The sequence below is a fragment of the Hibiscus syriacus genome, unplaced genomic scaffold (genome assembly GCF_006381635.1).
Source record: "Hibiscus syriacus cultivar Baekdansim isolate YM2019G1 unplaced genomic scaffold, ASM638163v2 tig00110597_pilon, whole genome shotgun sequence".
In the NCBI taxonomy this organism is placed as follows: Eukaryota; Viridiplantae; Streptophyta; class Magnoliopsida; order Malvales; family Malvaceae; genus Hibiscus; species Hibiscus syriacus.
The window spans coordinates 3,275,556-3,408,126 of record NW_024062795.1 but is presented as its reverse complement, the minus strand read 5'-3'; the positions used below and the strand labels follow the sequence as shown (position 1 = coordinate 3,408,126).

General features: G+C 34.3%; 12 protein-coding genes, 1 long non-coding RNA gene, 2 other non-coding genes and 8 pseudogenes across 17 annotated transcripts; 8 read left to right on the top strand and 15 right to left on the bottom strand.

Moving 5' to 3' along the window:
* The first annotated feature begins 4,909 nt into the window (after window positions 1–4,909).
* LOC120134649 (diaminopimelate decarboxylase 2, chloroplastic-like) lies at window positions 4,910–8,245 on the top strand. The gene is made up of 8 exons (XM_039151087.1): window positions 4,910–5,483; window positions 5,752–5,926; window positions 6,033–6,182; window positions 6,466–6,627; window positions 6,957–7,142; window positions 7,643–7,765; window positions 7,846–7,935; window positions 8,077–8,245. The coding sequence occupies exons 1-8, from the start codon at window positions 4,984–4,986 to the stop codon at window positions 8,155–8,157; spliced, it is 1,467 nt and encodes a 488-aa protein (XP_039007018.1). The 5' UTR covers window positions 4,910–4,983; the 3' UTR covers window positions 8,158–8,245.
* A 1,291-nt stretch (window positions 8,246–9,536) lies between these two features.
* LOC120134758 (40S ribosomal protein S25-2) lies at window positions 9,537–11,132 on the top strand. The gene is made up of 4 exons (XM_039151192.1): window positions 9,537–9,620; window positions 9,736–9,810; window positions 9,910–10,044; window positions 10,957–11,132. The coding sequence occupies exons 1-4, from the start codon at window positions 9,618–9,620 to the stop codon at window positions 11,068–11,070; spliced, it is 327 nt and encodes a 108-aa protein (XP_039007123.1). The 5' UTR covers window positions 9,537–9,617; the 3' UTR covers window positions 11,071–11,132.
* Window positions 11,133–19,071: 7,939 nt separating this feature from the next.
* LOC120133972 (serine/threonine-protein kinase SRK2B-like) lies at window positions 19,072–38,159 on the top strand. 2 transcript variants are annotated; one of them, XM_039150457.1, is made up of 10 exons: window positions 19,072–19,087; window positions 34,882–35,017; window positions 35,297–35,371; window positions 35,459–35,560; window positions 35,871–35,924; window positions 36,020–36,112; window positions 36,203–36,295; window positions 36,695–36,799; window positions 36,889–36,987; window positions 37,451–38,159. In XM_039150457.1, the coding sequence occupies exons 2-10, from the start codon at window positions 34,898–34,900 to the stop codon at window positions 37,778–37,780; spliced, it is 1,071 nt and encodes a 356-aa protein (XP_039006388.1). In that variant the 5' UTR covers window positions 19,072–19,087; window positions 34,882–34,897; the 3' UTR covers window positions 37,781–38,159. The 2 variants fall into 2 exon arrangements, with proteins under 2 accessions (XP_039006388.1, XP_039006387.1); XM_039150456.1 differs by lacking the exon at window positions 19,072–19,087 and adding an exon at window positions 34,563–34,788 and having other exon boundaries at window positions 34,884–35,017.
* On the bottom strand, window positions 22,018–22,493 carry LOC120133973 (annotated as a pseudogene).
* LOC120133974 lies at window positions 24,129–24,618 on the bottom strand (annotated as a pseudogene).
* Window positions 25,917–29,792, bottom strand: LOC120133914 (annotated as a pseudogene).
* Window positions 31,636–34,691, bottom strand: LOC120133913 (annotated as a pseudogene).
* Window positions 38,160–38,375: 216 nt separating the features above from the next.
* Window positions 38,376–41,695, bottom strand: LOC120133976 (thiamine biosynthetic bifunctional enzyme TH1, chloroplastic-like). Its single transcript, XM_039150458.1, is given in 11 exon segments — window positions 38,376–38,510; window positions 38,512–38,965; window positions 39,123–39,387; window positions 39,464–39,586; window positions 39,710–39,774; window positions 40,097–40,231; window positions 40,419–40,494; window positions 40,574–40,649; window positions 40,797–40,871; window positions 41,143–41,463; window positions 41,583–41,695. Coding segments are annotated over 11 exon segments (1,713 nt in total). The 5' UTR covers window positions 41,628–41,695; the 3' UTR covers window positions 38,376–38,432.
* A 1,669-nt stretch (window positions 41,696–43,364) lies between these two features.
* LOC120133977 lies at window positions 43,365–45,102 on the top strand. Its single transcript, XR_005517139.1, has 5 exons — window positions 43,365–43,531; window positions 43,657–43,712; window positions 44,028–44,163; window positions 44,247–44,507; window positions 44,609–45,102. It is a non-coding gene; the product is annotated as an uncharacterized LOC120133977 (long non-coding RNA).
* Window positions 45,103–45,776: 674 nt separating this feature from the next.
* LOC120133971 lies at window positions 45,777–52,065 on the bottom strand. Of its 2 annotated transcripts, none has more exons than XM_039150455.1 (11): window positions 51,706–52,065; window positions 50,721–50,845; window positions 49,988–50,429; window positions 49,760–49,869; window positions 48,745–49,522; window positions 48,070–48,528; window positions 47,661–47,849; window positions 47,351–47,578; window positions 46,926–47,262; window positions 46,609–46,777; window positions 45,777–46,388 (listed from the first exon to the last, which is right to left on the bottom strand). In XM_039150455.1, exons 1-11 carry the CDS (start codon window positions 51,883–51,885, stop codon window positions 45,911–45,913), a joined length of 3,495 nt encoding a protein of 1,164 aa, XP_039006386.1. In that variant the 5' UTR covers window positions 51,886–52,065; the 3' UTR covers window positions 45,777–45,910. The 2 variants fall into 2 exon arrangements, with proteins under 2 accessions (XP_039006386.1, XP_039006385.1); XM_039150454.1 differs by having other exon boundaries at window positions 46,609–46,792; window positions 51,706–52,061.
* Window positions 52,066–62,986: 10,921 nt separating this feature from the next.
* On the bottom strand, window positions 62,987–64,342 carry LOC120134014. Its single transcript, XM_039150492.1, has 2 exons — window positions 63,961–64,342; window positions 62,987–63,876 (listed from the first exon to the last, which is right to left on the bottom strand). The coding sequence occupies exons 1-2, from the start codon at window positions 64,324–64,326 to the stop codon at window positions 63,274–63,276; spliced, it is 969 nt and encodes a 322-aa protein (XP_039006423.1). The 5' UTR covers window positions 64,327–64,342; the 3' UTR covers window positions 62,987–63,273.
* A 2,013-nt stretch (window positions 64,343–66,355) lies between these two features.
* LOC120133911 lies at window positions 66,356–70,381 on the bottom strand (annotated as a pseudogene).
* An 898-nt stretch (window positions 70,382–71,279) lies between these two features.
* On the bottom strand, window positions 71,280–77,075 carry LOC120133910 (potassium channel AKT2/3-like). The gene is made up of 11 exons (XM_039150404.1): window positions 76,831–77,075; window positions 76,509–76,727; window positions 75,272–75,430; window positions 75,120–75,177; window positions 73,380–73,697; window positions 73,056–73,295; window positions 72,621–72,941; window positions 72,344–72,535; window positions 72,186–72,261; window positions 71,586–72,107; window positions 71,280–71,497 (listed from the first exon to the last, which is right to left on the bottom strand). Exons 1-11 carry the CDS (start codon window positions 77,073–77,075, stop codon window positions 71,361–71,363), a joined length of 2,487 nt encoding a protein of 828 aa, XP_039006335.1. The 3' UTR covers window positions 71,280–71,360.
* Window positions 77,076–79,627: 2,552 nt separating this feature from the next.
* Window positions 79,628–81,871, bottom strand: LOC120133909 (annotated as a pseudogene).
* A 922-nt stretch (window positions 81,872–82,793) lies between these two features.
* LOC120133908 (ras-related protein Rab7-like) lies at window positions 82,794–84,311 on the bottom strand. The gene is made up of 4 exons (XM_039150403.1): window positions 84,033–84,311; window positions 83,223–83,369; window positions 83,043–83,123; window positions 82,794–82,931 (listed from the first exon to the last, which is right to left on the bottom strand). Exons 1-4 carry the CDS (start codon window positions 84,309–84,311, stop codon window positions 82,809–82,811), a joined length of 630 nt encoding a protein of 209 aa, XP_039006334.1. The 3' UTR covers window positions 82,794–82,808.
* A 19,241-nt stretch (window positions 84,312–103,552) lies between these two features.
* Window positions 103,553–109,497, top strand: LOC120134745 (coatomer subunit gamma-like). The gene is made up of 19 exons (XM_039151182.1): window positions 103,553–103,759; window positions 104,268–104,365; window positions 104,453–104,503; window positions 104,684–104,797; window positions 104,884–105,084; window positions 105,179–105,280; window positions 105,727–105,834; window positions 105,912–106,142; window positions 106,431–106,681; window positions 106,779–106,950; window positions 107,044–107,199; window positions 107,301–107,351; window positions 107,535–107,675; window positions 107,744–107,941; window positions 108,046–108,177; window positions 108,258–108,431; window positions 108,718–108,957; window positions 109,118–109,323; window positions 109,404–109,497. The coding sequence occupies exons 1-18, from the start codon at window positions 103,714–103,716 to the stop codon at window positions 109,310–109,312; spliced, it is 2,661 nt and encodes an 886-aa protein (XP_039007113.1). The 5' UTR covers window positions 103,553–103,713; the 3' UTR covers window positions 109,313–109,323; window positions 109,404–109,497.
* A 1,018-nt stretch (window positions 109,498–110,515) lies between these two features.
* Window positions 110,516–111,308, top strand: LOC120134463 (annotated as a pseudogene).
* A 492-nt stretch (window positions 111,309–111,800) lies between these two features.
* LOC120133905 lies at window positions 111,801–117,065 on the bottom strand. Its single transcript, XM_039150401.1, has 3 exons — window positions 116,853–117,065; window positions 112,711–112,872; window positions 111,801–112,103 (listed from the first exon to the last, which is right to left on the bottom strand). Exons 1-3 carry the CDS (start codon window positions 117,063–117,065, stop codon window positions 111,825–111,827), a joined length of 654 nt encoding a protein of 217 aa, XP_039006332.1. The 3' UTR covers window positions 111,801–111,824.
* A 579-nt stretch (window positions 117,066–117,644) lies between these two features.
* LOC120134459 lies at window positions 117,645–121,547 on the top strand (annotated as a pseudogene).
* Window positions 121,548–124,483: 2,936 nt separating this feature from the next.
* On the bottom strand, window positions 124,484–124,554 carry TRNAE-CUC. The gene has a single exon. It is a non-coding gene; the product is annotated as a tRNA-Glu (tRNA).
* A 742-nt stretch (window positions 124,555–125,296) lies between these two features.
* On the bottom strand, window positions 125,297–127,430 carry LOC120134458 (laccase-11-like). Its single transcript, XM_039150899.1, is given in 7 exon segments — window positions 125,297–125,446; window positions 125,522–126,407; window positions 126,410–126,447; window positions 126,539–126,667; window positions 126,761–127,005; window positions 127,087–127,238; window positions 127,322–127,430. Coding segments are annotated over 7 exon segments (1,689 nt in total). The 5' UTR covers window position 127,430; the 3' UTR covers window positions 125,297–125,315.
* A 1,445-nt stretch (window positions 127,431–128,875) lies between these two features.
* LOC120134786 lies at window positions 128,876–128,966 on the top strand. Its single transcript, XR_005517190.1, has one exon. It is a non-coding gene; the product is annotated as a small nucleolar RNA U30 (small nucleolar RNA).
* A 1,082-nt stretch (window positions 128,967–130,048) lies between these two features.
* On the bottom strand, window positions 130,049–132,121 carry LOC120134460 (transcription factor HBI1-like). The gene is made up of 5 exons (XM_039150900.1): window positions 131,466–132,121; window positions 131,150–131,368; window positions 130,931–131,065; window positions 130,470–130,833; window positions 130,049–130,168 (listed from the first exon to the last, which is right to left on the bottom strand). Exons 1-5 carry the CDS (start codon window positions 131,961–131,963, stop codon window positions 130,131–130,133), a joined length of 1,254 nt encoding a protein of 417 aa, XP_039006831.1. The 5' UTR covers window positions 131,964–132,121; the 3' UTR covers window positions 130,049–130,130.
* Window positions 132,122–132,571: the final 450 nt, after the last annotated feature.

The window sequence follows — 132,571 nt, the reverse complement described above, 5'->3', positions numbered from 1 at the left end:
GAATAATTTTTTTTATGAATTTTATTAGAAATATTAGAGACATGCAAGAGAAGTTTAACTATAACAAAATTTCAAATGCAGTGATAGTAATACTTAATTAATCCATCGATGCTTCAATAAACATTACGTAAGGACTAAAGTTGAAGATTTAACAATGATGCCATGTAATAACCCGAGGAATCTTAAATCAATACCCTGAGTGGACCTGAACCAATGCGTAAGTAAGTTTAACTAATAGGTGAGATATTCAGGAACTTTAGTAGAAGTGGATTTGGGCCCAAATGGTAGGCCGGAAGGATGAAACTGAAACTAAAATAAAAAGGGAAGGACTTATATTGTAATTAACTCCTTCAATGAAGAAAAATCTAGATATTATTCTTAAATGGTGGAATAGCCGTGAGTTTTATATATTATAAAAACGGAGTGACATCATCTTCACCTTCTCCTTTCTTCTTTTTCTTCCATTTTCCCATATTTCTCCTATCTTAAACATTTTAGGCATAATAAAAATTTGCTAAAGTAAGAATTACTCTCCTCATGTCTTAAGTTTTATATCGAGTGGTGAATCTCCACATTTCGAATGTAATACCCATCTCGGATTTGCTGAGTTTGGACGAGAAGAGAAAGGGTGAGATAGCTTGAAAATGACGAAAATGTATATCTTATTTATCTATTATTTCTTTAGTCATCTTATATGTGTATTATTTGATTATTCCGTTTTAATGAAGAATGAATGAGAACCTTCTCAAGCTAAAGGAATGAGAAAGTTTGGAAGAGGAGCAAGAAGCTTCTTTTGTAGTGACCAAAACTAGGATAATGTATTTCCGTTCCTAGAGTACCTATATAAACTATAATGTTTAGACTTATAAGTTGAAATCAAGTTTTATGTGAATAGTGCCATGAGTTTGGTTTTGGATATTGATGGTTGTTTTGATGGTGTAAATGAGGATTATGAATGTCTGGATGGCCTTAGTGGCCATTAGTAATAATTAAAGGAGTAAACAAACTTAATTGGAATGTTTGGAAAGAATTTTCTAAACTTTAAATATCAATTTCTGAGTTTTAGTATATATATATACATAAAAATATCGATACTAATAGAGATTTCATAGAATTTTAGATAAAAAAATTCATTAGCTAATTTTAATATCAATGCCAAAGAATGAAATCGATACTACACATGAGCATACCAAGATGCTAGTATTGGAACTATTTCATATTATAGATACCAGAATTTCAGTATTGGTACCATTTCAGAGTATAGGTACCAGAATAGTGGTATTAGAACTATTCTATATTATAAGTACTAGGATAATGGTATTGATACTAAATACGAAAGTGGTGATGTATTACACGGGATATACATCTAACTACAAATAAGGTGATGTATTGTACGAGATACACACCTAAATACAAGAATGATAATGTATTACACAGGATACATATGTATTGTATCAATATATACCCCAATACGAGAGATGTTGTATTGCATGGGATACACATCTAACAATAATAGTGCTGACGTATTGTATGAGATACGCGCCTAACTATAAGAATACTTGCTTACCGATCATGAGTAGTGTGAATTATATGGTACACCTTTTAAATTAGAGGTATGTCTTGATAAGAGACAAATGATATTATTGAATAAAGAAGCAAATAAGTGATGTCAAGTATTGATAAGGTTAACAAGAGCTTGTAAATATGGTACTGTAAGTATATTTAAAAATTATGATGTTGTTCATATAACATATTTTCCTTACATTCTTAATTTATGATTATTGAGTTTATATGAATAGTTATGCATTACTAAACTCTTATAGTTCATTCTTTAGTTATTTACCATTTTTAAAATTTTGTTAGATGATAATAGATTCAGAGAATATTATCATTGAGGAATTATAACACTTCAACTATCATAGTACAATTCTGAATTATATTAGAGCGCATACGCACTCTTATGTACTTGTGTTTGTATAAATGTATTCAGTTTGATGCTTGATCTTGTTTTGAAACTATTACATTTTTATGGATCATAAAAGAGTCGAAGCTCCATATTTTGTAAACTATCTATCTCAGTTGTCAAATGATTTGTATTTAAAATACTAAAAATGATTTTCAAGAAGTCTTAAATCCAAAAAAAAAATATTATGGATTTTGGGTCACTAACGGGCTCGAATGTAGCACTTTAAGCCCAAAGTAGACACACATTGGATGTAGAGTATTACACTTCAACATATGGCTTATATAAAAATTAAAGTTGTTGAAGATTAACTTTTGAAGAAATTTGTGTTAAGAGGAAGATTGATACATATTAATTCAAATTCTAATTGATAATTAAGTTGTATTTTATTATAATTCTAGTGATTGAAGATTACTTATGAATAAGTTTATTTGGGTAATAATTCTTATGAAATAAGGATTATTGGTGATCAAGTTCATTTTCCCTATGAATATATGATAGATCTTACCTTTAGAATTATATGAGAGAATTAGTTTGGAGAGACACAATGCTTTTCATGATCTCTTTAAATTTTTTAGTTTATGTTGTTGAGACTAATTTTGCATGGATGTTGAAAGAGTATAATATGATATAACGATTTTGAGATACAAGTGGACTATGTATACTTACACTCTTTGTGATCTTTATGTTGACAATGAATTATTATTTGTCTCATATATGAAGTTAAACAAGACTGGATCACGTTAAATTTCATTTTTTGTATGTATATTATTCTATGTTGATATCGTTTTGTTTATTTTTTTCGACTACAAAATCCTAACATATATACATACATGAGATAAATTTAAAATATAAAAAAAGCACTTGTCACCATTTTAATTGCATATGAAAAAAATTCCAGTACATCAAAAATAATCATATATATATATATATATATATATACACACACACAATTCGGATGTATATATACGTGGGTTTTTACGCAGCATAACATTTTATGAGGTCTGTGTTTTAATTTATAACAAACAGAGGGTTAGATTTAATAAAATAACTGTAATGTTTTTTTAAAGATTAAAGGAATTTTTTCTTAAGATTTGATGTGCCGTATAAAAGCTCTGACAACTTACAGACCTTCTTAATGCATGTTTGAAGTTCCTCCTGTTTATCAAGGGCTTCCTGAAGTTTCTGCGTATTCAACAAAGGAGAAACAAACAATTGAAATTCAAGCACGGCGAGAAAATACATGCCCCCGTCCTTCTTTTCGGGTTCACCAGGCATTTTGAGTTCTTAAAATTTAACCAAGCTGTTAACAATCTACCGTCTTTGCAGCAGATAGCTCTTCTTCCAGGACGCAGACCCTTCTTAACGCATCATTCAGCATCTCCTCTTTCTCCGGCGGCATGGTTGCCGGTTTCCGCATGAGAAAACTCACCGCCTAATCCAATTTAGCCATGCGTTTCTTCACGGTAATGTAGTCGTCCCTCGTCATAGTCCACGGTTGCGACTGCTCCATCATACGCCCTGTGAACATCGGTTTTGCTTAGCAAACTTGACCACTGTACAAGGTAGCTTCGTTTAGTTTCCTCGGTATGTTGCGAGACAAGCGAATCATGGTGACGATACTTATAACCGAAGCTTATTATTCCTCCGAAGTTGTTGGTGCTCATTCCTGTCCCATCATCCTTCACTTTTTGGCCAAAAAACAAAAAGAAAGAACAAAATGGTGATGTTAGAACAATATCATGTTGGTTCATCAAACTATCTTCACGTAGTTACGTTGCGGTTGAAAGTTTGGCGGTAGTAATTGAAAGGTTAAAGAATTAGCCTGTCGGGGGGAAAAACATGTACCTTTGGAAATGACAAAATTTTGATCTTCCACTGATTTAGGCCAAAAAGAATCGATCCCTTGTTGACGATCGGACAACATCGATCCCCTTGTCAACGATCGGAATACAACAACGAGTTCAATCGGTTTAGAAGGGACTCACTTAGCATTGATCACTTCCAGCAATTTGCTCTGGTACGAGAACTGCAACTGTTCATTTATAGTTAACACGTAAGTATTAGAACTGCAATCAAGCAACATTTTAAGACATACATACATATATATACTGACATATTTCACATACCACTCCTTCAACATCCAATATGGTTGTGCTTTGATTAATTTGCCCTTTTTGCAGCAATGGATGCAGCAGGGAACTTAACAGCAAAGGTCTTCTGGAACTCCTTTACATGGTACTTCAGATATCGGTCGATGATTGTGACTTGAGTCAGCTTGTTAGCAATTAGCATCGACTTGACCGAGCCTTTCGATGTAAACAGGTCGTCCATCTTTATCAACTCCATGACATCCTTGTGGATAATACTTAATCACTTCATTGTATTCTTTGAAATCAAAGTCCTTGACATCGAAAGCAGTCCGAAAGAAGCAAGTTCAGAACACGGATAAGAAGGTTGCAATGCGTGTACATATATAGCAGTGTGATCGATGTTTCTTGTTTTATCTCCATGATCATGTCCACCCCCAAAATCCTTCCTCCATTGGAGCATATCAGCCCCCCATTTGCTTCGCTTTTTCGAGATCGAATTTCCTCGAACACAGGAATCTGTATCATAATATCAAGAGTTAATGTGCTGCAGAATATCTAAATATTTCATAATATGAAATTCAATGAAAGATTGTGAGATGTCATCATATATATATATATATATATATATATATATATATGACAGGTTTTGAGGATCATCTTTTTCATATTATATAATTATTTTATTGTGCATAAGTCAATTGGGTTACATCTCATGTTGAATGCTTCAACTGTTGTTTGATTTATTCAGAGCCCAGTTTTTTAAATGGACTGATAAAACAGTGTATAGCCCAATCCCAATTCTTAATAATGTCTGAAGCTTTACTGATTAAATTTGCTTCCTAATTCCTACAAAACTGGAAACCTAATTTTTCACTTTTATCTGACACTAGCTGCCAACAAACATAAGCTGCTGCATTTTCATCATCCATGGCGGCGACTACTCACAGCCTTCTCTCCCACTCCCCATCTCTTCCCAAAACCCTAAACCATCCTTTGAAACAAAACCCATTTACCCAACTCCCCGTTTTACCCCTCAAACCATCCAAAAATCTCTTCAAACGCCATTCTCTCTCCCTCAAAGCTGTCCTCTCTCAAAACGCTGCTAGAACCCAGAGCCCCACTTTTGAACACTGCTTCACAAAATCCGCAGATGGGTTTCTCTACTGTGAGGATATCAAGGTCGAGGACATCATGGGAAAAGTGGAAAAGAGGCCTTTTTATTTGTACAGTAAGCCCCAGATTACTAGGAATGTGGAAGCTTATAAGGAAGCTCTTGAAGGCTTGAAGAATCCCATCATTGGGTATGCTATTAAGGCCAATAATAACTTGAAGATTTTGCAGCATTTGAGGAAGTTGGGTTGTGGTGCTGTGCTTGTTAGTGGCAATGAACTCAAGTTGGCTCTTCATGCCGGCTTCGATCCAACTAAGTACATTTTCTTACTCTGGACAATGCTTGTTTTATTTTTGCAAACTACTTGTGTTTTTGTTTCACGTTTTGGGTACAGAAGGATATAAATTTCTCAAAGATTTGATCAAAAGTTTGGTTTTTTTGTGTATAAGAAAAAGCATTATTGCAATGACATGGGGATTTTAATCTATTCACCTTGCTTTATGACGTGCCACTGCCAAGTTGATGTTGTGGTTTTTGTTTGACTGCATATATAGTTTGATTGGTGCTTATATCTGAATTTATAGGTGTATATTTAATGGAAATGGGAAGCTCTTGGAGGATTTGGTACTAGCTGCCCAAGAAGGTGTTTTTGTGAATGTGGATAGTGAATTTGATCTGGAGAATATTGTTGCAGCTGCAAAATTTGCTGGCAGAAAGGTTAATGTTTTGCTTCGGATCAACCCGGATGTGGATCCTCAGGTAATGTAGTGGTTATACAATCAATATTTAAGAGATGGTAGGAGCATGTTTTTTTATCTGAGTTTTAGATTTCTGTGTTTTAAATGACTTGGATATTCCCTTGTAGGTTCATCCATATGTTGCTACTGGGAACAAGAACTCTAAATTTGGTATTAGGAATGAGAAGCTGCAGTGGTTTCTGGATGCTGTAAAGGCACACCCTAATGAGCTGAAGCTTGTCGGAGCCCATTGTCATCTTGGTTCGACAATTACCAAGGTATGTTTTCAACAGCACCTTTATCTGATGTAGCTTTCAGCTAGTTAGATCCGGTTAGAGAATTTCGAAGGCGGGTTTGCAGTGGCTAACCTTTTTTTTTTCAGATGATCAAGTTGACTGATGCAGGATCAGCCAGTACTTGTTTCTAAGATGCTTCCATCGCTTCAATTTGATTATTTTCTATTTTTTATAGTCTTTTTGTCTTATTATTCAGAAGTTGCACATCAATGCTATTGCTGCTCATGCAACTTCTAATTTGAAACCCTTACACAATGTTGTTCAGGTGGATATATTCAGGGATGCTGCAGTTCTTATGGTCAACTACATTGACAAAATCCGCTCCCAAGGTTTTGAAGTTGATTATCTGAACATTGGAGGCGGGTTGGGGATAGATTACTACCATAGTGGTGCCGTCCTTCCCAAACCTAGAGATCTCATTGACACTGTAAGGCTCGGACTCTAAATCTTGAAATTGTTGTTTCGATGCATGTGGTTTATTCATGCATGAATTATTTGGCCAGCTGGTGTGAGAAATAGGTGTTTCAGACCATAGTAGTCACACTTTGGCTGGAATGTAAGGTGTTCTGTCTCTGTACGTGCTTTATACAATAAAGTACAACTGCATCCTAATTTTCAGTTCATATACTTTCTATGTGAAAGTTTCTTTCATTTTTGGAATAAATGCTATGATACTTATCATGATTCATGGCCATTATTCATGTCAGGGAATTTTTTTTACTAATAATGTGTTTTTCTTGACGGTGGTTGGTGTAGGTCAGAGAATTGGTCATTTCAAGAAATCTTAATCTAGTCATTGAACCAGGGAGATCGCTCATTGCAAATACTTGCTGCTTGGTAAATCGTGTTACTGGAGTCAAAACTAATGGAACAAAAAATTTCATCGTTATTGATGGCAGTATGGCTGAACTTATCCGTCCGAGTCTTTATGATGCTTACCAAGTAAGTATTGGTAAACCATTTCCATAGTGCAGAACCCTAAAAAAACCATTCCTTAAATGTTGTTGATTGGAAAACCAATATGCTAGCATCTTTCTTATTTGAAAGGCTTAGTTCATCTTGCTCGATATGATGGTATCATCATTTTTCATTTTCAAGCTGTGAAAAATTTATGCTGATATTCATTCTTACTCGGTACGACTCTCATCATTTATCGAGGTTGAGTTTTTGACAAATTTATGCCAGGTGTATCTTACTGTTTGTTTTAACTATGTCTCCATCCTAGGTGCCATTGGTTTGAACTTGTATCGAAGTAGATTATTGGCTCAGTCTCACCTCCTTCACCTATCTGTTTAATCAACTTCGCAATGCATGTGTATTTAGCTTCTGTTTTAAGTATTTATTTTTAACAATAGCTAGTCACCCACATCGAATTTTTTTGTATTCTGAATTATACGTTTATACCCGTCCATTCTCAATGGACCATTCATGTTTGTTTGCAGCATATAGAACTGGTTTCTCCTACACCTCCCGACACGGAGGTTTCCACATTTGATGTTGTTGGCCCTGTTTGCGAGTCCGCAGATTTCTTGGGAAAAGAGAGACAACTTCCGACCCCAGCTAAGGTATTTGTTTTTTCCTGTAAGGAGGTGATCGGAGCATCAATCGTTTGAGATTTGCATCTTCTGAAGTTATATTTTTGCAGGGGACTGGCCTGGTCGTCCACGATGCAGGTGCATACTGCATGAGCATGGCATCAACGTACAATCTGAAGATGCGCCCTCCCGAGTACTGGGTAACGAGCTTCAACCTTGTCTACGTTGCAAGCTTCTCATATTTCGAGATTTTTATTATCTAACAATAACCATCTTACTTCATTAGCATAATATTTCAATGGTAAAAGGTATAAATGGGAATATGGAACTCTTGTTTTCAGGTCGAAGAAGATGGCTCGGTGACCAAAATCCGACATGGTGAGACATTTGAAGACCATGTGCGGTTTTTTGAGGGTTTGTAATTTGACTAAAACAAGTAAGATGGAGACCTGAAATTGGATGTTTTGCAAAATTCATGGACATTATGTACTTCCAGTTTTCATTTAATAAGCCTTTTTTACAAGCTTTTTTTGCCTGGCAATGAAAGCTTTGCAAATCTTTTGAAAAATCTAATACAATTAGAAGTTTATCAGTAAGCATCTAAAATTTATTATACAAAATTATTATAATCACTTTTTTCAGTTAGTATCCGAATAAAATTAAATGCACGCGGATATTATCCTGTTCTTACGCTGGATATGCATACTTAAATCATGCAAGTTGACCACCAAAAGATTATCTTCAATCTAAACGAATAAGATTACAATCCAAATTGTTTTTTTTTGGGGGTTTTTTCTCCAATTATGTCAATGAATCACAATAACATCACTGCTTCACTATCTCAACTACTGAAATTATTTTATACAACAATGATAGCTTAGTAATAGGCGCAATATAAGCATGAAATGTTTTCTTGGTGAATAGTTCGACGGTAACAATGAAATTTTGTTAACTTTAATATATTTGATTTAGGTCTTATCACGTATATATAAGTTCTCATGTAAAAGTATTATTTTGATTAAAACTAAAACATTGAGGACTAAAATCCTTTAAGAAATTAATAAAGATCAAAGTGAGTTTTATAGAACATTAATAATGAATTTTAGCCCATTTTTTTAAATAATATGGAGCGATTATAAAATAATATCTTTTTTAATTATCGATAACATACATTCTTTGCAGACGTACTTATTCGAGTCGAAACCTCCATGGAGAATAATATTCCCTTCTGAGGCCGTTTAATAAATTCTATTATAATTCATTTTTAAATTCTGATATTCATCGTCTTTCAAATATCGATATCTATAACTCTTTCCTCCTATCAAAAGTTTATATAGGAAAAATGCTCCATTAGATATTGTTATTCTACCATCACAAAAATACACAAATAAAATTATGGTTAAAAAATTAAAATTTAATTAACAATCAGTTGATATAGTAGGATAAGAGACTATAACTTTTAAGTAAGATTAAAAGTTCAAATTTTAATATTGTAAATTGAACAAATTAAGTTAAGAATATCACTTTCATAATAAACTTCTACAATATTCAATCTAAATTAGTCGACAAATAAATTGAATATAATTATGGATTACCCCAAAAAAAAATTGACATCTATAGTGTCGTGGCTTGTAGTTTGCAAGGGATTGCTGCGGTAAGACGTGGATTTGACCTTTAGTAGGTTTGGGCCTTAATCTTCAGCTTCTCAATGGTTAGCGAGACATTGGGCCGAGGTCGACACTTCAGATACCTAGGTCAAGTTTACACTCTTTGAATAAATAAAATAGACTTTCTTCCTTGTCTCTCAGCTCAGGCAGCGGCGACCAACCCTAGGGTTACACAAAGCTCACTTTCCACCTAAAGCTCATATTTTTGTAATTCCATGGTATGTTCATCTCCTTCCTCCATTGTTGAAGACATCGGATTTACCATTCTTTTTTATGGTTTGTTTTTAGATTACTAACTCAGTTTTTGGTTTATTTTGGCTTGCTTTTTGCTAGGCTCCTAAGAAAGACAAAGCCCCTCCTCCTTCCTCCAAGCCAGCTAAGTCCGGAGGTGGCAAACAGAAGAAGAAGGTCATTTTTTTAATTATATGATTCTTTTATTCATTCAATGGGGTTGATTTTTTTCTGTTTATGATTTCATCAAACTTGGGGTCTTTTTTGTATTTGCAGAAGTGGAGCAAGGGAAAGCAAAAGGAGAAGGTGAATAACATGGTGTTGTTTGACCAGGCTACCTATGACAAGCTTCTCTCTGAAGCTCCTAAATACAAGCTCATCACTCCCTCTATCCTCTCTGATCGTTTGAGGGTACTTTTCATTTCTTTAGCTTTTTTTAAAAAAAAAATATTTCCCCCCTTCTGTATGTTGATTATTTAAATGGGTTCTCTTTTATTTGCGATACTGTTGTATTCTAGTTTGATGGTTGTTCTCTCTTTTATATGTATTTGGAACCATTCACTGCCCATTATCTTATAATTATGCTTTACTTACTGATTGTTGCATGAATAGACTGAATTAGGGTGCTGTACTTCGAAACATGGATTTAGATGACGGAATTTTATTCTATTGATTTATATCCATGTTTGGTTATTGAATGGCTTGTGCTAGCTAGCATAAATAGAATGGTATCGCAGCTAAAAGTGTCAAATGGCATTCTCAAATACATCTTTTCATAGGCTATTGTGTTTCGATTAATATTTGTAGGCTGTGACAGTAGTTGGTCTTCCCTCATGGTACGGTTCTTATATATAATGTCTGCATTTGGGTCCTTGTCCGAACTCCTATTAAATGAAAGCTTTGTTTTGATAATGTCTGACATGGTATTGTATGCACCTTTCAGATTGTTGGCATGAATAGATCTTGTAATTATGCTTTAGTTACTGACTGTTGCATGAATAGACTGAATTTGGGTGCTGTATTTCGAAACTTGGATTTAGATGGGATTTTGCTCCATTGATTTATCCCCATGTTTGGTTATCAATTGACTTGTACTAGCTAGCAGAAATAGAATGGTACCGCTGCTAAAAGCACCAAATGGCAATTTGAAATGCATCTTTTCATATGCTATTGTGTTCTAATCTTTGTAGGTTATGGCTGTAATTGGTCTTCTGTCATGGTAATGTTCTTGTATATCGGTCTGCATGTGGGTGCTTGTCTGAACTTCTATTAAACAAAAGCTTTGTTTCAATGATGTCTCATGGTATTGTATGCACCTTTCAGATTAATGGGTCGCTTGCGAGGAAGGCTATTAGGGAATTGATGGCGAAAGGACTGATTAGGCTGGTGTCTGCCCATTCAAGCCAGCAGATTTACACAAGGGCAACAAATACGTAGACGGTTTGTTAGAATTTTGCGTGGCTTGTTCGATGCAGTCTTGCCTTTCGACGTTGGGTTGACTTCTAAGTGAATCATTTTTTACTTTCTGCCGCCCTTTTTTGTTTAGAACGTGTGAGCTACGTTCTTTTTTATTGTTCTGGTTTAATGAATACTTTTCAGGATTCTGTCTTAAATTTGTCATTAGTGTGCTAAGTAATTTAACTAGAGATATCTTATTACTAGAATTAATTAAATACTTCTTAAATCCAAAACAATGCAGATCATGAATGTAAGGAGATGCAATTTTAAAATGGAAGATGAGCCAACCTTCATTTAATTTTTTAAACTTTGGGGAGGCCCAAGTTCTAACCAGTAAAAATCAAACCCATTTCTGATAATTGGTGGATGCTATGGATGTAACAATCAGTAGAAAAAATTGACGGCTGTAAGTAGTGTGTTTGGGCTTTAACCTACATGGGGTGTGTAATATTTTCACTATTGAAATTATGATTGGAGAAAATATGGGTCGGTCGAAATTACTTATCAACTTTAAGGTGACGTTATGCTGATTCCCTAGTCTATATTGGTTGGTTATTTTATGTCAATTCAAGAAATGGGGCCTCTAACGTCTGTTGTATTAGGAAGTTACAAGCGAGAACGAGATCAATATATAAAAGATCACACATAAAAAAATAAAATTTAACGTGATTTTGATTTGTTTATCTCTATGTATAAAAAGAATAATAATACACTATAAATATAAACATCACAAATATTACAAATATATAGTAACACATGTAACTTAAAATAAACTCTATATTTATATCGAAAACTTAATGTATCCCCATTCATTGTCATCGCTATAAAGCTCACCTCTGCATAACAAACCCTAAAAAAGAGTCTAATTTATTATATGGACAAATAACGAAAAAGATAGAATTACCATTGATAATTGAGATCATGTTGTATATGATATTGCTCGTGGTGATTCAATTGTGAGTAAAATTGACACTTATGATTATTTTATCGATGTGAAGATTAAGTTACTTCATACATTTAAGCTCAGGCAAAGCTTGATTTGATTGACAATCACTGTTGAAGAATACATCTTAAAAGGATTTTATGGGGGGAATGGAAAATATATTCTTAAGGTCAAAATTTTATTCGTCGTTGTGAAGAATTATTTTTTATTTGTTTGAGTTTTTCATTGAATTTGGATTTTGTCTTGGACTTTTTATACTTTCAGAATCTGTGTCAAGTCAACGTGGAGATTGTTACAATTTTATTTAACTCAAATTAATTGGAAAAAAAATAAAAAGATCAGTTTGATTGAAAGTAATAAATCTATTTTATGTTATGTTGATTGAGAGTAGGAAACATAGTTTGAGTAGATCTCTTGCTATGCAAGTTTTATTTATAGTTAAGCAATTATCCTTATAAATTATGGTTAGATATTAAGTTGTTCGTGAAGTTTCCTTTTATTGACATCGGTGAAGATTTTCTTCTTTTATCTGTGATATTTTTTCGAAAGAAATTTTCACTTAAAATTTTAATATTTATACTTTCTTGTTCGATCTTCGTCTTTGCTGGTATCCTTTAACATGCTGCAAATGGGCGTTCCTAAGCTTTCTAGATCAACATCTTACCACGATTGACGCTTGCATTAATGAATGGTTGGATTTGATTGGTTTGATAAATCGAGATTTAGTTCAACTTACGAATCCAATTGAAGCAATTAGTTTGATACCATGAATATAGGTCAAGAGTGAAGACCAAATCAATGGTTGCCAAGTATACAGTAAAGGTCATCTCCAGATAGTGAATCCATTGGCATTTGTGGTTGATATAAAGAGACAGAAGCATCCCACGTGAAATTTTGTCACCCAACACATTGTTTGTTTCAATTTTACATTTCCAGGGTTGGGGAATTTCTCCATCATCTCCTTTTCAGATTTCCATTTCTTCAGCTTAAACAACCAAAAAGTTGGTCGCCTTCCTACTGTTGTATGTTGGGGGTTCATTGAATCAATTTACTTTTAATTCATGATTGAATCAAAGCAAGAAAACAAGACAACAAATTATGTGACAAAGGGAAAACCTGGTAACGGATGAGGTCTAATTTTTTTTTGAATAATATAAGGTAATATTTGTTTGAAATATTTTTAATCATTTAGCAATGAACACTCATATATATTTGTAAATGTCGTGTTCGAACCCATGACTTCAAGGATAACAATTATTTCTTTTACCATTGTGGTCCCTTGGTTCATGCAAGATTTAGTTTAAAAACATTTAAATAGAATAAATATAAAAAAAAATCAATTTTTATTCTTTAATTTATGACAATTGCATTATTATTTTAATTTTAAAATTTCAAGCATAATATCATCACATTTCTATTATGTGTTAGTAGTTAACCAAACAATTATAAAAAAAATAACTTATATCAAGCACAATATTTGCATATCATAAACAATTAAATATGCTTAAATCGAGTCCTGGTGAAAAGAAAAAACCGCCAGGGAAATAACCGTTTTCCTCTCGCGATAGCAGGTCTATTGTTCTTGGATTTTAGGGTTCTTCCCCTGGTTCTTAACTATTTTGTTTGCTTGATTCACTTGAAATGGAATCCAGTTAAGGGTTATGGATTGGCGAAGCTTGTTCTCTGGCGTTGAGGAGCAATCACTGGATTTTTTTCCTTCAGAGTAATGATGGTTTTACGACGGTGGTTCCTCCAAGTGTTATCTTTGAGGAAGGGGTCTCGGAGTGGCAGTTTTCTCTGGTAGGGCAATTTATTGGGTCTGCTCCCAATTTTGGTTCCTTGCAAAAGCTGGTAGAAATTATGTGGGGGGAAATCGATTGTAAAGGTTAGAATTGTTGGCTCCAATCTTTACGTTTTCTCGTTTGCTAATGGTGCTAGCTAAGACTGGGTCCTTGAGAATGGACCCTGGCAAATCCAGCACAAACCGCTGGTGCTAAGGAAATGGGAACTCAATCTGAAGCACCTTGATTTCAATTTGGAAAGGATGCCAGTGTGGGTTCAGTTGTTTAATATCCCTCTTGAGCTTTTCTCCAAAAAAAGGCTTAGTTATGTTGCTAGTGCCCTAGGTGTCCCACTGTATATGGACTCGATTACAGCTTCCAAGGAGCGGTTAGAGTTTGCAAAGGTATGTGTTGAAGTTGAAGCTGGACTTCGGTTGCCTCGTTCTATTGCAATTAAGATGCGATATGGGACAATCTGCACTGTGAAAGTGGTGATTCCCTAGTTTTCTTAATGTTGGTCCAAGTGTAAGATTTTTGGTCACTCGGATAAAACTTGCACTGTTGGTGGTATTGAAAAGAAAGAAGAATGGAGAGTTAAAGATAAGTCATTTGAAATACTTGAGAATGAAGTGGGAAATTCAGTGGAACTTAATTTAGAAAGACCATTGGATGCAGTTGAATTGAAGTCTTCTATGGAAAAGGAGAATGGTGGGCTATGTTCTATTGTTGTTAAAGATGTTCTTGGAACAGATCCAGTGGGTGATACGGATACTGTTGTGATATCTTTCAAGGATCAGTTTGCTTCTGGGGAAAAATTGAAGGTTATTGAAGAAGATAAGGTTACTGGCAATGTGGTGAGGGTGTCATCTAAGGGTGATGCTTCTTTACCTTTAGACCCTGCATCTCATCGAAGAGGTAAAGGGAAAAAATGTGAAAATGTAAGAGTTTTTGTTGCTAGCTCCTCTAATAAGTTTGAAGTCTTGGGATCCTTGGTAGAGGAGACTGAGGGTAGGAAGCCAAGACTTGCATCTTAGGGTGTTGCCAACATTCTGCTGGAAATGAAAAGCAAGAAGAAAGACCATCTTGAAAAGGCAAAGAAGCTTGGTGAGCAAGTAGGAGGTACCAATTCTTTTCCTGCATCATGGATGTAGTTTTTTGGAATGTCAGGGGTTTTAATCACCCCAAAAAACAAAAAGAGTGTTATGATGCGTGTTAAGAAGTTGCAAGTTGAGGTTCTTTGCTTGCTTAAAACTAGAATTAAGGAAAATAGGGCTTTGGATATGGTAGCACGGTTTGATAAGGATTGGAACTAATGTTGGAACTACAGTTGCTTGGATCCTATGGAGGAAAAGTTTGCACTTCTCTGTTCTAAAAGTGGTTGATCAATCTGTTACTGTCCAGGGCTACTTGGGTGGTAGAAATGTGGTTATTTCTGTTGTGTATGGCAGCTGAAGTTAGTTCTTTGGTTGGAAACAATGTATGGATTGCTGGGGGGATTTTAATGTAATTGCTAAAGATGAGGAGAGTTCAAATTATGTAGATGGGCACCTTACTTCTGAAATTGAGGATTTAAGAAATTGTATGGCTAATTTGGGGCTTGAGGATCATCCATTTTTTGGACTTATTTTCACCTGGTCTAATAAACATGAAGAGGGCTTCCTCGCTAGGAAGTTAGATAGAGTGCTTGTTAATGATAAATGGTGTGAGGCATTCCCAAACTCTCATGTAGAGTTCCAAGTACCATGTGTGTTTGACCATTGTTTGGTTGTTACTTGGTATCTCCATGAAAGCCTTGCTTCAAGGCCAAAACCATTTAAATACTTTAATTTCTGGGCCCTGCATCCAGACTTTAAGGTGGTTGTTGGGCAGTCTTGGACTGAGGCTGTGTAGGGGGACCCTATGCAAGCTTTATTCTACAAAATAAAGAGGCTGAAACCTGTGTTGAAAGCTTTCAACAAAAAATGTTATTCTAATATCTCTGAGAAAGTTACTGAAAAGAGGGAGCATTTGGAGAAACATCAGGTAGTGGTTCTAAATGGAGGGAGCCTAGATGATGTGGCTGAGGAGAAAAAACTGCATCAAGAGCTTGTTGAATTAGAGAAGGCTGAAATATTATTCTATTAGCAGAAAGCTAAGGTGGATTAGCTGTTAGATGGGGATCAATGCACTAAGTTCTTCCATGCTCAAGTTGATGTTAAAAGGAAAAGGAACACAATTAGAGTTCTGGTTGATGAGAGGGGTAATAAACTAGAAACTTTTGAAGCTATGGCTGAAGAATTGGTGAGTCACTTCACCATGCAGATTGGATCTGTTGATGATAATGTTCAGGGGTGTTCTGAAAGATTCCTAAGGGACATGCTGGGATACACACTTCCTGAAGGTGCTGAAGATGATTTGGTGAAAGCTATTTCAAATGATGAAATCATAGTGTCCATTTGGAATCAGGGCAAGGATAAGGCTCCTGGCCATGATGGGTTTACAGTTGGTTTTTTTCATTCTGCCTGGGACATTGTTGGAGCTGGCTTCATAGCTGTTATGAGGTATTTTTTTGAATCCTCTAGAATGCTACCAGCATTTAATTCCATAGCCATTGCATTAGTCCCTAAGCAGCCCAACTCCTATAAAGTTGTGGATTTTAGACCCATATCATGTTGCTCAGTTTTTTATAAAACTGTTACTAAGATTCTGGTGAATAAATTGGTTAAATACCTCTCTAGGATGATAGCCCCTAACCAGTCAGCATTTATGAAGGGTAGAAACATTAAAGGCAATATTCTTTTGGCGCAGGAGCTTGTTAGGGGGTATGGTAGAAATTTTATTTCCCCTATATGTGCCATTAAAGTTGATTTGTAGAAAGTTTTTGATTTTATAAGTTGGAAATTTCTACTTGTTGTTCTGAAGGGGTTAGGGTTGCTAAAATAGTTTATAAGTTAGGGTTATGGACTCTAGATTCTCTATTGTGTTGAATGGCAGCCTTGTGGGGTTCTTCAGAGATGGTAGAGGAGTTAGGCAAGGGGATCCTTTGTCCCCCTACCTATTTGTGATAGCCATGAACATCTTTTCCATGCTTCTTGACATTGTTGCCTCTGAAAAAAAATATAATTTCACCCTAAGTGCAGAAAAGTAAACCTAACTCACTTATGCTTTGCTGATGATTTACTTATCTTTTGCAAAGGAAGTCTTGATTCAATTGTTGGGGTGAAATGTGTTTTAGAGAGATTCTATGAGATATTTGGACTGAGGCTTAATGCTTCCAAAACTGAAATTTTTATGGTTGGTGTCAATGGTAATCAAAAGACTTTGGTGCATGAGGTTATTGGATTCAAAATTGGTTGCCTCCCTGTGAGATACTTAGGGGTGCCTCTTGTCCCCAGAAAATTAACTGAAAAAGATTGTGTTAATCTGGTGGAGAAAATTAAAGCTAAGCTTGGACTTTGATCTAATAGATGGATGAGTTATGATGGCAGGTTACAACTGGTGAAAGCATTTCTATTCAGTATTGCCAATTTTTGGTGTAGGCAGCTTATTCTTCCTACTGTTGTGGTTAGAAGAGTGGACCAGCTTTGTGCTAGGTTCTTTTGGAAGGGATAAGACATTCCAGCTAAGGGGGCTCGGGTGAGTTGGGAGGTAATTTGTACCCTTAAATCATAGGGGCGTTGGGCCTTAAGAATTTGAAATGTTGGAACAAGGCTTGTATAATGCTGCTGAAGGCTCACTTTGGGTTGCTTGGGTGAGGACATATGTTCTTAAAGGGGTTGATTTTTGGACTATGGAGTGCAAAGCCTCGTACAGCTGGAGCTTGAGGAAAATTTGAAAGCCAGAGAGGAAGTATATCCTCTGTTTGTAGGAACCATGGATTGGGACAAGGTCAATGCTCGATGGTTGTGGCAGGGGATTAGGGGGAAGAAGGAGAAGGTTGGGTGGCATAAAATTGTATGGTTCCCCATGCATATACCCAAGCACTCCCTCATTACTTGGATGGCTATTCTTGATAGGCTGCCTACTGCTGATAGGTTGACTCGTTTGAGGATTCAGGTGAACGATAAATGCAGATTGTATGATGTTGTGTGTGAGACTCGCAGCCATATATTTTTGAATGCCCTTTTTCGAAGGTTGTTTGGGAATGGATTATGCGGCTGTGTAGCATTGATAGAACTGTGGGAAATTAGGAGAAGGAACTGAACTGGGCGATATCTCGGTTCAGAGGTAAAACTTTTCATTCGCTTATTCTTAGATTAGCCTGGTGTGCATATGTATACTGTGTATGGGAAGAGAGGAATCATAGGCAGTTTAGGGGCATACATAGGGAGAATGATAATTGTGATCAATTGAATTAAGGATGTAATTAGGATTAAAGTTGCTAGAATAGCTATTAAGAATAATGCTATTAACTGTAATATTTATCTAGCTTGGGGGATTAGTACTCCCTAGGAGGCTGTTCTGGTTTGGATGTCTGTATTGGTTGTAACAGTGAGTTTTTTTTTCTACTGCTTCTTGGATAATATAAGAGATAAATTTATCCACACACAAAATATGCTTAAATCATGAAAATTGACTATCAAGTCATTGTACATACCTTATATCACCACATGACATTAAAGAGAGTCTATAGCATTTCTATCATTAAAGAGGGTTAATCTCAAAGCCTTTTACATTCCAACTACAATAAAAGTACATAAAATACACATTAACGTATATCCTGGTTTAATAACGGATACAAAAATATTTATTTAGATATTTAGGGTAATTATTATAAATAAATTTATGTTTTTGAGAATAATTATTTTATATTAATAATATAAACTTTTTATATCAGATAAATATAAATAAAATTTTATGATAAACATCTCAATTAATATACGTATCAAATACGATGTATCAGATACATGTGCGGTCCTTCGCTAATACACTGCACTGTGCGGTCCTTGATCATGTCTTCCATGATTTTTATACAAAGGCTGTAATCATTTATGAAACATAAATCAATCTATTAAATTTACGAAAATTTTAAATATAGATAATTTGTAACTAAACATGGTATGTCATTTTTTTACACTATTGAACATCCGATTACCCTAAAGCGTATAGATTTATTTTATCTCATGAATGAAAAATAGTAAAACTCATAAATTTACTCTTGTAAACTTGTGTTTTTGTCTCTAAATAGATTCATGAAGGTGATTATCAAACATGCTAATAACTCTGAGGACTTGATTTTCACTGCAAGTCTCCGATACTATTTCATGGTGCAAGAACAAAAGAGAGACAGAAACAGAAGATAAACAGCCGAACTGAGCAAAACACGTAGAGATATTAGGGCTACAAAACAACAGTTTCAATTTCGGTTTTTTTTGTGATTGCAAATTCAACAAAAAGCCATAAAACATGGGAACTTATTCAAGGACATGAACACTGTTAACATGTCCCTCAATCCAACAGATAAAACAGAAGAAAAACTCAAACCTAATTTTTTTTTTGGATAATTTGATTTTATTACCCAAAGAAAGAGCAAATACCAATACAACTGCAGAAAGCAAATCAAAAATAAACAACACCCTACAAGCAACCTAAGCAAAACAACTCAAGAAGACAACTAAAAGAGAAGCAAACAGCAAGTAGTAAATAGCAAAACATCAAACATCAAAATTAGAAAAGGAAAACAACCCGCAAACAACCACCACAAAGGGACCTCTCGCATGTCTACAGGCAAGAGACCAACAGATCAGAAGCAAACATCAAGCTAGCCAATGTTCCAGTCAAGGCAAAGTTGAGAATTAACCCTATCAACTTTGTTAACGCTACAATCATGCAACTTAACGCTGACTGTCCATTTGATAACCTCAAAGACCTCATCAATCGCCCGAAAGTAGCCTCTAAAGTGTGAGATTACGTTCTTCCCAGACAAAGTACAGAAGACTAGTCCAAGCTAGCTTCAGAATGCAGACCAGCAAGGATTTCCCCTTAAGATTGCTGGCAGCCCAGACCAAGGTATCATCCCAACACAGCACCCTATAGGGAATTCTGCAAGTCTGCAGAATTTTACTCTAGAGATCAACAATAAAAATACAATCATTAAACAGATGATCCCTGCTTTCCACACCATCACTACAAAGCTCACAACACCCATCTAACTCAATCCACATATGGATAAGCCTATCCTTAGTTGGCAAGCGATTCAAAAAAACCATCCAAGCAACAATAGACATTCTAGGGATATGAAGAGGAAACCAAAGTAAGTGTTCCCAAATGACCTTCTCTCTCTTGTCCCTCAACTTCTCCCACACCCAATAACCTTTAACCAAATTCCAGTCAACTACACTGTCAAATAAGCTAGCAACCTCTATTCTAAGCTTAAACAGCTTCCTTAAGATCCAGCTGAACTGAGGCTTATAACCAGCCGCCCAAAAAGAATCCCCCTTCAGGGCATATTCATTAACCCAGGCCACCCAGAGGGACCCATCATTTGCAAGGATATTTCTGATCAGCAAAAAACAGCAAACCTTGTTCCAGCAGCCCAGACTTTTAAGGCCCAAACCGCCTTCAGACTTCAGCAAACAGACTTGCTTCCAGCTAACTCTAGCCCCCTTGGCAGGAGTATCATCCCCCTTCCAGAAGAACCGCATACAAAGTTGCTCAACCTGCCTAATGACATCACTAGGCAATACCAACTGCCTGCACCAGTAATTGGAAATACTGAATAAAACAGATTGGATAAGCTGCATTCTGCCACCATAACTCAGCCTCAGCTTGGACCACAAAGACAACTTACTTCTAATCTTATCAACCAAAGGAAGACAGTCTTTAGCAATAAGTTTCCTGGTAACTAATGGCACACCAAGGTACCTAACAGGGAACTTACCCAAATTAAATCCAGTAATAGCCTGCACTCTTCTCAAAACATCCTCATGTACACCACAAGAGAACAACTCAGTTTTTCCAGCATTTAACTGCAGCCTAGACAACTCATAAAAGGCCTCAAGAACACTAACAACACCCAAAATAGAAGTCTCAGTCCCATGACAGAAAATTAACAAGTCATCAGCAAAGCTGAGGTGGGTGAGAAGAATACGCTTACATTTAGGGTGAAACCGGATAAGCCCATCCTTGGCAGCAATATTTAACAAGTGTGACAACACATTCATAATAAGAACAAAGAGATAAGGGGACAGTGGGTCACCCTGTCTAATTCCTCTCCTCCCTTTAAAAAAACCCACTAAACTACCATTAAATGCCACAGAATATCTAGCACCAGTGACACATGCAGAAATCCAATCCCTAAACTTTTCAGGAAGCCCCAAGGAAACAAGAACATTCATCAAGAAGTCCCAAGAAACAGAATCAAAAGCTTTTCTTAAATCAACTTTAAGGGTGCATCTAGGGGAAAGTGATCTGCGGGAGTATCCCCTAACAATCTCTTGAGCTAAGAGTGTGTTATCGACTATACTACGCCCTTTAATGAAAGCAGATTGATTTGGCAAAATCATGTCAGGGAAGTAACTAGCTAACCGTTTAACAATGATACCAGTGATGGTTTTATAGACAACCGAGCAACAAGATATGGGACGAAAGTCTTTAGCATACCAGTATTAGGAGTCTTAGGCACCAAGGCAATTACTGTAGCGTTGAAAATAGGTAGCAGAGTTCCAGACTAGAAAAAATCCCTAATAGCAGCCAGAAAATCATCCTGCACAATATCCCAAGCCATCTTAAAAAAATGAGCCGTATAACCATCTGGCCCAGGGCTCTTTTCGTTACCTTGCCTGAACAAAGAATTTTTAATTTCTTCATTAGAGACCTCCTCAACTAATGAAGCAGCAGCAGCACAAGGAAGCTCATACCCTAACAGACTTTTGAGAAGATCAACACCACAGCTTTTAACCCCAGCATCTTCAAAACCAAGCAAGTCAGTGTAAAATCTCAATATCTCAGCAGACATTGCATCAAAAGAATCCAACCGAGAACCATCCTCAGCATAGAGTAATCTAATCGTGTTTCTCTTTCTTTTCCTCATTACAGTAGAGTGAAAAAATTTTGTATTTCTGTCACCCTCTTTCAACCAATGGACTTTGGCTTTTTGCTTATAGAAAGAAGCTTCAGCCACCTCAAGCTCTTGAAGTTCATTAAAAATAATCTTTTCCTCTACAAAATGACAACCAGCTTGTGAAAGATTTGCAAGTTGCATCTTCTCAAGCTGGGCTCTTTTGGAACTCAAACCCAATTTGTTTGGTTATGTTGGTTTTTTTAACCCATCAACGCTTCCTCCTTGTGTGTCTCAATGGTAACGTCACTTGACGGGAAAGCAACGCAAGTGAGGACAAAACCTTCGTTCATCTGATCATCATCAAGGTAGTTCTGGTCACTCTGATCCACACTACCTTGAACGATCTTCCCAGCACACGAAGAGCAAGCACCGACCCTGCACGAGTACGGGAGATCCAACCCCAAGTCCTCCGCCGCGTCAAGAATGTATGTATCATCTGGGCAATTAATCACTTTTTCCCCGTCGGGAGTGACCAGAGTTACTTTGTATGTAGCCATTGTGAGACGGCCCCCTCTCTGGGGTCTTAGCCCGAAAAGAGCCTGCTTTGAGTTTGGAAGGGCGCTTAGGCTCGTCGCGGCGTGGCGGCCGAAGAAGGAGGTGGTCACGTGGCGGTGGAGAGGGCGGCTGTGGAATCCATTTTCAGTTTTCAGAAATTTGGGATATTGTATACAGAGCAATGCGAGGAGGAGATGTGGTGTTTACAAAAGGAGCGTTTGATGGATATAAGATGATGCAACTTTAACGGGTAATTATCTGCCACGTGGCGAATCTGTGTGGCTTTCGATATCCCTTATCTCAAAACTTGTGATGTTATAAGTATAACGAGTGTTGATGGAGAAAAGATGTAGTTGTACCGGGATTTTTTATGCCACGTGGCAAATCTCTGTGGCTCTCATTATCCTTTATCTTAAAACTATTATGTTACCGCGTGACACAAAGGTCGGTAAAAGTAAAACAGCAATTTCGGTAAAAAAAAATATATACATAGCTAAATTAGTTCATATCATATGTTTTAAAGTGTAAAACGATTCTTTATTCAATTTTAAAAATTTAAAATACTTTCGTTTTAATTTTTAAAATTAATATTGTTTTTTTGCAAAGATGCAAACTACGTGGATGCAGTGAATGACAAAGTCAGTTGGGTAAAGCTTGGCCTAGTCCACTCAACTTTCATCATAATGGATGTGAAATTTATGACTGGAAAGTGGCAACCATAACACGTAGTCCCTGGCCACTCTTGAAGACGACGACGAAGGCACTGCAGAAGAAAGATGGATGGATTCCAATCTGAAGAGCTGGTTTCAATGGACAAGATTGTTTATCTTGCACAAACCCACTTCTCTCTTATTTAAAGCACCTATGGATTGAAGTGCCAGCTAGCATCATGAAAGATGAATTTGGTCTCTAAATAGTATATATCATTCAGGAAAAGTGAACATTTTTTGGGTATGTTTATTTTCTTGCAATTAAATTTTTAAAAATATTTTTTTATTTTTTAATATTTGATCAGTAAAAAATAAAATATAAATGTAATTTATATCAATAAAATTTATTTTGTATTTTCTAGAAAATGACTTATAGTTTAATTTTTCGTAAGTCGTTTTTAAAACTTTTTACTTCAAAATATAAATATTTAAAATAATATTATTTATGTATTTAATATTAATATACTATTTTAATAAAAATATTAATTATTAAAAATATATTTATTAATAGTTTTAATAATATAATATAATATTTTTAATGTTATAATAATATATTTAATTATATTATATAATATATATTTTTATTTTAATAATATATAAAAAAAGATATTATACATTGTGAAAATAATATTCTAATAACAATATTGACATAAATAATATTAAATAAATTATTTTAATATTTTAAAAATAATAATAGTCACTTTTTAATAAATAATATTATTTATTATATTCAATATTTATAATAAATATTTTTAAAAGAAATGTCAATAAACTAAAATAATTTACACAACATCATACAAATACCTTAAAATAATTTTTAAAAATTATTTTCCAACAAATATTATTCGTATTACCGAAAATCATTTTTCGAAATTTATTTTGCTAACCGAAAGGACCTATGTTTCAATTGATTGTCAAAAACTCGTTTTAACTCTGATAACTGAGCTTTGCGTGTACAGCTTTGTCTGCTTTTCTTTTGGGGTGTACCTGATTCACTGCAAGTTAGTATTTATATTCATGGTGGAAGAACTTCAAGAACAAATGAGAGAGAAAACAAAGAGTTCAATCCAACAAAAACTAACAGACAGAACAGAAGAAAAACTTAAACCCTGCAGTTTCAATCATGTTCTTTTTTAACCAACGACCTCTTCCTCCTTGTGTTTCTCAATGGTAACATCACTCGTCGGGTAAGCAACGCAAGTGAGAAGATAGCCTGCAGCTAACTGGTCGTCGTCAAGGAAGCCATTGTCAGACTGATCCACACTTCCTTGAGTGATCTTCCCAGCGCAGGAAGAGCAAGAACCAGCACTGCATGAGAATGGAAGATCGATGCCCTTCTCCTCCGCCACGTCCAAAATGTACTCGTCATCTGGGCACTCGATCTCGGAGTGATCAGCGTTACTTTGTATGTTGCCATCATTGTGATGAGGCGGCCTCGTACCTGGGGTTTTAGCCCGAAAAGTGCCTCCTGAAGTTCGGGAGGGAGCTTAGGCTCGTCCCCGGGTGACAGCAGACTAAGGAGGTACTGACCATGGCGGTGGAGGCGGTGGAGGCCATCTTCAGTTATTTCAGATAGGAAAGCATTCGGTAATAACTGTATAAGGCTAGCGAGAGCGTATGGTAATAACTATGTTTGTAAAATAAAACGAGAGAAGTGTTGGAGAACGAGCGGGGAATAAAACGAGAGTAGTATCTGCCACGTGGCAAACCAAAACCTCGTTATTTTTTTTATTATGGTCGTCAATTAATTTGGGGAGTGTGGTTACCATTCGCCATAATCCTCTCCATTGGCATTTTGTTGAAGTGGATAAACAGAAACCATGGGCTATGCAGATCAGATTAATTTGGTCCTTTCGTTATGTTTAAATTTAAAATTTAACCCTTATATTTTAATTTGCCATAATTTAATTTTGTATTTCCGTACTGTAATTGACTAAGTGGTTGAGTTAAAAAAACACACGCACTTATTCTCAAGTTGATTTTTCTCTGTTGGAAGACAAAAATCCAATACAACGTATATATCATTAACAATTAGTACTGATGAGTCATTATAAGAATAGACGCCGAATTAAAGTTCAATAACCAAATCTCACATATGAACATAACAGAAGGGCTGAAACTAGAATCTGACCCTACAAATCTCGGCAAAAATGGCTGACCACAATTTAGCAGAAGAAATGCACCACAACAGCATAGAACATACCATCTCCACTCAGTTTCTTGAGGTTTTAGCTTATAAGAATTAATTCTTTAAATTGTTTGTGCAAAATATTCTCAGATTTGGAAAAAGATGAGCTATGCCCGCAACAGCTTGTTATATGAAGGCTTTCATTCAATTTATGACCTGTGTTACCTGGAAAAATATGAAATGAAGAAATATTTTGCAATATGCATAATTAAAAAAGGAAAACCAAAACAAAAATAACACCCACTTACTGAATTCCTTTATCATCCCCGGCCAAAAAGAAAACTAGAGCAAAATGCAAAAGGAATTTAAGCATCAGTTCTCACAAAGGACAAGACAACATCTATATGGCTGGACGAATCTATATAACAAAGTAAAAAAGGACAATAAAACATTAGCTAGCTTCTGAATTATAAAACAATATCTGAAATCTAAATCAGGGATTCAAATCACAGCCAGAGGAATTAAAAAATAATAATAAAAGAAGCGGTACAAAAATCTCAGGGTTTTCCCTGTTCCATAGTAACAAGAGTACATGCTTACCTTGAAACACTGATTTCATCTATAGAATTCCTGCTTTACCCATACCTGATCAGAAGCTTTCCTATCAGCGCTTATTGCCTCAACAAGTAGAAAGGGCTGATAGCCCAACTCCCAACAGAGCAAAGTTCTAGTCACACTTGATGTTTCTATAGATCCTCTGTAAGAACAAATTGGAACAAAGATAACCTACGGCCCCTGAACAAATTGGAACCAAGATAAAAGGATATAATTAGAAAACCCAAACGAAGTAGAGTATCATAAGGTATCATAGACTCCGCTTCTATCTGGCACAACAATACAAAGAGTGCTAAGCTAAACAGCAACAGAGAAAATAAACAAACATGCATTCTTTAGAAGTTATGACGAAACCAGCCACTCAAACTCCTCCAATAAAAAATAAGAGAATAATGTGATGCGAAGCAAAATCCTGCATCATATACAAACATTTTAATACATCCAAAAAGAGGTTAAAATTTTCAACCAAGGAAAACAATTCGGAAACTTTTGTGCAAAAGTTCAAGTAGACAGAGACATTAGAAGATTAAGGATATATAATCATTTCCACTGAATATGTGATGTGTGAAAATAGTTATTTGGAATGCGAAAATAACAAAAGGGAGAGTAACCTTATTTATAAAGATGGATTATTTTTGTATTATTTCAAAACTCACCGCAGAGAATTCCCAAACCAAGAGAAAACATCAAAGTGTAGCCAAAGTAGAAGCTGGTTTGAAAGAAGCCTGACATCTTGGTTTTCACATTGTAATAGTATATGGAGTATAAATACACATAGACTGCTGTTGAGGCAGCAGAGAAGAATGATGTCCACTGCCAGTGATAATTCTCAGCATTTAGCAAGAATTATGTTCCCACAATTGTCACACAAACGGTTACAATGATGAGAATCAGGAAGACCAGCAGCATAAAACCATACACATAATACACCTGCAGAACACATAAATATCTAAATCATTTATGACTCACAAAACTAAGTAAATAATCAACCAAGAATATTTGGTAGTTGGTACAAAGAACAGAAAATGTGATTTCAGTGCATCATAAAAGATAAAAACCTAGGAGAAAGAAGTCCACCTTGTAATTCCAGAAGGATGTGAATCAATGAATATGCTGCCGAAGGGCTGAAGTCCTACCATCAAAGACACCACTGAGGGGGTCAGGTACCATTTCTTCTCTGGAATTGGGCGAGGAATGGTCTTCACACGGCATGGATTATTTGGAGCACCGCTCCAGCTTCTTCCAACAACGGTACCAAGAAGGGCCAGGGGGAATGAAATGAAAGCCCAAATTACAAAGACAACCACCATTGTACCAAAAGGAATAGCTGCTAGAGATCCATAAAAGATGGCAATTGTGTTCAAGGTGAAACCAATCCCAAAGCACATAAATGGGAATAGACACGCTGTAAGAATCATTGACTTTATCCAACTTTTACCTGAAACAAAAGATCCCAAACCTTTAGAATGAATGATCCATAAGTACAGAGAACATATGCAAATGAGAATTGCCAAGCGATAAAGCACATACCCCCATTGCGCGAGTACATCCCACCACTCACATAACCAGAAATGAACGACGTAAAAGCATAACACAGTATGAAAGTAGTGACAATTGCTCCTCTCCTGAACAAAATAATCAGTATATAAGATTACTAATAGTCAAAAAGATGAAATGGAAAAATCAAATAGCAATGTGATTCATAGTATGGATTAAAAAAACACTATGATCGATATTAACTATGCTATAGAAAAAAAAGGCTCATAAGTACAGGGGGTCCCATGTATTCATGCTCGACTTTATACGCTTAAAGTGATGTTCAACAGCAACAAATATTTATATGTTCAATTATTTACAACTCAAAAATTTTGAGTTGATATTAGCTTCTCAACATACCCGATATACAGCGTTCCCACAATTGCCAATAAGATGACAAGGAGAACAAGCAATGCTAGCTGCGCTCCTGTGCCAACAACAGCAGAAAGCAGAGCCAAACTATAAGGAGGCCGGAAAACATCACCATGAACAAGTTTCCAACCAGACTCTTCACTCACATCCCTTTCCTGAGAACATAGGTAACATAGCAAGGAAACCATGAATGTTCAGATAATAGAACTTTTCTTATAGAAAAGGAAAAAGGAAGGGTCCACGTATTATCACCAAAGTTTCCAGATCATCATCTTCCCGAGCATACTTAGCATAGTCATTCCTCAGAGTTCGCATCAAGATCATTGACACCAAACCCGTGAGGAAGATAACCATCATGAACGAATTGAAAACAGAGAACCAGTGGATCTGCATATTGCAACATGCGTTTAGAACTCTCAGGAAATTACAAGAATAACCTAATGCAAGACTTATGAAGATAAATAAAAATTTTGATGCAGAGAGAAAAGAAAACAAAAAAGGGTCAAATGAAGAAGAAAGCAATCACCAATAACAGTACTTACTTGATGTTCAAAGAAAGGATAGTCTAAATAGACATCAAAGCGAACAGCAAAAGTGATATTAGTTGGAATCCATTTGATAGAATATGTCAAGTCTAATATTTTCCCTGCTGCAAGTGGTTTTGGACCCTCCTGAGTGAGATTGACATGAATAATCTGCAATAATGAACAGTGGTCAATAACAACAGCAGATCCAAAAATACGGAATGGGAATCATACATATATAAGGAATCACAAACCTGGTCCTTATTGTATTTAGTAACAATATTCTTTATGTGTGTAGAGGACATGCTTGCCATTATCACTGTTCTTATCAGGATGCAGCTCGCCAACAAAGCCTAAAAAGTTTAAGATAAATTCTTCAGTATCAAGTTATATAAGGATTAGTAAACCGAAGAAAAGGAACAAGAGGTGGACAATGCTTACCCCATAAAGGCAGGTCATCTGAACTTTCAACATTGTGGAGCAGAAACATGGCACCAACAAAAAGGCAAGGAAAATAGAGTAAGTGCACAGACAAATCAAGCCATCTCAAAAAAATTATCACTTAAATTCTGCAATCAGACATATCATACCAAAAGAAAAAAAAAACTATGGATCTTTGCTTTTAAGATCTAATTACATGATTTCAAATGTATTTCTAGCTTGCATTATGCAAAAATCCATATCCATGCAATCAGCAAAGGTCCGTAAGATTTTTGTAGTGCAAAATAAGAAACCTTTGTTTTCTCTGCATTGTGAAAAAAAAGAAAGCCTACGTGATTAGGTGAGCAGCATAAGAGTTTGATGACTTACGGTGAAAGAAACATTTTTTTTAAAATGGATCAGAGCCAGGGAGGAGAAACCTTGTAGACAAATTTACTAAACACAATTGTGCATAAAAATCATTTTCATCTATTACTGGAATCAATGCATGGAATGTGACAGTAACTTATCCACATCCAGCATCTATCTATATCTCTATAAATTTAATTGTAATCCTCGATATGCATAGAATATTTTAGAGCATATTCCGCCAAAGGTATGCATGGCATCAGATTTTTCACTGCCCACCACAACTCCCACCCCGTAAACAGTACAACAATCCGGTGATTTTCAGTACTCATCTGAGCTGCCAATGTATCAATATCTTTATAGCTCTTGTTTTGTACAGAACTACAGATACTATCTTTATTTAAAACAATGAAAAGCTAAACATACCCATGAAGAATTAAACCAATAATTGCTCTCAATTGCATCCTTGAACTCTTTGACCTTTGCTTCATCAAGTTCCAGTTGGCATATGGTACCTTTGCCCACATTCTCTATTAAAGAACAGAACAGGAGGAGCAGAAGAAAATATAAAAGTCAAAGACATGGAAAAAAAATATTAAAGGAATTACAGTTATCAACTTTAGAGTCTAACAGTGAAAAACATGCGTACTTTGGAATTTTATATCAATTTGGCTATCAATCAGTTCATTTCCACCGAGGACCTCACCAAGACCACCCCATTTGTGAGCTGGATTGATGCCCGGTTGACAAAAATTTTTTATACCCATTATTTTTAAGAAAATAATATTAAAATTTTGAACTTCATTCTTAAATTTCTTGATCCACTACTAATATAAGGTAGTATCTATTCAAAGACTCTCAACCATTTGACATTAAACGCTTATACCCCTACATACGTGGTGTTCGAATCCAGAATCTGACGTGCAAATTCATTTGAATATTTTGTTATTCATAACAAATCATATTCTTGCAGCATGCGAGACAAGTGTTTACATCTTGTAATGATGTTGCAGAATGTGAGCAGCAATTTTGATACGTTCTTGCTCGACATGTAGGTATTAGAATTGGCTTGATTTTTCTAATTATCAATAATTAACTTTTTCATTTTCCTCATGGCCCAAAATTCATTGTTAATGGTTTTTACATTTTCTCTAGATTTATTATTTTGTATATTTATGCATGAGTGTGAAATTTGCATGCGTTTGATGTGCAGTTCATCTTCTTTATTATTCTTTTATATACATGTATGTATTTTCGCAGGAGATTGCTTTTGAGGTTGGTAATGAGATGATTTGCAGATGGGGATTACAGAGACGTTTTGCAAGATATCATCAACACTAAATTAAGTGAAGGTTTTCTCACACTTGTTCGTAATATCGAGTTTATGGAGCCAAGTTCTCCGAAATATATATGTGTAAGGTTTTGTATCAATACTCGATAAACAGTTTGTAGGATTAAGTGGTAGATGAGATGAGATATATCATGAGTTATTTAAGCTCGACTCGGTCAGAGTTTAATAAATACTTGATTCGAATGGACTCGATTCGAACTCATACTCAACTTTAGTTCTTAATGAGCCGAAACAAACTATTTGATATTTTACTCAAAAAGCTCGCAAGCAACTTGAAAATATAATATATTAAAATTTTATTCTAAAAAATAAATTATTAATAATATTAACATTTATGTGTTGAATTTAAAAATAAAAATAGTATAAGATTTTTATGTATTTAAGGTTTAGGTTTTGAGTTCGAGTTCGAGCTTAATCAAGTTAAGTTTAATTTTGTTTTTTAATTTTAAGCTTTTTCAAGCCTCAATTCATGGTTTTGAGTTCGAGTCGAGCTTGAAAATTTTAAGTTCACAAGCTTTCGAGTTGAGTTGAGCTATATTTTAAAATTTTCGAATCGAGTCGAGTTCAACAATACTTAAACTCGACTTGACTCTTTTACAACCATACGTAGGACAACCGTGGAAGATGATGGAGAGAACAATGATTGAAAACGAGTTAAATTGGTACATTTAAATGACATAAGGAGGTTATTTTTTAAAAATTAAGATTAAATTAAAATAAGTTGTAGATGAATGGAATTAAAATTAAATATTGGAAAGGACAAACTACTTAAATTCAAAATAATATGGACTTATTAGAAGTTAATCTAAAAAATTAAAGGAACAAAATTCTAATTTTAATTAAATTTAAATTAATAAAGACCTAAAAATACTATTAGATCAAAAAAATTAATGTACATCCATTATTATGTAAATATTAAAGACTAAATTTTATTATGTTAATTTTATAAATTATCCATAACTTTTTCATCTAAGAATTAATTTAAAAATTAAGCGTCAATGATGATTTACATCTTTTATAACTCAAGCTACCAATTTATAACATTTTATAAAGTATTATATAATCGAGAGATTATTTACTTAATTTACCCAAGAAAAAGTACTCCATAGTACCGACAGTATTTGTCTTATATTATCCAAATTATTTAATTTGAATGTTTAGCCCATGATTTTATTATATTTATTCTTTATTCTTTTGATAAAACTAACCACTTATTATATTTATTCTGTATTATTTCGATAAAACTAACTACTCCCATAACAAAATATTACAGCATTACAAAATAAAATCTAAAATTACAGTAAAATTCCAAATCTATCAAAGTAACAATGCTACGACCGTGTAACTTGTTTACTTAGTTTTTACCTTGGAGTCGCATGGTAAATGCTTGCAAGGCTAGAAGAACTCCCTTTATTCTCTCCTTTGACGCCGGATCGATAAGATTGCCATCGCTATCAAACTTTGCAGGAGGCTGAAACGCATTCAAGTAAAACTCAGGTTTATTGATGAAATGAAGATCAATATAAATCCCAATTTGGCGAAGATGGTAATGCGACCCAGAAGCCTCCTCCAGCGCTTATGATGGCGGCCGCTTTATCTCCCCGTACATTTGGTGATCTTAAGCCCCAATCAATTGCATTCTTCAGAGGTGCTACAATGGGGCATATAACATTATAATGTGAAATGGATTGCTTTGATAGAGAGTGATTAATCTATAAATACAAACAGTTGTTCATCTGATTCGTTAAAAATTTACACATTTTGTTATATATAGGCCTTTTGTTGACCTCTTGGATCTTATAATTTTTGAAAGACTCAAAAATATCTACGGCATCTGAAGAGATAGAAGACAAGACACAGAAAGAACATCTAAAGAAGTATCTCAAATGTCTAACATCCTTTGAAAGCCACGTCTGACATACCACATTAGCTATTATAACCAACCTTTAATCTATTTTGACACCGACCGATAATTCTTTAACTGCTCAAACCAAAAGAAGTTAACCGTTAACAGCCATAGTATCCCATTTGGGCCCATTAAATGTTTTCCAAACCATTAACACATAAGTTTTTTAATGAAATGAACGTACCAGTAACTGAATAGTTGTATTCGGGGGAGGCGAAAAGGATGCTATCAGACTCTAAAATCTTCTGCCTGAAAGCATCAACAGCAGGGGGGTACTTCCCATCAACTTCCAGATCTGCGTCGAGCATTGGAAGTGGTGAAATGTCTATGTATTCCATTTGAATCCCATTAGTGGACTCCTTACTAATCTCCAGAGCTGGAAAAAAAAACATAAACAAATCAACACTCCCAGAGAACCAAATCAGAAACCCAAGCGGAAAAAAGTAAAAACAAATTAAAGATCGTTTGAAAACATTTACCGGTTCGAATTAATCCTCTGTTATAAGAACCTTTCCTTAAAGAACCACATAGGGCAGCCACATTGATAACTGGTTTTGCGGCTACAACAGCTTCCGTTGCTGTCTAATCACATGAAATCTATCTTCTCCACTTGATAACGTACTGGTGTGGTTCTACTTGTATATAAGGCTGAAAGGTAGGGTTTGAAAGAGAAACAGTGACGGGGCTTGGGATGCGTCATCGATGAGGTTTGGGTTGGTGGGTTTTGAGTTTAGACCGTGCGATTAGTGGTTAGATTTGGACTACAAGAATTGAATAATCAATCAAGATTTCTTATGGTCACCCAAGGAAGACGTTTTCTTTGGACAAATTTATAGGAATAATACACTTTTCATATAAATATATTCTTTTTGATTATGTATAATGGAAATATATCTAACAAGACATCTCTTGTTATTAGTATTTATTCTTTTTACTCAAAATATAATATTAAAAAATTAATAAATAATGATAATTATATTTTTATCTTTATTTGTCTTTTTCTTTTATATTTATCTTAATAAATTTATCAATCACTTTTTAAGAATGATTTTGGTATCTCTTTAGTTTTATATAACTTAAAAAATGATTAAATGTATGTCTTAAAATTATGTGTTTGATAAATGAAAATAATAAATTATGAGATGAAAATAATATCTTTTATCCTCTGTAATAAAACGTGTCCGTTTATTACCTCATTGTTGATTAACATTAATTTATTAATTTGCTTGCTTTCTTTTGTATCTACTAATTTATTAGGCACACGTTATTTCTTATTTGACCTTTTATGTTTCCATCAAACATATGAATTTTAATGCATGTGTGAGTGGAACTGTGAGATAATATTTCTGGATAATATCCTTATTTATCATATACATTTATTTTATATATTTAGGCATAGTTTGTCTGAAAGGTTATTTGTTCTTAATTGAATTAAAATTATTTATTATCTCTTTTAAAAAATATATTTTATTTGTATTGATTACTCACAAAACACTTTACTGCTATAAAAAAATTTCTTTTATTTCAATTTAGTGAAAAAATAACACTAGAAAGAAAGCTAACAACAGACGAGCAATGAAAGGTATTATAATAACATCAACAATTATCATGCCCACAAACTTCGGACAACTATATATCTTTATAAAATCACTCTGATTAGGTTTTCACAGATTGAAAAATTATAACCACGTACTGAAAATGCGATGAGTTATTCTATTTAATTATTATGGTCTGCTATGTCTCGTCCCTCTCTTTCTTCTTTATATCGTTGATGAATAAAATAAATTAGGGGTTTAGGATTGTAAGTAGAGAATTTTATATGAAATAAAAAGATATATGTGCTATGTGGATTATTACACGGTTCACGTCGTCACCGTCAAAAACAGTATTTATATCTTCATCTGATTAAAGATTTAGTGACGAAATGATATAATTAAATATAAAAATTAAAATTTAATATTGTAATCGATAAAACTAAAAATTTAATAATATAAATGTATAAAAGGATAAAATTTAATAATATAAATGTATAAAAGGATAAAATTTAATGGTATCTAAATATAGTTTATAAGGAAAAAACAATCATAGCCGAATCACGGGGAGATCTCATGGTAAGATCTGTGAGCGTCCTCCGCATAGAATCAAACCACCTTCAAAGGAAAGGGAGCAGCAGTAGGATCTCATTCTTCTAGCTGAATCACGGGGAGATCTGATGGTAAGATCCGCGAGGGTCCTCCGCATAGAATCAAACCACCTTCAAAGGAAAGGGAGCAGCGGTAGGATATCATTCTTCTGATTCATTATCCCCACACTCTCTTTCCTAAATAAATAAATAAATAATATATAGACATACCTCCCTTTATAAAGCACTGATTTTGTTGCTGTCTTTCCAGACTTTAAAAATTCCATATTCTTTACTTTTCCTTCAAATCTCTCCAAATCTCCCTCCTCCACCTACACTTCAACCACCTTCACCTCCGCCACCCGCCACCGCTTCCAGTTTCGATTTGTAATGTGTTGCGTATAAATTGATACCTGCTTCGATCCGTGAATAATTGAGTTAGGGTTTTGATTATTCTGGTTTATTTATTACGTATATATAAAAGAGAAAAAAGATGGAGAAGTACGAGCTGGTAAAAGACATAGGATCTGGGAACTTTGGTGTAGCCAGGCTGATGCGTAACAAGGAAACCAAAGAACTCGTCGCCATGAAGTATATCGACCGTGGGCATAAGGTTCCCTTCGCCTTAATTTAATTTAATTTCTTTTATTTCTTTTTATTTTTTATATGATGCATTTTGCATATATGTATCTGTGAATTATGCATGCATTTATGGCGTGTACTTAGATTTTTTTTCATTGGGAAAATTAGTATTTACTCTTTAACGAAATCATTGTCGATAGTTTCATTGAGATTGAAATTTGCAGCTGAATTTAACGTTTTCTTATTTTTTTTAATTATTGTTGTATTTGAAGACAATTGGGAATTTCGTACATTTTATCTTTTGTGATAGATTGATGAGAATGTGGCAAGAGAGATAATAAACCATAGATCGCTCCGTCATCCTAACATAATTCGGTTCAAAGAGGTACTCCAATGTTATGCTCTTCCATTTTTTTGCCTTTACATTAGTGTTCTGAATTTAACGTTATTTTTTCTCCCTTTTCATTTGCAGGTTGTTTTGACTCCTACACATCTTGCAATTGTGATGGAGTATGCAGCTGGTGGTGAACTCTTTGAGCGAATTTGCAACGCTGGCAGGTTTAGTGAAGATGAGGTTAGCATCGATCTCAAAATTGTTGGCTATTAAATAGATGCTCTTCTGCAAGAAGGAAAGAAAATAAAAGAAACGGGGGAGATTGACGATGTTTACTTTAGTTTGAATTCTCTTTTACTCGTTGCGGGCTGCATTTGTTATGTTCCTTTTTTTTCCCTTCTCAATTGATATAGAAACTAGTATGAGATGAAATGTCTCATCTTATCATTGAATAATCCTGCATTACTGTCTAAATAAGATGTGGGATGCTTCGTGTTTTTGAGCTTTCCATTGACGGTGATCTGTCCAATCTCCAATGTGATGTTTCCAGGCCAGATATTTTTTCCAACAGCTGATCTCAGGAGTTAGCTATTGTCATTCCATGGTAACTCAAATTTTAACATTCTATCTATTACAAGATGTTACAGTTGTCCCTACTTTTGGGCAAGCTTCTCATATTTTACCCTTTTTGTCTTTCAGCAAATATGCCACCGAGATTTGAAGTTAGAGAATACCTTGTTGGATGGGAGCCCTGCTCCTCGTCTGAAAATCTGTGATTTTGGTTACTCAAAGGTAATACTGAAAATAGGATAATTACAGTAAGGTAATCAAATGCATGTCAAAATTGTTGTTGTTTAAGATGTTTCCTTCCACCCCTTTTAGTCATCTCTGCTGCATTCAAGACCCAAGTCAACGGTTGGTACTCCAGCTTATATTGCACCAGAAGTTCTTTCTCGGAGAGAATATGATGGCAAGGTAATTTAGTCTTTATCTACTTTTGTTCAAATATTGATGATAATGGTTTGTTTACGAGACTTGGTTTTTCAGTTATGATTGTGTTCAACACTAATTAGTTTTGTGATGGGGTAGTTGATGCCTTAACTTACTGTTCTAAAGATAGACTGATGTTACTTGATAATAATTTAAGAATTGTTGAGGGTGATTATAAACTTGGTTAAAGATCAATTGCTCAGAATATTTATCAATTGGTTGGATATCTACTAGTAGTGCACTTTATGATGAAGTTTTTCATTTTAACGATCATGAAAGCAATATCATATGAGATATTTGGCAAAGAGAAACTGAGGCCTGGGTTTTATTGAATCTTTTCATTTTCTGTTTCTGATTAATTTTAGGATTGCATTCCTTTTTCAGATGGCAGATGTATGGTCATGTGGAGTGACTCTTTATGTTATGTTGGTTGGTGCTTACCCATTTGAGGATCAAGAGGATCCAAAGAATTTTAGGAAAACTATTAGTGTGAGCTACATACTTCTTAACATCCATTTTTAACTATCCTCGATCCTCCAATTTCTTTATGATTTCTAATGTTCTTTATTTTGTTGCAGAGAATAATGTCAGTTCAATACAAAATCCCAGACTATGTACACATATCTCAAGATTGCAAGCATCTCCTTTCTCACATATTTGTTGCTAGCCCCTCCAGGGTATGAACTGTTGTTACCGAACTTGTTCAACGTATGGGCAAATGTTTGTTCTCCTATAGGTTCTTTATACACTGGTGGTTATTGGCATGATGGGAGTCTTTATATACATGCTTATGTGTGTGTGTTTTCTCCACCATTTCTATCACGTGCTAAAGCACATGCCAAATATTTACTGTCTTCTACTAGTGCATGGAATGATAACTTTCAGAGGCAGAGCTGGTCATATTCTAACTGAAATGTTGCTTGTCCATAGCTAAATAACAAAGAACGATAGCCAGAGGTTCTTTTCCTTTAAATGAAGTTGTGGGGCATGGAAAACAAGTCATCCTCATTTATAAATTGCCATTCTTGAAGTGGTTGTTTATAATCACCTGCCATCCGTCCACCATCCTTGACAAGCTTGCTTTTTCTTTCTTGCTTTCTCCCTCTGGGTCTCTCACTGTTTTAGCATGTGTTTTTACAGAGAATCAGTATCAAAGATATCAAGAGCCATCCATGGTTTTTGAAGAACTTGCCCAGGGAGCTGACAGAAGCAGCTCAAGCTATCTATTACAGGAAAGACAACCCAACTTTCTCCCTTCAAAGTGTCGAGGAAATCATGAAAATAGTTGAAGAGGCTAAAGTAGCTCCTCGAGTATCACGGTCTATTGGAGGCTTTGGCTGGGGTGGAGAAGAAGATGAGGATGCAAGGGAAGAAGATGCAGAGCAAGAGGAAGAGGAAGAAGAAGACGAAGACGAGTACGAGAAGACAGTCAAGGAAGTACATGCTAGTGGAGAAGTTCATGTCTCTTGAACGTTATAAGTATATGCTTTTCAATCCATGTTACGCGTTTAGTCGCGTGTTTATATGATGTTGGTTTCTACCTAAGACCTGGTGTTGAATAAACAATTTGTAAATTAGTGTCTTGGGCAAGAACTTTGTGGAGTCTTAGCGTATGATTGTTTAGGGTGTGCTACTGATGTTGGAAGTTGGAGCTACTGGATTTTGAAGCCTACCCAAATTGGATCAGCTTTACAATTGTGGGTTATAAACGGTCTATACTTTTAGAGTATAATGGAAGATATGCGAGTCTTGTAAGTTGATTTCTTTCCATAAAATCTTATGCCAGAAAGGATTGACTCATTGAAATGTTAAAAACCAGCATTTATATATTATACTTGTTCCTGTTTTCTTCTCATAGCTATGTTATTTGGACTTTGTTGCAACTTGCAAGTGTCAGATAGTCTTTTTTTAACTTTCCTTTTTTATATATTTGAATTAATATATTCTCATATGAATAGTTGAATATACATTGAGACTAACGAATTAATGACGAACAAAACATGTTGATTTCAGCGGAATCAAATACAGATACTTGTCCAATATCATCATAACATAAAAACACCTGTTTAATATTAACTCGTATTGGGAAAGTTATCCTATCAGAATCAAATCATAGAACTTATCACGTACCACCAATGTTAGATCCCAATAACACTGAATGCAACTTCCTTGTTTCGGTCAGCACGCTTTCCCTATCGAAAAAGAGCTGAAACAACAGCGACACCTTCCACATTTGGTACACCAATTTCCATCACTGCACGTGCATTCGACACACCAATTCCGCCAATGGCCACCACAGGTAACTTCGAAGCCACACAAACTGTTTTCAGACCATCCAAACCAATTGCGGTATTGTTTTCCTTGGTTTTGGTTGGATATACACCGCCACACCCGATGTAATCAGCACCATCTACCCATGCTTGTTGTGCTTGCTCCGGTGTCTTGCAAGAGACGCCGATGATCTTCTCTGGACCGAGAAGAGTGCGAACGACGCGAGCAGGCATGTCGCACTGGCCAACATGCACCCCATCGGCATCACAAGCAATGGCAACATCAACACGGTCATTAATCAGAAGAGGAACTCCATGTGAACGGCAAATTTTAAGACACGCTTTTGCAGATTCCAGAAAGTCCTTTGTCTCAGCATCCTTCTCTCTGCAAAAGCAAGTGAAACTATTTTTATCATAAACAAACAAATCCACAAACAGTTTTGTAGAACCAGTTCCTATATTCAGGTCATGCTAAGAGATAATTCATAGCATAGCACGTGAGTCGTGATGATAACTGAAAAAAGAATACAACATAAACCGACCTTAATTGGACAATGGTGACACCTCCATCTATGGCAGCTTTAACAGCATCGGCAATAGATCGACCCCATCTTTTGTTCATTCTTGAGTCTGTAACAGCATACAGAAACAAGTCACTTGGACTAAATGGCTTCTGCCTATGACAATCTTGAGAATGACTCGTAAGCCTCAATAGATGATCAAAGGGGCCTTGAGGTCCATTTCCGATACCAATCTCTTTGCTGTAATCCAAGGCAGTTTCAACGTAGCGTTTTGCTACCTGCAAAAACACAAGTTAATAAGAATGGGGACCATATCCCCACAAGACAAAGGAGACACAGTAGAGTGAGTAATTACCTTAACACAGCTGCGAGCACTGGATAGCCTTTTGCTAGCTCTGCTGCTATACATGATGCCAGACTGCAACCAGTACCATGAGTGTTACGAGTTCTTATACGCGGTGAACGCAACTCATAGAAATTAAGACCTGTGAACGTCAGATTTAAAAGGTTGGTCAGCCATCAAAACCCTTCATAAAAGAGCCCCTTTGGTGTAAACCATATCAACGGGAGGAAACCATTAGCTTGAGAACTATAAAATTTAAGCCTACCATCATATAGAATATCAACAGCATCTGATGAGTCGGGTAGGTCACCGCCCTTGACAAGTACATTCCTGAAACACAAAATTATCAGAACATAGTATCTAACTAGCTGTCAGTAAAGCAGTAAACATGAAGTTATAGGTTGAGTGCAAGATTTTCATTTAATTAATAAGAAATAGGACATCGAAAATTACATTTCTTAGAAAACCATAAGTTCTATGCCATGATGTTCATAGATTATGGCTCAGTTAAGAGTGCTGCCTTTCTACATTAAAAAGCTGAAAGTACTGCAACCTTAGCTATTCTATAACACTTGTCATGCAACAAACATACATATAATTTGTAATTACAAATCAAAAGAGAAAAAAGTTGAAATAAATCTTTTTAACTCACTTTGGGCCCATGTTATGTAACAATCTTGCAGCAGAGTGCATGTCATCCAATGTTTCCAATTGCATACCATTAAGTAAAGCAGCTGCCTCCTTCAGATTTGGGGTTATTATATCAGCCATTGGAAGGAGCACCTCTCTGAAAGCATGAAACAGTGAAGAACAAATGTTGAGAACAAAAAACTGTTCATATTGGCAATTTCAAATGAAATGAGTTCAGCGGCAGCTGGAGAACGAATTTAGACAACAATGACAAAAGTGAACAAGCTTAAGACTGCACCATATATATATAATCAACATCAAGAGAAAATCCATATATAACCTACCTAAATGTGGAAAGAATAGAAGGACCAGCAAGCACATCCCCACTTGTAGACACCATGACAGGATCAACCACCAAAGCTGCCTTCGGGTTACCAGAGAAGTCAACTAAAATTGCAAATTGAGAATCACACTTCCAATTGTTATTTATGGAGCATACCTTGAACAGGAAACTCCCTGAGGGTCTTACAAATAATCTTGATTGTGCCCATAGAAGGTAGCATGCCGGTTTTCACCTAATAACATATTGATGATCAAATAAAGGTGAAATCTTTTTGAAGTTATTATTCAGAAAAACCAAACAGTGTAAATAGTTATAGGCCAAACTACGGCTAAGAGTTGCTTATGATCAAGTATTTAAAGCTCATAACAGTAATTATCACCACATCAACTTCCATATCAGAGAGCACAGACTTTAGCTGCTCTGCAACGAAATCCTCTGGTACATTACTTACACCCTGACAATCAACAAAAAATTCAATTAAGCAGTAAATAAACGAAAAAGATGATTGACCTTGAACATAAAATTCAACAATAATGGGCATAACTAATCATATATTCTCCATACAAATTCTACTAAAAGCATGAATCTTTATCAATACAAAAATATTAATCTTTATGTTAATGAAGTTCGATGGTTCATAATTCACCAAACGAAGAAAAACCCAAAATTCAAAGACCCGATTTGCCTGGAAGCATTGAAAATAAAAGTTGCAGAGAAGAGAAAACCTGAACTCCAACAGTATTCTGGGCAGTGACAGCAGTGATAACAGTAGAACAGTAAACTCGACGAGCAGCACAAGCCTTTAGATCAGCTTGAATTCCAGCCCCGGCTCCTGAATCAGACCCCGCAACAGTCAAAACATGTGGGATTTTCATCCTCGGACCATCATCACTCACTTTTGAAGCACCCTCGTCTCTCATTGCTACAAAACCTCGCAGCCGAACAAAACGCTCGTTTCTCAGAGCAATGGATGGTAAATTCGAAGTTCTTAAGTTGTTAACAAACCCTTTTGCATAAGCATGAGTAGGAGTCAAATGCAGATAATTCTGAGATAGAAAAAAAAGAATCCGATTATTAGTATCAAATTCTGCAGATGCTTTATCTTTGACGGATGCAAGCATTAGATTCTATGGGTTGAAAAGGAAGGATGAAATGGTTAATTTACCTCGTTGGCCGACGAGCAAGTGGAGAAAAATGCAGCAGAGGCCATGTATAAGAACGAAAAGTGATTAGTTGATTGAAAAAACAAATATTTTCACGCTTTCTTTTCCAGATAATGGGCCGGCCAATATGTAGGGGTTTTAAGGGTAAATTATATATTACTGATTAAATTTTATTCTCTCCTATTTCATTATTATATTTTTATTTTTTTTAATTTAATCAATAAATTTTACACATTATTTTTTTAATCACCCAGCCATTAATTTTCTAATGGTATTATGATGTAACAATCAACACCAAAATAAAAAAAGTTTTAGATATTCTAAAAAAAATTATATTTATACCGAAACAACGTTGTTTTGATCTAAATAAAGATTATTTTTTTCTCTTCATTTTCTATTTTTCTTTCTCTTCCCTTTTTTTCTCTATTTCTCTCATCGACCTCAATGAACTCATATTGTGACCATCACACCCACCACTATTTAGACCACAATCGGCCACCTTCGTCGGAAATCAATGATCGAATACTGGCTTCACCTCAATACGAATCATTACAGACGAGTGATGGCAAAAGCAGAATCACAAATTCTCTAATTTTCTCATATTTCTTGCGCTGCTTCTATTTATTTATCTAGTAACGTTCTCTTCCAAACTACTTTTATGGCCTCTTGAATAATTAGGTTTTCACTCTTAAGTTTTGGCGACTAACTTATCTTTTATTTTTTTATTGTTTTTATAAGATAAAAAAAAATCTGAACTTCAGTTTTATCAAACCTTTTTTTATCAATATTTGTATTTAAAATTTAATAATTCGAGCTAAATTCCAGTTTAAATTTTAAACTAAAAACGGGCAGTGAAACATGGATTTAAAAACTAATTTTATAAAAACCTATGAAAAATGTATTTTGTCAATCCTACATTTTATTTTAATAAATAAAATAATATCAAATACTTCTTGGTTTAGGATTAGTACAATTAAGCATCATATAAAGCAAAATTGGCCGTGTTTCCTACTTAGTAATGTGAAAGTCCACTCTGTAGAGATACTCGAAGAAGAAGAATTGCAAAACCTGACATTTGGTTATTGGAGGAACAATAGGCTTTCTGGTAATTGCAGTTTTACATAAGGGGAAAACAATATAATGTTGTTTCTATTAATCACAAAGTAATTTTATTATATGATTTATTTTATTACATTGAAATACATAATTTAAAGCATCCAAGTACACTATCTTAGTTTATTCCATTGATCATTTTTATTGATTCTTCTAACATACTTTTCTCATTTCTCTAAGGCTGACGTCCTGCCAGATTCAAGATTCCCAAAAATTCCAGCATACTCAGGTTGAAAAGGTAAATTTGATCGGAAGGATTAACTAGTGTTAGATTTTGTATTCTTAGATATCCACTGCTTGGATGTTCATTTATTTTGAATTTTGATCTCTTGGGTCTCTTTGTGGAAATATTCCCCAGGCTTATCAGATTCTTTCCAGCCTTCCAAAATCTTTCAGGACCAACTTAAGACCAGGAACAACTGGTCCAGTTAAGACTTCAGTTGACGAGATTTCACATGATCGGAGAAGAAGATCTACCCTAACAGAGTCATCAGGCATGAAACAGTCTGAAATTATGCATGTGCATCCTAACATCAATGAAACTGATGGCATGATCAATGGAACAGTCTACAAAGGTTCCTTAAGCCAGTTTGTGAGTCCTAAACACGAAGTTTGGCTGTTGCTTATTATATTATCTTCTCTGATTGCAATCTTTTTGGGGTAATGCCAAAACTAGGTCAAAAAACATAGACACGAGACATTGAGCCTGGATGGTGCGGGAAAACATTTAGCCAAGGGTGAAGCTTCCCGCATAATACATCATCTTGTTGTTAAAGAATTCCTTTTGGAAGACGTTAAGAAGAGCGATATTTATGGATCCGTGTCATCAGTGCTGAAGGTATCCCTAGGTTCCTGCCTCTCTCAACGGTCACTTTACCAAACCTGTTATTTCAAAAATGGAGCAAAATGTTTCTCTGTTCTTTCCTGAATATCATACATAATTGCTGCTTGATTTGTTTCTAGGTGAATGAATCGAAGGCTAAAACTCTTTTCCTTGGTGGGCAGGTAATAATGAAAAGGTTCAGTGTTTTCTTTTGCTGTTCTTATTTTTATCATAACTCGTAGCAGTTACTACAATGAAGTATGTATGCTAATTTAAGGATATATATGACTAATGTGAATTTGCAGTTAATAATAGTGTTAACAATGTAAGAAATCATTATGTTTACTAGATTTCTAGTAACTAGGAAGTTTAGATCCCTGAGAATGCACAAAGCAATTTCAACTTTCTGCATCTCTAATATTTAATCAGGCTTGTTTACGGTTGTTGCTCAAGTTTATTTTAGGAACAGTACAATGCTTTAATCAACCTGACATATGGTAACACGATGTAGATTCCCTAGCTCTGTAAAAGCAACTAAAGCAAGCAAACCAGAAGCCACTCCAGCAAAAGACTCATTGACAGCTTCAGGGAAGATTAGTTCACCAATTGGTGACACTTCAGCCCAATCCCACTCCATAGTCGACTTGGTACCATTTCTTCAATGCCTTTCTGTGTTATTTACCAGACATTATTTTTGGTTCCCGAAAGACTTATTTTATATTTTCATCAGAACCTGTCTGCAAAACTGTATTCTGCTTTGTGGATGCTTCGAACTGCTCTTGTTAAAGAAGCCAGTGAAGGGGTCATACTGTTCCGTCATTCATCACTTTTCTTTCTGTTCCATGCCATTTTTGTCTCGGTGAAAATGTCATTAGAAATTCAGCTGATTTATTATTATTTTTCCTTTGCCTAGAAACGCTACCCTGCAGCACATAAGCAAAAGAGTTCCAAGAACAAAGGAAGAACTCCTCGAAATCAATGGCATTGGGAAGTAAGTTTTGATATTCAGTTATATAGTTGAAATAGCTTTTTCTTTTTACCCTAATATACTAATATATATTTATCAACAAAAATGTTTTAATTTAAATTTAGGGATAAGGTAAGCAAGTATGGAGATAGATTACTGGAAACCATTGAAGCTACCATAAAGGAATACTACAAAACAGACAAAATCGGCAGTGGCAGCAGCAATGACAGTAATGACTCGGCAAAGAGAAGAAGAGATGCAACTGCTGCTCCAAATGCAAATGCCAGTGATTACAACAACGATGATGATGACTTCACCAGAAGCACCGGACGATCCAAGAAAAGAACAGTTGAAAGGCGGGACAAAGATGGTGATCCTTATCCTTCAAAAGACCCAGATTATTATAACAATACTGATAATGAGGATCTATGATTTTGATGATCTTGATTATGTATACAATGTTGAATCAAAAGGAAACTGCCCAGAGGTAGGGGTCAACTTGAATGGTGTAGTGAGGGCGTTACCTTCTTGGTCAATAACATGACAAAACTGGTAAATTTTAACACATTTGTAGCTGAATGTTTTAATTTTCCTAAAGGAAATGTAAATTTTATACACTACATTTCGTCTAAAATTTCGGAAAAAGTGGCTTTGAGAGGCATTGTTCGTTCCGCTTGGACGGGGTTATCCCTTCGGGGGCCGGTATTTAGCTTAGATTATATAAGCCTGTTTTTTTTTTGAAAAATCTAAACCCTAAATCTGATATAACTAATTTGATTATAAAAATATATAAAATCTAAATTTTAAAATTTTCAAAATACAAATGAATCCGTACAATTAAATGGTCTAATATAGTATTTTATTTTATTAAATATTAAACTGTAGTCCGACTCAATTAAGGGGTTGTTTGTTTGACTCTGAATAAAACCATTCAACGCTGAATGCTGAACCGTTCAACATTCAACGAGTTTGTTTTTGACCTCTGAATGAAGACTGTGTTGAATGATTCAGCAAAACAGTGTTGAATGATTCAGCATTAAAATACATTCTGAATGATTCAGAGTCATTATCAAATAGCATGTCACATCCAGAGTTAATATTTACAGTCTCTGAATCATTCAGGCCATTAAATCATTCAGCTCTTAATCATTCTGAAGTAAACAAACAACACTTTTCTCCACATTGTTCGCAGGAAATGATTAGAAAAAAAAATAATATCATTAGAAACATATTTATATATAATAAAAAAATTCTAAAATAAAATGTACGAAGCATATATTTTTTAACACATTCTATTAAAACATGGGAACATGATATGCTACACCTACAAGGGTCTACTCACTACGGTTTAAAGCAGGGATTTTAGTTTGTACACACTTGTATTTACAGTAATGCATTATTTATTCTCATCTTATTCTTTTCACAAATCACATGTTACCCATCAAGGTTGTATACCATGGTCCGTGGACGCTGACAGAAACCGTGGCTACAACCACCAGCACCTCCGCTGCTCTCACCACCCTCTCAGTTAGCAAACCTGCACCTGTCCCAGCCCCGACCTGCCGGAGAGCAATTTCCGCCAACTTTCTACAATAGACACTTCCCCCGAATACAACCCCTCTAAAAGCTAAATAAACAGCACGCCAAACCTTTCCAAATACTGCATCCCCAGCTTGCAAGCTCTTTGCCAGCATCCTGTCCATCATAACTTTCCTCGTTCGAACCTTCTCATCATCTGTTACTTTCGAGACCCCGCTGATTACTTCAACAATCCCTTCGATTCCAACATCTTCGATGTGGTCTAAGAGCTCCAAGAGCCGCTTGGTGCAACTTGATATTATGCTTTCCATATCAGTAGAGGATACTACTTGCTCGCTCAAGAAAATTTGCCGACAAATAAGAATGCTGCAAGTGAATAAATCGAATATTAGATCAGATTCTTTGTCCGCTCTAACAAAAAAATAATGCTAAACAGAGTGCTTTTGCCAGGGAACCAAATCAAGGTCAAAGCACTTTTGACACCAAACCAAGAAGGGCTGATTTATATCTGCATTTCAAAAACACTTTCCAACAACAAATACTAAACGAACCCTAATTACAAATAAGAAATTGATCATCCAAATACCTTGTGGATATTACAATTATCTTCTGAATCTCAGCCTGAACACCCCTCAATCTAGCAAGGTTAAGCATGAAGGTTTCCGGCAGAGAATCTGGGGTTAGACCGGAAACTCCACTTACTAACTTCAGCAAACCAAGCCTCACCACTATATCAACTGTCTCTCCCTTGCATTCCGGTTGTTGATTATCTGACCAAAGAACATAAGAATCACCAGTACGTTAAAAACAATTGCATATTAGCCTTTTAGCGTTCAGGATAGTTGATGTTTCTCTACACACTAAACTTAGTGTCAAATGATTTGAACAGTTCCAAATCCAAACCTGTAACTTTAGAAGGGTTGGCAAATGTCATTTGGCTTGCATTTGCTGAATTGCAGCTCCCGCCAGTTTTAAGCATAATGGGAGTAAGAAAGTCCCGAGACGAACTATCCTGGGCCTTCAAAGTTGACAGAGAATTTTGGTGTTCTCCCCACTCTTGATCTTTGCATTGCCATACAGATGAAAGCCACTGCATTGTCAATGGTAAAGATGACCGAGCATTAGGAGGAGACCCGTAACAGTTTGCAAAAGCTTTCCGAAGGTAATCCAAACCAGCAGGTCCCTTTAACAATGGCTCCATCATCATTATACGAGCTTTGCTAATCTCCCGCTTAAGATCCTGTCAAGATGATGAATATCACACATTAGTAAAAAGGATAACTTCTCCCCCAACTTAGCTCCTTATCAAGTGATACATAAAAGAATACCTGAATCTTTTCTAGGACAAACCGTAGACCTTTGATCATTGCAAAGGAGGGAGAATGATTCGGCTTATCTTTGGCTTCACAAATATCAGCTAACTCTTTCAATAACCTCTGGTTAGCAGCCTTCATTTCATCGTCATTGGCTGGAGAGGAGAGCTTCTGCAAAGTGCTCAATGCAAACCCTAGAATCCTTCCAAGATAGTCGATGTCCAAGTTTCCCGACTTCAACACCTTTGAAAGGGGGGAAAAGTTAAATAATTAGGATTTAATGGATGATAATTCTAAAATGGAAATAATAAAGAGGCGCTAGTACCTGGGAGAGAATTTTTAGATCAATAGTATCTATTATTTCTTCTCTCCAACTCTTAGGAGCCATCTCGCAAATTTCATCCCTGACTTCCTTCACAAGGTCAATAACTCGGTCATAATTGGGGTTATCCTGTCTCATGGATTCCATGATCCCATCCCAGAAAGCCTTATCCATTGTTTCTCTTATCTTTGCCTGCAAAACATTAAGAAAATTTTCCAATATAAGAATTGAGCTTGGTAGCCAAGAAAATGATCCATTCTAAGGCAAGTTCCTATACGTGAATATTCATAAAATCACATCAAATCCATCATAACAATTATGCAGCTTGCAAAAGTGCCAAAAATTCCAAATATGGTTCCAAGTGTCAGCTTCTTCTATCATATATAACAATAATAATAAGACATGCACAAACCTTTATGCCGTTCTGGTTTTCATCGATGATACTGAAGCTATCAACAAAGCCACGTTTTTCATGAAGAAATTCATTAACAATCAATTCATTCTCATTGACCAACTGCTTTTCAATAGAACCTAACAGAGCATCTGAATGGCAGCTGCTAGGCACAGAGGAACAGGAAATTTTGGACTGAGACGTACTAATTTCATATTCCTTAAACAGAGAGCGGACAACAAGGTTTGGCATCCGAGTCAGATCACTTCTTTCATCTGTTCCAGCAGTCGAAGAACTAGGAGAGCCATCTATGCTTGGAGATAGAGAGGGCGTACTTGGTGATTCTGTTGGGCTCTGGCTTTCCTTTTCTTGAAAAAATTTAGTGCGTGTTTCAGATATTGCACATTCCATTCGTTCAATTCCAGCATCTCCGCACAAATGTTGCACTTTCTCCCTTAAGAGCTTTTGATCTTCCATAACCTGCATTATCAAAAAATTGAATGAGGATCCTCTGCAGCATAATGTAAACCAAAGGCACAGCTTAGAGTACATTTTAAACTTTGGACCAAACGGAATTAATCTATAATTAAAAAGTCCGATAAACCATTAAGTGAAGTCAAACTGATCAGAGTGTATTTGCCAATTTGCATCGATTTCACTGATATCAAGAAAAGACCAACAGTGAGATAATAAGACCTGTCTTTGAATAGCCTTCGTATCATGTGTAAGAGCAGTGTTATTTCCTCCAGGAGTCAACTTGCACTTTTGAATCATTGAGAGCTCGAGCTGACAAGCTGCTCTTACCAAGTCCTCTTCCAATGACTGAGCGTCCTTGACCTTCCACACCACAAAACAACTCAGGTAGGAGCACCATGCTTTATCAAATGCCGCGAGCTGTGACCTAAATGTCAAACGTTTACTTAATGCAGTCTCGGATTCTTCATCAGAACTCAGTATGGGTCCCTCTAAAATAATCTTTACCAACAACTCAAACTCTCGAACAAAGGCTTCTGCAGACTTCGCCAAAGCAATCTCCTGCTCTCCCTGACCACTTAAAACAGACTCAGGATGGCCCAATACCATGTATGCACAAAGAAATACTCTAACAGGATATCTTGATGATGATGTAAGACTTTTGACAGCCTCCCTCCCAGAGACAACTCTCTTAGCCTCTCTTTTAGAGGTCCTGGGAGTGGTCTTCCTCTTTGGAGTAGCAACTCTTTTAAGAAGATGGTCAATGTTATCCAAACTGGATAGATGATCAGTGGCACCAGCTTCCCTAGAGGCCTTAATGCGGCTCTCAATTCGGTCAAGCAAACCTTTCACAGTTTGAAGGTTACTAACTGATTGAATCAGAAGAGCAAGTTGTTCAAAAGGCATTGACTTAACAGAATTCTCATTAATTTTCAATGAATCAAAGGCTTTTGCCAGGTCTAAAGTAGTTTTTCTCTGCCTAACAAACCGCCTCCAGCACCTGAACAGTACAAAGGAATTAGATACTAGGACATTAATAGTTTTAACCATTACTTGAAATCTGTTGAAAAAGATGATTTTGTAACCATTCTTAACAAAATGTTATCTACCCTAGCAAAAGATACTCTTTGAAAGACACTTTAAATATCACAACAACAGATAATGAGCCATACCAAGCACGTGCAGTCCATGAAACAAATACAATTAAATGATCAACTAGGAAATGTTGGTATTATACCTTGCTAGTTTTCTAGAAAGCAGATCAGCTTGCTTCCTGGTATAGTTCACTTGAATAGATTTATGTGGCTTTCCTCTCTGGCTCAAGTACTCTGCTCTCTGTCTCTTTGCCTATTTATAAATAATTAATAAGAGACATAATATATGCAATAAAATATAAATGGGAAAAACACACATTACAATTGAAGATGGGAGAATCATACAGTAAAAATTAATAGAAAATGCATACCCTTTGCAGTCTGTCTTCTAACTGGCCTCTCATTCTCCTCTCAACCTCACGCTGATGATAGATAAACTTAGCAACTCGCCGAACTTGCAAAAATCTAGCACGGGCTTTCTTCTTTTCTGCTTCAAGCAGTCCCAGCCGATTTTTCTCAGCAGCTGCACGCTTTTGATGAACAGCAGCAAGAACACGCTCCCTGTATTTACTTTCTCTGGTCATCCTTCGTAACAATGATTGTGACAATCTCTCTTTTAGAGTTGCTGTTCGCTGGCTATAAGCCTTAAAGATAAGCATTCTATTAGCCTCTGCCTGCTGAACACGTGACTGAACTTTTGATCCAAGCTTCTCACGTTCCTTCTCAAAACGCATTTCTACCCCAGTTTTTGCAGCTTGCCGTAGTTCATCTAACTTTGCCAGGCGCATCTGAGCCTTTGCCAAAATGCTCAACCTGTTGATTCACCAGCCTGTGAGCTTTCAAATTATAAAAAAGTTCAACGCCAAAGAAGAATAAGAATTTGTTATATCCCTCGGAAATACGTACTGAAATAATTCCACGCTGTCAAAATCCATACAGAACATAACAGCAGTACAAACAAATCACACAAAAAAAACTTATGCAAAACAACAAAATAATCACATTAGGTTTTGAAAGCAACTGAAGATTCTATCAGAAGTGCAAAGAATGAGAATGTGACAACATATACTCATCAAGGCAGTATCAAACTAGATTTGGCACTACCTTTTCTGCTCAGCAGCTTGAAGCCTTGCTTCAAGGCGCTGACCAAGGTCTTCCTCATTTGGTGAGGATCTGGAGGGGCTTCTTGGCTTTGATCTTGCCTTCCTTGACAGGCTTTCATGGAATTGCTACAATCAAACAACAACCACAACAAAAAGGGATAAAAGTAAAAGAAGTGCATGTAAATTGAACAGTTGCAATAAGTGTAGAACAATGGAACCTCAACTGCATACGGCTAGCAAGTAAATGAACATGTGATTAAACAATTTATTCAAAAACAAACATGGAAAATGTAAGCTTTGAAAGAGAAAAGAGAAGTTTGCAGGTGAAAATGCAGTACCAAAAAGTGCAAATATAAATCAAGAAAGAACAATCCCACCTCACTTGTCTACCTAACACAAAGAAACAAACTTCTGAACAAAGATTTATGACCGGAGGAGTTTCATATTCTAAAATCTTTTGGATTTCATATAAGTATGATCCATAACATTAAAAATAGAATCATGAGAAATAGAGGGGAAAATGTAGCAAAATTAAATTTCGGTAATTTATTCATTATAATTTATTTATTTTTTAAATCACGACTCAATCTAAAACACCACATAGCTATGTGGAGTCGCAGAGTATATCCCTTCTTGAGGTACGTAAAAAATTTGAATTTCGTCATAAAAAAAATTGGTTAAAGAAATTTTCAGGATCCTTCTTCAACTCTATCAATGTCGAGTTGTCTAAATATAAATATAAAAAGGGGAGAAAAGAAAATTCAGTACTTATCTCCACTGAACAAATCAGTTATTTCAGTTTAGCAGCATCTTAATCGCCTAAGTATCTCGTCAAATAATTATATAAAATTAAAAGTTCTTCAAAACAGTTTCCCCTCACTATTGTTTCCTCCATAATTTCTCACCAACAATGAAAAGTAATATTTTTAACAAATCAATTATAAACTAAAACTTAATTATAAAAAAGGAAATGAAACTCGAGTTACCTGTCTACGAAGATCGGCATGTCGAAGCTTGGCTTCGATTTTTTCTACAGTAGGAGGAGTCTTACACTCGGCAAGAAGCCTCTTCCGAATCCTCTTCGGCACACGCGAAGACGATGGCGTCTCGCACACCGGAAACTCCAAAGACACCGGTCTCCCACTCTCCGGCGCCTCCATCATCATCGTATTCACCGAATTTACAAAAGAAAAATATAAAAACCTATCTGTACAATTCCACAATCACGATTAGCCTAGATTTCCTTTAACTAATAGAAAATTTACACTCGATCGAAGCAAATTTCTAATTAATGAATAACTGAGAAGAAGAATAAAGAAGAAACGCAGAAGAAATTACAGTCTTTTTTCTTGATGTTCAACAAGTTCTTGTTTCGAAAGCTTTTTAAAGAGAGTTTTGTTTTTAATTATTATTATTTTATATTCTCAACTTTGTGGGGAAAATTTGTCAAAATAAAGCGTGTTGGAATTGTTTGTGGTCGTCAATTACTTATCTGATTATTCGGATGCTTGCCACGTCAGATCATACCTCCAACGGCTCTTAATTATACTATTTTTTAAATAAAAACTAATATCAATATAAGATAATATCTGTTTAAATTTTTTAATATTTTGACAATAAACATTAATATTTCAATATATACGATATTTAAATATGAAATCTCAATAGATAATTAAAAATCTCTTAACTATAATTTTTCCGATGTTTATACATAGATCTAATTTCTCAAAAAATATAATTTTTACTATATTTAAATTAAAATTTTCAAAAATAACTTTTCATGTTATTTTTCAATACCACTTTTTTAACACAATACCAAATCAACTCTAACTAATGAGATCATTATTATTATAACATTTTATTATATCATCACTTGCGTGTATACGTGTCACTTTAATATTTTTACATTGATCTATTTATTCAAATATATATATATATATATATATATTGAGATATCTATTCAGTAAAAAATATTGATCATTAATCAATTAACATTTCTTATTAAAAATAAAAAAGTTTCAATCAAAAATAAAATATTAAGAGTTAAAGTATTTTGAAGGAAAATTAAAATAATTATTCAATTAAATCTGACAAAATAAATTTTAACATTATATATAAAAATTATACATCATATCATAAAATCTGCATACGAGACAATGATTAAATTCGGTTTTTATGAATTTATTTTTCCTTCATCCCCAAATATCACGTCATTAAAAAACTAATTTTTTTAAAAAAAAACATTCTATTGTTTATTTCGGAAGCAATCTTGTTTTGGCTATTAATGTCACGGATATCTTCGTTGCTTATTACGTACTAAATTTGTTAATAACCCGTAATCTTCAAAAACGAATTGCATGTTTACTACTTACGATATTTGCTTTGTTTTCCTATTTGTAGATGAGGTGACACGTAATGTCACATAACACGAGTTTAATAATTGATTAAGTTGTTTATTTTTGTTCTTTTGATATTTTTTTAAGTTATGTGTTTTAGACTTACTAAGAACACTCTCATTTCTTTCCTTAAAGTCTCGATCTCTTCTCTTAAATAAGATTAAATTTAAAAATTTGTATAAATACATATAAAACAATTAACTTACAGAATTTGTCCAACATTTGTATAAGTTGATCACTTTGTAATTAAGTTAGAGTCTTTATAGATAATGATTTGTTTTGCACACAATTATTTTACTTTTTATATATAAACTTGCTTCCCAATATCAAATTATTTAGGAAGAATTTTATTTTGGAATTTAAAGAATGTGATTCAACTTGAGAGAGATTTTGACAGCATAAAATAACTATTAAACCATCATCAAATAATTTAGATAGAGTTAATTACATTATATATCCTTAAACTATGACATTTATTATATTGACCTTTAAACTTTTGAACGTTTTAATTCCATACATAAACTATGACTCCTATTCTACACTGGTCCTTAAATTTTTGAATATTCTAAATCCATCCCTGAATTATGACCCCCCGTTCTCTATTGGTCCCTAAAATTTTAAATATTTTAATTTTATCCATGAACTTTTTAATGATTTATGGGATGTTATTGGAATACTCAAAAGTTTGAGGACCAGTTTAGAATGTGAATCATAATTTGAGGATGTAATTAATATTTTCAAAAGTTTAAAGATCAATTTAGAATGAGAATCATAATTTGAAGATGTATGATACAATAAACTCATTAGGGTAAATGTTATTTTCAATTTAAAACTTGTTGGGGATATATCATGAAAATATTATTTTATAGAAATTAATAACCCATTGCTTTCTCTCTATTTGTAAAACGACATGATAAATATATTTTTTATTATTAAAATTAAAATTTCATATTAATTTTAACATTGAAGTTTTTAATCTAAATTATTTTTTAATTTTAAATTAAGTTTTAAAATTATTTTGATTTAAATTAGTATTTTCAACAAATAACATATTTTAAAATAATTTAAATCATTAAATGAAATAATTAATTGAGCCAAAGAAATAAATTTGTATATTTAATTAAACTAAAAATTAAATTATATTTATTAAAAAGTTATTGACAGACGTGAAATTTGATATTTTGGTACGTAAAAAATCATGCCACGATTGTACCCTTTCAAGCATTAATTACAATCAATTAAATCGTAATCATAAATTAACTTTTTCCAGTCACATTTTCATAAAAAGCATTGTTGTTGAAGGGCAATAGCGCATACAATTAGGTAAGAGAGAATACAGTGATTATGTGATTTATCTATCGTTTGGAAAAATATGGATCACCTACGGTGGAAGCCAGCCAAAGAATATGCGATGCTGAACGGTGACGTGACACGTACTTTCGGCAAGCGCAGCCACGTCATGCAAACAACGGTCGCTGTTTTTCATAATTCGGCGGAATTCATGAACTTTCTGACCTGTTCTAGCGACTTTGTTTAAAAAAAAATTCAAAGTTTATATACCTTCTAGAAAATTCCACCTAGCTGCCAGTGGAGGTATCGGGATGCTTAATACTATACTTAAATCTTATATTAGAGAGATTAGCGTAAATTTATGTTTACTCTTTATAATGTCAATTCTTTAATTGAATGATTTGTTTAAATCAGATTAACTTTCTTTTTATTTTGTTTATCGGTTTTAGTATTAGTTGCAGCCCTCCGGTTCTTATCTTGTTTTTATTTTTATTTTTAATAAGAATAATTATATTTTTACGGTATATTTTTTTTTTATCTTTTTTATCAATCGTTTGATTCTTTATTTTATTTTATATTTTCTCATGGTTGGATTTGATGATGTCACGACTGATGAAGATAACACTTATTTGTAATATTGTTGATCTTCCCTACTATGAACCATCGAATTGATTTTGAATCCACGATTTTGTGTTTGTAGATAATTTCTTATGATGCTCGGCTCATATTTACCATTCTCGATAACCTTTAATAGCTTAATCCCTTTTGTGGTTCGTTTGTCGATGCATTCGGATTTATTCGTATCTATTTGTCGTTCTAGTCTTTCGATTAAATTTATAACATTTTTCATATATGATCCCTATATAATCTAAAGTGATTAGTTTCAATTTATAAAAAAATATAAAAATTATATATTTAGTTTATAATGATAATTGTAAATCCTAATTATAATTTTAAATATTCCTACATTTTAATAAGACTGAGACTTATATTAAAAAAATTAAGTCTCTAATAGGATTTATTGAATAGTTTTAATAATTAAAAAATATTATTTTATTACATGAGCTATATACTAACAATTCTCATCCGATTAATGTTGTCCGCAGCAGAAGCATTACATGGGCTGGATACTACACTGGAACGGACCAGATCATGGCTGGATTTGCTTGAACGTTGACTCAAACAGGTCTTGGAGCAATTGGAGGAGTTTTTGGTGACTGAGGGATCCTGGTTGCTACGATTTAACAAGAAGATTGGTATCGTGCAGCTCCTTCAAGCTGAACTTTGGGCTGTCTTCAGGTTGCTTGGGAACAGGGTTTTGAATTCCTTTTGATTCCCTAGCGGCAGTCCATCTCTTGGAAGCAATGGATGCAAACTCTAGTTCCCTCTCTCTTGTTCGAGCTATTGACAAGCATCGTTGGAAAGTTTAGATAACAAATATTTAATGGACTACTCGTCGGAATAATGCCCCAGCAGATGCCTTAGCCAAGCTTGCCGACTCCAGTGACCATAGTACTATCATCTTCTCACTGCTCTTTTATGCTTACTCGATTTTGACAAAGCAAATTTGCGTTTGATGAAAGGTTACTTTTGTGTCTTTATTCCTATCAAGTAAAAAAATAGTATTTTATTAAAAAAATATCAAACTATTACATTTAGAGATTGCGCGCTAGGACTTGGATTAGGTGCGGTTAAAACGGTGGCCGATTGAACCGAATTACTCTTAATTGAATTAATTGATTTTTTTTCTTTAACCGTTAATCGAACCGAAGTTTTATATGAAAGTATTAACCGAACCGAATAAATTTCTATTAATTTTCAAATTAACCGAAGTTTTTTAGAATTTTCAAATTTAATATTTTTTAATAAAAAAATAGTTTGCAATATCTAATTAATTTGATTCAAACATTATATTAAAATAAGATATTTGTATCTATCAATTTAGTTCAAACAAACCAACAAATATAAAATTCTACAAAATAAATAGTGCATGAAGGTTGTGCTAACTGTAACTCGATAGCTACTATTGCTAGGTGAAATGCTTGATTTTTCTGATGCTACAATCAGGAAGATAGATAGCTCCTTTGTGCAGACTTACTGCACAGGTCTCTTGAACATGAAGTGGATGATGAAGGCAAGAAAGTTGTAATCGGAGATGGCATAAACCTGGGTGGCGACCGAGATTGGGCTAATGCAGTGCCAAGGTTGGTGAGGAAGGTTCACTCTGCTGCTGGTGAATTTGAAGAAGTTATTCTTATGATTGTACAAGAGCTTGCAGGTCCTTGCAGGGAGAGAATTGCTGACTTTATAAAATGGATGCATTGCCTTGCTGTTACTGGTCTTCTGTTGGAAAATGCAAAATCATTCCATGAACACAACAAATGTGAAACATTATTGTAGCTGGTGAAAACCTGGGCCTATGGCAGTTAAACTTCTCTCTTACTATACTATGAATATTCTTTGCTTTTGTGTATAAGCTACAGGGTGGTCCCTTGTTCCTTTGCTATGTTTTCGAAAACCAGACAATCGAAGTTATCAACATCTTGTTCCGAGTCCAATCTATCGATAACGACAAAATGATTTGAAGTTTTAAGTTCTAACTATTCTAAGACCATTAAATTGACAAACTAAAGGGTTATTAACATAGGGTTTATCATGGAGGAAGTACAAGAGAAATGATAATAATTTACACTAGCAGTGCTGCCTCACCCATGCTCCACTACACTTTTTCCCATGCTCCACCTACCCATACCTTACACAAATCAAGGCAAAAAAGAATTGATAACCGATGAGCACATAAAGGAAGTGGGAGGCAATATATTATGGGGTGAAAAAATATTTAAGGGTTAATTCGGTTAATTAACCGATTTCGAACCGAATTAACCGTTAACCGAATATCCAAAAAATCATTAACCATTAATTGACCGAACTAATTCGATGGCCGACCGAATTAACCAAACTAATTCGATTCGGTCGGTTAATTCGAAAAAATGAACATCCCTACTTGGGACAAATTGGGTGGGCTCAGGCTTTTCAAAAACAATTTGGCAACCGTCTAAATATGTGTTTCATTGAAACTAGGGATGCGAAGCTGTTGGGTTATTTAGGCCCATATAGACTATTTTTATTTTCACCGCAAATGGGCCATACGTTTCCAGTTAAAGATTGGTCAAGTTAATGACCAAATTTTATAGGAGTTTTGTGGTACAATCTGATAATTTAAAGTTAAAAACTATAGAAATATACACGATAAAAAATATTATAAAAAATATAATATTTTAGAGTAGACGCTACTTAAAATGTTATATTATTCATAATATTTTCGTTGAACTTAAAATGTTATATTCTTCGTAACATTTTAGATATACTTCCAACTTAAAATGTTATATTTTTATAATATTTCTGATCGTGCATATTTCACCGCATTTAATCTTAAATTAGACAGCTTTTTTTTAGGCTTTCGCTAAATTTTAGTAGTATGATTGTTGAGTTGAATTCCAACCATCATGTGTTGAACTTGCATAGTTTACACAACAAAAGAGGGTAGGTTTGCCAACATACTAGTGTTTGAAAAGGCACAATTCTTAAAGGCAACATATTTTTGTAATGGAGCATTATGACTTTTTGAATGGAACATTTGTAATATAAATCCCATAAAAAAAACAAACTTACTGAAAAAGCTGCATGGAGAATCTAATGGAACTCAACTCCTTTTTACTTGCACGCTTTAAAGACAAAAGAGATTGTAGTTCTACAATTACGAGTTCCAATATGTAGTCAGGATATATTTTCCCAATTAGATGTCTATTGCCTATCGGGTCTAAAATGGAACAATATCCTCTAGATATCATGCCAGAAGAAAGATTTATTTTCTATAGCTAGCACCTATCCATGATATATATATATATATATATATATAATTTTATTATCTTTATTGATATAATGTTTAAAATAAAAAATTTAATTTATTAAATAATTTTAATGGTAAAAATAAATATCGTTCTTTTTAAAAAAATTAAATTTGATTAATTCAGAATGTGTTATCAATTAATAATAAATTTATGAATCAATAAAATCTTTAAAAGTTTTTTTAAAAGAAAATCCATGCTATTGTTTTAACTGCAACAACCGATGAATGTTATTAATTTGGATTGATTAATAATATTATAAAAATAAAAATACCAAATCAAAAGTATAACAGGGGAACTAAACCCCCATCAGACATTTAGGCTTAGTAGTAAATGTGTTATAAGTGTGTTAAGATAGATGAGATGAAACAATTAATATTTGTGAAGTTTGATAACTTTTAAGTAAGTTTTTTAATTTAAAATTTATTTATTTTAATAATTTTTACTTAAAGAGAGAAAGAAGAATTTTGCTTATAATATATATTTAACCCATAACTTAATGGAGAGAGAAAATATTAAATGAAAACTTTTAACCACAAGATCTATCGAGTGGTGACTTTAAATTTAAATCTTGTATGCGAAAAGAATAATACAATCAATATTTGTTTAGTAAGAAGTTTACTATTTTTTTGAAGTAAGATCTTGAATTTGAATTTTATATAAGAAAGGAATAATGATGGCGGAGCCTCTTAATAGAGGGGTTCAACCCAAATTTTTTTATAACTAATGGTATTTAACTCATTTATTGATCATTATAGATAAGATATTGTAAAAGTTTATTATAAGATCATTTTTTTCAATTTAGTTTACACCATTCACGATATTAATACTCAAATTCTAGACATTATTTAAGAGATTTAACATCTCGTCTTATTAGACCATTTGATAATTAATAGGTTGAATCTAATTTAATTTTGAATATAACACATATAAAAAAATACATAGAATCCAAACGGAGCAAACCAAATTCCTTTCCCTCTTCTTATCGAGCTCTCAATTTAGGGCTTAACTTCAACATACCACTCATATATGCAAAATCTCCAATTATTCATTGTTCACAATGTGGTAGGCAACGGGCGGCTTCAATATCTTGAATATTTTTTCTTTGTGTGTGGAAAATATTCAAAGATTTCATTCATTGACATTGCCCATTATGCGGTTGTGATTCTACTTTTCTGTAGGTTATATGAATTATGATTTTAAGGTATTCGAAAAAGTATATACAATTATAAATTAAGTCGGTCAACAACAAATAAATAGATGGTTAAAAGCTCTCACCTTAATTTTAGTTAATATTAAATTTAATCTCAAACAATTTATCTTATGAATCTATTAAATGACCTTAGTGATAAAAGAGAAAGTTATTCTCCCTAAAGATCATAGGTTTGAAAAGTTACATATGTAGAATGCGTATACATTATCAAAAAATAAAAAATTTATGAACAAATACTACCATGTAATCACTTCATACTAATTAAAAACAAATTATCTCACTTTCTATCATTGGAAAAAAAGGAGGCTTAAATGCACCCTTCCTCCTAAACTATATGCTTTGTATCAAGTTACCCTTAAAGTTAAAAAAGCTAAGGGTAAATTATATATTCAGTCACTCAACTATTTATACAGTTTCATTTTAGTCACCCGACTATCTTTTATTTTTCAAAATCATCATTGAACTTAAGTTTTTGATCCATTTTAATCACTAATTATTCTATTTTCAGCTGAGCTCACTTGAACACATTGAAATGTCGCCAGAGATGTCAGTTCAGCTGAAAATTTCCCACTTCTAACCCTACAAAAAAAGGAAATCTCCCTTTTTAATTAAATAACCATTAATCATTTATTTATTTATAATTCATATTATTTTCGAATTGAAATATTCTAATTTGCAAGTTCAAATCGTTGAAGATATAATTATTAGTGACTAAAATAAAACAAAAACTTAAGTTTAATGATTATTTTGAAAAAAAGTTTGATGACCAATTTAAAATTGCATAAATAGTTTAGTAACTAAATATGTAATTTATCATTGGTTTTTTTGACGGAATTAATGATTTAGGACAAACGAGATAACGATTTAAACTTCAAGGGACAAATCGTCCCAATATAACTCAATATAGACCTACAATGGTGGAGTTATATATATTTTTTTTTATTCACTACAAAGGTGGAGTTAGAAAGCCAGAAAATGTGCTAGTGGATGTACTTCAAAAACATTGTTCATTCAAAAAGATTTTCGCCTTCTCTATAATTGAAGGCATAGTAACATAACATTATTATTAATTAAATAATAATACAAATCTTATTATCATAAATTTTCAAAATATTCTAAATATATATTGATTTGATTTTTTTATTATAAAATATATATTACATTTATTTGATTTTGATTGTGATTATAAATAATTTTATCAAATGATTTATTATCTAGAGATAAAATGATTTGTGTAGAATTTAAATATAAGATAAATTGCACCATCAATCACAAATTATAATTTATTTTTTATTTTGATCACCAAATAAACTTTTTCAAAAAAAATATTACTAACGTTACATTTTTCTTTGATCATCAATAATTAAAAAAAAAAAAAAAATTCACATCATTTTTTTTATCGTCAACCATCTACGCATTTAGCATTCACGGCAACTTTTACTAGGGGTGTAAACGAACCGAGTCGAGCTCGAGCTCGAGTATTGCTGAGCTCGACTCGACTCGAAAACTCTGAAATTGAGCTCGACTCAACTCGAAAACTCGCGAGCTTAAAATTTTCAAGCTCGACTCGAACTCGAAATCTTGAACTGAAGCTCGTGAGCAGCTCGAAAATGCTCGAAATGAAGAAAAGAATTCTTAAACTTAACTTGATTGAAGCCTCAAACTCGAACTCGAACTCGAACCTGAACCTTAAATGCATGAAAATCTTAATGTATTCTCTTTAAAAAAATCAATACATAAATATTAATATTTTTATTTTTTTTTAAAAAAATATAATCTTATATATTATATTTTCGAGCTGCTCACGAGCTTTTTCGAGTCGAGTATCAAGTAGCTTGTTTCGGCACGTTAAGAATTCGAGTCGAGCTCGAGTCGAGTCCATTCGATCCGAGTATTTATCGAGCCTTGATCGAGTCGATCTCAAGTAACTCACGATCTGTCTCGTCTCATTTACAACCCTAGCTTTTACCCCATTTCTCTTATTAATTCTCTATCATCTTCATTCTTTTATTTATTTAACATCAGTATTCTTTTCATTGAGTTAAAAAAACTCAGTTAAATTAAAATTCAGTGATAACCTAAATGATAAAAAGGAAGGTATGAACAAGAAAAGGAAAAAGGGACAATAACGAATTCATAAATCTTTTTGAGTGCAAGCACACGTGCAATAATAATATAAATTTTTTATTCAAATGAAAAAAATAAAATTTTAAAATAAATATAATTAATAAAATAATTAATTAATTAAATAAAATTTAAATTTTATAGTAAACACGTATATACTTAAATTAAAGATGGATTCCCCGCTGAAAAGGGGGAAACTTAGGAATGTGTATGGGTTTGGCACTGTGGTTGAGGCCACTTCTTCCATCATTGTTTCACGACCGAAATGATTAGTCATTTACTATCACTACTCTAGAGAATCTCCCATGGAAATTGCAAAAAGATATGTTTGAACCAAACATTTCCCAATTTCATTAGGTCACTGTTTTCCCAAAATCATTGAAAACCACCAGTATTTCAGATCTTGAGCCGATTTCTTTTCCCACTCAAAATTCGCCCACCAATTATAATTATTGTAATCAGCTAAAGTGTTAAATCTCGGGGGGGGGGGGAATTGGGTTATTTGAAGTTTTGCAAGGACCCGCATTCATAAACAAAAAAGTTCAGTCATTTCAACATTAATGAAAACGAGTCATTGCCTCATTAGTTTTTCAAGACTGTCTTGTTGGCAGGTGGCAATCAAATCATTTTTAGGTGTAATCTTTTCTTTTAAGGGTCTCTTTGTTCATTTCATGAATTCCAAATTTCTTTTTGCATGGGAAATTGCTGTTAGTTTCAATGGTTAATTATTTGGTCATATTGCTGTATCAATGGTTAATTTGACCTTTATTTTCTGCATAGAAGTATGGTTTTGTAGCTCGAGTTTTGCATGACTAGATTTTCAAATGGTAGAAGCCTTAAATCTTTGAAGTTTGTGGTACAAATTAGGGATAGGTATTTGAATCGAGTTTGATAGACTTCCATCTGTTTCTATTTGATCAGGTTGATTTTGCTTTGTTTGTTTAAAATTCACATTTAGATTAGGTTGATAAGATTTTTTGAAGTATAAAATCGGCTCGAGTTTGGATTTAAGATAAAAAATCTAATCCAACCTAATATAATATTATAATTATCTTTTATATGTTTAAAAATAATTACAATAATATCTATATCTATATTAACTTTTCAATTAAATCATTATTTTACTAAATAACAATTAATTATATGCATAATATTTATGCCATATCGGATGCATAAAGTCTTCAACAATTTTTAGATCGAATTCAGATGAATTAAAAATTTAACTCGACCCGACGCATTAGTCATCCTTAAATACATCATTTTCATTTTTCCCCAAGAAACAACATATTCGTTAACCTAACAGAAGAAGAAGAATCTGCCCTGTGTCTTTTATATATTTATCTTCAAGAATCATATTCTCCTGTCCCCTAAGGCATTTCCTTTTCTGGGTTTTCATCAGAAAAGAGTTTTCTTCAAGAACTATTGCAGCTGCAAACACTTGACTTCAAACATGAACAAACTAGGTTGAAAAACAAAAGTGGGCCAAACGAAGAAAATATTAAAAAAAACGAAGAAATTGAGTGACATGATGCCACTTTAACAACTGGTTCTCTTTCTCTCTCTGTTTTTTTTTTAAACTTTTTAAATTACTAGTACAGCTTTCACATGTACACAAAGTTAAACTTACCTATGAGTGCACATGTCCAGAAGCTTTTTCCTCCCTTCAACTATTTCATCAAAGAAATCATCGATTTGTCCAATTATAGTCTCCACCCCACATCTCAATAACCCGAAGCAACTGTTCAAGTTGTCGATCTTGTCTCGGATTATTTCGCTTTCCAATGATCCGTAATTCACCATCCTTTCAATTTCCTCCCTCAGCTCTTCCATGGCCACCTTTGCTTCTCGGAATTCGTATAACATGATCCCGGCTTGTTGGCCGCCGTTTTGATACATTTCATTGGATACTCTTTGGTGGAGCCTCGATATGGAGACCATGAACGGTGACCCGAATATCATGTGTCCTTCGTGTTCGGCGTGGACGAAGCTCAGTTCCGGGCAGTAGTACACGAGACCGCTGAGGAGGATCATTAGGATCAATGAACTGACGTTCCTCATTGCGTAGAGAACGCCTCGGAAGCCGTTGAAACCGTTCAGCTTCGATTCGACGGTGACTTTTTCGTCGAATCGAAGTGATAGTTGCCTTGCTCTTGTTTCTATTAGGTTCCTGTTCTCCTCTTCTAGCCCCACAATTTCCCTTTGGCACCCCACTATTGCTCGTATCACCTACGCATCAAAATTATGCTAAATTCCAAAATTTGAGTAATGGAGGGGCCAAATCAAAATTAATCAATTTTTTTGGCTACTAACCTGGCGAGAGAACTGTAGGTTGAAGTGGAGACGATGATCAAGAGAAGAAGCAATATTGGTAGCCGAGGAACAATAACTTTCAATCCCAGAAATGCCAGATTTGAGCAAAAGACAAGCATCCCAAAGCCTAGAGCTTTCATCCATGTATTCATCGAGCCATTTTTCTCCTACAGGAAGATGAAGCTTTTGGACCAAGAGGGTCAACTGGGAATGAAAAGATCGAAGCGAAGATAAGATCTTTTGGAGGAACTGGATCGATAACAAGTTACAAGAAACGAAGGAGCAATCGAGTTCTTCAAGCCCTCGGTTCAGCAAGTTGTAGAATCCATTTACAGAAGAAGTACTGGTGCATGAAGAAGGATCCATAATAATAATAATAATAATACTAAAACTAACTGTTAAACAAAGAAGAAGAAGAAGAAGGTAGAAAAAGGTGATGGAGATTGATGGATATTTATATTGGGAAAGGCTTAGTACAGGAGAGAAGTGGTGAATATTAGAGCTACCTTAATAGCTCAGTCTTCAATGGCGAAAAGGTATTGTTGTTGGGTGTAATCATGTGTGTTTCCTATAGAGTGGAGGTGATGATTGGGAATCTGTTGTCGCCTACATATCTTTTTTTCTCTATAAAAGAAAGTTGAATCAATGGAAACTTCAAAAGTTTCTTTTATGCAAAGGGATTTTTGTTTAGTACAATTAATAAATGTTAGATTTTGTTCCTTGGGGCTGTAATAGTTTGACTACCTTTAATTCAGATTCTTCTTCTTCTTCTTCTTCATTCTCATTCTTCCATTTTGATTTTGTTATCCTTTTGAATTGAGTGCCCCCCTCTTTTCCCATGCCCTTCGGCTTTTCCCCTTTTATCTTTTCTCCATCTTCTCCAACCTATTCCCCTTTTTTTTTTCTCTTTAACGTGAACCCAAATCAACATGATGAACCCATTTATTTCAAACTCAAATCGATTCGAATATAAAATAAGTTTAATTTAATAATTAACGATTTGCTAAGATATATGTTGAAACACTCTTTTATTTTATAACTATTTTTATGTAAGATGTTTAAAGTTTTTATTAATTTTTTTAGGACGAGGGCAAGACGAGTTAACTTTTTAAATAGATGAAACCTTAAGTATTTTAAATTTTAAGGTTGAATTATACTTTTTAAATAGATGAAACCTCGAGTATTTTATTTTTAAAACTTAAATTTAAGGGATTTAGAAATCAAGTTGGTATACTTAATTGAAGGGCGTATTTGTAAATTAATAGTTTTCTATTCCTTAGCTTCAATATTTTGGGGGTGTTATTCCTAGATCGTGATGTTCTGCTTGTGTTCCAAGTGGGAATAGAGATAATAGATTTGTTCTGAATTAGAGAGATTAAGCATTAATTTATGTTTACACTTTACAATGTGGATTCTTTTGCTTTGCTTTTCCAAGAACCGACATTCTATTTTAGGCATCAAATTTAAGATTGATCTTTTGAAAGGAATATTATTATATTTAACTCAAGAATTCACCTTTTTTTTATTAAATATATTTATATATTATATTTTCAAGATAATTATCGATATTTGAATTCATTTACGATGAGATAGTATGAACATTGTTGACCATTCAACGCCTTTTAATTTAATCATAAAATTTTCTTTTTAGAAAAATTATGAACATAATTCCTCAAATCATACATAATAAGTACAAAACCCTTAAAATTCACCCAAAAATACGTGTTAATGGAGAGTAAATGTGGTCGAACCTCATCTGCAAATTCTGTTAGTTGGAATAGATTAGGCAACAAGCTGTCCTGAAAGGACAACACTTTCGACAGTGATCACTTTGCATTACAATTCATTTATATATTCTGTGGTTCAACCACGTCTTGTAACATCATTTTTCAATATGGATTTGGGTCCCAAAACATCACAGTCAAACAAAATCACACTCTAATGTGCACCCAATTTCCAATTTAAAAAGTTCATTTCATATGGTTTAAGCAATCGGATTATCGTATATCATTGTGCTGAGATTCTAACTATAAATTTGTCGAATATTCTTTTTTGTACGTGCGTAACAAGAAATCTGTTTATTTAGCTTGATTGATTTGATTTATTAAGGTTCTGTTATTATTGTTATAGTAATCTAGCATTGAGTATGTATGCACTAAAGACCATTATCATTGATTTGAAACAATTCATTCCATCATCTTCTAAGCGGTTAGAAAAATAAAATGTTTTAATTCGTAAAAAGAAATTCCTAATCTCATTGTAAGGGAAGAAAAAAACAGTTCCCTGATTGTGTGAGCCTACTAAATTTTCAAACTGTACAAGTTCGTGCCTTCTGGACTAAGCACGGTGCTGAAGAATCATCATGCTCATGGAGTTTTGTTTTACATATGGTGATTTGTTGTTTGTTAGAGACTAATCTCGACAATGCCTTATAAGTTTGGTTTTTTGAATCAACAGAGCTAAGTTCGAGACCCGAGTATTGTTTTTTCAAAAATGTAAAGCTTATCGTTATCTCGAATCAGTTCGATGGACTCGATTTCGGCCCCTGCTTCGTCTGTTACAATCGCGTTTCTGGTATTGATCCTGAGTTTTTCTCCTGTGACAAATGAGTAAAAACGTTACTTGTTCATGGAGAAAACGAGATATAAGATAATAAGTTATGTATATTTCTGCTATGAACCGAACCTGCAAGGTTCATTAGCTCATCAAGGGAATCTGGCAACCTTACTAGTTTCCCAGGCTCTATGCAACGCGATTCTATCCCAATTAAAGGATTGCCTTTATAAATGCGCACCCTTGGATTGCCTTTATAAATGCGCACCCTTGGATTGCCTGCTCCAAGCTTCGACAACAATGATACCGAGTCGGTCCCCGTGATTTGGTGACCGATCTCTCGCTTTTGAAGCATTTCATCCAATGTCGAGGGAGAAAATTCGTATATGTTTGCATTCACGATATCTGCTCCATTCGTTACAAGCAGATTAACCATTTGGTTATGTTTCTCTTTTGTGGCAACCTGCAACGCTGTTAATCCGGAGCGATCCTTCGCATCCAAATCTAGTCCTTGTTTCAAAAGTTCTTGCATCATGGCCAGATCATTCCTTTTGGCAGCGGTGCATAAGAGATCACCGGTGGTGAATGGGTCGGAAATGGAGGCACAATGGTATAGGATCCTGAATATTGAATGGTGCTTCGAGGATAATGCATCCCATAGTGCAGTGTTGCCATTCATGTCTGGCACATATGATCAGTAATTTGATTCATTCCGAGATAAATGTGATTTAAATAATGCAGTATAATGTTATTTTCTTACCTCGTAAATGCAGATTGCAAGCATGCTTGAGGAGCATCAATACACATTCTTCATGCCCATTTGATGCAGCTATGTGCTGAGGAATCAGACAAAACGTGTTTATTATGACCGTCAAATATATTAATTGAACTCTGCATTCTTCTTAAAATTAAAGCTTACCAATGGGGTTCTGCCTTTACAATCTCCTATGTTGGGGTCTAATCTTGCCTTGAGAAGCTCATTGAGGAAAGCAGCATTGCCGGTATTGGCCACATCGAGCAAGCTAATAGACATGTTTCTCGGATCACCATCTTCTTCTCGACCCTCCGTTTCTGAGCCTCCATTTGTAATATCCTTGAGCCTTTTGTGATGCTGCGCAAGTTACATATGTTATTTAATGAAACAAGCAAGGGAGGGACGATAAATAAGGTATCGAAAACTAGAAAATGAACTGACCCGAAGGAAGTTTTTAAGGATAGCAACATTATCCATATGTTTGGCCTCCATCGCTTGGATCAGATCGGCGGTTTTGAGCTTCAATAGCTGACAAAGCGTCTTCGTTCGGAACGTATACCTGTGCGGCCTGCTACAAAGTGCACCGGTTTCACCAAACATATCCCCAGAGCATAAGATTCCAACAATTACTTCCCCTTTCTCCATCTCACACTCGATGATTTCCACTTCCCCCGACACGATGACGTAGACGTCTTCCGACAGGTCGTTTGGCATCATCACGTCTTCTCTCGGCGGTAGGTATTCGGCTTTCATTTTTGCGACCTAATGAATTTTGAAAGATCATCCCAAAGTTCAACAATCCTGGTGTTAGCTACATAAACAAACTCTGTTTACATATTTTGAAACTAGCCTTACCAGGTGGAGAAGAGTTTCCCTTGAAACGCCATTGAATAGGTATACTTTCTCTACTATTGGTAAAAACAAATGCTGGCAAATGCTTGTATAAATGGATTTTGGAAATTGTTCAATGAGATGTTGTTGGTTCAAGCTCTCGGCATGAAACCTCAAACACATGTAAGCCAATATGTGCTCTTTTAACCTTGAGGGCAACCGGTTTCTAGACACAAAGTTTGAAGCCGATTCAATACTATCCCTCTGCACCATCGACAGAAAATCCATGAAAAATCGGAGATACATGTTGGAATCCATCATCATTTAGTCGGACTAACTAACGACATTATAGAAGTAGAGAGAAGTACTTACAAATTCCATGGTACGTCGAGTTCCTTCGACGACTAAATTTGTCATGTTACCGATTATATAAGCAGTCAAGCCGAGGTTGAAGAGCATGTAGCAGATGGTAAAGATCATTTCAGCCATGTTCACTGCATGGAAGTCACCATAACCCACTGTGGTCATAGTGGTGATGGACCAATATAAAGCTGAGACGTAACGGAACCAAAGGCTTGTTTCCCTGAAATTCGGGTTCACTGTCCCAATCCACGTCCTTCCCTCGTGCGGATACCGGTCAGCCATCAAGTAGTAAAAACAGGCAGCACAATGAACCAGAAACAACGTCACCTGCATATCAGTGTGCATCAACAAACAGTTAGTACAGGGCCGATGGGTTGGAGAGAATGGGACCTTGATAACATAATGGTTTCAATGAAGTCCCACCTAAAAAAATAGATGACCTTAAACTGTTAATACACTGAAATTATTTATCAATTTGGACTTGCTAATAAATTTACAAGGGCAGAGAGATCAGATTATGAAAAATCAAAGAGGATTGAATTCCAAATTATAGTGCAGTAAAGGGACTGCAGACATAATTAGACCTAACTTTCACTCACAGAAAGAAGCTTAGCACATCGGACGAAGAAATAGCTGAATCTAATGTCTTTCTCCAGCCTAAATAAAGAGAAAATATATAAAACGTTAGTTTTCTGTAAAACAGAGAAGAATGAAGATTTTTTTAGATACGTATAGGTAGTAGTAAAAATAAAGCAAAAGACCTGGTGAAAAACTCCTTGACCCGCCTAAGTCGCCAAAATCTGAGCAATTCTAGACAGGAATAAGAGAGGCCTAATTTGCTTTTGGTAAACAACAAACGGACAAGTGCCTCAAATGGGATAGTTGATGCCAAATCCATTACGAACCATGTTGAAAGGTACCTACACCCCAATTTCATTTTAATGTACTAAATTCAATTTGATTTTAACTTATTATTTTTTTATAGTGTAAACTACATATTTAGTCACCAACTATAGCTTTAGTTCTATTTTGGTCACTCAACTATTTTTTTTCTCAAAATAATCACTAACATTACGTTTTTATTTCATTTTGATCACCGGTCGTTAAGAAATTAATGGTGATGTTGATTTGTCACCATAAGATAATGTTACGTCATCATTGAAAAAATGTCACGTCAGTAGTTCTATTAATTTTTTTACCGGTGGGTGACCAAAATAAAACCAAAATATAACGTTAGTAATGATTTTGGGAAAAAATAGTTTGATGACCAAAATAGAATCAAAATGGAATCAAAGTGATAGTTGGGTGACTAAATAAGTAGTTTATCGTTTTTAATAATATAAAGGTTAATGTTATGAGTATTTAAATTAGTGAAAACCATTTTTTTAATGTAAAAATGAGTGGACAAACCTCTTGGCAATCTTTTCGCGGTCACGGACGAGCAGTTGAGTAGTTGAATCGATGTATGCAACACAAAAAACGTCAACACGATATCAACGGCGAAAAAAGAATCCACGATGCTGTCGGCGACGTAGAGTGCCATGGGTGGAACCGGAGTCAAAAACGCTACTTCGAATGGATAAACGAATGCCGAGTGATATACTAACACCACCATGAACGTTTCCCAGCACCTGCATTTATCCATTTCACAATAAAACCTATTTGAATCCATAATATTATTCCATCGGTATATTACCTGCATCTTGAATCCATAGGGGAGATGATCCATCTGGAATTTGTTTGGCTGTTGTGTTTGTAGCTTGAAGAACCCAAAGGAGGAAGTATGATCTTAGACAAGCTACTCAAACTCAGATATGTGTCTTCATATAGCGATTCATTACCTTCCTTTTGCCGCTGAACTCCGTCCACCCTCGGCCTCGAGAACGACTTTAATGATTCCGTAGAAGCTTTCATCTCCATTTTCTGAAAACGAGATTGAGTAGTTGATCTTTAAATGTTAAAATATTTTAAAATTTTGAACACATCAATATTAAATCAATCATATTTTTTTATTAATATAATATACTAAAAATATGAATCAAATTGTAAACGTGCGTTTTTAAAACATTATATTTCCGGTAAGATGAGTTGGGAATTTAATTTTCCGGTAAGAAAGACATTCAACAGAGAAAGAAAATACCTTATTTTCCGGTAAGATGAGTTGAGAATTAAATTTTGAGAAGAGATTTTACATTAAGGACTCTCTTCAAGTATTTCTGTCGCCAAAATTTCCTTCGTCTTCGCTTTTGGTTTACAGAATACAGATGAAATCCTTTCATCTCTTTCTCCTCCGAATAAGATTTCTGTCAACTATAGATTATTTCCTTTACCTTTCACCAAGTTTGATTTAGCCGTTTGCTTCCCTTTCCCTGCCCTCCTCCCAAATTTAAACACGTTTATTCTTTAAACACGTCTTTCCCCCTTGATTCATGCATGGCAATCTGATATGTTTTTATTTATTTATAGTTTTTTGGTTGTTTGTTTTATTTCTATATTTAACTGAAATACTTATGGATCACAACTTACTATAATCATGAATGGAAATAAGTTAAAATATAAGAGAATATCAAATTATTTAATTAAAAAATATTTTCATATAATGGCTTAAAACCAAAGTCCAGTATGTACTTAGCATCCTCAAATTGCGCCCTTTGGTATCAGTTCACTGAATTTGATGAATTTATTCAAAATTCTTAATTCATTCCCAGGGAAGAAAAAGCAGTTCACCTACTGTGTGAGTCTATTAATCGTCAAACTATACAAGAAACATCAAGTTGATGGAGTTTTCTGGTAGTAAACTCCATTTGGTATTGCATATGGTGATTTGTTACTGGTTTCTCTTACAGAATAGCCTAATCTCAACACCACCTTCTAAGTTTGGCTAATTGAATCAACCGAGCTAAGTTTGAGATCTAATATTGTCTTTTTCAAAAATGAAAAGCTTATCGTTATCTCGAATCAGTTCAATGGACTCGATTTCAGCCCCTGCTTCATCTGTTATAATCGCGTTCCTGGCATCGATTTCGAGTTTTTTTCCTGCAACAAATGAGTAAAAACGTTACTTGTTCACGAAGAAAAAGAGATATAAGATATAGGTTATATACATTGGTGCTATGATTCGAACCTGCAAAGTTCATTAGCTCATCAAGGGAATTTGGCAAACTTATTAGCTTCCCTGGCTCCATGCAATGAGATTCTTTCCTAATTAAAGGATGGCCTTTGAAAATGCTCACCCTTTGATTACCTGCTCCGAGCTTCGTCGACGGTGACACCGAGTCGGTCCCGGTGATTTGCTGACCGATCTCTCGCTTCTGAAGCATTTCGTTCAATGTTGAGGGAGAAAATTTATATATATTTGCATTGATGATGTCTGCTCCATTCATTACAAGCAGATTAACCATTTGGTTATGTTTCTCTTTCAATGCAACCTGCAATGCTGTTAATCCGGAGCGATCCTTCGCATCCGCATTTATTCCTTGTTTCAAAAGTTCTTGCATCACGGTCAGATCGTTCCTTTTGGCAGCGGTGCATAAGAGATCACCGGTGGTGAATGGGTCGGAAATGGAGGCACAGTGGTATAGAATCCTGAATATTGAATGGTGCTTCGAGGATATAGCATCCCACAGTGCAGTGTTGCCATTCATGTCTGGCACATATGATCAGTAGTGTGATTAATTCGAGATGAATTTGATTTAATTAATACACTGTAATGTCTAGTTCTTACCTCGTAAATGCACATTGCAAGCATGTTTGAGGAGCACCAATACACATTCTTCATGCCCTTTTGATGCAGCTATGTGCTGAGGAACATACAAAGCGCGTTTATTAAGATAGTAACATATGTTAATCGAACTCTTCATTTTTAAAAAATTTAAAACTTACCAATGGGGTTCTGCCTTTACAATCTCCTATGTTGGGGTCCAATCTTGCCTTGAGAAGCTCATCGAGGAAAGCAGCATTGCCGGTCTCGGCCACATCGAGCAAACTAATAGACTCGTTTCTCGGATCACCGTCTTCTTCTCGATCCTCCATTTGCGAGCCTTCTACTGTAATATCCTTGAGCCTTTTGTTATGCTGCAACAAGTTGCATATGTTATTTAGAGAAACAAGCATGGGAGGGGCAATAAATAAGGTATCGAAAACTAGCGAATGAACCCACCCGAAGGAAGTTTTCATGGATAGTAACATTATCCTTATGTTTGGCCTCCATTGCTTGGATCAGATCGGCTGTTTTGAGCTTCAAGAGCTGAAAAAACGTCTTCGTTCGGAGCGTATGACTGTGCGGCCTGCTACAAAGTGCAGCGGTTTCTCCAAACATGTCCCCATAACGTGCCGTTCCAATAACAACATCCTCTTTCTCCATCTCACACTCGATGACTTCCACTTCCCCCGACACGATGACGTAGACGTCTTCCGGCTCTTCGTCCTGCATAATCACGTCCTCTCTCGGTGGTACGTATTCGGCTTTTATATTCGCGACCTAATGAATTTCGAGAACAAAAAAAAACAAAACAAAAAAAAATCCCAAAGTCTAACTTCTCTTGTGCTAGCTACATAAACAAATTCTCTTTACAAATTTTGGCAGTAGCCTTACCAGGTGGAGCAGAGTTTCCCTTGAAACACCATTGAAAAGGTATACATTCTCTACTATTGGTAAAAACAAATGCTCGCAAATGCTTGTATAAATGGATTTTGGAAATTGTTCAACGAGTTCTTGCTGGTTCAAGCTCTCAGCTTGAAACCTCAAACACATGTAAGCCATTATCTGGTCTTTTAACCTCGAGGGCAACCGGTTTCTAGACACAAAATTCGAAGCTGATTCGATTCGATTTCTCTGCTCCATAGAGAAAATTTTCAATTCCATTGGTATTCAGTCGGATAAACTAATGACATTATAAAAATAGAGAGAAGTACTTACGAATTCCATGGTACGTCGAGTTCCTTCGACGACTAAATTCGTCATGTTACCGATTATATAAGCAGTCAAGCCGAGGTTGAAGAGCATGTAGCAGGTTATAAATCCCATTTCCTCAGTGTTTACTGCATGGAGGTCACCATAACCAACTGTGCTCATAGTGGTGATGGACCAATATAAAGAGCAGATATAACGGAACCAAACGCTTGTTTCACGGAAATCCGGGTTCAATGATCCGATCCACGTCTTTTCCCGGTGCCGATTCCGGTCAGCCATTATGTAGTAAATGCAGGCAGCACAATGCACGTGAAACAATGTCACCTGCGTATCAATGTGTATCAACAGACAGAGTCAATACGGGGCTCATGGGTTGAAGAGAATGGGACCTAAAACAAGGCCTTGTGTGATCACACAATAGTTTTTAAAGAAGTCCCTCTACTCTGTTGAATTTCATCATTTTAATTTGGTAAAATCATAGAAGGTCCTTGTATTATGTCTTTTTGGATGAATCTGGTCCCTCTACTATAAGTTGATCACTTTAATTTATGAGATGTGTAGTTAATTCCATCAAGTAATTTGGCATAAGTCATTTGTTTAAAATATAATATGATATGAGACGTTTTTATTCAAATATATCTTATTTAAAAATTATTTTATATTTTAACACTAATTCAAGTTTATTTCTTAATTCAGTGGAAGATTTTTTTTACAAGAAACGTTTTTTTGAAAAAACTCCTTCCGCTTATGTGGGAAAAATGGGTTGAAAGAGAGATAAGAAAAATATAAGTAAAAATATGAAAGAAAGTTATATGAATTTTATTCTAAAAGAACAAATACATATGGTACGTGTCGAAGACACATAATTACATGAGTATGAGTTGAGCAACGACATACGTGTATTAATCTTATATTTAATCACTTAATAAATGTATGCTTAAATGTGAGATTTAAAAATCCCTTTGAGCTTCTTAAATCCCACATTATTTAGATATGCGAGTTTTTATGTATTTTTTATTAAGAGTTTTCATATATTTAAATATAGTTTTTTGAACATGTGTTTATTGAGTAATTGAAAATAAAGCTAATATATGTGTGTCATTGCTCAACTTGTACTTGTGTGATTATGTGTTTTTGACGTGCACAACATGTGTTTGTTTTTTTATATATATATATATATATATATATATATATATATATTCATATTTCCTGCCTCTATTTTTCTTTTTCTTTTATTTTAACCTATTTTTACCACATAAATGAAAAAAAGTTTTTGTAGGAAGTGTTTCCTGAAAAGAAAAAGTCCTTTATGCTAACCTGATATACAAAAATACCATATTAAAATATAATCTTAAATGAATGTTAAAAAGGAAAATAAATTTAAAATGTGTATAATTAAATGAAAAAACTATAAAATGATACACGCCTTGATATTTGTTTATAATTGAATTTTTTTTGCACATTTAAAAAGGACAAAAAGAAGAAAAGAAGAAGATATAATATTCGTCAAAACTTACGGAAGACATTAAGATACATGTGTCATATCTCTCAATATCAAGATTTTAATCTTTCCCACTTTTAAGTTTATCTCTCAATTTTAGAGGCAGAAATAAACAATTATTAATTTTGACCAACTAATAATATTATAAAAGTAAAAGGATCAAATTATAAAAAAAATAAATTTCAATATTTAGCATAATAAAGGGACTGCAGCAGCAAACATAAATAGACCTAGCTTTCACTCACAACGATAAGCCTAGCAGATCGGATCCAGAAATAGCTGACTCGAATATCTTTCTCCAGCCTAAAAAACGTATAGATTCAAGGGTTAGACGAAAATTTTGATTTAAAACATAGAAGAATGAAGATTTTAAATAATGAAATAGAGAGAAAAAAACCTGGTGAAGAACTCGTGGACCCGCCTGAGTCGCCAAAATCTGAGCAAACTCAAACAGGAATAAGGGATACCTAATATGCTTTTGGCATTGAACAAATGGCCAATTGAATCAAATGGGATTGTTGATGCCATATCCATTATGAACCACGTCGATAGGTACCTACACCCCAATACCAATAGCCATATTTTTAACTCAAAACATATAATTTATCGTTAAATCAATTAATTTAATAATCTGATTATTTTTAAAATCATTAAGTTCCCATAACACCCAAATACCCAAGGTGAGTCCCTAGTGACCCTAAAGAGCTTTTACTAGTAGATATTATTGTCACTTTTATTTTAACATCAATAATTATATATCAATATGTTTTTATCAGTTGTTTTGACTTCTGAAATTGATTTATACATATATCGTATTAAGTTACTACACAAAAATATTTGAGTGTAATATACCTCAAATCAACAATTTAAATAAATAAAAATTACTATTAAATAGTAATTTATGACAATTCATATAAAATTCCCAACATTCATAGTGGTTGTTTCAATTTTGATTTTACTTTCACTATAATTTAACTTATGTTTCTTTCCTGTAAAATGTTTAACAGAAAATATTCTTTGTTTTTCTTTGATAAGTCATTTTCCCAATCCCTTCACCATTTCCTCTAACAAATTTATAATGGTGTAAATAAGGTTAAAGGAAAGAAGGAAAAAAAACTAATTAATAATAATGTAAATAAGTTAATAATATATTTTTTTTTCAAGTTTTTGACAGATAAAAATGAAAGTTTGAGGGTAAAAAAATTAATTGATCCTATTATAAATAAATTAATAATTTTTTTTAATTATAAATAATATTAATTAAATTAGTATAATATTATAAATGAATTTTATAATAAAAAATATTATTTATTATAATTTATATTAAATTGAATATTTTTTAAAAAAAATTATCAAACACGGGAAAATGATTGCCGATTTAGACAACATAACATCAGAAAATGATTTCTCAAAGTTACTTTTTAGAAATAATAATTCATATTCAAATTTTACTTTTAAAAAAAATGTTTCCGGTGAAATAAATAAACACTAATTAAATGTGTTGAGCTTGGTTCTTAAAAACAACATTTTATATCGAAATTAATAAAACTAATTTTAAAATACTGTATAAAACATTTTGTAAAAGGAAAAATAGTAGAATTTGTAAAATAGACAGATGAGTAAAGAAAGTAAACCTCTTGGCAATCTTTTTGCGGTCACGGACAAGCAGGTGAGTAGTTGAATCAATGTATGCAGCAAAAAACGTCAACACAATATCAACGGCGAAGAACGAATCCACAATGTTGTCGCAAACGTAGAGTGCACTTGGTGGAGTCGATGCGAAAAACGCTATTTCGAATGGGTAAACCCATGCTGAATAAAACACTAACACCACCATAAATGTTTCCCAGCACCTGCATTCCATATCATCTTGAATTATTTAATCTAAAATTAGACGTGTTCAAGAATCGGATTAATTCGAATCAACGCTATTCGAATTCGTGTTTATATACGTACCTGTATCTTGTATCCATGGGAGATCCCGTGGAATTTGTTTGGTTGTTGTGGTTATAGCTTGAAGCACCCAATGGAGGAAGTATAATCTTTGACAAGTTACTCAAACTCAGAGACGACCCTTCATCTACCGATTCATTATCCTCCTTTCGCCGCTGAACTCCGTCGGCCCTCGGCTTTGTCGTGGTCCAATCTCCGTCGACCCAATTGAACGACTTTAATGATTCTGTAGAAGCTTTCATCTCCATTTTCTGAAGACAAGGTTGATTAGTTTTAGCAACTTGGGGCAGTGAATTAAAGGTGATGAGAAGGTAGTACTACTAAAACAAGAGAGCTGATATTGTTATAGTGGATATAGGAGAGAATCGTTGGGGTCTTAGAAATAAAATAAGGGCTAATTCAAGTAAAGATTCTCGAACTATTGGTTAAATTTTAAATTGGTCTCTAATTTAGGTTTTACGAGGAATATATTTGAAATATTAAAATAAAATTATAAACACGTGATTGTAAACCACATAGATAGTTTGGTTCCAACTTATACTATATTGATAATTTAAGGGTACAATTCAGATCAATTCAAAATTGTGCGACGAAATTAACTCAAAAATAAAAATAAAAAGTCATTCAAGAAAATAATTAGAAAAAGATACCTTTCCCCCGTGAGATGCCTTGCGGATTAAATTTTCAGAAGACATATTACGTTTTTTTCCCTCTTCATGCATTTCTCTCTTGCTAAGATTTCCTTAGTCTTTTTTTTTTCACCTCCTTTCACAGGTTTGATTTTACCCAGTTTTTCCTTTAATCTCTTTCACTTTCGTTTTTTTTTTGGGTATGATTATTCCTTTTCCCCTGGTTCATGCATGGTGATCTTATATGCTTTAATTTATTTACAGATTGTAAGTTATTTATATTTAGTTAAAATAACCACGGATTTAATACTCTAATCCAATAATACTTTGATTCGTTTTAATGGGTTTATGTTGATTCCTAACTAGAATCTCTTGTATATGTCTTTTGAGTTTACCTTCTTTGTCGTAGTTTACTAATAGGGTTTTACTAAATCCTAAATCAGGTGTGCCGTTTCTTATAAATAGTGCATGCAATAATGATAAGGCAATTCTATATATATATATATGCATGTACAATTAGTCTATATAATTAGTCAAATTTATTTTTCATGATTTATTTTTAATGAAAGTAATAGATCTTTAGCTCAAAGAATGGAAACCACGGGCATTAAATGATGTGTATTTGGAAAATATTGGTGGGCTGTGCAATATTTGGCTTTTTAGGTACTAAATTTGCATGACGTTGATTGTATGTATAATTATTAATGGAACGAAGGATCATAACAGAAAAGAAAAGAAAAAGAAATGAGGGATTGCATTTAGAGCACTTTTTAGATATTATATTTTATAAATTAATAATAATATTATATTAGATTATTAGTAAGTTTATTCCATATTTTAATGTATTGGATGAAAAATATTACTGTGTATAATAATTTTAAGACATGATGTTAAAATTAATATTTAATATTACATGTATATATTATTAATGTGACATATTATACATCATCATTTTGAATGACATGACGTGTAACAAATCAATAATTAAACATATACAAAAACGCCTATTAAACAACTTATAGGCATTTTTACCGAAATATCACCCTCACGCCTATTAATTAACTGTTAGACACCTTATCTCCTAATATTATCGATCTAGCACCCTTTCTGACAAAGATCCACGCCTTATCTAAACCTCTGACATATACAGAATGCATGGATCATGAAGCGCGTCTTTCAAAAGTCCACATCATCTCTCAAAGCATTTTAAAAAATATTCTTTAAAAATTAAAAAAAATTAATTTAGTATAAACCTTAATAATAAATATTAACCTAATGTAATTATTTAAATATATTAACATATTAAAATATTTAATCTTAATTAATATAAACATTAATAATAAATATTAACCTAATGTAATTTAACAATAGTGTATAAGTAGATTCATTAGATATAAAGTTAAAAAAGTTAAGGAATACACCTTTTAGCATTTATCCCACATTGTCAATAAACATAACATAAACACTCCAATATGCATATATAAGCTAACCCCATTAAGATCTTCAACTCATGGAACTAATATGTATTAAATTACGATGTTAGTCTCTATAGTTTTATTTTTTTAATTTTTTTTAAACATATTTTTTAAAAATACTTTTAGGGATAATGTGGACATATGGAAGGCGTGCTTCATGATCTGCGAGGATGACGATCGGCACTTTCCCTTACGTGACTTCAGCTCGGACAAAACCCCGCTAAGGCGAGAATGAAAATTTACGCTTTGTCAGAAAGGGTGTTAAATCGATAATATTAGGAGAAAGAATATCTGACAATTAATTAATAGGTCTAAGGGTGATATTTCAATAAAAACGTCCAACTTATACATCTTGTTTATTTTAATTAAATATTACTTTATTTTTTATTTCACACCACAAAAGAAATATTTTCTTTTTGTTAAAATTAATATTCATTGTTGAAACTATAGGTGTTCAAATTAATATGTTATTGTGTAATAACCAATTTTCACTCCTATATATATTTACTATTATATTTTTTATTATTTATTTAAAAAATATAATAATACAAAGAAAAAAATTCAAATTTCTATAAATTTCCATTCTGCTTTGTGCCTTCACACCCCATACCTTTAACATTTGATTCATGTTTTTCTTGGGTTTGAGAATTAAGTGAACTATAGATTGCTCACGATTTTTCTTTCTTATGGTTGAAGCTAACAACTCCAATAGTTCATGCTCTTTGATTCTCTGTTGCCTTCAATGTTGAATTTCCTTATACTGATGGCATGTCCCTCTCCTTGAGATGATCCTTGTGTTGGTGGTTGTCTTAAGTGCAATGAACCAACTAAACCATTCTCTGTAAGATCAGCTAAAGCACTGTGCCTACTATGTTCTTGTTTCATGGTCATATCAGTGAAAATAATTTGGTCTGGTTGTACTCCTTGTGCAACAACATACACTCGCAATCTCATTTCTCCAGCAGCTGGAAATCTAAGGAGACAAAGTGCAAAAATAAATTTATCTTCTGGAATACCATAATCAGATTGTTTGTACTGACAAGTTGGATCCAACACATCATGATTTTCCTGCTTATAACCATTCACAAAATAGCAATGAGGGAGATGGACAATCTTCTCAGAATAAATGTGTGCATAGCGCAAAGGAGAAACAAACTCATCAGTGACCAAGTAATTAATGTAAACTGCCCCAATAGTCTCAGGTAATCCCATATATGAGACTTGTACAGGTGCAGGCTGCATGGAGAAAATTTCATTCCTTGCACCCTTGGTATAACCATTCATGTTGATAAGGATATGTACTTCATCCTCATTTATCATTTTGGCAATTACATTTGATGCCTAACATAGACATCTATAAAATGATCGGCTTCAGACTGGATACGCTGCCTCCATTCAGTACTATCATTTGGACTCAAGGCATAGCAAAAGACCTCAACATTCTTTCTGTTGTGCATGCCAAATATTGATCCCACGAGGTGAGACAACAGGTGGTTGCCAAAGTCACTGCTGACATAACCGACCTTTAATCTCCCATTTCCACCATTGTTCTTGATATGAATTGATACAAGATGATTGAAAGGATGGAGAGCAAAACATGATGCAATTATGGACCAATGAGCAGTATATTTAAGGCTTATATCAAGGGCAAGCATTGGATCAATAAGATATGCTATAGCATGGAAAGGTTGCACAGTGGAAATAACTGACATAGTAATGTGCCTTCGGATAATTCCTTCAACTTCAGTAAACATTTTATTGCGTTCCTCCCAGCTGTACACACACTGTAATGTATGTATGGGGTTATAAGTAGCTTCAGGAAAATCAGGTCGAAAAAGCAGTGCATGCTTATAACTTTTGATGGCAGTTTCCACATCTCCACTGTCTTTATAAGCAAAAGCCATATTTACATTTGCTACTTCCATATTTGAACGGATGTTAATAGCATGAATATAATCATGAGTTGCATCTGTGACTCTACCAATCTCTTTGTATGTGTTACCCTTGTTTACTAGCCCATCAATTGCTAAGGGATCAATTCGCAAAACCTCATTATAACAAGATATAGCTTCCACATAGTTTCCAATTTGCTTATAGATTACTACAAGGTTGTTGAATGGAGCAGACAACCTTGTTGTGACAACCAATGTAGCCTTATAGTAAGAAGCAACAACAACCATGTTCCATTCCATATATATGTTCCCCAGGTTGGTAAGTGCTTGGGAATGATTAGGTTGCAAATTGAGTCAGTGCAGGTAAAAGTCTGCATCGATAGTTTTCTAAACCAACCCCGTTTCAGAGTCTGCCATCAATTCTTTCCCATTTTTGGCTTCCATATTTGCATCTCCAATATTCCTCAATTGATAATGCTCCATCCTCCATCCGGTATCATAATAAGTGATTGTTCTCCTTCTTAACTCTTCTAGAAACTGCATTTGATTTTGAAGAAGTCTGATTCAGATTCAGCTCCTCTCAAATTTTTGTTCTATCCATGTAGAGGTAAGACTTCGGACTTTGGTATTGATTTAACCAGTGGATGCGAACCCCTTTAGACTCACATTTGCTGAATTTTTCAGCACCACGATTGAGAAGTTTGTCACCACTGCTATGATTTATGCAATGATGAAGCTTTAACGTTTTCTCAAACATTTTATGCCCTTTGCAGTGAAGTATCATAACACCATTGTTGGGGCCACTCTTTGTAGTTTCAGCATAACATTTAAGTGGTGGATTAGTGTTTTCTAGCTCAGTTTTGGGCATAAAGCAAGCTTCTTCAAGTGTACAGACAGAGTAGATGTTCTTACCGTAAGCATCATCCATTATAGCCTTTTTATCGTTTTTCGTTGCATGTTTCTGCTCATCTTTTATTTCTGCAGGATCTTGACCATCAAAGAGGTTGGATGATTCAATGATGAATGGCTCAGCTTCTTTTACTTGCATTTTGTCGAACACCTGAGATACATTACCACAACCCTTCTGCTATTATTTTTGCTCACTCTTTGTACTAGCCAAAATCTGGAAGATCTGCTCCACCGATCTCTGGGTTGTGTCCATTTTCGTCTCCAAATTAGTTATGCGAGTATTATGTGCTTCCCACCATTTTGGAGGAGTTGATTTAGTCGTTGTATGTTTTATCATCTTGGTGAGATCGTCAAGCTGCTTCTGAATCGCATAAAGATTAATGGAGTCTGTCATGCCTTGGTTGTTTGCTTCAAGCTACCAAGAAATGATGGCTCTGAATTCCAATTTGCTATGACCCTAGTGTGATTAGAGAAGAAAAATAGACAAAGAATAGTAGAGATAGACAACGAAGAGAAGAACGAGAATTTAGGAAATTAACTTTTCATTCATTGATTGCATAAGATAATCATTCTATGGCAATACTCTCTATTTATTTGTTTATAGGTACCAAATCCGTGGATTTGCCAGCTGTTGTTCTTGGCTAACAACCTCAACGTTCACTATTGATATTGGCTTCTTATTTTGGGTCTGTTCACAATCCACCTGATTCATGCTAGTCCCCTTGTAATTACTTCTGGCCTCCTCATGTGCAGGGTAAGTAAAAATCCCCAAATCTTCAGATACAATCCCTAACCCTTGATTTCTTATTTTTCCCCTTTTTATCATCTAGTCTCACCTTTTCTACTCTGATCATGATATAGTGCTAAACGGTAAGATGATTGACTAATGCATGAAATAAACTAAAATAGAATGCATTTGAAATGAGAGTCAGTTCATTCCATTATCGTATTACATTTCTTTATGTAGCAACTAATTAGTGTCAAGTACAGCTGAAGGGTTTTGCATGATTCAAAATTAAGAATTATTTTTAACTGATTATGATTTGTTAACTCACATTTCTTCCTCTTCCCATTCTTTAGGGCATTCTTTGCAATGCATTGGAAAGCTTCTTCCACATTAACTCCCTCCTTGGCAGATGTCTCAAAATACGGGATATTTCCTTTTGAGGCACACCATGCTCGAGCCTTTTTCCAGACACCTAAAGAATCCACAAGAAGAGGATAATTGTATCTTTGTAGAGAAGAAGCGAGAAATGACATGTAATACAACTACAGAGGAAGAAAGAAGAATAAAAAATAAATATACATACTACTCTACTGTTTCCACCATCCACATCAATTTTGTTTCCCAAAACAACAAATGGGAAATTCTCTGGATCCGAAGGGCTTGCCTGCAAGAGGTTTTTCAAATCATCATTTTTCTACTTGATAAATCCTGTAGAGCTGATTTGCTGATTTAAACAGAATTCAGAAATTCAGATTAAATGTACCTGAATAAGAAACTCTTCTCTCCAATTGTTAAGGTTGTCAAATGATTTCATCAAGTTGACATCGTATACAAGAACACAGCAATCAACACCGAGGTAGAAAGCAACACCTAGGCTCTGGAATCTTTCCTGGCCAGCAGTATCCCAGATCTGGGAAACAAAATAATGTTGAAAAATCACAAGCAAGCGGCCAACCATAAAACGCAAGAAAAGCTAAAACAAAACCTCAATCCTTTCAGAATTAATGCTACAATTTGCTAGATTAATACTCAATGGGGGTCCATAACACCGTCTAACTCTACTGTGTAATTTACAGAACCCTTCTTAATGAAAATAAATTTGTGCAGTGATCATATCAACCAAAGTCCAATCAATGCGCAATAAAACATAATTCCCAAGTCAGCCATCACAAATTCGCTTCTAGTCAATTCTACAACTAGAGAAAAAGTAACCATCTCCGAGTTTTTTCCATGAATAAAAAAGAAGGTGCCACTAGCAGCTCCAAATTAGTGAGATCACAGAGCAAAGTAAGATGCATTTGCTACAGATCAGATCATAGGTGTAATTAATAAATCCTGGTTAAGCTTTATTCCGCCATAGCTAAGCTAAGTACAAGAGCTAGAGATAAAAAGCAAGCCACTTCATTATCGAAATCACTAACCAGCACGAGAAATTCAGATCCCAAAAACCAAATGCAACAGCTGAATCAAGCTCATCAAAATGTTAAAAAGAAATGCTTGTATTTGAGCTCAGGAATCAGGATACTAACTTTATACTAAATCAAGCATGTTTGTTCTCAGCACGAAACCTAACCTGTAAAGTGAATAGCCTATCCTCAAACTGCACTTCCTTTGTCAAGAAATCGGCTCCAATTGTTGCCTTATACTGATTGCTAGACTTCTTATTCACACATCTAAAAGCAAATTGCAAAGACAAGCAATATATATATATATATGGTTCGTATTGATAACAACGAAAAGGAAATTCAGAATATAGTAAGTGAGTTGCTCTTGGACTTTGTTGGTCTGGCAGAAAATTCCGTAGGAAAATTGGATAAAGTTTCCAGCGCTTCCCCCCCAACCCAAAGTTCATTTATTTTTAATAAAAATTTGGATATCATTTTTTTTGTTGAAATATACAAATAGTAGGATGTCAATATGACCCGAACCCGAAGGGGAAACTCGAAATCCAGTCAAGTTTGGATCGGGTCGGGTTGAATGATATCGGGTCGGGTTCGGGGATATTTTTCGGGGATTTGTTCGGGTCGGGTTCGGGGTAAGGTATCCCCGCCCCGACCCGCCCCGATTATATATATATATATATATAATATTTTATATTTTTTATATTAATTATATATATAATATTTTATATTTTTTATATTAATTATATATAAAATATTTTCGGGGTCGGGTATAATATTTCGGGTCGGGTTCGGGGATGGGGCAAAAATAATCCCGACGAGGCGCCCTGATAAAAAACCCGTCAGGGATCGGGTCGGGGATGGGGATTCATTTCGGGTTCAGGGACAGGGCGAGCAAAACTCGCCCCGAACCCGACCCGTTGTCATTCCTAACAAATAGTAGTTCAACTAGGATAATGTTTTGTTGAGTCATTCAATTAGTAAAAGCTAGAAAATTATCATTTGATTATAGGATGTTATTTTTTGAGTCCCTCAACTATTAAAAGTTACAAAATAATCACCAGACAATTTAGTATATTCCAAACTCGTCATTTTCAGTTAAAAATTGACAACAGTCTGAGCTAGATGTTAACCTTTTGATTGAGATGTGATAGTTTTTTTAGATTATGTAATCAAATTTTATCATATCTTAGTCATAAGGTTAACATCCAGCTCAGACTGTAGTCAATTTTTAAACGGAAAAGGACAAGTTTGGAACATACTAAATAGTCAGGTGATCATTTTGTAACTTTTAATAGTCGGATGACTCAACAAAGTAACACCCCATAGTTGAAGGATTATTTTATAATTTTGAATAATCGAAAGACTCAATAAAACATCACTTTATAGTTGTATGACTATTTGTATATTTTACCCTTATATTTTATAGTTCGATGATAGATCAATTTACTCTTATTATAATATATTAATAATATTTAATTGAGAATCTCTAAAATCTATATTATTTTGCAATCATCTTAAAATAATAATAAAAATAATACTTTGAAAGTATAGTATTTCTTAAAAAATATTTTATTAGAGATTAAAAATCTATTATTTTCTTAAATAATATATACTATTATTTTTTACTAGTCAAGGGTGATCAAATGATTAAGTTTGGGAATAATATGTTCAAATATTGATTCTTAATATTTTATTCTAAGGTAAAAAGACTTCTAATATTAAATTGAATAGTTACTTTGGCCGTTATTTTTTTCTAAAACATTTTGGCCCACAAAATTTTATTTTAAGGTAAAAATATTCTTATTTTTTAGCATTAGTCGTTTGATAATTAACAGATTTTATCTATGAAGGGTCTTTTTACCTCAAAATGAAACATTAAATGTCAAAATACTCCAAAAATTAATACAAATCATAAAAACTATTTAATTAAATATTAGAGACTTTTTTGACATTATACCTTTAGCACACTATCATAAAGTAACCCGAGAATATGAGTACTGAATGAGGAATAATATCCATAATTATTCCCCTTAGGTAAAAATTGAGGAAGAATTTTTGTAACATTTTTAATTTCACCATTTAAAATTAGTTCAAATCAAATTATCGAAAATATGATATTTATTATTTTATTATTTAAATATTCAAGATTCGAACTTAATTGACTTTGATCCATTAATATTATATTAGTTTTTATTTTTTTAGGATTGAATTGAAAACTAAATATGATAAATGGCATTGTTGTGTGGCCAAATGAAAAAATGATAGTTGAGGTCCATAATTTGTAATTGGACCTAAATGAAATAATGGAAAATTAAGTAGAGGGATTTAAACCCTTGATCTTCATTTAATGATTGATCAATGGATCCTAAGGTGGTGTTTGGTTGGCATGAATCCCTTAGAATTAGGGGGAATTAGAATCTAATTCCACCACTTTCCCATGTTTGGTTTAAGTTTTACAAGGGAATTGAAATCCTTCATGGCTTCAACTTTCCATCAAATGATGGAAAATGAATTCCATCAAAAAAATGGATGGAATTCAATTCTTTTGTTGGAGGGAATTGAAATTTGACCATACTACCCTCATCAATCTTTTGATAACTTATTCATATATTGAATAAAAATATTTTTTATTATTATTTCGGGTCGGGTCAGGTTTCTAATTCATATATTCGGGTCAAGTCGGGTGAAACTTTATTTTGGTCGGGTCGGGTGAAACTTTAAGTGTGATATTCGGGTCGGGTCGAGTTTGGGTTTATAGTGAAAAATACTTGACCCCAAAATATATATAATTTTACCTTATATATTTAGGAATAATTACAATAATACCCCTCTATATATAATTTTTTTTCAATTAAGTCACTGTTTTTATTGAATAAAAATAATTTTTTTATTACTTCGGGTCGGGTCGGGTCAGATTTCTAATTCATATATTTGGGTTGGGTCGGGTGAAACTTTATTTTGTTCGGGTCGGTCGAGTTTTTTAAGTGTGATATTCGGGTCGAGTCGGGTCGAGTTTTTTTAAATGTGATATTCGGGCCGGGTTCGGGTTTAGGGTGAAAAAAACCGGACCCGACTCGAAAAAAATATATAATTAAGAATAATTACAATAATACCTCTATATATATATTTAATTAAGTCAATGTTTTTATTAAATAAAAAGGATTTTTATAATTTATTGAAATGAATAATCAATCAATAAAATGAAAATTTAATATTTTTTAATTTTTATAATATATTACTACATGTAAGTTGTAAAACAAACTAAAATAAAGCAAAAAACCAAAAAGGGCAATTCTTTCATTTTATATTACTGAAATCAAATTCATCTGACATGTCTCCGAACCAAACAAAATATGGAATTGGATTCCGATTCCAATTCCATTTCCTGCCAACCAAACAGAATATGGAATTGGATTCTGTTGAGTTAATCGATCGATGGAATTGGCCAAGAGGGGTTGAATTGGCAATTAAAATTTTGGATGAAGCTTTTGCAGAAAATTGAAAAGATTTGCACATCGATTTAGAGTGGTTCGACTTTCTCAACCAAAGTCTATGTCCACTACCTTAGCTATCCACACTAAGGATTTTCCAACAAATTCACTAATTTTTTCTTTCTTTTGAGGCCAAAGAGATAACCTTACAACTCCCTCAAGAATATACCCCAATTCTTGAGAACACTCTTTCTCAAAGAGAATATTACAAATTTGCAAACTTACAAGGAAATCCTCACAAGGTAGATTGTTTGCACAATTCTAGAACAAAGAAAAGAACATTAAAAAATGAATACAATTGAGTACAAGTAGTGTTCTTGAAAGCAAAATGAATATTGAATGAAAAATAGGCTTGAAATGCTCAAACTTAAGGTTTGATGCTTTCTCTTTGATTCTCTCTTGATTCTTGTTTCTTGTGTTTTCTTGTTGTTGATCAATGGCTTCTAAGCTTGTTTAAATAATCCTTCAAATGATTATGAACGTTGGGGATGATTAGCGGAGTCAATAGAGCCGTTTAAGTGTGAAAACAATTAATTAAATCAGTTGGGAGCGTCAGTGCATCGATGCATACCCAATGTGCATCGGTGCATCAAGTGTAAAATTCAAATATTTTGACCATTGGACCCTTAGTACATCGGTGCACTAAGAGTGCATCGATACATAAAATGCATTCGATGTTTCAAAATAGCCTGAGTGCATCGATGCATGGCTGGTACATCGATGCATCAAATGCATTCTATGTTTTCATAAAACTCTGAGTGCATTGATGCATAGTATGTGCATTGGTGCATGAAATGCATTCGATGTTCAATTTATTCCATTGTGCATCGGTGCATCATTCTAGAAAATTGATTTTAGGCTTGATTTTGGTTCAAAATACTTTGTGAAAATTGTTTCAAAAATATATTAAGTATAAAACACAATTTTACACATTTAGTAAGGTTTGAAATTGATCTTGAAGACTTGGAGTAATAATTTGATATTCGAGTAATTAAATCGAATATACTTAGAAAATCATTTGCAAAATCTTAAAATTTATTTATACTTAATTTTTTATATCGAAACATCAAAATATTTTCAACAATCTCCCCCTTTTTGATATAACAAAACATGTGTGTAATTTTAAGATTTTCTTTGAAAATAAATTTTGAAAAATTACTCCCCCTTACTCTAACACTTCTCCCCTTTAACACTTTTACACTTCTCCCCCTTTTTGTTAAATCAAAAAGACTTTAAAACGATCTAAACAAGGTTTTGAAAAACACAGCCAATTGGTTAAATATATATATATATATATAGCTTCAGCTGCTAAGATCAAAGATCAAAAGAGAGATTAGTCATTAGCTTTCATAAACAATATTCATAATCAAATGTGAAATGGTATAATTGGTCATATATGTCTAATGATGCAAAAATAAGAAAATTCAACCAAACCAAATATATATATAGTAAGTTCAAACATCCAATCATCCAACTCCTAACAAATTCAAACATTTAACAAATCAAAACAAACACTCCAGAAACATCAAAATCAATCTAAGTTTTAAAATCAAGAAAGCATAACAATGATAGATCTAGTCCATCGGAGGATCGGGAGGAGGAGGAAATCGTGCTTGCATCTCAAGAGAGAGAGCATCTATACGTGCAAGCATCTACCGTTGAAACTCCATTTGTTAAGCTTCCAATGCGTCCAAGCGATGATGCACGACTTCATTGTTAGCAGTCAAATGGGATTCGATGGAAGCAAACCGCAAATCAAATGTGTAAGATCCGCAAATCAGAATTTGGTGACTAGAGTAGAACCATGGATTAGTTCAATGATTTATTTGGAAATAAATCATAAAAGTTGGTAATTATTAAATGAAGTAAAGGGTAAAATGGTCAATTGACAAGGAAAGATATTTTCTCCCCTTTATTAGGAGATTAATACGTGGGGGAGAGGAAGATGAAAGCTCTCTTCTTCTTCACTTGATTTATTCTTCTCCAACGTGCCCAAGCTAGGCAAAGGTGAGTTTCTTTATTTGTTGATTATTAGCTGAAATTTAAGGTTGAGTTTTGATTATTAGGTGATAATTAAGCATAAGAAGAGCTTAAATTATCTTGAAACAATAAGATGAAGAGAATAGAAGGGATTAAAGAAAAGAGAGGAATAAGTGAAATCTTGAAAGAGGGTTCTTTAATGAGGTTTTAGAGTGAATTTGACTTGTCATCAATCTAATTAACATATATGAAGTATTAGAATTGGATTTATAACATATTAAAATTTGGGTATGATTCTTGAATTTCTTCAGGAGAATAGGGGAGGTTAAAGAAGTGATTATTGAGTATAAATGAGGTCAAATATGTATATGTAAGTAAGAAATATGAAAGGGGATGAAATATGAAGCATTTGAGTTGAATTAAATGGATTTTCGGGCTTAAAATGCAAATTCTGGGAAAGGTGTATCGATACACATTGAATGTGCATCGATGCACTCTTTAAAGAAGAAACATTGAATGCAAATGGTGCATCGATGCATAAGGAGTGCATCGATGTATCACTTTAAAATGAAAACATCGAAGGTAATTTGTGTATCGATGCATGGGTAGTGCATCGATGCACATGTTAAAGAATGCATCGATGCACTGTAGCATACATCGATGCACTTCAAGGGGAAATTGAAATAGACATTTCTTTTGGTCTAAGAAATGATAGATTAAATTATAACAATGAGATACTGATATGTATCAATGTATAATTATGTAGATATCGAACACGAACAAGTTCCGGGTTGTGTATCAAGTTAAGATTCGATCGAAAGAGAGGAAATCATAAAGTGGATTAAAACTTAGTGAGGCCAATGTGAGTGCACATTATTTAGTATATGATGTTAAATGGAAAATAAGACGTATGATAAGTCTATTTCCAATAGTAAAATGCATGAATTCATAGAGGTACGTGTTTGTTATGATTTATATGTGTGCATGAGTATATGTGTTATTGATATGGTTTTATGATCATAGGATGTAAACTATGTGATAAGTGATAAGTGACTATATGGAATTATATGAGAACAAGAGATGACAATGTTTTACATGTCATATGAAAACCAGAGAAGTGTTATAAGTAAAGTGACATATATGTGATAAATGAATGGTATGAAAAGTGAGATAAACAAAGTATGGTTGATATATGATTACATGAATATGCAATATGTGATACATGTGATATGATATGAAATATATGGTTACACATACATGTGGTATGTGATAGAAGAGAAAGAACAAGTGATATGAAATGTTATAGATGGTAATGCCCTTGTTATGTGATATGAGAGCTAGGGGTATAGTTGGCATGCCAAGAGTCGAGGGTTTACCTATGTTCTACGGAACATATGGACAGTTTTACCTATGTCTTTCGAGACATATGGACAGTATACCTATGTTCTAAGGAACATATGGACAGTTTACCTAGGTTCTTCGGGACCTATGGACAGTTGCCGAGGTTCTTTATGACCTCTAGATAATTGCCGGGGTCTTTGTGACCTCTGGATAGGTCCTTCGGGACTTTTATACGAGCTGTGGTGACAGCATAGTGGTGCACAACCTCAATAGACTCACGTATCTACAGTTCTCACATGTGTACCATGGGCTAATAAAGAGATAATATTAATAAACTGGATATGATGATATGTTTGTTTCCTTATGAAATGTTATGTGTGATATATGATGGTACAAATGGTAATTATAAGATTATATGATAAAAGAAATCAATGATAGTGATAAGAATAAAGATGATGATATAGTTGCTTGTGTGTTTGATTTAGGATAGGATATATGTTTTATATGACATGATATATATATGTTATATGGTATACGTGAGTACCTGTTAAGGTATATGTGAATGAGTATAATTGATTGACATGATGATATAATAACAAGTCTATCAGATATATAATATGGACATAAAAAATCATAGGAACAGGAGATAAGAGATATGAATGATAATGACATATATGTATGTATGTATTTGTTACATATAACAATATATGAGTTGTAAGAAATGATTACTAGTAAATGTTTACATTATATGTTTATTGCCTCACTAAGCCATAGACTTAGCATGTGATTGTTTCACACGTAGGTTACAGAAGTGAGAAGAGTAAAGAGAAATGTGGAGCAAGACAGGTCAGTTCTCCTTACCGAAGGTCAGATCGAAAGAAACATGAATAATATGTATGTTAACAACTAAAGTTTTAGTTGGCATGTATTCAAAATAATGTATTGTATAAGCTCTGAATAGTTTTGTAAACGTTTTGAATAAGTTATATGTTATAAAAGTTTTAAATTATTCACTAATTTTGTACAAGCAAAAGTTTTGAAAAGTCAATGTGATACATCGGACTCGGATACAGGTTGGGGGTGTTACAAAATGTCTCCAAAAATGAACGAAAATATGGAGGCACTTGATCCTCTTGTGGGGATGGTTCATGTGTAGGCTCATAATCTGGTATGTGATCGTCAATATCTTGCATAAGTTGTTGAATTTCGGGATCATCGTCAGTAGCCGGAGCCGGAGGAGGAGGAGAAGCACGAGAGGAGCTAGGAACAGCTTGTGAAGAACTCGCTCTCGGAGTTTGCTTACCAGGTCGAAAGACCCAAAGACCGATTTCCTCGTCTTATTTCCAATCCGCTTTCTTCAACGAGGTGAGATTGATTTGATTTTGGAGAGGGATGAGATTGTCAAAAGAGATGTTTAGATTGAGTTTGATAAAAAAGGTTACTAAGAAGACATCCATAAACTAATATTTCGACATGTTTTGAAGGAACAATGTTTATGATATCTACTAGCTGACTAAATATAAAGTGGGGTAGATTTATTTTTTTTCTTATTCTTGAGACAGTGCATCCACCACAAATCCCTCATATGAAGAGTGGAGTACCTACCTCAGGATGGTCTAAACCACCAAGAGATCACCAAATGAAGAAAACGATCGTGATGAGATCGTATAGTACTAACACTAGCGTTTGGAACATAGGGATAATCCACAGTTTCATTCTCATTATAAATACCATCGTTATCTAACCCAAAATATAAAGCTATAGTCTCGGGGTCAATATTAATATATTATCCTGAAAATGTAGGATCTGATTGCTATAGTTTCACACTGAGTCTGGTTTTGAATGCATACCGCATTAGAGTAGAAAATGCGAACTAACTGATGATAGACGATAGGTTTGAGGTGAAACATTTTATCAAACTTCCATGTTTTGAGAATCGGAAGGTATTCGAAGTCAATATCAATCATGGCTTGAAGAGAAGGAATACGCTCTTCCCGGATTCTATAATATTGGAAAGAATTTATATACCTATGGTACAAGTCGTCTCTGCGATGTTCAGACATATTGAAACAGGATCCTATAAGACTATTAGGTGGAGGAGGAACGGGATTAGGAGGATGGTTTGAACGAGAACTACTCGATGAAGTTCTAGGGCGTTTGAGATTAGACATAGTTTAGGAATCGAAAAAAGGAATATAACCTGCAAATTGAAACACATGTATGCAATTTAATCAATCCCAAAACTCAATTGAGTCCGCAATAATTCAAGGTTATCTAAATTGAATCCTAATGGGCATAGTTTTGAAAAACTATTTAGAAAACAATGTTTGAAAATTATAATATGTATAGTTTTTCATGAAAACAACATAATTAAATCAAAAACATCAAATTTAGAAATTAAATTTAGATTTTCGATTTTTTTTGAATTTCGAAAATTCAAAAATTCTTTGAAAATTTGTGAGTTTTGATGAAATCGGTTGTAAAATCTAGTTTGAAACTATCAAACAATCGATGCCCGATATAATGTTCATCCTATAACTAATTAAAACTAGTCCTAAGATCAAAATATGATAAACTAGAAGTTTTTAGAAAAATACCTTGAAAATTTCAGATTGATGAGAATGAGATGATGTGTTGCATGATTTAATGATAGTAGCAGGATATAGAGATGAAAAGCTCGAAGATTCCAATTAAAAATGTTGATTTTGGAGCAAGAGGAGAATTTAGAGATGAAGAGAGGTGTACGGCTGAGAGAGTTTAGTTTTTAGGGTTTGAAACAAATAAGAAAATAAGTCTTTTAAACCCAAAAACCCGATCGATGCATCGATGCATGGCCTTGTGCATCGATGCATATTCAAGGCGTGCATCGGTGCACCTTCATGGTGTATCGATGCACATTCAAGGATGTATCGATGCACTCTTAGTGTGTCGATACACATTCAAGGATGCATCGATGCACTCTTAGGTGTATCGATGCATTAAGCACAAAAATGTCAAAAATCCGTTTTAAACACTCAAAATGCTAAATTAATTAGCTCTAGTGGTATTGGCAACTCATATAATGAAAATTAATCATGTTCAATCAATCAAATTAATCCTTAAACTACATTTGAACATAAAGTTAATTTTTACCAAAGAACATAAACTCCCCCTAACTAATAGCAAAGAATGCAATCAAAAATTATTATTATAAGCATTTTTCATTTATTCTTAAAAGTGCTAAAATTATTTTAAACACTAAAAGTGAAGATAGGTCAGTTAAACCTAATTCTCTCTTAAGTGTCCAAAATCTTTCTTTGTCTAAAGGTTTTGTAAAGATATCCGTTAATTGGTGCAAAGTATCAACAAATTCTAGAACTACATCTTCCTTAGTGACATGGTCTCTAATGAAGTGATGTCTAATTTCAATGTGCTTAGTTCTAGAGTGTTGGATGAGATTTTTAGTGAGACAAATAACACTAGTATTGTCACACTTGATAGGAATAGTACTTACTTCAATTCCATAATCAAAAAGTTGTTGTTTCATCCATAAAACTTGTGCACAACATCTACCAGCTGAAATGTATTCTGCTTCAGTGATAGATAATGCAACACAATTTTGTTTCTTTGAAAACCAAGAAATCAACATATTTCCAAGGATTTGGCAAGTACCGGAGGTGCTTTTCCTATCTAATTTGCATCCTCCATAATCCGCATCAGAAAAGGCATGCAAGCTAAAGCTAGAGTCTCTAGGATACCAAAGTCCTAATCTAGGAGTGTCCTTAAGGTATCTAAAGATTCCCTTAACAGCTAGTAAATGTGATTCCTTAGGGCATGATTGAAATCTAGCACATAAGTAAACACTAAACATAATATATGATCTACTTACAGTTAGATAAAGCAAAGAGCCAATCATTGACCTATATAATTTAACATCCACACATTTATCTCATTCATCTATGTTAAGCTTTGTTAATGAGCTCATTGGAGTGTCATGAGGTTTCCCATTTTTCAGTCCAAACTTCTTGAGCATATCTTTGACTTACTTAGCTTGATTAATGAAGATGCCATCTTTTCTTTGCTTGATTTGGAGTCCCAAGAAAAATGAGAGCTCCCCCATCATGCTCATTTCGAATTCACTTTGTATTAGCTTAGAAAATTCTTGGCAAAAAACATCATTAGTAGAACCAAATATTATATCATCAACATAAATTTTAACTACTAATAAATCTTTACCTTTATGCTTTAAAAACAATGTAGTGTCAACCTTCCCTTTGGAAAAACCTTTTTCAATTAAAAAATTTGACAATCTTTCATACCAAGCTCTAGGGGCTTGTTTTAAACCATAAAGTGCTTTTGTCAATTTAAGATCATGATTTAGAAATTTTAAATCTTCAAAACCAGGAGGTTGTTCCATATACACTTCTTCTTTTATAAAATCATTTAAAAATGCACTTTTAACATCCATTTGATATAATTTAAATTAATGAAAACATGCAAATGCTAATAACATTCTAATTGCTTCCATCCTAGCAACGGGAGCATATGTTTCATCATAGTCTATGCCCTCTTCTTTAGTATACCCTTGAGCAACAAGTCTAGCCTTGTTTCTCACTATATTACCACTTTCATCAATCTTATTCCTAAATACCCATCTAGTACCTACAATAGATTTATTACTAGGCCTTTCAACTAATGTCCATACTTTACTTCTCTCAAATTGATTTAACTCTTCTTGCATAGCCATAATCCAATGTTCATCATTTAATGCTTCTTTAATATTCTTAGGCTCTATGCATGAGATAAATGCAACATAATTACAAATATTTCTAAGAGAATATCGAGTTGTTACCCCTTTGGATGAATCACCTATAATCTCACCATCCTTGACATAGTTGTATTCTCTTGGGAAAGATACTTCAATTTCTTCAATGGTTGATTCTCGAGAGGATCTTGAGTTTCTTCATCTTTCGTTTCTTCCTTTGATGATGGTTCTCCAACGTCATGTCCAACATCATTTATATTTATAATGCCTACATCATCATTCACACAAGAATCTTTCCTCGGAAGGGGATTATCATCGAAAACAACATGTATAGACTCCTCTACAACTAAAGTTCTTTTATTAAATACTCGATAAGCTTTAGAATTTAAGGAATAACCCAGAAAAATTCCTTCATCACTTTTAGCATAAAATTTGCCAAGATTTTCTTTACCGTTGTTTAAAATAAAACATTTACATCCAAAAGGTTAAAAATAGCTAATGTTAGGCTTTTTATTTTTGAAAATTCCATATGGAGTTTTCTTTAAAAACGGCCTAATCATTACTCGATTTACAACATAATAAGCGGTATTTGTGGCTTCTGCCCAAAAATATTTTGGCAAATTGTTTTCACAAAGCATGGTTCTAGCCATTTCTTCTAAAGTTCGATTTTTCCTCTCAACAACTTCATTTTGTTGAGGGGTTCTAGGTGCTGAAAAATTGTGGCTAATACCATTAGAATTACAAAACATAGTAAACCCAAGATTTTCAAATTCAGTGTCATGATCACTCCTAACACTAGTTATAGAGTAACCTTTTTCATTTTGGATTATTTTTGAAAATGTGATAAAATGTTTTAATGATTCATCTTTAGTACTTAAAAATAGAACCCAAGTATATCTAGAATAGCCATCTACTAAGACAAATGCATATTGTTATCCACCCAAGCTAGTAGTTCTAGTTGGCCCAAAAAGATCTATATGGATCAATTGTAATACTCTACTAGTTGATACATCATTAATGGATTTAAAAGAAACTCGCTTTTGTTTTCCTTTAGCACAAGCATAACATATTTTATCATTATCAAATTTTAGTTTAGGCAACCCTCGAACTAAATCTCCTTGAATTAGTCGTTGCAAAACACTCATACTAGCATGTCCTAGTGTCCTATGTCATAACCAACTATCATGCTCATCCTTAGCAACTAGGCATAAATTAGTCATATTAATAGAGTCTAAATGCACCATATATATGTTTTCTATTATATGACTAACAAGCATAATCCGATTAGATGCAATGTCAATGACTTTACAACCATTAATATCAAACATGACATTGGATCCCTTATCACACAATTGACTAATACTCAATAGATTATGCTTTAATCCATTCACATATAAAACATTCTTAATTTGTATGGAAGATGTATTATCTATAGTACATATACCTTCAATGTGACCTTTTGAATCATCGCCAAAAGTCATTTCTCCTCCATTATTGGCGTTGAGCTCTATGAACCGGCTTTTATCTCCGGTCATGTGTCTTGAGCATCCACTATCAAGGTACCATGAGTTTGAATTTGTTTCCCGTGCCTTGTAGTAATGCTCCTTTTCCTACAAGCAATGATTAATTTTTTATTTTTGGTACCCAAATTCTTTTGGGTCCATATTCATTAGTTTCCAAAAATCCTACTCCCCTTAGGTATCCATTTGTGTAGGATATCTTTATCTTTAGTAGTAATGAGTCCTTTAGGAACCCATATACTTTTAACGATTTTTCCATTAGAGGTTTTTCGGGGACCTCTATGATTGTAATTTTTAAAACTTTTTCTAACGAAGTTGATTTTTGAATTTTCCCCTTTTTCAAAATATTTTGTTCTAACTTTATCAAAAGAAGTTTTAAGATCATCAATTTTCTTTTGATGATCATCATTGACCTTTGAAAGTAAATTTTGCAAATATAAATTTTTCTTTTCAAACTCTTCTAATTTGACTTGCAAATCACTGATTTTACTTTCAAAATCATTGTTGGTTTTGGATATGAGCTTATTTTCATTTTTCAATTTTGAAACATCATTTTTATATTTTAAAAATAATTTCTCATAATTCGAAGCCAACCCATTATATTCCTCTAATAACTCATCATAAGATAAATCATCTAATTCAAATGAGTTAGAGGTTACCTTAGAATCTTCCCCGAATGCCATCAAGCACAAGTTTGCTACTTCATGTTCCTCTTCATCGGAACCTTCTTCATCGCTCCATGTAGCCACATGAGCCTTGTGCTTATTCTTTGATTGACCCTTTCTCTTCAATTGTGGGCAATCATATTTGACATGCCTCGGTTTTTTGCATTCATAGCAAATGATAGGGTCCTTATCTTTTGGTTCATTTTAGGCATTCATTTCGATTGAATTTTCTTCCTCGATAAGGTCTCATCATTTTTCTGAACCGTTTGACAAACAATGCCATTTCCTCGTCATCATCCTCTTCATCCGAATCACTCTCATCTTTTGTGGATTTGAGAGAAACTCCAATATTTTTCTTCTTCTCATTCTCCTTTGGTGTCTCGTCAATCTTATCGAGGTCCACCTCATCTTCAAGCATCATTTCATGAGTGAGGAGGGAACCGATTAGCTCTTCAAGAGTTAAGGACTTTAGGTTCTTAGCCTCGATGATTGTCGTCTTCTTGGATTGCCACGATTTTGGAAGTGAGTAAACTAACTTCCTCACAAGCTTTTCGTTTGGAATGATCTCTCCATATGATTTGAGACCATTGACAATTGTTGAGAATCTATCCGTCATAGCTTTGATATCTTCATTTGGTTTCATCCTGAAATTTTCATAGCTATGTGTTAGAAGACTAATTTTAGATTCTTTTACCTCGTCGGTGCCTTCATGAGTGACTTGTATTTTATCCCATATTTCTTTGGCGGTTGTACAAGATGAAACTCTTCCATAATCATTTGGTCCAAGAGCACAAAATATGATATGGATGGCTTTGGATTTGAGCTGGAACATTCTTGTCTCTCCTTCACTCCACAATCTTGGATGAGTGAGAGGCTTGATATATCCGTCTTCTACAACATTACATGCTCCCATGTCACTTGCTTGAATGAAATACATTTTCATATTCTTCCAATAGGCATAGTTAGCTCCATTGAAGAAAGAAGGCTTGTTGACGGGCATCGAATCGAGACCGGAGTCAACATTTGAAGTAGAGGCCATTGATGACTTGATAATCGATGTAACTCTTCCCGAATCGACTCAAGAGGCAATTAAACCTTCAAATGAGTGAGGCTCTAATACCAATTGTTGAGTTAATCGATTGATAGAATTGGCCAAGAGGATGGTGAATTGGCAATTAAAATTTTGGTGGAAGCTTTTGCAGAAAATTGAAAAGATTTGCACAGCGATTTAGAGTGGTTCGACTTTCTCAACCAAAGTCTACGTCCACTACCTTAGCTATCCACACTAAGGATTTTCCAACAAATTCACTAATTTGTTCTTTCTTTTGAGGCCAAAGAGATAACCTTACAACTCCCTCAAAAATATATCCCAATTCTTGAGAACACTCTTTCTCAAAGAGAAGATTACAAATTTGCAAACTTACAAGTAAATCCTCACAAGGTAGATTATTTGCACAATTCTAGAACAAAGAAAAGAACACTAAAAAATGAATACAATTGAGTACAAGTAGTGTTCTTGAAAGCAAAATGAATATTGAATGAAAAAGGCTTGAAATGCTCAAACTTGAGGTTTGATGCTTTCTCTTTGATTCTCTCTTGATTCTTGATTCTTGTGTTTTCTTGTTGTTGATCAATGGCTTCTAAGCTTGTTTAAATACTCATTCAAATGATTCTGGATGTTGAGGATGATTAATGGAGTCAATAGAGTCGTTTAAGTGTGAAAACAATTAATTAAATCAGTTAGGAGCGTCAGTGCATCGGTGCATCAAGTGTAAAATTCAAATATTTTGACCGTTGGACCCTTAGTGCATCGGTGCACTAAGAGTGCATCGATACATAAAATGCATTCGATGTTTCAAAATAGTATGAGTGCATCGATGCATGGCTGGTGCATCGATGCATCAAATGCATTCGATGTTTTCATAAAACTCTAAGTGCATCGATGCATAGTATGTGCATCGGTGCATGAAATGTATTCGATGTTCAATTTATTCCATGGTGCATCGATGCATGGATTTGTGCATCGGTGCATCATTCTGAAAAATTGATTTTAGAGGCTTGATTTTGGTTCAAAATACTTTGTGAAAATTGTTTCAAAAATATATTAAGTATAAAACACAATTTTACACATTTAGTAAGGTTTGAAATTGATCTTGAAGACTTGGAGTAATAATTTGATATTCGAGTAATTAAATCGAATATACTTAGAAAATCATTTGTAAAATCTTAAAATTCATTTACACTTAATTTGTAAAATATGCAATTCTGTCATTTTACATTACTGAAATCAAATTCATCTGACATGTCTGCGAACCAAACAGAATATGTAATTGGATTCCAATTCCTGACAGATTCCAATTCCTTCACAGATTCCAATTTCCTCAGAAATATTCCAGCGAACCAAACGCCACCTAATAGTCCAAATTGGACTAAAAAGGCTAATTAATCCTTAAGTAAAAGCAAACTAAAAGGTTAATCATTCAAAGTAGGTGATTAACGTTTTTAAAGTTACTATTTAAGGTGTTTAGCCGCTAATGATTGTTAAAAAATTCGTTATTCAAGTAGTACTTGACACATAACATATTTTTTATTTTTTAAAAATTTATTTTTTTAAAACTTAAAATTATTATTTAAACCCCTTAAATTTCATAAATTACTTAAAATCTCAAACCTCAAATCTTTAAGGGTAAGCTATTAAGATGGTCTCTTATGTTTTCAGTCGATTTTGATCATTTACGTTATCGATTCGTTTGATTTCGGTCCCTTAACCGTTAACTCTCATTAATACATTATCTTTCTTCTTCTTCTTCTTATTTTTATTTTTTAGCAATGTTTTTAAAACCGGATCAGACCTTAAACAGGTGAAGGTACTGGTTCACTAGTTCAACCGGGTTAAATCGCGATTGAATCGGTTTATAAAAAATAATATTTTTTTTAAAAAAAATTACATAATATTCAAGCAATATATATATAACACTCTTTTTAAGTTCACAATATTAAAATATATAAAAATATCACAAGTCATAACATATATAAGTTAAATATCATAATATCATGTGAAACAAAGTCAAAATGATTCAAATCAACTACAACATAATATTTAAGGTCAATACCTATTGAAATTCATCAACAACTAAATAAAAAAGTACATAATTGATACAATTATAAATCATCATAATATTCATTGAAATTGATTCCCTCAAATTCCTAAATATTGGGAAAAACTTCTTCATTAGTTGAACTACCACCGCCATCACCACTTTGAACTTGAAACTCCATATCATCACTTTGAACATTAAGATCTTCATCACCTAGCAATATGATAAATAAATACAAAGTTAAATTTAAATTCCCAAACAATACTTAACAATTAAAAGTAAAAATGTAAAACATATTAAATAATAAATATAATTATATAACTAAAATCAGAAAATAAATTTGGGGCTGAAAAAAATCATAACAAACGACATCGTTTGGTTTAATTTTTTTTAAAAACAGAACCGGTAGTTCACATCGGTTTTGCCGGTTCCTAGCCGATTCACACCGATTTTGCCGGTTCCCAATCGGTTCTTTAGTGGTTCATTGCAAAACTGGTTTTGGTGACTGTCCGGACTGACAGGCAACCGATTCCCGGTTCAACCGGCCGATCCGGTCCGATTTTGATAACATTGTTTTTTAGTTTTAACACGTGGATTTTTTTAACCCAAATCAAATGAATCGATAATATAAGAGATCAAAACCACTTATTTTTGAATGACTAATCAAAATTGGATGGATAAAAAACATAGAGAACTATCTGTATAGTTTACCCAATCTCTAAACTTCATATGTTACCATCAAATCAACTACCATCGGTCAGTCGTCCTCTTCGCATGTTGTTGCTTGAAATTGTATGCTATCATATATCGTTCGTAAATCTTATTGTATAATATTATTTTTTTTCACTCAACCATTGACTGTATGTCGCCGTCAGTGAGGCTACACCAACACTCGAACCAAAATCGAGCCGCTCAAACCTTTGATGGTGTATTCATCAATTGATCTCTGATCTTTAAGGGGATTTAGAGATTCATGGATTTTAGATTTGGGATACGAGAAATTAGAAAATTAAAGATATTTTTATAAAAGTTTTGAAATTTATTATTTTAAAAAAATAATATTAAAAATTAATGTCACGTATGAAAAATTAGAAAATTATTGGTTGTAAATGGGATGAACTTAAAATATAATGAAATGAAATTTTAGATATCTTAAATGACAACAAAAGAAATATTAACTATCTATCCTAACAAAAAAAAAGTAAGAAATATAATTTAAACATTTATTTTTTAATTAAATATTTTTTTTTTAATTTTTGTTTTTATTGAGTGACTTTTGTAATTATTTTAAAATACAAAAATTAAAATATATTTCATGATTTAGTTTCCTACTAATATTCCCCTGCATCTTTCTAGTACTATAAAAAGTTAATTTTTTTATCAGCATCTGTATTAAGAATAAATTGTGTATTTAATTTTTGTACATTGATTTAATCATTTATGATTTTATACGTCTTAAAATTTAAAATTTAATTTTAGTTTTTCACATTATTTATGTATCATGTTTAATTTGTAAATTTATTTTTTATGTTCTAATTTAATTATTTAAATGCTAATTATATTATTATCTAAAATATTCAAATCAAAACTTATGAACTAAATGTATACTTTGTAAATAATAAAACAAGACTCAATGTGAAAATAAATGTTTAAATTATGCATAAAGTTAACTTTAGTTGTCTAAAAAAATTTCGTTAAAAATATATATCTAATATTTTTGACGTAACACTTTTAAGCGCATATCGTTAAATTTAGTCATTAAATAACATGTGTGACATATAAAATATTTAAATATATTTTTAAAATTTTATAACCTTGGCATGTGCCATTTAAAAGTTGAATTTAAAGGTATTAACAATCCAAATACTTAAAAATATAAATTTTAAAACGCTAAACACGTATCTTTTAAAAAAATTAGATATTAAAATTAACTTCATATATAATTTAAATATTTATTTTAACATTAAGCCCATAACTAATGATAGAATTTTAAAAATTATCGAAGGTGATTGCAAATATTACTGGATCAACCAGATCTCCACCCTTTTTCTGTTTCGCCCCGTCTTCAAAAATCAATGTTATCAAAATCGGATCGGATCGGCCAGTTCGATCGGTTGTGTCCGGTCAACCTTCAAAACCAGTTTTGCAATGAACTGCTAAAGAACATGTAGAATCGATTGGGAACCGACAAAATCGGTGTGAACCGCCGATTTTTTTTTTAAATTAAACCAAACGACGTCGGTTGTTATGATTTTTAGCCCGAAATTTATTTTCTGATTTTAGTTATATAATTATATTTATTATTTAATATATTTTATACTTTTACTTTTAATTGTTAAATATTATTTGGGAATTTAAATTTAATTTTGTATTTATTTATCATATTACTAGGTGATGAAGATCTTGATGTTGTGGACTTTCAAGTTCAAAGTGATGTTATATAGTTTCAAGTTCAAAGTGGTGATGGCGGTAGTAGTTCAACTAATGAAGAAGTTTTTTCTAATATTTTAGAATATTAGGAAATCAATTTCAATGAATATTATGATGTTTGATACTTGTATTAATTATGTACTTTTTTTATTTAGTTATTGATGAATTTCATTAGTATTGACCTTAAATATTATGTTGTAGTTAATTTGAATCATTTTGATTTTATTTCACTTGATATTATAATATTTAACTTATATATATTATGACTTATGATATTTCTATACCTTTTAATATTATGAACTTAAAAAGAGTGTTATATATATATTAATATTTCTTTAAATATTATGTAAAATTAAAACAATATTATTTTATATAAATCAGTTCAACTACGAAACTAGTACTTCACCGGTTTAAGGTCGGTTCTAACAACATTGTCAAAAACCATTACGTTGAAGAGCAGAGAAGAGTGAAGCGCGAGAGAAGAGCCAAAAGAGGGAGAAGCACACTCGACTTCATATACAACACTGAATAAAATTTATTTTAATCTTCTTAGATCTCTTAGATTCAAAGTTTCACTTAGCGATGGCACAACCTTTGGTGAAGAAGGATGACGATCGCGACGATGAAGGTAAATTCTATTATGATTTCCTTCCATTCCTTTACTCCATTTTCTCTCTCTCTTTTTTTAATCTTTAATTTTATTTTGTTTCGAAATAATTGTTCGTTTCACGTTTAGTTAATTGTGAATCTTAGGTTTGAACTTCTAGATCTGTGACATTTTGATTAATATGGATTGATTTCGAGATGCATTTCGTGATTTTTAGATATAATCTCGACAGACTACAATTTAGTTTTAGTGAAACTTAATTTAGTTCTAATTGATCTGATATCTGCTCTTGCTTTGCTAGTTTGCTTTGCTAGTTTTTCAGTTTTTGATAGGGCAATGTAGCTTGTTAATTTCAAACTTTTAATGGATGCGGTTAATTTTAGTTGATTTGTGTGGAGATGTGAATCTCAGGACTATACGTATATATTAACATTGAGTTCTGTTCGTAGGGTTGTTGAGTTATCCTAGCTTTGTAGGTGTTCAGGGAAGGCTTTTAATTGGTTATTTTGTAATTTTGTTTTTAAAACAGCGGACTACTCTCCGTTTCTGGGGATTGAGAAGGGTGCGGTTCTTCAAGAAGCTAGGGTTTTCAATGATCCCCAGCTTGATCCTCGAAGATGCTCTCAGGTTTGTACTTTTTAAGCAATCTTGATCTTCTATTTCATGTATTTGCTATTTTCATTTTTAGTGAATGTTTTTAAACTCTCTGTGTAGGTTATCACAAAACTTCTTTATCTACTGAATCAAGGAGAAACATTCACTAAGGTTAGTTTTTCTTTTTATTTGTGCCTGAAAAGATTTTAGATTTGTTTTTTCTTTTCATTTTCAGTTGGCTAAATTACAATTGACCTCTGTTTTACAGGTTTCCATTGTAGGTAGTATGTATACTCTGTTGTGATGAAATTTCCCTTGTTGACTGACTATTTGCTGGTGTTATATGGATAGGTGGAAGCTACAGAAGTTTTCTTTGCTGTGACTAAGCTTTTCCAATCAAAGGATATAGGCTTGAGGAGAATGGTATATGTGATGATAAAGGAGATATCTCCATCAGCAGATGAGGTTGTATATCTTGAATTTTTTTATGCTTTCTGAATAATTTGTTTTGCTTGTGGATACTAATTATTTCTTATTCTTTCTGAGAATAGGTTATCATTGTCACTAGCTCTCTTATGAAGGACATGACTAGCAAGACTGATATGTATCGAGCAAATGCTATTCGTGTTCTTTGTCGGATAACGGATGGAACACTTCTAACTCAGATAGAGCGCTACTTGAAACAAGCAATTGTTGACAAAAATCCAGTTGTCGCAAGTGCAGCATTAGTCAGTGGTATCCATTTACTGCAGGTAATGCTTTCTTAATGGTTGTTTTATTGTATAATTCTTAAATTAATTATCAAAAGTCTAACAATTTATTAACATGTTATAAATCATTTGACAGACAAACCCTGAGATTGTGAAAAGATGGAGTAATGAGGTTCAAGAAGCTGTTCAATCAAGAGCAGCCCTTGTGCAGTTTCATGCTCTGGCATTGCTTCACCAGGTAAGTTACATTCCTTGTTCGGAAAGTTTTGGGAATTTATTTGGTAGTTGACATCGGCAGCTCAGTTCAAGTCTAACCTGTTGACAATTCAAGTCTTGTCTCTAATCCCTTGTAAATAGGGTGTGGCTAACAGATTTTTGAGCCTTTAGATTTCTTCTGACTAATTTAAGCAGCTTGTGTTATGTTTACTGGATTTTAACACATTGCATGCTTGGTTCGGTTGTCCTGGTTAGATAAGTACTTAATATATCTGCAGCAAGAGGTAACTAAACCGTAAATAAAGGAAAGTAGGGTAGTTTCATGCAGTATGAATCCATAGTACTTTTGCATGGCTGTATAATACTGTATATGCATGGTTGGATATGGGTTGATTATCATTCAATTGTTCTTTTCATATTAAAATTGTGTAACAACTATGTTGAATTTATCCGATTTCATATTTGCAGATACGGCAAAATGATCGACTGGCTGTTAATAAGCTTGTTAGTAGTTTGACAAAGGGAAGTGTCCGCTCACCATTAGCTCAATGCCTATTGATACGTTATTCTAATCAGGTATACACCATCTCCAATATATTTGCTCATCATTCTTCTTATTCATAGATATTGGTAATTTATTGTAGATTCTGCAGGTTATTCGTGAGTCAGCCAACACTCAAGCAGGGGATCGCCCTTTTTATGATTTTCTTGAGGGCTGTCTGCGCCATAAGGCTGAGATGGTGATTTTTGAGGCTGCTAGAGCAATCACCGAGATCAATGGTGTGACAAGCCGAGAATTGACACCTGCAATTACAGTTCTTCAGCTCTTTTTAAGCTCTTCTAAGCCAGTGCTGAGATTTGCTGCAGTTCGAACTTTGAACAAGGTTGATATATTTTCCTGTGCTAAATAATATACCATGCTCTTAAATCAACATATATTTTGCTGGTTGATGGAAAATTAAAGTCAAGCGCATTAGTGAGAGGGACTAGGGTAGTTAAGCAATTTTCTGAAGTTCAAACACACTTATGGAGATCGCCGAAAGTGCTTTAACTATATTGTTTAGCAAACATATAAGTACTTTCCAATCGTAATTGATTGTTGTTTCTTTTTACTTCAGTTGCATGTACCATTCTGTTCATTCTGATTTCTGACTATGACAATATCTTTTCAGGTTGCAATGACTCATCCCATGGCTGTCACTAACTGCAATATTGACATGGAGAGTTTAATTTCCGACCAAAATAGAAGCATTGCCACACTTGCAATTACGACGCTTCTTAAGACTGGAAATGAGTCGAGTGTAGATCGCCTGATGAAGCAGATAACTAATTTTATGTCTGATATTGCTGATGAGTTCAAAATTGTTGTTGTGGAAGCCATAAGATTGCTATGCCTAAAATTTCCATTAAAGCACAGAGCTCTGTAAGGGACACTTGGCTTTGTATTATTCATCAGTTGGCCTCAGCTAATGCTTCTTTTCTAGTGCCTTGAAGCATTTTTTATCCATTGTTGTCTTCAGGATGAATTTCTTAAGCAATATTCTAAGGGAAGAAGGAGGATTTGAGTACAAAAAGGCCATTGTAGATTCAATCGTGATTCTAATCAGAGATATCCCAGAAGCGAAGGAGACTGGATTGCTTCATTTATGTGAGTTCATTGAAGATTGTGAATTCACATATCTTTGCACACAGGTAGCATTTTTATCTTATCTGTCATGCTCCTTTTTATTTTTTCCCTTTTTTTGTCCCATCTTCATTTAAATTTGTCTCAACATTATATTATAGATACTTCATTTTCTGGGGATTGAAGGCCCAAAAACCTCAGATCCAAGCAAATATATACGGTACATTTACAACCGTGTCCATCTTGAGAATGCAACTGTTCGGGCTGCTGCAGTTAGCACCCTAGCAAAATTCGGTGCTATGGTTGATACACTGAAGGTATGAAATCGTAATTACACTCTTTCATTTTTGTGAAGTATTCTCATCCTGTGATTCATTGCTCACCTAATTAATCTGGAAAATCTTGCTATTTTTTGCAGCCCCGCATATTTGTTCTCTTAAGACGCTGTCTCTTTGACAATGATGATGAGGTCAGCTTATTATGAATAATGTCATATTTGCACTTTTGTATTTTATGCTTATGTATGCATTATTGTCTGTTTATTTGTTATTTGTGTTTGTTGCTTCCGTAATCTCTGGGAACTTGAATATGATGTTTCTTTTTCCCTCTTAATATTCCAATAATTTAAGGACTTCTAAACCTTTTGTTGTAGGTTCGTGACAGGGCTACACTCTATCTTAATACCCTTGGTGGTGATGGTGCTGTTGTTCAAACTGGTGATGATGTAAAGGAGTTTCTCTTTGGTTCACTAGATATCCCTCTGGTTAACTTGGAGAACAGTTTGAAGAATTATGTGAGTTCCTAAATTTTGGTTACACTTTTTCTGCATTTACATCATCTCATGTATTTAATTTGGTCCAGGAGCCATCAGAAGAGTCTTTTGACATTAATTCTGTGCCAAGGGAGGTCAAGACTCAGCCACTTGCAGAGAAGAAAGCTCCTGGTAAAAAACCAACTGATCTTGGTGCTCCTCTTGCTGGGCCTCCATCAACTGCTGATGCTTATGAGAAGCTGCTTTCATCAACTCCTGAGTTTGCAAGCTTTGGCAAGCTTTTCAAGGTACTTCCATCGACTTTTTCGTGTGTGTTCAATGCATTTAATGTTGTAGACATCATTCCAATTTTGAAATTTCTAATGCCTTGTTTCCAATTTTTATTGGCCAGTCCTCAGCGCCTGTGGAGCTGACAGAAGCAGAAACTGAATATGCGGTTAATGTTGTCAAACATATTTTTGATGCTCATGCTGTGTTTCAATATAACTGCACCAATACCATTCCAGAGCAATTATTGGAGAATGTAATAATACAATTACACAGCATCTGTAAATTACTTAAAAGTTACAGAGTATCTCCATTACTTAATCTGCGTTTTACCAGGCCACTGTTATCGTGGATGCTTCAGAGGCCGAGGAGTTTGCTGAAGTTGCTTCAAAGCCTTTAAGATCACTTCCATATGATTCACCTGGACAGACCTTTGTGGCATTTGAAAAGCCGGAGGGGATCCCGGCTGTTGGAAAGTTTTCAAATATGCTGAGGTTCATCGTAAAAGAGGTATGGCTTCTCCGTTTTGCTCTGACATAGTCCGAGGCTTTTTATAATGCTCCATTATTTGAAAGTGCAATCACCAGAAATCAGGTTTAAATTGGATCTGGACTATCACACTTGGAGACTACACCGGGTTTATGTGGGTTCTGGATGATTGTGTTTTGTGAAAAATCTCATTTACCCCACTCTCCTTTTAACTTAAATTGAGGGGCATTTAACTTACATTAATACGCTGTTGAGAGTGTGTTTTCGGTTTTCCATTCCTATCTCATGCTTCCATTGGTCTTGCTAGGTTGATCCAAGTACTGGTGAGGCCGAGGATGATGGAGTAGAAGACGAGTACCAATTAGAGGATCTTGAAATTGTTGCAGCTGATTACATGTTAAAGGTGGGTGTCTCTAATTTCAGGAATGCTTGGGAAAGCATGGGTGCAGATTGTGAACGTGTCGATGAATATGGCCTTGGCCCCAGGGAAAGCCTGGCTGAAGCTGTTAATGCTGTTATAAATCTTCTTGGCATGCAACCTTGCGAGGTATGTGTACGGTCTTTTTTACTTTCTTTTGCTCTTATGCGGTTGCAATGGATATGCATTTTTCTTAATCTTAAATGCTTTACAATAGACGAAAAGACCTCTTTTTTTCACTGCAATTCTATTGTAATTGGACAATCTTTTTGTGGTGGTATCCATCCAGGGCACGGAGGTTGTCCCTAAAAACTCTAGATCGCATACGTGTCTTCTGTCCGGAGTATACATTTGCAATGTCAAGGTGCTTGTGCGGTTACAGTTCGGACTTGATGGTCCAAAGGATGTGGCAATGAAACTTGCTGTTAGATCTGAAGATGAAGCTGTTAGTGATGCAATTCATGAGATTGTAGCCAGTGGCTAGGTTGTCATAAATCGAGTGCTTTTGCCTCTAATCCGGCTCTTATATATAATTATTGTTTTTGTGGTTTTACATCGGAAGTAGATGCTGCTGCAAAACCCCGATAAGCTCGTAGAAAGAACTGCAATCCTCGTATTGTCGTTTTACCTTACTACTTTATACAAAATTCTTATGTGGGAATTATTGCATACATCAAGCTTTGCTCGAGAGCTACATTTCCTCTTCTCAATTGTCATGAAAAGAACTCATTACTTTACATGTAATCAGGAATTCGACATTTATATTATGAATTTTTTGTTAGGTTAATATTATGCTAAATTTGATAAGCCCCTATTTGAATGTCTATATAAGATTTGATATTAAATATAGACAAATTTAAATAAAAGTTAATATAACGACTATTTCGAATTTTTAATAAAAATAGTTATATAATTTATTTCAAATTTAAGTTTTTAAGAATCAATTTAACTTCTTCGGCATTAAAAAAAGTCATGTTTCAGCCTTTTTTTTTAAATGAAAATGTATATATACATAGAAATTTTTAATTTGGATTAGATGATTTCTAACTTGATCAAACACATATTTTGATAGATACAAGTGATAAGATCATATTTTATAGCACAACAAATCACCAAAAAAACCACTTGTGGTGCGAATATACCAATACAAATGCTTGAGAGATGAACTGTTTCTGGGTTTAGGGTAATGAATCCCTAAATATAATCTGTTGTCATAAATAAATAAGACACTATTAAATCCTTTATATAGGTATATTATTAGTCGATTACTTCTTTCTCAAGTAACCGTTTGTCAAGAATATTATGAATTAGCTGCTTACTTGATTGTTTAACTTATTTTACTATTGTATTAAATTTGTAAATGACGTATTTAAAAAATTACATATTAAATTAAAAAAAATCAAAAAAATCACATATTGATTGTAAATTAATTTAATATTTATACTTATATTAAACTATTAAATAAAGTTTAACTTATTAATTACTAAAATATAATATATTAATACAAATATTGTAAATAATTAAGTGAATTAAAAAATTCAAATTTGTGTGGGCTTTGGGTGGAGCTTGGGCTGGTTTATTCAAAATTTTATCGACAAAAGTTACTTGAGGAAGAAGTAGCCGACTTATACATCTATATAAAGGATCTAATACTGTCTTGTTTGCGAAAACTGATTATATTTAGCAGTCAAGTAGGGATCATTATTCAAAACCCAGAAACATTCTTGTTTGTCCATCACATAACAGAAGTCAAAACCAGTATCGTTCGTAGTAGATCGCTGACCAGAACAAGAAGTATGGAGATGCTTCTCAAGAAACCAGTGATTGTGAGACGAGTCTTCGCAGATGGGTTAGAGTACGAGTTCGCGTTGATTAGGAGTGCGATTCCTATGTATCGTTTTGTTTCGATGGATACTGAATTCCCCGGTACTATCTTTGAGCCCAGTAAGCAAATCATCCAACAAGGTAACCCGGCTATCAACTACAAGTTTATGAGATCCAATGTCGATGCGTTAGAAGTAATCCAGCTCGGGTTAACCCTTTCAGACTCCGAGGGTAACTTACCAGATTTCGGTACTGAGTTCTGCTATCTTTGGGAGTTTAATTTCAAAGACTTTGATGTTGATGAGGATAACTGTGATATGGACTCGATTGAATTACTGAAGCGACGACTTTGTGAAGAATAGAGAGAAGGGGATTGCTTCTAGTGATTTTGGGATATTGATGTGGAAATCGGGCTTACTCTGCAACTGTTTTGGAGACTTAACATGGGTTACCTTCCATGGCGCTTACGATTTCGGTTTCTTGATGAAGATCCTAACTCAACGTCCACTGCAGGTTGATTTTCATTGTTTTATGCAACAATTGGTTTATATTTTTGTTGATAAGATTTTTGACATCAAGTATACTTTCAAGTTCTTCGGATTGTTTGGAGGTTTTTGAATACAACCAAAGTCCTAAGATACTGACTGCACTTGAACTTTATGGCCTGATTTCAGTTCTAGGATGAGAATTCTTTTAGCTTTCTTTGTAATTTTCTTGTCTATGAGACTTTATTAGTTACCGATTTCAGTTTACTTTTGCTTTTATTTTTAAGATCAATACTTGAAATTGGAGAAAAATTTAAGTGATATATTCTTTGAAATTTAATTAGCATTCAAAATTAAAATTGTTTGATGTAATAAATATAAAACAAGAATCTGCAACAACATACAATTCCATCCAAGTAACAACGCCCTGGCAAAATACCAAAAGTTTCGATATGTAATTTAGCCAACACCAGCCTTTCACATAAGAAAGGCATTAAAAGCTTTCAGCTTTCAGTTTTATGTACAAAGAAATCAGTTTGACTCTACACATCACTGCACCAATCTAGAAAATGCACAAAAGACCGACGGAGAAAACTGAACCCTCCATCATCGAGGTAGCACTGAGGAGGTGACTAATCGCCTAACAGCCTACCGCCACCCACCACCATAGCGCAAATGCAGTTATTTCTAATCGAGATTTTCCATTCGAGGAGGTTGAGTTGCCCTGCGAAACCATGTATCGAAAGCTGTGATCAAGTGGGGGCAATCTTCGACATTTCGGGTTGAGAAGCTGAGACATTGTTGCAACAATACTTGTGCATCCGACATTGGCAGTGTCGAGATGATTCTCAGGAATGTCTCCTCCATTTCCAGGTAGAGTGTTTTATGGCTGGGGAGCATAGGTGAGACATTGTCTTTGCACACAAGCAGAACGGGAAGCCATTCTTTCACAAGCTTTATTCTAACCTGCAATGTACAGAAACTAAACCATTTTAACAACTTATGACAGACAAGAAAACAAGAAATACTCGCCTTCTGTACAACTAAAGCACCACAAATGCATAACAGAATTTTCAAATGTAATGAAGAGTTCTTAAAAACTAAACAAGCAGGCAGCAGACCATATCCAGGTAAATTTCGGCATTACCCTCCGATCTTGTAATAATAAATTATATTTTATACTCCTCGTTCATCGTTTTAATCCTAGATTCAACACATTCGTTCATCGAGATCCTTTCAAAGACTCGATGTTAATTAAATAAAGCTTTAAAATCCTTTCAGCAACTAATTGAACATAGCCAAACTTGGGGTTTTTTTCAAGAATCGGCTTATCAGCAGAGCTTTGAAAGACTGAAACAATATCACATATTGTATAGGTAATATAATATGAATTTTAAATAGAAATCAACTTGCTCCTATGGGCGATCAATTCCCAAAACTTCATAAAAATTCGCATTCACATACTTAAAGAGCAACTCTCACCGATCACCGATCACATATACCAATTTATAAGCCATTGTATGATAAACACTGCACATTTATTTAGTCAAAATAACAAGCAAGAAACCGATACCTGTCTAGCAGCCAATATAGTTCCAGCAGCAACCGCATTGGCAAGCTTACAAGTACACCGAAGCATAACAGCAGGGAATCCCGGAACAATATTCCTCCAAGCATCATCCCTAAACGCTCTCTGCAAATCCGCCGTAAAAGAAGCTTGCTCACTCCATTCCCTCTGTAACACCCCAATTTAGGGGTTAAATTTAAGAAATTATAAAGTGGTGGATTTAATTGATATTTTGAAAGAAACAATGGATTAAATTGTAAAATTTCAAAATTGACAGACCATGCAAGAAATCCAGTGACTAAACTCATGATTTACTATTTTTCTTTAGGAGTTAATATAAACCCTCATTTTCCCGTGTATTTCTGCAGAAATACACTCATAATTCCTCTCCCGGTCAACAACTTTCAACTCTGACCTACTCGTCGTCCGACCTCCGATGGACGAGCCGAAACGGTCATCGTGTTCGTTGTCGAGCGAGGAACAAAATCCCTCAGACCTTTCGTCGTGAATCGTCGACGTTCGTCGTTAATTTCAGTCGGAAGTATCTTGGTAATAACTCGATTTCAAAATTGTGAACCGAGCTTTGTAAGTATCTCAGAATCGTTCAAAATAATTTTTAAGAATTTTTCCGTGATTTTTAGGCAGCCGGAAGGAGCCCCACGCGCCGTCACTGTGAGTGAGAATGGTCCAAATGACCGGTTTGACCAGTTTTGGAGCATATTTGACCGGTTATAACCCGACCCGTTGACCGTTGACCGTGGACTGGTGTTGACCATTGTTGACCAAAACTTTGACGGGCTTTGACCGGTCATTAAACGACCTTTAACTTTTGACCGAGTATACCTATCCTGACATTTTTCGACGTTCCAAATCCGATTCCGCAGTTTGTTTTTCGAAATTCGGACCCAAAGGCCTCGAAATTGGCAATCAAACCCGTTGACTTTGATTTTGACTGAAAATTTCAAATTTCCGAAAAGTCATATTTTATGCTTTCGACGTCCTTAATACGAGTCCGAAGTCCGTTTCGCTAAATTCGAACCCGGTAAGCTGTTTTTCACTGATTTATCACCCGATTCGATCTGTTTATCGTAATTAAGCTCCGTTTTTTATATAATTTATGTTGATATGTATCTGAGGAATTATTGGAAGTTGAATTGAAGATCAAAGGCGTTCGAATGGAATTTTTATGGTCGATCAGTATTGCACGGAAATCGAGGTAATACTTTACTACCTCTTTATGTTTTATAGAACATGTTGGTATTGGTAAATACATGAATGGAAATGTTTGGTCTCATATGTGTAATTAATGAAGATCTACACTTGATACGAATACGGTAGCAAGTATGTAACTGAATATGGCTCAGATTACTATTATAAGAAATTAGAGGACAGTTGAAATTAAATTACAAGTTCTGGAATTAAGTGATAAAAGAATCAGCCATGGATATGTAGATTTAAGTGATAAAAGAATCAGCCATGGATATATAGATTATAATTTATCTCATTAAAGGTACTTAGATGATAAATTATGAGAATATTTCGATTAGGTAAAATTACGAAATTACCCTTATGTTGGAAAATGATAAGTATTGTCCCTGGAAGTGGATTAATAATCTAAAAAGAATTATTGATATGATAAAACTATTGATGTGCATAAGAAATGTTAGTTTTACTTGGAAATTATGGATAACCGGTTTTTAACCCAAGAGGGTTTATGCTAGATACTAGAAGTCTTTTAAGGAATCATTTCAAGATCAAGAATGTTCGAGGAAGCAATTAATCATAGGATCTCTATATATATTATTTCGTTAAGAGCTAATATTGAAATTATCTGGTTAAGAATTACGAAAATGCCCTTGAGAGGTAAAATAGTCTGAGTTGACTCTGAATGAGAAAGTACTTTGAGGATTTGTACTTAACTCGATTAAGTACGAATTTAATTATTAAGATCATGTCTTTGTAAAGAAAAATTCATGATATTTCATTTGTAAAATCTGATAAGGCAGTTGACCCAAAATATCCGAGTAATGAGTAAATACTTGAAGAATAATTTATCGGGGTATTCTGTTGTCAGAATTGTTCGAAAGGACTGAAATAAATAATAAGATTGAATTTAATAGTAAGATCAGATAGAAGAAAATGATTAAAATACACTTAATCTATAAAATGACCAAAATACCCCTGTAATAGAAATGACCCAAGAATATCACCAAGCTCATGAATGATTGGATATCCTCGAGCTCTGAAATGAATAGAATAAAACTGAACACCAAAATTACCAAAATACCCTTATGGCCTATATTAAGTAAATGTCTTGGATTAATTAAGGAATCCAAATAAGCATAGGTGTTGGACTACCTTTAAAAGTTATGGAACACAACTTAAGTGAGCCGATCAACCTTAATGATATGTCAGTACCTGAACGGCATAAATATTACTTGAATGTGTGTTTGTCTACTCAAGTTTGGTTCGATGATAATTTTGGGAGTATTCAGCTCAGCTCAACTCTAGATCGCATTCAGCACTAAGAATTGGATATTTGTTCGACAAATCAACCACAAAGACCGAATTAAAATAAACGAAAGTACAATATGTATCTGAAATTCAGACGTTGACTGCTATAATGGACTTGACTGCTAAATAAGCTAAGTAACCTCAATGATTGAGGATTAAGTAAGTGAATTGGATAAGTCTGGAAATTCTGATGAGTTTATAAGATGTACTGTCCTTATGGAAGATGAAATACAAATCAAGCACGTCAGTATTTCATGATACAGTGGAAGCATGAAAATGGAATAAAGACATTGAAAGATTTATTCAGCGATGATTCCGAAGATTATATATGGACTAGAATTTGTGGTATTAAAGTGTAAATACCCTGTGAGGACAATGAATTGACCAGTCGATAAGCATTAGTTCTGGGAGTTATTCATCTGGAGTTATTCGATAATCTAATCAATCGACAAAGATTGTAAAGGATTCGGAATACCCTTATGATTCGTTAAGCTTCTGAAAAATGTCTGAATAAGATATGATCCTGATAAATCACATTATGAATAACTGATGATTCTGTCAGTTATTGAACTCTTCCAATAGTGATTCTAAATTCTGACATTCTATCGTATATGAAAGATCTTTATTTCTTCTGCCTGATAAGATTATCCAGTACATCTGAATAATATCTGTAAACTCTGGTGTGTTCCCTAAACATATAAATATTTTATCTGATTTCCGACTTGAATTCTGTTTTGATTTCTGATATGGGTTCTGTTCTGATATCTGTTCTAAATTCTGTTTTGATTTCTGATATCTTCGTTTACTGACGGAAAAATGTTTTAATTTGGGGGTATTATTGAAGGAAGTACTTTCGTAGGTTCCTCGGCTTTGTGCTCAGGGCCTTATAAGTTGTGTGGGTTGGGTGTATGGTTCTGGGGAACCTACACATTATGTTGTATTGGAATGGGGGTATATATATATATATATATGTTTTAAAAAGATCTAAAAAGTTACATGGTTTTTGGGAACACACTAGATAATCTATTACGATCTCCTGAACTCAGTCATATAAAATATTTCTCTGAATTGAAAGCTTATTGTCCGTTACCACATGAAATATCAGTAGGATCTCTGCCCAGCATAAAAATCTGTAAATGTTCGGAAATAATAAGGAAATATATATTTATTTGTATCTGCACATTCATCAGCATCATCTGGTAGTTCTGTATTACTGAGCTTTCCAAAGCTCACTCTGTTACTCATCTTTTCAGGCTAAAAGAATTGTACAAGTGCAGCTATCGACTTTAGTAAGGGAGTTCTTCTGGTGCTGTTTGCAGAGAATGGTACATGTGATTAGAGGGCATGTAATTGTCTTGTTTTATATACGAGTCTGAAAATCTGTTTTATTTCTACATACTGATAAATCGTTATATAAGTTACATGTTTTAATAAAAGTTTTAAATTTTTCGCTATTTTTTACAGTGGGTCGCTCCGGTGGCCCTAATGTGACACTCCATATCGGATCGGGTTATTCACATCGATCTGAGAGGGTTACACCCTCACAGCTGAATCTGTCACCCTCACCTCTCAACCAACCACAACAAATGTCTACCATTAGTTATCGCCGTTTGCAAATTCAACCTATGTATCGCCTTTGTCTCGTTATGATCCCCTCTAAAATCGGGGCTTGTATACTCCTCCAAGCTATCCTTCACAACCTTCAAACTAGTCTCGAACGCCCTCTCCAAAACCCTCCTGGTTGATTCCCGTGACGAGAAATCCCTCAGAAGCTTGGCCACAAACGCTTTGATGACGGCCATGTTGTGATGGTTATGAATCGCCGATAAAATCAAGCCGTGCAACATATCTTCACACGAATCATCCTTCCCCGGCGAAACGCGGGCAAGAAGTTTTTAAAAGCAGATTGAGATGCCTTATTAGCCCGTTGTTTGGTGGACAAGGAAAAATTTGCATTAAAGTTATAATATGATATAATTCGTATACGATATTTTTTAATTATATTTTATTTTTTAATTATTTTAGTTTAGCTGTAGCCATAGATTTTGAAAGTACAACTATATTTACACTAATATTTATCAATGTATTTACTTATATTTGATTACTTTTTTGAGGAATTTATATTTGATTAGTTTAATCTAATGGAATTAAGTCAATCAAAATCAAAGCACAAGAAGTCCAAACCGAGTCAATCAAATTACCAAAGCAAAATTCTTGCCGAGGCCTAAAATGTACCGTTTTGTTAGGAAATAGCTAAATTTTGTGATTAGCAGGTTAATGTTATTGCCATTAACTCCACATGTTTCTATTATTATCCACTTATTCGACACGTATCCTCTTAATATTCCACCTCTTACAAATCAAAAACAATAAACCCCCCAAAATATATATATATATATATATATATATATATATGTATGCTCTATCTCTCTCTCTCTTTCGGCTTTTAACTTTAAAGTTGACAGAAAAGAAAATAAAAGGAAAAAAGTAGCTATAAAATCATTTCAAAGCTCTGGATCTGCACTTCAGACAAAGTTAAGAAATATCTGAGAAAATTTGAAATCTATTCGAGCATTTTTTTCAGAATGGACGCGAAGCTGATAGAGAGGCTGGAGGCCGCGGTGGGACGGTTGGAGGCTCTATCGGCCGGCGGAATCTAGGCGAGGGGATTACCGGATAGCGGAGTTAAAGTGTCTTCGGATCCATCCATTCTGGCGTTTGACGATCTGATGGCTGAATATGGAGCTAGGGTTTCGGCTGCTGCGGAGAAGATTGGAGGTCAAGTGCTGGATGTGACTAAGTTAGTTATCGAGGCTTTCTCTGTGCAAAAGAAACTTCTTATCGATATCAAGCAAACTCAGGTTGCTATTTTTCTTTTCTTATCTTATCGATTATGTGAAATGCAGTTAAATTAGATTTACATGTAATGCATTTATAGCTTCAAACTGTCGTTGCGTTGATTTTGTAGAAGAGGATTTGGTTTTAGGTACAATTAGAAGATAATATATCTCATGGCTTTGATTGCAGAGATTGTCCCTTTTCCTCTTTGAGACTTGACTATGATTGTTTCACGACCTAAGAAAGCATGTAATTATTAAGAATTAAAATTTTTAGTCACTTTTAAAAAAAATAATATTAGCAGAGAAGCATTTAAGTGATAGAGTTATTAAGAAACTGTCTCAAGATTTTGTCGAGGAAATTAACATTTGGTGGCTTGCATGTTTTGTTACGGTAAAGAAGTTTGTTTTTATGCTAGGGCAGGAGTATTGATTGTCTAGGCGCTATCTGCTTTTACTATCATGTATAGTTTTTTGTGGTTACTATTTGTTTCATGGAATTTTTAATGTCTTCCATTCTATTGGTACAGAAACCTGATATGGCAGGCTTGGTTGAATTTCTCAAACCACTGAATGAAGTGATCTTGAAGGTTAATGCTATGACAGAAGGGAGGCGATCTGATTTTTTCAACCACTTGAAGAGTGCTGGGGACAGTCTTTCAGCTTTAGCATGGATTGCTTACACTGGAAAAGATTGTGGTATGTGATCCATGTTGTAGCGTATTTGTACATAGCAATGTCTTCACAATGAAGTGATCCGCGTGTAGGGTGTAGCTTAACTCCTTAACTTATGTTGAAAAAAATCAGGAGTCTGATTTATAATATTTGTTTAATTTGTGGATTTACATTCCTGCCTTGGTTCAAAGCTTGAATTGGGTTCATGCTTTCTTTCTAGTCACACTTTGGGAAAATTTTGACCCCCACTTGTGGTTGTCATGCTCTTGACTATAGCCCTTTTAAAAAAAATCATATGGCAACTGCATATGATTTATTGCCACTTGCTCTGATTCTTGGTAATGCTTTTCTTATTCTAGGTATGAGCATGCCTATCGCACATGTGGAAGAAAGTTGGCAATTGGCTGAATTTTACAACAACGAGGTACTTCTTTATTTGTAGGAAGTCACAACTCGATCTGGAAACTGCAACATGTTAATCTTCTTATCATTTCCGTGTTGTTGTAAATATCAGGTTCTTGTAGAGTACAGAAACAAAGATCAGAACCATGTTGAATGGGCCAAAGCTTTGAAGGATCTGTATTTACCAGGTCTGAGGGATTATGTCAAAAGTCATTACCCTCTTGGTCCAGTATGGAGTGCTTCTGGTAAAAAGGCATGTAGTGCTACACCGAAAGCTCCTCCCCCTGGTGCCCCTGCACCTCCTCCACTTCCACCTGTCTCTGTTTTCAGCTCCGAACCTTCTCAGCCTTCTTCATCACAGCCAAAACAAGGGATGTCAGCTGTTTTCCAAGAAATTAGTAGTGGGAATCTCTCTGCAGGTAATCATATTTCCCTTTCTTCTGCTTTTCTGTCGATTTTGAGTGACTATGATCTCGATCTTTTCATATCTAGGCCTGAAGAAGGTTACTGCTGATATGAAGACAAAGAACCGTATGGACAGAACAAGTGTTGTTGGCGCCAGTGAAAAGGAAACACGTTCCAGCTCCTCTTCTTTCTCAAAAGTGGGACCACCAAAACTAGAGCTGCAAATGGGTCGTAAGTAAGTGTGCATGATTTCTGTTTGCTTGTTTTACTTTATTTAGGTCATAGGTGGTTGGTTTCGGTACTTGACTTTTCAAGTGTCTCTTCATTGTAACATTGGCAGGTGGGCTGTTGAGAACCAAATTGGAAGAAAGAACTTAGTAATTGATGATTGTGATGCCAAACAGTCTGTATATTTATGGATGCAAGGATTCTGTTTTGCAGATTCAAGGTAAATTTATTATATCATATGCACGATTCTTTTTTCCCACTTCATTGTGCTTTCTTTTTATGTGTAATTGTTTACTTTGGCACTGTGAATCTCTTTGTTATTTGAAAGAGATAACTGCTGAAAAGTTACAAGCAACTTAATGTTTCTTTAATATTGTGTAGGGAAAGTAAACAATATAACAATTGACAAATGCACTAAGATGGGAGTGGTATTTAAGGTTAGTAGAGAGAAGAGCTTTTTACCAATGAGATTTTCCAAAGCAAATCATATACTCATTCATGTCTTTGACTTAAATTGGGCAGGATGTTGTGGCTTCTTGTGAGGTAGTAAACTGCAATGGCGTTGAGGTGCAATGCCAGGTATCTTTCTTCTTTGTCTTCTTCTTTCTCCTCTTGACGTAGATACCTTTAAAGAGAATACCAATCATGGTATCAAGTTGCATGGCATGTGAAGGTCCTCTGTTCCATGCTCTTTGATCAGTGTTGTTACTAATTGATAGTTGTATTACTTATGTTCATCTACTTTGTGGCTGTTGCAGGGTTCTGCTCCAACAATTTCAGTGGACAACACATCTGGCTGCCAGTTGTACTTGAGCAAAGATTCTTTGGGGGCATCTATAACAACAGCTAAGTCAAGCGAGATCAATGTATTAGTGCCTACTGGACCTGATGGCGATTGGGTAAGTTAAGTTTTTTCCTGCATTTCTGAAAGCTTTCTTTGTGACATGTCTTTCGTATCTGTCAGTTTAAATGAGGTATCTGCATTTAAATTTGGTCAAAATATGCCTGCCAGTCCCTATACTTCAAAGTTTGAGATTTAGTCGTCGTACATAAAAATTAAATCCTCTTTATATTTTCAAGTCCAATTGTTGACACAATATTTTCCATCAAATTTTGCTTACTATAACTATATTTGAAAAGATAAAATTAAATCATCCTGCTTCTTTGATTTAAAAATTATAGTCCAATCATAGACAGTGTTCTGTCAGAATTTGCTTACTATGCTTATTTGACCAGGATTTTAAATAAAATAAGTACAAGGATTGAATCGTTAACATTTTAAGCACATCGACTAGACCTCAAACTTTATTCAAGTACAGGGACTGTTGGACCAAATTTTTAACCTGACCTCTGTTTTAGATAATTTAGGATGCATTAATGTCAGTAACTTATCTTACCTCACATTTTTAATCTGAAAATGTGGTGGGTTAATAATTTTATTAGACAATGGAGAATCGTGTTGGTTTACTTTTGTTGTTTTTGGTGTCAGGGGGAGCATTCTTTGCCGCAACAGTATATCCATGTATTTAAGGATGGCCGGTTTGAAACTCAGGAGCTTAATTCAAACCTTTTTTTTTTTACACTTAAAAAGGTTTTTTTTAATATCCTTGGATACACATACCTATGGGGGTGTTTTTTACTTATTGGGTACCTTTTTATTAAAATTATTGTATCACGTATGGTTTGGTCATCATCTGTGTTATTTCAACTCAAAAACAGCTTGAATCTTTTCCATGACTATTTGTTTATTTTTTGGTGTGTTTTGTTATATTGGAGATGAGTTGGGAATTTTTGCTACTTTGTTAATGTTGTTATTGGAATTTTCATTCTATACGTATACCAATATCATCTGCCACCATTAAGTACTCTGATGAGGCATCATATGTAGGATTCAACTCATATTTTCTTTATGTGCACTTTGCATGTATGAAAAAATTTAATTTAATTTAATTATTTATATCATGCATATGTTTTAACGTTGAATGTAAAAAAAACATCTGTATAGTTCGCTTATTTATACCATAAATATTCTTGAATACATATCAAAGAGTTTTAGTTCACAAAATTAATTAAATTTCAAGGAAATGTATTAAAAAAACAATGAATATAAATAAAGAAAACACTACAAAAAAGTTTACATTCTAAACTCATCTCACTGCAATCTTAAAAGTAAAAGTGTTAGGTGCTTGCCAGTTGCCACTTCAACCTGAACAGGATTCGAGAACCAGTACAATATGAAAAAACGTAAAAGTAAACTGATAATAGTAATAAATCAGTTCTCATCCTAGAACTGAAATCAGACCATACAGTGCAAGTACAGGAAATGGTTGGGGACTTTGATTGCAAACAACTAGATTATCAGATCTTGCTTGATGGCTCGATCCTATTAGACGAGCCACATTCAGCATTTTCACGACCTTTTCCAAACCATAATCCATTTGATTTAATCTTATAGAATGTGAATTTTTTTTCAAAAATCTGGGTTATGTCGGATTTTTTATAAAAAGAATAAGGTTAGGGTTGAATTTAATTTATGGTGAAAAATCAAAAATATATGATTGCCCGTAAATTATATTTTACTTGAACTTTTCATATTTAAATATAAATTAGAGAAAATAACCTCAGTGACCAAAAATACCTTATAATATACGATTTTAACTAACTTTTTTTTGGATTTGCCAAAATGACCAACTAAATCGCAATGCGATCGATAATTCGCAACGCGATCTCCGGTATCGCAAATCAGATTCCAGATTCGCAACGCGAACTTCGACTATCGCAATGCGAACTTGGACTATCGCAATGCGAATATGTAAATCGCAATACGATAGTCGAAACTTGGACTATCGCAATGCGAATATGTAAATCGTGATGCGATAGTCGAAGTTCGCGTTGCGATTTTCTAAATTCGACTATCGCAACGCGAATTTCGACTATCGCATTGCGATTTATATATTCGCATTGCGATAGTCGAAGTTCGCGTTGCGATTTATTCCAAATTCGTTACGATAGTCCAAAATCGCAATGACTTGTGGTATTGCATTTGTTTCTTAAGAATTTTCTCTAAAAAGATAGTATTCGCGCGGACGTGTCGAAGACACGTATTACCACGACCCGACCACGAATTTGAAAAAAATCGCAACGCAAACTTCGACTATCGCAACGAATTTGGAATAAATCGCAATGAATTTGGAATAAATCGCAACGAATTTGGAATAAATCACAACGCGAACTTCGACTATCGCAACGAACTTGGAATAAATCGCAACGCGAACTTGGACTATCGCAACGAATTTGGAATAAATCGCAACGCGAACTTCGACTATCGCAACGCGAACTTGGACTATCGCAATGCGAATATGTAAATCGCAATGCGATAGTCGAAGTTCGCGTTGCGAATCTGGAAACTGATTTGCGATACCGGAGATCGCGTTGCGAATTATCGATCGCATTGCGATTTAGTTGGTCGTTTTGGCAAATCAAAAAAAAATTGGTTAAAATCGTATATTATAAGGCATTTTTGGTCACTGAGGTTATTTTCTCTAAAAATTATTATATAATATTTTTCTTTTAGTTAAGTTTTTATTTTATTTAATAAAAATGAGAATTATTCTTATATATATTATCGAATCAGATCAGATGTGTTTTATCCTAAAAGTCAAATCGAATTTCGATTAGATTGAATTTCTTTAAATTCGGTCGGATCAAATGATGAGAGAAATAATATTATATTCAGATCGAATTCGGATGGAAAAAAATCCGACCTGATCCATAATCTGGTCGCACGTCCAACCCTCACACTAACTTACGCATTAGAATAGGGTGCTGGAGTCTCAACTCCAACACCCCGTAGTTTCGATTTGCTCCCTTCCGCCTAGTTGTTTCTCTAGAAGCTCCTTTCTTCACCTTGTACCTCGTCTTCTCTAGAGGCTATCAAAAACTACCTTTGGCTTTATCATCTCAATATCGTCACCAGCTACTTTTCTTACCTTTAATAAGAATAATTTTCTACCATTAATAACAAGAATGCTTAAAACAACAATCCATCACAGTCCAGTTGATTTAGATACTTAGTTTTTCACTTAAAGTTTGAATTTGAACTTTAGTAACGAAAGTTTCGTTTCAACCCTTTCAAGGGTGCTTTTATTTTAGACCAACTTTTTTTTGTTTTAACTAAGACACAGTTAATTGGTTTCTTGATTAAATGGTATGATTGAGAAGGAATAAGACAAAATTTCAAGTTATCAACTGATACATTGAAGCTTTAAGCAAATCCATGACCCCTGTTTTCTCAACTATGATAGTATGTGTTGGAGATTTCTCCTTAATTTCTTGCCAAAAAAGTTCCCGTGGTAGAAATTAACCTTTGCATCTTCTTGTTTAGCAAAATGGAGCATAAACACTCTGGTAGTGCATTATTTTGGCCGCGCTACGATCCAGTAGGGTACCATCAATGAGGAGGAAAAAAAATGGCCCAACAACCACATAAAATATTTTCCGTTGCCGGGACTTGAACCCAGGTCTCTCGGGTGAGAGCCGAGTATCCTAACCAACTAGACCATTAATGAGGAGGATTAAAAGATGGCCCAACAACCATGTAAAACATTTTCCGATGCCGGGACTTGAACTCGGGTCTCTTGGGTGAGAGCCGAGTATCCTAACCAACTAGACCATCAATGAGGAGGAAAAAAGGAGGGAAAACAATTACATAAAACATTTTCCGTTGCCGGGACTTGATCCCGGATCTCGGGTGAGAGCCGAATATCCTAACCAACTAAACTACAACGGATTACCATCAAAGAGAAATATTGGTAGCCTTTTCAATTTTAATTTTTTTTGTTCAGATCCAGCGAGCTTTGTTTACCGTGTTTCCAAAACTTGGCTTCCCTAGCCGTTGCATCACTTTCCAGCACGAGCCGAATTTGTATTTTCAGTCGTCTTCTTCACATTTATCTTACCTTTCACTAACATTTTCATGCTTGGTTTCGGATTTAAAACAATGCTCCCTGGATTGAATTTCTTATTTTTTGCTGCAAAGTCAGCTGCTTTCTACCTCTGGTTAATTGGTGAAGATAAAATAGCGATCTTTATTGGGATTTCAGCTAAAGTGTTCTTAATAATGGGTTATTCTTCAAATTGCCCCTTCTGATTGTATATTCTGAAGGTTTTCTCAAGCTGCCCTTTTAATTGGGTGATAAGAAAAGGCAATGAAATGTTCTTTATAGATGGTTTCAAGGTATATGAAGGAATGAATCCATTGTAGATTCAAGGTCGGCACTTTTTTAATGCCTTTACAGGATCATCTATCTTCCCTGGAATTAGTATTTAGAATAAGCAGAGAGGCTTCTGAAGATGAACTTCAGGCTGCACAGAACTTCCTAATTAGTAGAATTTAAAATGCATTTTGTATTAAGTTAAAGCTGGAGAATTTTATCAGGTACAATTCCGAGAATCTCATATAGTTATTATTTGCCTGCGAATGTATTGAAAACAATTCTCCAATGTATTTCCTGCACTTTCCAGGAAAATTCATTATAAAAGTGGAAGCAGCTAACAAGGAGAAAGGTCTTTTGGAGGAGGCAAAATGGATAGATTTGGTCCCTTTCCATTCTCTACTACAAATGCTGTCTTCAAACCCCACCCTGTATGAAGCTCCAAGTGACAGTGCATGAACCATACTCCTGCAACAACATCCAGATACAATTACTTTTCATTTGAATGCAATGTTTGATGTCTAGTTTCTGATTGATGTGTACCTGGATTGTCGGCCCTGAACCTTATGGCCGTCCATCCGCCTGTTGGTACTCCCACCGTGTTTCTTTCGGGAGGATCAACCAAGTTATATTTGGCAGGATCTTTGGCCGGATCGTAGTTCCCGATTCCAGTCCCAACGATGAAGAAATTGTAACCATGAAGATGGAATGGATGGGATTCGACAGTTAGAAGATTGGTATCCTGTAGTACTAACTCCACTGTCGAGTTGAATGAAATCTTGCTTAGCCTGGTGCCTAAAGTAGTGCCAAGATTTGCAGTCAATGGTGCGCCAGTGTAATTGAACGGTTTCGGAGGGCGGTCGGGGAAATCCGTGGTAAATACTCCCTTGATGTTGAAATAATGAGCTTGAAGGAGGCCGGTACGTGGCATAACAAAGGTAATGTTGTTCAAAGATGCAGTTAGTTGTGTTCCATTCAAGCAAGTAGCGCATTGGTTGATTCCTAATCCAATTGTGTAGAAAAGATGTCTGTCAACTTTAAGAGGAACATTTGTAGGGTATAATGGAGAGTTGAGGCTCCTAAGTTTGGCATTGTAGCTCAAGGCGAAGGCAGTATCATTGGGTAGTGGTAGCTGAGGAAGAACTGGAAGGACAGTGTTGGGAATACCCTTGTATTGAAGTATGGCCGTCACGGTTTTATTGTCAACCGTCAATGGTGCATCCATGAAAGGCCTAGCAGCCATGAAATATCTACCAGGTGCTTGGTTAGCTTGAATGAGAACATTTGTGGTCTGCCCTGGTGCAATTAAAATTGCTTGTGTTGTAAACGGTTTGGTATAAACTGCATCTATTTCGACCACCGTCATATTATGGCCTGCGACCGCAAAGAAAAGTTCGTCGTTGAGTGCAGCATTGATGATTCTCAAGAGAGATAAGTCTTTCCTTGTTCGACCTCCATTGCAAATGTATCTGCAGCAGCAGGATAAAAAGAAGTAAAGTATGAATGCAAGGCTTGTCCTGAATCCCCCAACACTCCATTAGAATGGCAGTAAAAGCTTACGTTTCTCGGAACATGGGAACAATGGCCCTGGCTTTCCATTAATGGTGTGAGCATCGGATGTATTTGGTGGCAACCCCAACTTGTTTCCTTGTTTAACGATTTCTTCGACATCGTTATTCCACCATTCACCTGCGTTTTCGATGTACAAGAGTTACATTAACCGTGTAACTAGAATGGGGCTCAACTGAACTCTCTCTACTCACCGCCATGGATCAAACATACCTAAAATTATGTTATTTTCTCTGTAAGGCTGAGGGAAAGGGAAAGGGGTCCCTTGTTTTGGCATGAGCACAATTGCACCATAAACAGTGGCTCTTAGCCAAAAGATATGTGCATGCCACCAGAGTGTCCCTCTCTGACCTGTTACATTAAAATCATAAGTGTAAGTATGCCCACTCTGTATAGGACATTGTGTTATATAAGCCAGTCCATCCGCCCATCCATTGCGAAACTGTTTGAGTCCATGCCTGCCGATGCCAAGACAGAAAAATCGTATGAAAACGACATGAGAATCACATTTTTTTCTCAGGTAAAGATGCATTTCTTACCAATGAATAGACATGTTGTATTGTGCATGATTAGTGACATTAATGAGAACTCTGTCGCCTTCTCTAGCGTAAATGGTTGGCCCCGGAAACATCCCATTTACAGTGACAATAGGTTTAGCATGGCATAACCGGCTAACATTTTTCACTTGAATCTGAAACAACAATAAACCAACCATTAGTCATTAGAAAACAAACCCAAAATTCAACCAACATGCCACTGTTTTCATATGCATACATCAAACTGGTATCTTTTCACTGCTGCATCTGCAGGAAGCGATTCGGAAGCGAGTAGATAGAGCAAGAAAATGAATGACACAGAGCTGAAAGTTTTGCCCATTGCCATCTTCTGATGAGACTTGGGGAGTTAAGGTTTTAGTTGGGCATTTATAGAGCCTGGAAAGGGTTTGTTCAAAGGTGGAACAAGGAAGCTTGTAAGCAAAAGATGAGAGGTACTTGGAACCAAACATTGTATGGGTTGCCTTTAACCGGAGAGCTTTATCGTTAAGGAAAAGTGTTGAGGTTTGCTTCAGATTCCAGCCGACGTGGGTTGTTCAAAATGTTTATTTAACTACATTTCAACACACATATAGACTCACCTGGGGAACACAAGGTGGAAGAAGAAGCTTCTCATTTAGTTGTTTGAATTGAATAAATTATGAATGTTAAAAAAGATGAGAGGTACTTGAAACCAGACATCGCATGGCTGCCCTTGGGCTGGTGAACTTTATCGTTAAGCAAAAGTGATTTGCTTCAGATTGGAGGTTGTTCAAAATGTTTATTTAACTACATGTCAATACAATGCTAAAACCTGGGGCTTAGCTTAAATGGTATTTTAGAGAGAAAACAAAATTGAATTCTAAGCCAAATTAGTAAGTGCAATTACTTCATCAACCATAGTAGCTATGCACCTACTATTATCTTTATATATTATTATTCACGAAAATCTAAAAGTAACGAAAACACTTTAAAACCAATTAGATATATGGCCTCTAGACCTACTCAGCAATGATACCGAAGATTTCTTTCACATTTTTTAAAGATAAAAATTAATTTTATTTACATTTGGTTATTTATTTGAATTGTCTAAATACGATTAGACTCGTCAAACACATGAATGATGTAACAAATTCTTTAACGTTAGTCCACAATATCGCTGAATTAAGACAAGAAAGTTGGACAATTGTTTTTCAGGGAACATCTCGAAAAAAATAAAATTACGAATGGAATGACTAAGCTCGTGGACCACCAACACTTCACATATTAATATTTATAATCATAAAACTCTAAATAAGATAAAAGATATTAGAATTCTATCTGTAGACTATTTTCTTCACCAATTGTATGAAATAATTTGTTAATGTTATTTATAAATAAAAATATCAATATTTCAAATAGTTACATTTTAATAATAATGTTTTAATATTGAATACCCAAATAAATTCTATTTAAAATATTGAAATATAATTCATATTAATATTGTAAAAGTATATTTTGGGCCTGTTTTATTTTTCTGAACATGTGGGCTATAAGCTGGCTTGGTAGTGTTCAGAACCCAGCAAAAACCCTAAATAGGATAGCTGCATGGTATATTCGTAATTTCACTATAAGTGTTGACTGCCTATAAATAAATCGCCAGGTCTAGATCCCTAACTACGAGCTTCGGGTCGATTCAAAATCAAGTCTTTTCATCTTTCTTAAGCTAAAATTTTCAAACCCTAGTGTATTTTATTAAACTTTTTTTATCCTTCTGTTTTGTTATTATTTTAGGGTTTAATAGGGAAAGAGAAGGTGCGATGATGATTTATAGAAAATTCAATCTCGTTAATCTGATTCGTAACATGAGGATGAACTTTTTCATCCATTCTTAGCAACTTCTGAGCTTCTCCTCTTTCCTTTCTTATTTATTCTTTTTGATTTTCTCTTATGTCTCGGATCTGACTTGATCTAACAACTGTTATAATGAAGGGCTTGGACCTGTTGCAAATTGCGTTAGAATTTCATAAACATATTAGAGGCTGGATGACATTTCCACAAGGGAAAAGCTCTTAATCGAACGCCACCAAGCAGCTTCAGAGCTTCAATTATACATGAAACTTGCCTGGACAGATTCCTCGATTATTTCTAACAGGCCCTAAACTTCCAACAACATATTGTGACCATAATCTATGGTTTAATGTCGTGTTCCTCCCATTAGTGTTGTTGAAAAATATCTGCATGAACTAATTAAACAAAGGTTCAAGTTCAATTTTGACAAGTAATGCATAGGATATTGTTTCTCAGGATTCCTGTTCCAAAGTAAAGACAAGCACTTGACTCGCTTGCTCCGAACAAATTTTACATATATTTAGTGAATCTCTGTGCCACTTTTTGGCTGTTTTTTTATTCCTTGAAATTGCAGTATGTGAAAGGAGAAAGAAAGCTGAGAGGAAAAATGGACCCAAGAAAGGGAAAAGGCAATATCTTCTTTCACAATCAACACAAGAAAAGAGAATCCAAGAGATCCTGCCTGCAAATGGCTAGAAAATGAATGAAAGCTGAGGCTCTCGTGATTCCAAGAACTAGTAGTCTCAATGATGTTGCAGGCAACCCCCCTTTCGGTGGTCCCTTCGGTGTTCACCCGGAAATCGGATGATCGCCTGTTCTCTCACATCCCTATGCCTTTATTCATACAAGTTTTGCTCCTTGTTGCTCATTATGTGCAGTTATGCACTAATTATCAGTGTCTTAATCAGAGCATATATCACTCAAGTCACGAAAGGGAGCCAAAGATGGTCCACTTGTAGGTTACTGCTTCAAGTTGTCAATTAAGCTTAATCCAACAAAGAAACAACTTGTTGCCAATGGAATCAAAGCCTTTGCAGTGAAAATGAAAATTAACTGTGTGATTGTTGAATAGGTAAAATTGAACTACACTGATCTTATTCATACCATTTGAGAGTATAATACAAATATTTATACATATGTACCTAATGAATAGAAAAAGAATCAAAATCAAAGGCATCTTGAATTATCTCAATCATTAATCATCAACTAATATTCTGATTTCACTTCTCCATCTTTAGGTCATTTCCTTCAATGGAACCTGCATAAATCACATCAGACGGATCAGGGGGGAAAAGGGTAGAAAATACCACTCAAGAAGTATTTTCATGGTTGCCAGTTCTTCTAAGGAACTCATTAGCATGATATGATAATTGTAACTGTAGATGACAATATTAGTAGGTCAAAATGTTTGCTTAGTCTTAACTTAAACAGAATAATGAAAAGGAAAATATAGTGCTTATCGTTGAAAATCTATGGTTTTGTTGTCATTGTGGAGTGAAAATGACCCTGTAATGGGACACTGTTCTTCCTTATAAGTAGCTTATCAGCATTAGTTGTACCTGTAAATGCCACATTGTAAAGATTCTGCAATTCAACATCACATGTTGCAGAGGGTTGAATTTGCTGCATTCCAGTGAAACAGGACGTGTTGAGGAACGTTGCGTCCGGTATCGAAACCGGGGCACTAATCGTTCTTCGGAGTGCCATATCGGAAGAGTTGATTCCCATTTCCACTCCACAACCAGAAACCAATTGTTGAATTGGATTGAATTGAAGATAGGGAGGGTGGTTTGCCAATTCCGTTGACATGTTCGCAACCGTCGGAAAATTAGTGGTACAAGAGGGAAACACTTCTTTGGCATAAAGATTGTCGATGTCAAAATCGAGCCTGGGATTTACAGTAGCAAGTTTCATAGACAAAAACTGCATATTTTGAAAATAAAAGCACCAAAATTAGCTGATAGTTCATGAATGTTCAATATATATACTTCCATATGTTCAGTTTTTTTTTGTTCATTACCTCGACTTGTCGTTGCAGAGATTGAACATAGTTGATGATTTCATCAAGCATTCCTGATTTGCCGGTGATTTTGTTACATCCAGGAACTAAATCTTGCAGATACTTCATTCTTTCACTGATTTTCTCTCTTCTAACCTGTATAATCAACATAAATAAACATTATTGGCTGATGATGGAGACTTAAAAAAACAATGAAAATAACACACAAATTTCACTCACTCTCTCGGCTAAACTGTGGCTATCGGTGGCTTGGCCTCGACGTGCCCGGACGTGAATATAATCGGGCTTTTGAACATCAGAAACCTTTGAATTCTCTTTGGAAGTATCACCGGAAGTTTCCTTCTTGTTGTTACTGGTTTTTTTGGTGTTTGGCCCAGTAATTTTCGACTCTCCTTCTTCAATTGCTTTGATCCTCTTGGAGTCATCTTCTGCAACAACCTGGATATATAATCCAAAGGGGAACTCCTATTTTAACGGCTGTTTTTAATAATGATATACTGTGATAAATGAAGGAATAGAACAACAACACATGTACCTTTGAGTTTTGCAACTTTTCAACTTTCCTTTTCTTGAAGCTTTCTCTTCCAACAGCTAAAGCCATCTTCTCTAAGTTGCCCTTGACCTCCACCGCTGCCGCCGCCGTCACGGCTGGAGGGAAGCTGGAAGTTCTAGATATGGCTTGATTCATATAAAAACTCTGTCCATTACCGTGCCCACACGGGCCAAACCCCATGGCACCCATGTCAACCTTTCCCAATTCAGGCCATGCGGTCTCCAAACCAGGGTCGGGCTTCGGTTGCCGAGTCATCACCACGTCGGGTAACACCGAGTCACCGCCACCAGCAACGTAGCTCATCAAACCACTCTGCTGAAAGCCTTGTACGTGGGCGGTTTGGCTCGAAAACACTCCACTCAACTCACTGAAATAACTTTGCTGCTGCTGCTGTTGCTCTTGCCATTTCAAGCGAGCCTTTTGTCTCTCGAGCAACGTCATGTCGGAACACTGTAACATCTCCTGCAATGCTCTATTCATGCCTCCGACACTAAAAAAAACAAAACAAAACAACAAAGCTTGTGGGCAATGAAGAAGTTCAGGCAGGTTTGGTTTATGACTTCATGCGGAACACGAGTTCATTGTGAGGGATAGTACCATATAACCATATATGATACAAGCTTATGCGATCTTTATTATTATTACTTGTAAATTCAGAGGGGATTTTTAGGTACATTGGGGAAGAAAAAACAAAAGAAGAGTGCTTTTAAGGGCAACGGGGAGAGGAAGAGTATGGTATATAAAGGGAAATAAAGTTGTTTATCAATGAATTATTAAGGGAAGCTGCCCATGCCTATTGACTTATTATCAAACCTCAAACTTTCTAAAAAATGCAACTTCATCACATATATTTATGTAAGTTTGAATATGATTATGATTTATAGTTCCATCAGAGAGGTGGGCAAAAGCACCATTGGATTGTCGACAGGGAAGGTCAATGAGTATAAAGAGATTAGACACCAATGAAGGACAAAACGGCATCTTCAGACTTGCAAAATCCAGGGAGAATAGGAAAAAGGATCTAGGTAGCATTAGGTTTATTAAGGACAACAATTGTGTTCTTTTAGTGAAAAATCATGATATTAAGA

Bases quoted from the DNA above. Each gene is read 5' to 3' on its own strand.
- LOC120134649 (XM_039151087.1), top strand. From the start codon at position 4,984: ATGGCGGCGACTACTCACAGCCTTCTCTCCCACTCCCCATCTCTTCCC. The intron at 5,927-6,032 runs GTAATGTAGTGG...ATTCCCTTGTAG, and splicing joins ACCCGGATGTGGATCCTCAG to GTTCATCCATATGTTGCTAC. The intron at 7,936-8,076 runs GTAACGAGCTTC...TCTTGTTTTCAG, and splicing joins TGCGCCCTCCCGAGTACTGG to GTCGAAGAAGATGGCTCGGT.
- LOC120134758 (XM_039151192.1), top strand. The intron at 9,811-9,909 runs GTCATTTTTTTA...TTGTATTTGCAG, and splicing joins GTGGCAAACAGAAGAAGAAG to AAGTGGAGCAAGGGAAAGCA. The intron at 10,045-10,956 runs GTACTTTTCATT...TGCACCTTTCAG, and splicing joins TCCTCTCTGATCGTTTGAGG to ATTAATGGGTCGCTTGCGAG.
- LOC120133972 (XM_039150457.1), top strand. From the start codon at position 34,898: ATGGAGAAGTACGAGCTGGTAAAAGACATAGGATCTGGGAACTTTGGT. The intron at 35,372-35,458 runs GTACTCCAATGT...TTTCATTTGCAG, and splicing joins ACATAATTCGGTTCAAAGAG to GTTGTTTTGACTCCTACACA. The intron at 35,925-36,019 runs GTAACTCAAATT...TTTGTCTTTCAG, and splicing joins TTAGCTATTGTCATTCCATG to CAAATATGCCACCGAGATTT.
- LOC120133971 (XM_039150454.1), bottom strand. From the start codon at position 51,885: ATGATGATGGAGGCGCCGGAGAGTGGGAGACCGGTGTCTTTGGAGTTT. The intron at 48,529-48,744 runs GTCTTATTATCT...TTGATAATGCAG, and splicing joins CGAAGGCTATTCAAAGACAG to GTTATGGAAGATCAAAAGCT. The intron at 47,850-48,069 runs GTTTGTGCATGT...AATGTTTTGCAG, and splicing joins AAAACCAGAACGGCATAAAG to GCAAAGATAAGAGAAACAAT.
- LOC120134014 (XM_039150492.1), bottom strand. From the start codon at position 64,326: ATGGATCCTTCTTCATGCACCAGTACTTCTTCTGTAAATGGATTCTAC. The intron at 63,877-63,960 runs GTTAGTAGCCAA...TTTGATGCGTAG, and splicing joins ACCTACAGTTCTCTCGCCAG to GTGATACGAGCAATAGTGGG.
- LOC120133910 (XM_039150404.1), bottom strand. From the start codon at position 77,075: ATGGAGATGAAAGCTTCTACAGAATCATTAAAGTCGTTCAATTGGGTC. The intron at 73,698-75,119 runs GTGAGTGAAAGC...ATTGATACGCAG, and splicing joins GATCTGCTAGGCTTATCGTT to GTGACATTGTTTCACGTGCA. The intron at 71,498-71,585 runs GTTCGAATCATA...CATTTGTTGCAG, and splicing joins TGAGCTAATGAACTTTGCAG to GAAAAAAACTCGAAATCGAT.
- LOC120133908 (XM_039150403.1), bottom strand. From the start codon at position 84,311: ATGAACTTTGGGTTGGGGGGGAAGCGCTGGAAACTTTATCCAATTTTC. The intron at 83,370-84,032 runs GTTAGGTTTCGT...TTTGTTTCCCAG, and splicing joins ATAGGCTATTCACTTTACAG to ATCTGGGATACTGCTGGCCA. The intron at 82,932-83,042 runs GTATGTATATTT...TGGATTCTTTAG, and splicing joins ATGGTGGAAACAGTAGAGTA to GTGTCTGGAAAAAGGCTCGA.
- LOC120134745 (XM_039151182.1), top strand. From the start codon at position 103,714: ATGGCACAACCTTTGGTGAAGAAGGATGACGATCGCGACGATGAAG. The intron at 105,835-105,911 runs GTATACACCATC...TAGATTCTGCAG, and splicing joins TGATACGTTATTCTAATCAG to GTTATTCGTGAGTCAGCCAA. The intron at 107,676-107,743 runs GTGAGTTCCTAA...AATTTGGTCCAG, and splicing joins AGAACAGTTTGAAGAATTAT to GAGCCATCAGAAGAGTCTTT.
- LOC120133905 (XM_039150401.1), bottom strand. From the start codon at position 117,065: ATGTTGCACGGCTTGATTTTATCGGCGATTCATAACCATCACAACATG. The intron at 112,873-116,852 runs GCGATACATAGG...GGGGTGTTACAG, and splicing joins GGGATCATAACGAGACAAAG to AGGGAATGGAGTGAGCAAGC. The intron at 112,104-112,710 runs GTATCGGTTTCT...TGTACATTGCAG, and splicing joins CTATATTGGCTGCTAGACAG to GTTAGAATAAAGCTTGTGAA.
- LOC120134460 (XM_039150900.1), bottom strand. From the start codon at position 131,963: ATGAATAGAGCATTGCAGGAGATGTTACAGTGTTCCGACATGACGTTG. The intron at 131,066-131,149 runs GTGAGTGAAATT...TTGATTATACAG, and splicing joins GCCACAGTTTAGCCGAGAGA to GTTAGAAGAGAGAAAATCAG. The intron at 130,169-130,469 runs GTACAACTAATG...TGATTTATGCAG, and splicing joins TTACAATGTGGCATTTACAG to GTTCCATTGAAGGAAATGAC.